General features: G+C 38.1%; 4 protein-coding genes and 1 pseudogene across 4 annotated transcripts; 4 read left to right on the top strand and 1 right to left on the bottom strand.

Annotated features, from left to right (window-relative positions):
• The first annotated feature begins 13,129 nt into the window (after positions 1 to 13,129).
• On the top strand, positions 13,130 to 29,993 carry AMBN (ameloblastin). The gene is made up of 11 exons (XM_045474939.1): positions 13,130 to 13,207; positions 18,028 to 18,096; positions 21,113 to 21,163; positions 22,461 to 22,508; positions 23,013 to 23,123; positions 24,525 to 24,761; positions 25,645 to 25,683; positions 26,179 to 26,238; positions 26,334 to 26,378; positions 26,824 to 26,868; positions 29,124 to 29,993. The coding sequence occupies exons 1-11, from the start codon at positions 13,130 to 13,132 to the stop codon at positions 29,658 to 29,660; spliced, it is 1,320 nt and encodes a 439-aa protein (XP_045330895.1). The 3' UTR covers positions 29,661 to 29,993.
• A 28,912-nt stretch (positions 29,994 to 58,905) lies between these two features.
• On the top strand, positions 58,906 to 71,116 carry ENAM (enamelin). Its single transcript, XM_045450336.1, has 8 exons — positions 58,906 to 58,959; positions 61,004 to 61,072; positions 61,197 to 61,241; positions 61,955 to 61,996; positions 63,397 to 63,669; positions 64,772 to 64,834; positions 66,291 to 66,341; positions 68,258 to 71,116. The coding sequence occupies exons 1-8, from the start codon at positions 58,906 to 58,908 to the stop codon at positions 71,114 to 71,116; spliced, it is 3,456 nt and encodes a 1,151-aa protein (XP_045306292.1).
• A 10,419-nt stretch (positions 71,117 to 81,535) lies between these two features.
• JCHAIN (joining chain of multimeric IgA and IgM) lies at positions 81,536 to 90,007 on the bottom strand. The gene is made up of 4 exons (XM_045473825.1): positions 89,864 to 90,007; positions 86,095 to 86,221; positions 83,925 to 84,005; positions 81,536 to 82,521 (listed from the first exon to the last, which is right to left on the bottom strand). The coding sequence occupies exons 1-4, from the start codon at positions 89,925 to 89,927 to the stop codon at positions 82,317 to 82,319; spliced, it is 477 nt and encodes a 158-aa protein (XP_045329781.1). The 5' UTR covers positions 89,928 to 90,007; the 3' UTR covers positions 81,536 to 82,316.
• Positions 90,008 to 102,615: 12,608 nt separating this feature from the next.
• On the top strand, positions 102,616 to 103,621 carry LOC123595897 (annotated as a pseudogene).
• An 11,439-nt stretch (positions 103,622 to 115,060) lies between these two features.
• Positions 115,061 to 117,903, top strand: UTP3 (UTP3 small subunit processome component). Its single transcript, XM_045473822.1, has one exon. It carries the CDS (start codon positions 116,411 to 116,413, stop codon positions 117,839 to 117,841), a length of 1,431 nt encoding a protein of 476 aa, XP_045329778.1. The 5' UTR covers positions 115,061 to 116,410; the 3' UTR covers positions 117,842 to 117,903.
• Positions 117,904 to 118,131: the final 228 nt, after the last annotated feature.

The following is a 118,131-nucleotide window of genomic DNA, read 5'->3' as shown; positions in this document are numbered from 1 at the left end:
ACTATATTTAGCACAGAGTTGGAACTCAATAAATTCTGGTAGAATAAATAAACCAACTTCTAAACTGTACATGGTAGCATAGCTCTTGGCATATCCCTCTGCTATAACACTTATAAAACAAATTAGTTCTTTATGTTTGACTCTCTCACAAACCGTTAGCTCCTTGCAGAAAGGGACTGTGATTAGCCAGCTTCATAATCTCAACATCAGAACATACTGACTAGTTCACAGAAACCATCCAATGAGCGTTTGTGAATGATGCTTTAATTGAATCCATGATTCAGTTAAATCAATTAATTGAATCCATGAAACAGATTCTGGTGTAACTAACTGTAGATTATGTGGAAACAACTGAATGAGAATGAATGCAATTAAGGTGACTGCCATAAAGGAAATCCTAGAATGGAGCTTCCCAGAATTTTATCTTCAGATTCACAGTACCATTTTGTCAAGATATCATGTCTAGTTTTCAATCCTTTCCTCAGCAGGAGTTTTCTCTACAAGGGAATTCTTTGAAAGAAATCTGAAAGAAAAGAGAGGTAAAGAAAAGGATAAAGCCCATCCCCAGATTGGAAAGCTTTTCTCCTCATTTGAATATAAGAGGAATTGTATTTTGTAGAGTTTTGGTGGGACTAAATTTTGTAGTGTTAAAAATAATCCTAAATGTCTGAACAAGTTTATTCTGACAGTCATAACCCCTTCTGGGAGCTTCAAAATGCCTGCCAGGCCTATATCCCCTTCCAAAGTCTTCCTTAATCATGCTTTACTCCTTTCACCTTGCTTCCTTCCCTGGACACCACTTATTGGACTAGGGGTGGGTTCTTTTTCTGGCCAGAGTCTATGAAAGTGACTTGAGTCAAAAGCTCTGCCCAATGAAGACCTCCTATATGCAGAGATGACTAGTTGAATCAGGTCCTCCCAGGAAATCTACCCTGGACACTTAGGAGACGCAGTTAGTAACAGCTGAATCATTCAGCGCAACACAGGCAATAGCTGTGTCTCCCTACAGGTGACTGCCACTAAAAGAGAGAGCTAGAGTGCCCTAAAAGTCTTGAAGCTGCCAGCAGATGCCAGAGCAATTACAAGGTACAGGATGACATCCCATCTCCATGAGCCCTGAAAATGCATCTGTTCCTCTTTTGCTTTCATTGATTAAGAAGCATATTTCGTTCTTATGGTTTATGACAGTGAGAGCCACAGACTTTACACTGTAGTAAGCTCTGGGACAGAGCAGAAAGACAATTCAGCCACTTATCCAACACACTACAGTGAAACGCTCTTAAGAGTTAGAGCAGGCATCAAAGGCCACAAGGCCTACCCAAGCAAGGCAGATAACATACACTAGGGAAGACAGCCAGGTATAGACGATAAGGAGATGCTTGCTCTGATGCACCCCAGTTTTGGTCACTGTTATCATTTGGAAGGATAGATGCTATTTGCTAGAACTTCCAACAATGCATGTCCACCTAGCACATCTCAAGAGCCCATTAATATTCATTATTATTGGTTTATATCATTTATAATCATTATCAACAGTCAACTTCCACAGACATCATCTGGAGAAATGAAACCACGTGGCAACTTTACATTTTCTAATTCCTTAATATATATTTATCTAACAAATATTTTTAGGTCATGCTCTTTAAAACACAGTGCCAGTTTTAATTAAATCACAAGAACCCTAAAATTTAAGGTATGCTGACTCTACTGGTTTACTTTCTGTTAATGCTCATTTCTTTGGTTTTTGGGGAAAGATGGCCTACCCATTTCTTGGTTTTTCTAGCCTATATTTTCCCTAGGTAATTACCCCCAGAGACACCTTCAGAAATTGCCTATCAGACATAAATGTAGATTGAACATAATGTGATTTTCTCTGAGTCTTTAATCAGAGATTGCCAGTCTAACCAGCCCTTCCAAAACAAATCAGTAAGTTTTGTTGCCTTGAAGGATTGGAAAAATAATGAAGTTCAGCTAGGAAATGAGTGAGAAGACCATACCGAAAAAAGCAGTTTGGCAACACAACACACACATGTGCAGAACACTTACACCAATACTTACAACTCCACACTTTAGTGCAGTAGAAACTGTCTTGTTCTGTTTTCTCAAAAAATTGTAGAGGAACCCATTACCAAAATCAAAGTAATTAAGGCAAGGGTCTAGGCTTCCTTATGTTTTAACAACTACTATGAATTAATATTGTGAATTAATATTATGAATCAACATCCAAAGCACATTAAAATGTCAAAGTAACTAATGCTGTATTAATATAACCCATTCCGGCCTAATTTCCCGTCGAGGAGCAGTGTGATAATAGCATGTATGAATTTGGGAATCAGACTGACCTGGATTCAAATTCTGACATGCTTTTCAGATATGTATCTTTGGAAAGTTCCTTAGCCTTTCCGAGCCTGTGTTATCATTTCTAAAGATGGTGACAATAACGCTTACTTTATAAAGCTGATATGAGTATTACATGAAATAACATAGAAAAGTGTCTGTCCATTGTCTATCGTTTAGCAGACATTTAATAAAATATTACTTTCTTGTTTCCACCCCATCTTCTCCTAGGGGGATGAAAGGATCAATCTGGTTTCACATAGATATGAGAAGATACAAGGAGAGGTGACTCGAATGTACTTAGACATGATACTGAGGACGAAGGATCTTTGCCCTATGCCTTGAGTAAATGCAGGTCTATCCTTTCTCTTCATCTCAGACGGATCTGTCTGCAGTGGCCAGAGTGGCTGGATATTAGTTCATTTATTCAAAAAGTCATTTTTTTAACAAATATTGAAGCAAACCCTATTAAGTCAAGCTACATGTCTACAGTGGGAGAGCTGTGGGTTTTGGACCCAGACTAAACTGGAAATTTGATTCTACAATTTACCTGCATGGCCATGAGCTCCTTGATGCTTATTTCTATATCCAAACAACAGGGATCATAACAATACCTGCCTTCTGGGGTTCTTGCGAAGAATAAATATAGTAATATGGAAAAGTACAAGGCATAGAGTAAAAGTAGAATCTAATAGATAGTTGTCCCCTGCCCCCCTCATTCTGTGCTAGATTTTATTACATCCTGGAAAGCACAGCACAACCAGTCAAGGATAAATACATCCTGCTGGTTTGAAGAGCAAATAACCTGTGATTCATCATGTGTACTTCCTCTATTATTTTTGCCTGCAGTTATGTATCTCTTTGCACTTCTGTGTTTCAGCCAGAAATGCTGAGACAACAGAAGGAGAGCAACAGGATCTTTGTCTTGTCTGAATAAGAAATCCTGGCTGCTTTCTGGAAAAAGTCGTTCTTACACTTGCAGATCAGTCGGTTTAGAGGCCAACATCAACCAAACATTACCTTGATCCATCTAAAACTCAGTAAAATTCTCCAAACTCTTCATCCCTATGAAGACTCCTATGGTCAGGAAACTTTTGAAAAAATTTTAATTATGTGACCCAATATTTTCATACACCCTGTGAAACACAGTGTCTCAGTGTCACAGTAAGATTCCTCAATTCCTGCTGTAATCCACATCTGCCTAGAAACAGTTGAAATCACTTCTCAGAAATTTACTTCTCTGTAACCCAAATTAAAATTAAATCTGAAATAAGTAGTTGTGTGCGCCATAAGTCTTCATATCCATTATATAACCCATAATGCTCCATTCCTTGGGCTTATCAGAGAATGAGCGCCTCCACATAAGTGAATTTTCAGGTGGATCCACTTCCTGCTCTACTCACCTCAACTAATTGAGAAATGAGTTTTGGAAAATGGAGAAATGTGAAGAAGGGGCAAAGTTCCACCTTTCAAATTCAAAGCAGTGTGGATAGGCTTTTGAGCTAGAAATTTTTGTGGCTTATTAGTCTATAGTTATTGACCTAAAACTGAAAGATTTGAAAGAATTTGGTCTTAGGAGTCTCCGGGGCACGTGTGAGCCTTTAGAATGAGCTAATAAGATAGTACACCTGGGTGACTCAGTTGAGCACCCAGGTCTTGATTTTGGCTCAGGTCATGATCCCAGAGTCATGGGATCAAGCCCAATGTCGGGCTCTGAGCTGAGCATGGAGCCTGCTTCAGGTTCTCTCTCTCCCTCTCTCTCCTTCTGCCCTCTCCTCTGCTTGTGTTCACTCTCCTCTCTAAAACAAATTAAAAAAATAAAAAATAAAATATAAAATAAAATAAAATAAAATAAGATGAGATAAAATAAAATAAAATAAAATAAAATAAAATAAAATAAAATAAAATAAAATTAAATAAAAAATAGAATGTATCAGTAAGGGACTCAGAACAAAGAAAACAGGGAATTTGCTGACATGCTTGCTCTAGGTTCCAATTTTAAAGGAAGGGGGAGTAAAAAAAGGCCTCATCATTTTCTTCTGGTTTGTTAAGCCAGCTCTGCAGGGAAGGAAAGGAGATCATAATTCAAGCCCAGAGCTCTTTTTATCTACCAGAATATTGCTGTGTGTGCCCTCGAAAGTGATAAGGATAAAGAACCCCAACACATTCCACTATTTTAGAGGCAAAACATCTGTAATTTGACCTCTCTCACTGAAAAGATAAAAACATTACCTGACCTAATTATAACGGTACAATGACCATTACAAATGTGCATTCCTATTTTAACAGCGGCTTCTCAAGCATTATGAAACATTAGATTCTGTGTCCTCAGGCTATGTTTTTTATGTTTTGGCTTTGTTTGTATTTTATCTTTGTTCTTGGTCTCAGCTATTATTTCTGGTCACTATAAGGGTTTCTAAAACTGGAAATGATCTCTCCATTCCTTCTGAATTTCTTATGATCTAAAAATGATAAAATGATGATGTTTATTTGAACTGTAACTCAAATTAGAATAAAAAGGAACTAAAAATATCTCTTGGAAGGACATGAGCTTTAGCACTATGTGCTGTCTGGGTGGCTTTGAAGAATTTTTTGCTTATTTCTGAGTTCTTGAATATGCTATAAATAGTTGCATTTAAAGATAATGACACTTAGGGTGCCTGGGTGGCTAAGTCAGTTAAGCGATTAAGCGTCTGACTTCAGCTCGGGTCATGATATCACGGCTCATGAGTTGGAGCCCCACATCGGGCTCTGCACTGACTGCTCAGAGCCTGGAGTCTGCTTCAGATTCTGTGTCTCCCTCTCTCTCTGCCCCTCCCCTGCTCACACTCTCTCAAAATTAAATAAATGCTAAAAAAAGGTTTTAATAAATAAATAAAGATAAATGACACTTGAACTGGTGAGGTATAAATCCACTGGATATATATTATGCTACCCTTTGCTTGATCCCTTTAATTCTCTCACATCCTACATCTACTCTGTAAATTCTATAAGGTTTACCTTGAAAAATATCCAGAGTCTAGCCATGTTTCACCGCTTTCACTGCTACTATTATGATCCAAGACACCACCATCTCTTGCCTGGATTACTGCAGTCTCTCCTAACTTGTCTCTGTGCTCCTGCCTTTGGCCCCTTTCAGTCTCTTGAACCTGGCCAGAATTGTCCCATTACAAGATCAGATCACGCCCCTCCTCTGCTCAAAACCTCTCCCCGGTTTCCTACTTCACTTGGAGTAAAAGCCAAAGCCCTGACCATGACCTATGAGATCCTACCTGATTTCATCTCTCACAACTCTGTCATTCAGCCCTCACTGGGCTCATTCACCAATCTTTACACACATCTGGAACATTCTGTCTGTGCACAGGCTGTTCCTCTGCCTAGAATGGACTTCTCCCTCATTTCTTTCTCATGTGGTCTCTTCACAATGAGTCCTTCCATGGCCACCCTACCTAAAGTTTCAACACACACTCCTAACAATGTCTATGCCCCTTTCCTGCTTAATTCTTTCTCCTTGGCACTTACCAGACTACACATGTTACCTATCCACCTTGTTTACTGACTCTCTCCCCCGCTAGTAGGTGAGCTCCATGAGGGGGTTTTGTCAGATTTGGTCACTTTGGTACCTCAGTGCCTAGAACAGTGCCTGGTACACATTAGATGCTCAATTGTTGAATGCGTGAGCAATTTCAACCTCTCATTTAGGCTGCAATGAAATTCAAACATCCAGTTAATAATAATTCATTTTTTATGTTCAGCTCCTTTCCATTGAGAAATGTTAAATGTTTGGTACAATTTGGCTCCAGCTTCAGACAGATCAGCATTAAATCCAGATTGCCACTTACTAGCTGTGTGACTTTGGGCAAATTACTCAATCCCACTGAACTCAGTTTCTTCATCTATAAAATGTTGACAATAATAGTATCTGCCTTATGGAGTTGTTATAAGTAAAAATGAAATAAACCTCCAGGGCCTTGAACATAGAAAAGACTTAATAAATATAATCTATTCTTCTCATATACATTAGTTTTTTAATGTATGTATCCAAGTATAGGATTTTTACACCTTCGAGAACAAAAAGATTCAAAAGCTAGGATAAAAGTTTTCATTTTCATGGTATCAGCCTTTGGCTATAAGTAACTTATATGCAAACAAAAAAAAAAAGAAAGAAAGAAAAAAGAAAAAGAAAAGAAAAGGAGCTAATTTGCCTCACTGTTCTCCTAGGCAGTTATTACCTTATTCATTTTCTTAATGGAAAAACCAAGGTTCAGTATGTTTGGCATCATGATCATATCACATCCTGTCAATTGGATACATTTTTCACTAGATTCCCGAGTATCACTTAACTTCTGCCAATCTGCTTGTCTCTCACCTTCAATGCAACCAGTTCATTTCTTTTCACTGGTCATTCCTTCAATATGGAAAGGTCTTTCACCTTATTACTGTCAGTCTGTATTCTTTATCTGCAATCTTAGAGGTTTTTTAATGTTTATTTATTTTTGAGGGGGGGAGGGGCAGAGAGAGAAGAAGACAGAGAAGCCCAAGCAGGCTCCCCACCGTCAGTGCAGAGCCCCCAACACATGAACTGTGAGATCATGACCTGAGCTGAAACCCAGAGTCAGACGCTTAACAGACTGAGCCACCCAGGTACCCCTGCAATCTTAGTTTTAAAACTCACTTTCTGCAAGACTGCTTCTATAATTCCCTCCCATTCTAATAACCTCCTTATATGACATCCCTTTAACATTTATGCTACATCAATAATTTGCATTATTTGCATGCTTGCAATGTACCAGACACTGTTCATTTACTCCTATGTAGATTCCTTTATTGGAATTGCCCAAGACACACAGCTAGAGAATTATGAATCTCTATCCCAGCCTGACCATGCTGACCCCAGAGCCCACGTTGTTAGCAATTAAGCACTCTGTACCTTATCTTCTTTTACATGATAAGCCTTTTCATAATAAGGCTAATTCATGTATCAGTGTCAAGTATGGTGTCTTTAACTAGACTATGGCATTTTTGAGGAACAGGAGCTTGGGTATCTCTTTATTGTCATTAAATTTAATAGGATATTCTGTTTGCAGTAAGCCTTTAATAAATCTTCTTCAACAAACTGAGCAACTGACTAGCACAGGATATGTTTCCTGATTTGCTTTCTAATTATATACACCAGAGACTTCTTCTGAGCAGGGGGAAAAATTGCCATTTCTACAGTAAAACTGACTCTGATGTCATCACATAAGGTCAATGTGTGAAGACCTGAAGTCATTCTGTATTGACTTGTGGTCAACTCTCCCATTCTTCCAAAAGTCCTTGTGAAGTGGGTTTATAATGGCTATCACCTGGCAGGTAATAATCCAGAAGAGAAACAAATGAATCATCATTTTCATATACAAAGCAAGCAGGTGTTACTTGGCAAGCTGCCAAGAACTGCTGTATCCGTTGCACATACTTCTTCTATAAACTCTCTTGTTTGCAAAGGATCAATGCAAATTTATTCACGGTCAGTCCAGGTATGTGACTTTGGAATCCACCATGCAGAGAAGGCAAAAGGGATAGAAAATGGGCTCAGCATGATTCTACGGGTATACAAAGCATAACAGCAAGAAATCACTGTGAAATATAAAGCCTTTGTATGAAAGACATCTTAACTTACATATTTTTTAATGTCTATCAAAAGAATTTACATCAAACATGGCAAGAAATTAATCTGTATGCTATATAAAGTGTTGTATAATAAATGCTCCTTGCACTGGGTGTTGTATGGAAGCCAATTTGACGATAAATTATGTTACAAAATTAAAAAAATAATTAAAGAAATAAATGTTTCTTGATATATAGAAACACAAGTTAATAAGAACATCAATTTCCTGTGGCTAATAAGCAAAAACATGAATACAAAAAGTGGAAATACGGTGGTAAATAAATAGGTGAGGAAAATATGTAAACTTGATAGTGATCAAAGAAATGTAAATTAAAACACCTCTGCGAACAGGGGGAGCGGTGCTGGTGCTGGGTGTGCAGGCCCAAGCCTGCCTCCAGGGCGCAGCCTCCACACCACCACACCCCTTCTTGCCCTGGCCCTGGGGGCTGAGGGTCGGCGGCGCTTCCCGAGGACGCTGCAAGCTCTGCTCTCCCCGCGTAAATTGACAGACAGACATGAATGGATAACAACAGAAAAATGGTATCAGAACAGTGGGAATCAGCAATTTTGCACAGGAAGCTTTGGGAGAGGTTGTTTACTGTAGCCTGCCTGAAGCTGGGACCACACTGAACGAACAAGATGAGTGTGGTGCATTGGAATGTGTGAAAGCTGCTAGTGAACTCTATTCTCCTCCATCAGGAGAAGTAACTGAAATTAATGAAGTTCTTGAGGAAAATCCAGCACATGTCAACAAATTTTGCTATCAAGATGTCTGACTGATCAAGATAACACTCAGTAATCCTTCAGAACTGGTGAGACACATGTAAAATCTATTGAGTAGTGAAAATGGAACCCCTAAATAAACTAGTATCAAACAACTTAATCCAGCATAGTTGTTTTAAATTAGTGGTGCATAGAGGATTTAAAATAGCAATTTTTAGCAGTACCAGTGGAAAAAGAAACTACCTGCAACAATGCTAATGAAAGGAAACACCCCTTAACTTATGATTGCAGATAAACACAATATGCATCTTTTTTGCAACACCCTATGATTTTTAGGCTAGGCTCCAGTTACAATATTCAGAATCCTGAAATTGCCTGTAGTCAAAAACTAGTTATAAAAATTATGTAATTCAAAAAATAAAAAGAATAAAAATTTTGTAATTCAAGGATGACTTTTAAGCCTTAGGGAATATTGTAACTTGCTTACATCTAACCTTGAATTAGGGTCAAAATACTTAAATGACCAGTCCATTGGAAGTAACTGGCAGTGGAGAAAGGTTTGTTAGTTGTATAGTATCAGATAAAGAATGATACTATCTTAACTGTGCAATATACTGTGCTTGCTGGTGCTATTTTTATATGGTGAAGCAACAGTCTTGCAGGAAGATAAATAGTTTAATAATAAAACATTCAACTTCTTTGTTAAAAAAAGAAAGCACCAAGTTATCATCACAAGAAAAAAATGTAACTATGGTGACAGATATTAACTAAATTTCTCATGGTGATCATTTGCAATATATGCAAATATCAAATCATTACATTGTATACCTGAAACTAATATAATGTCTCATGTCAATTATACTTCAATCAATAAAAATATAAAGCAAAAACAACAACAAAACCCACCACAAAACCATGTATTACACCTATTAAATGATGGGAAAATATTAATTAGGTGAACAAATTCTGACAAGTGAATTGCTATATATACGTTGCTGGTAGCATATCAACTTAGATAATTCAGCAATACTTATCAAGAGTCAAGGGGTGCCTGGGTGGCTCAGTCAGTTAAGCGGCAGACTTCGGCTCAGGTCATGATCTCACACCTCTGTGGGTTCAAGCCCCGCATCAGGCTCTGTGTTGACAGCTCAGAGCCTGAAGCCTGCTTTGGATTGTGTGTCTCCCTCCCTCTGTGCCTCCCCTACTCATGCTGTCTCTCTGTCTCTCTGTCTCTGTCTCTCTCTCTCTCTCAAAAATAAACATTAAAAATAAAATTTAAAAAAAGTCATACAATTATGCATGCTTTGAACAAGGAATCATATTCATGGTAAATTTTACTAAGAAAATAATTCAAAATATAATTTTTTAAAATATTTACTAACCAAAATATCTATGGTGAAAAATTAGAAACAATCAAAGATAAAAAAATTAGAGTCTTGGAGCACCTGGGTGGCTCAGTCAGTTAAGCGTGCGACTTCAGCTCAGGTCATGATCTTGTGGTTCATGAGTTCAAGCCCCACATGGGGCTCTGTGCTGACAGCTCACAGCCTGGAGCCTGCTTCAGATTCTGTGTCTCCCTCTCTCTGCCCCTCCCCTGCTCATACTTACTCGCTCTCTCTCTCTCAAAAATAAACATTTTTTAAAAATCTTAAAAAAAAAAAATAAGAGTCTTGAGACACCTGGGTGGCTTAGTAGGTTAAGCATCTGACTCTTGATCTCAGCTCAGGTATTGATCTCAGGGTTATGAATTCAAGTCTGGGTTCTGTGCTAGGCATGAAGTTTACATGGAAAAAAAATTAAAAAAATAAAAAGGAGTCTTGAGCATCAGTCTGAGGAGCTATTACTCACATAATTTAAAATATAAGATTTATCCCTGTAGCTAATTAATATTTATAGAGCCTAAAGCCTAATATAAAATTATACCTACACTATCATCATAACTCTGCTGAATATGAATCCAACATGTGTAAGTACTGTCAGAGAAAAAAATGAAATCATTTGATAAGGTAGTAAAATCCTATCTAATATGTCTTTCTTTTATATTCATATAATTATTACCATCACCATGTTATTTTTCTGGTTATTGCTCTTGATTATGAAACAAATAGAAGCCAATAAAAATACTAATTTCTGATATTGTCTGCAGTTTTCAAAATAACTTTGACTATATTATTAGAGGGAAAATAATTCAAATTTGATTCCAATGCTATAAGACTATATGGTAACAAGTATTAATAGATTTCACAAAAATTTATTTTCCATATTTTGTAAGATTAAAAATCAGACCTGGGAATGCAAGCTGGTGCAGCCACTCTGGAAAACAGTATGGAGGTTCCTCAAAAAACTAAAAATAGAACTACCCTATGACCCAGCAATTGCACTACTAGGCATTTATCCAAGGGATACAGGTGTGCTCTTTTGAAGGGACACATGCACCCCAATGTTTATAGCAGCACCATCAACAATAGCCAAAGTGTGGAAAGATCCCAAATGTCCATTGATGGATGAATGGATAAAGAAGATGTGGCATATATATATACAATGGAGTATTACGTGGCAATCAAAAAGAATGAAATCTTGCCATTTGCAACTACGTGGATGGAACTGGAGGGTATTATGCTAAGTGAAATGAGTCAGTCAGAGAAAGACAAAAATCATATGACTTCACTCGTATGAGGACTTTAAGAGACAAAACAGATGAACATAAGGGAAGGGAAACAAAAATAATATAGAAACAGGGAGGGGGACAAAACAGAAGGGACTCATAAATATGGAGAACAAACTGAGAGTTATGGGAGGGGTTGTGGGAGGGGATATGGGCTAAATGGGTCATGGGCACTAAACAATCTACTCCTGAAATCATTGTTGCTCTATATGCTAACTAATTTGTATGTAAATTTTAAAAAATAAAAAATTAAATAAAAAAAAATCAGATATAAACCTTATCCCAAACCAACATGATAATGGGCTCTATAAAACCCTAAATAATAACAGTTAATGTGGTGGCCTAGCAGTCAAGAATATGGTCTTTGGAGATTGAATCCCGAAGGACATTCTATCCTTTCTAAATCCCAGTCATCACAGTATTTATCTCATGATAAAATGAAGTGCATCATGAAGATGAACTAAGAAAAAATGTAAAGCACAGCATGTGGTACATGTTAAGTGGTCAATAAAATAACCTATTAATATTATATACAGTAGACATTAGTGTAAGATCCATGAAAATTTTATTATTCCTTTTACTATGCCAACATACAAAATCAACTTTAAAACTTGGCCTTCCTTGACATGACCATACTCTCCACTCTTCTTCCATTCCAGCTTAATGCATGACACTCCATCAGATTCTTTCCCTGGAAAACTTAATACTTATCAATTGATTCAGTCATCAGCTACTGATTGGGCATTTTGACAAATAGCCTTCCCTCAAGGCTCAGCATGAACCTATCCTCCTCATACCTGACCCCAAAGCCTCAAAGGATTTCTCCAACCTCAAAAAGTTTAGAGCATTCTTCTATTAGCAGTTTCCCAACCTCACAACTATTGACATCTCAAGCTGGATACTTGTTTTTGTGAGGGGCTTTCCTGTACATTTTAGGATGTTTAGCAGCATCTCTGGTCTCTACTCACTAGATGCCACTAACAAATTCCACCCCCCCCCCTTCCCTGCCAGCAAACTGTAACCACCAGAAGTAGCCTCTTGTCCCCCAGACATGTTCCGTGTTGGGGCAAAATCATCCCTAATTGAGAATCACTGTTCTATAGCATTATTATTTTAGCAGTTAATCCATGTGGGACCATCCTTTTTGATATTATATAGGCTTTTTAATTAAATTATTGTTGGTTTGCTATATGTCTCATTAACTATTTTTGTGTATTTATCTTCTTTGAGTTATTTGCTGATAAATTTCTGACAAGTAGGTGTACTGTATTATACTCCTTTGTATCTAGCAATGATTGATTGATCAATGTCATCTACTATTGAATGACTCATTCATTCTGGCATGGTGCATAAGAGCAAGATGCCTGTGTCTAAATTCTGGTCCCACCACTCACTAACTGTCATTTTGAGTAATTTAGTTCACCTCTCTGTAGATCAGTTTTCTCTTTGTATAAAAAGGGGAGAATAGTATCTTCTTCAAAAAGTCATTTGGAGGATTAAATAAATTAATATATGTAGAACACTAAAATAATGCCTGCCCACAGTAAATACTACCCAAATATTACCAATTATAATGTGACTATAACGTCAAAGGATACAACTTAGTGGAATGAGTGATTTCTGTTCCCGCAGGAATATTTTATGTGTTTGAAAAAATATGATAATCTATCCAAAAAATTAGAAGATCATGTGCAAAGTAAAACATGAAGATCTATAACAAGCAATTTGTCACAATGTAGTGTATGAATGGTTGTCGAATGACTGACAAATATTTGAAGTCAGAGAAGAGAACATCACAGTGGAGTGGAATGGTGGGGAAAAGAGTCACCAAAGAGGTAAAAATGGACTGGAACTTTGAAAACAAGCTGTGAAGAGATAAGAAAAGAGTTTAGGCAGAGAGAAAGGTTCAATAAAAGCCTCAAGAAGAGACAAACCATGGCACATTCTGGAGAGACTGAGTAAACAAGTCTGGCTGGAGTAGAAGGTTGAAAGGGACCATGTGTGAGAACAAAGCAAAAATCAAAGTCCATGTTTTGTCCCATGCAATCAACATGCTCATTAGCAATTAAAATCATAAGAATGATACATTTTAGTTCATTGTTATAACTAACATAACTGCCTTTGGTGGCTAGAATAGTCACAGCCAAGGCCCATAGTCCAATATGAAGTAGATATGCACCATGGATTTCTTTATTTCAACAAGAACAATAACTCATGATCACTGAATATTTCCTGCATACCAAATAGTGTGCTGAGCACTTAATATTCATTAATATGCTTAACTTAAATAAATTAAATTAAATTAATGCCATCCTATGGTAGACCACATTTCACAGATTAAATAATTATACAAAAATACTGTATATATTCAAGTTGAGTGGCTCACCCAGTATCACATGATTAATGTCATGGAAGGGTTTTCAAAAGCTGTGCTCCAGCTACTGTACTGACATCTTCCACAGGATCTTCTTTATCTAGCTTTTTCTTTATAAGTTTTTCTGTACATGTCCCCTCATGTATCTCAGATCTTCTGCCATTCTGAGCTTTTTTATTTTTGCTATACTCCGGACACGGCATTTTTTTTAATTTGTTACTCTCATTTTTTTTAAGTAAAGTTATGGTCTTGATCAACATGACATAGTAGCCATCAGCTGTAGTACTTCCTTAATGTCTATCATCACTGCTACACATTGATATGCTCATGCTAATTTACAGATTTCTTTGTAATTAAATTCCTTTTAATTAGGATGTATTAGGATTATGTTTGCTAACTTTCCCAGTAACATAAATCAAAAATAAAAAGCTGTTGACTTGGGGCGCCTGGGTGACTCTGTCGGTTAAGGGTCCGACTTTGGCTCAGGTCATGATCTCGTGGTCCATGAGTTTGAGCCCTGCATGTCAGCTGTGCTGACAGCTCAGAGCCTGGAGCCTGCTTCTGATTCTGATTCCCTCTCTCTCTGCCCGCCCCCCTCCACTCTCATTCTGTCTCTCTCTTCTGTCTCAAAAATAAACATTAAAAGATTTTTTTAAAAAGCTGTTGACCGGATGCAAAATGTTTACTTCAACTGATTACAACAATCATGATTACTATCCCAATGTACAGTCTTGCATAAAATGGGAGATGAAATTGGAAAGGTGAATGGACATGTTAATTTGACTGTCTAGTTATAGAGGGTGAAATTTACATTATAGCTTTAGGGGTCCTTAAAAAGTTTTTGAGTGGAGCTGTGAAATGCTGAAACCAATATTTTGGGAAGATAAATTGATGTGGGTATGCAGGAAAGTGGAGGAGAAAGAAACTAACGCAAACATCTGGAAGACAGTAATCCAGGACTGAGTGTGAAGGTCATTTTTAAAGGGTAGAAGCAACATCATTTATAGTATATTAAGTATTTGGCTTAAGAGAAAGGCAGAATATATGAATTCTATGAAAACATCATCATTAGCTTATCATGATCATGCTCATAAACTGTAAAAGACATATTCACACACATCCCATTTTCCTGGTTAACAGTCAACTAGGAAGCTTAATCCCATGGATTCAGCATCAATTTCTATGCAGACCAAATGCCTTCCATCAAGTCCCTTCTCTACCCTCTTTGGAACTCATACACCTAACTGCTACTGCTCCTCTTTTTTAACACACACACACACGCACACATGCACACACACACACACACACACAGTGTTTCTGTGGTGTTTCATGTAGCTTCTCCCACTCAAAGAACAAATCACCCACTTACTGAACACCCACTATATGGCAGCCGCTGTATCTTTATCATCTCACCAAATCTTCAAAACAAACCTATGGTCATAAATGATCATCCTTATATAACAAAGGAAGGAACTAGGGCTCAGAGAGATTAGAGGACTTGATCAAGCACCAGAACTGGAATAGAGACAAATGGGAAAGTTGGGATCAAAAATAATACTTTTTTTGCAAAAACATTTTACTATTTACAAAACATATATACATTCCTTATTTCTTTACATCCTAAAAATAATTCTGTTATCAATAGGAAGTGGGTTTTATCAGGAACAATTTCTTGGATATCATTATTTGAAGATGTTAAGCCTACACTTAGGTATGAAGACATCTTTTCTCCAAAATACCAGCTTCCTCGGTGTTCCCTGTAATTGGTAAGATCCCTATTCCCCTAAAGAGTATACTGACTCATCCCTTCTTAGGAAACCCATCTTAAATTCTTACCCCTACCACATCTGAAATCACACCTTTGGAAAGATAAGGAGGGGCAGAGAAATAACAAAAGCAGTTAAAGTCCAATCCACATCCAAGACATCTTTATCTGTTCCTGGAGAAAAACTCATCCATGTTGACATTAGCCTTTTAAGTGACACAGATATGACTAACCTGGATTGGTACTAAATGCCTGAAAATAAGTCTATCTAAAGATTGAGATAAGGGTGCCTGAGTAGCTCAATCTGCTAAGCATCTGACTTCAGCTCAGGTCATGATCTCACAGTTCATGAGTTTGACCCCTGCATCAGGCTCTCTGCTGTCAGTACAGAGTCCACTTTAGATCCTGTGCTCCTCTCTCTCAATCTCCCTCTCTCTCTCTCTCTCTCTCTCCCCTTCCTCCTCTCTCTCTCTCAAAAATAAATAAGCATCTTTTTAATCTTAAAAAAAAAAATAAAATAAAGAGTGAAATGAAACTAGTGCCCATTGACCTGAATGGTTCACGGAGAATGTTTTGACTTATGTCCCTCTTTCCCCAAAGAACATGCACCAAAGGTCTACCTGAAGTGATTCTCTCAGAGGGTCCAATTAAAATTTCTTAACAAAAGCTTGGCTAACTCTAGTCTATTATCTTCAGATAAAAAACTATCTAGGAAATTCTGAGGAAAACATTATAATGTACTCATTATCCATCTAATATTTTCATTTTCTCTTTCAATCTCAGAACATTATGTTATGTTTCCTTCTAGAGTGTTGGGGTAAGGGAGGGAAGATACATTTACTATAACAAGTATGAGGGTGAAAATCTTGAGAATGTTGGCACTGGGTCACTAGCTTTATCTGCAGATAAAAACCTGAACAAAATAGATAATGGTTAATTTTGCACCTATTTTACATATATTTCCTTCAGCTCACCAAAATTATTGTCTTCAGAGCTTATGTCCATTATTCCTTTACTGTCCTCCCTGCAACTGAGTTCTCTGAATAAATACAAGGGTTGGTTTACAATTAAAAATAATGAGACTCTACTGGGCCAATGTCCTTGCATGCAATAAAAGGGTGTGGGCTAAATTACAGGAGCAGAGTTTGGTTTTTTTTCCCCGTTTTGCTTCACTTTGATTGGTGGATTGGCGCTTTAAATAAAGGTTTCTGGTCTTCCCTGAATGAGAGATACAGAGCGAGCCCTAGGCACAGACCAGAAAAAATTTTAATCTTCTTTTCTTAGAACTGTCTTGGTTGGCATCACCAGGCCCTGAGAACACAGTGCATGTCAACATTGAAGGTAAAATGTGATTTTATGATTTCCATGTGATTCCTATAAGTTCTTTTTTCCTATCTCCAAGTAGCTTTTATACAGAGGATTTTTGTTTGTCACCAGAAGCTGAATAATAATTTATTGTAAACCATTAGCATGTTCCAGAGAAGACATGCCTAATATCTTACCAGCTAAGAAAAAAGACTAATCTATAGACTTTTTTATTTTTCTTTTTCTTTCTTTTTTTTTTTTTTTTTTTTTTTACTATTTGTGATTATTAGTGACAGCGCCTAATTTAGAAAGGCATTAGAAGACAAGCAAATTTCTTGGGTAGGCAGATTTCTGTTCATATAAGAGTAAAGAGGCTTTTCAACTTCTAGAATAAACTTAAAGAGATAATTCATTTTAGAAAAAGGAAAACTCAGTTTTGAGACATATTTCCCACTAATATCAAAGGCATTTAAAATATTCAGGTCATTCTTACTTTTTTAATATTTATTTATTTGGGGGGAGAGCACAAGTGGGGGAGAGGCAGAGAAAAAGGGGGACAGAGGATCTGAAGCAGACTCTTCACTGAAAGCAGTGAGCCTGATGTGGGGCTTCACCTGGAAGATCATGACCTGAGCCGAAGTCAGACACTCAACCAACTAAGCCACCCAGGCATCCCTCATTCTCGTTTTTTAAAAGATAAGTTTTGTTATGTTTATCTGGATAACTGAAACATAGAGTGATACATTCTAATATATCTGCAAATAAAGGTTTGCTATAAAATAATCATTGTATTATATTTCAAACGCATTTCAAAATGTACTCTGGAGAGAAAGTATAACATCCTGTGAATGATACTTAATAGACCAAAATTTCACATAATGGAACGTATTTTCAAATTCATAATTCATTTTATGAAATGAAACACAGCAGTTAAAGAACACAGCACAAAGGTTGTTCCTATATGTTCATTTAGGTTGTAACTCCATAAAAAAATCACTTAGATATTTTTTTAGTTGATTGTCAATTCATTCCAAAAACTAGTAAGCATAAATAAGTTTAGAAATATTTAATTGTGTTTTATTTTTATTTTTGTTTTCTTGAAACTGATTGTTTTGGAAGAACAGAGATGTGGCTCATTTGAAATATTGCCTTTTAACCATTCTGAAATAAAAATTCATCTGATTTAATTCTCCAACCCAATTCTGTTTCAGATCCCACTTTCCAAAATGAAGGACCTAATACTGATCTTTTGCCTCCTGGAAATGAGTTCCGCAGTGCCGGTAAGTCATAGTTTTCTAGATTTTCTAGATTCTTGGATGCTAAACAGTACCGAAGGACATGGTCTGAAGTTCATGCATGGACTCATTTGAATTAATCCAGTGGTAGAGTTCCTACTGAGTCAAAGGTCATAGGTGTCCAGACATCAGCTTACCATCTGAAAGCAGTAGGTCAGTGTAATTTTTTTATTCAAAAAGATATTAAAATATTCGGAAGAAAATTTTGAAGTCTTATTCCATTCATTCAAATATAAAAGACTTATGTAGCCTCTGCAATGCCATGGCACAATTTTATTATAACCACTTGCTGCCGTTGTGCAATTGAAATGGAGAAGAAATTTCTCCAAAAAAGTAAAGTCCATTTTCTTCATTTTTAAAAGAATAATATTAGCCAAATTATGATGGTTACAAAACAGAGCTAAGTAATTCCATTTGAAGCTAGTAATTAAGTAATTAACCAACAGATTTGCCTCATGGGGGAGATATTATATGACTGAGAATTGAAGTTTCTTAAATCAAAACATGCTATGGCAATGGGGCTGTATGTTATAGTCCTATACCTGGCTCATTCTAACATATGTTGATATGATCTCATGAATACAATCCTCTGGGTACTGAACTCTACCAGCCAATAGTATGTGTTTCTATTTTCATGAAGACTTTGTTCTGCTGCCATATGCATTTGGCAAATATTGACTGAACACGTGACATGTATCCAGCAATGTGCTGGGCATTGGAGCCACAAAGGTAAGTTTGACATGATCTCTTGTCTTGAGGAACTCATAGTTGGACTTAAATAAACTTTCAAATATTTCAGTTCCCTGACAAAAAAAAAGATTAGCTACTTGGGTTTCTTAAAGTTAAATGTTTGGGAGAAAGGGGATAAAAACTGGCTACAAGGATGAAAGCCTCAACTCTGCGAATAAAAAGAGTTTCTATTCCATTACTCAACATGAACTAAGTGAAAGAAAAAGTGAAGCTGCCACCCTAGCTTACTTTTGTATAATACTGACCCTGGGGTCAGCCTCAGCCATCCACTGTCTAATACCTTGACACTCCTGGAACTTATGCTGGCCCACACCTGTGTCAATCAGTTCCACCCTGAGGGACATGACAATTGTTTAGGATTGCCGACTGACTGCCTGTCAAGTTAGATGTTCTACTTTTACTCCCTCCTTGGAAATGTACCCTCTGTCCATTTACATTCATGTAAATTTGTTGTTAATTCATGACTTGGAGTAAATGGAAAGGAAAGTATACTTTGTAGTTGAATCTGTCCAAGATATCTTATTTGTGTACTGGCCACTGGGAGGAAGGAAGGCTTTACTCTCACAGTCCCCCAAAATGCTAAACAATCTGCTCACTACACACACACACACACACACACACATACACACACACACACACACACACACACACACACACATATCACACATATCAGTCTTCCTGTCTACACAACTGATCTTTTTCTCTGCTTAGAGTATTTGCTACACATTTATAACTCTTTTTCTGCTATCCATTTCCAAAACTGAATTATTTGGAGCAATTTGCACCATGACTAAGAGGGCAAGATTTTACTTGTATAAAAAAGCGGAAAGTAGAAGGTAGATAACACACTCAGGAAACTATTCCTCAACTTCTTACTCATGAAAAAAAAAATCCCAATATATTTAGTGGACGCTCCATAAATATTTGTGTATAAATGAAGGAAAGAAGGCATTGAGAACCTGGAACCCTGGAAAGTAAGGATTTCCAAAGAACCAAAGACCCTCAAAATCCAAAGTACTCTAATTCTTACTCTTCCATTCTCCATTTTTTTCTACTGGTATTTATGCATATTAACAAAGATTGCTTTAGAAAGAAAAATATCTTGGGGCGCCTGGGTGGCGCAGTCGGTTAAGCGTCCGACTTCAGCCAGGTCACGATCTCGCGGTCTGCGGGTTCGAGCCCCGCATCAGGCTCTGGGCTGATGGCTCAGAGCCTGGAGCCTGTTTCCGATTCTGTGTCTCCCTCTCTCTCTGCCCCTCCCCCGTTCATGCTCTGTCTCTCTCTGTCCCAAAAATAAATAAACGTTGAAAAAAAAATTTTTTTTAAAAAAAGAAAGAAAAATATCTTACACTTTAAAAATCTAGTTGTAAGTATAACTATATTTTTAACAACTTTTAAATGAATACATTAAGTATAATAAAACTTGACTTTTTTAAAGTGTACATTTTGAATATGATCAAAAAATATAAACACAGATCAATAGATTTATACATAAAATAATTTTTCATAAGTGATGATGGAGCATTTGTTGAAACCCCTTGAATGGATGGCAAGTTAGGTTTTTCATGTGCTCTTTGCTGAATGCCATGATTCCATGCCACATTCCATGAACCAGAAGCACGTAAGCTTGGCAAAACCACAAGAAAACTGACCTTAAGTTTGTCCCTTTTGCTTACCTATAGGATAATTTCTTTAAGAATACAAAGTATTCTTGGGGCGCCTGGGTGGCTCAGTTGGTTAAGCGTCCAACTTCAGCTCAGGTCACTATCTCGCGGTCAGTGAGTTGGAGCCCCGCGTAGGGCTCTGGGCTGATGGCTCAGAGCCTGGAGTCTGCTTCCGATTCTGTGCCTCCCTCTCTCTCTGCCCCTGCCCCGTTCATGCTCTGTCTCTCTCCGTCTCAAAAATAAATAAAACGTTTAAAAAAAATTAAAAAAAAAAAAAAGAATACAAAGTATTCTTGGTTTTCTATTTTGTAGCTTTATCCTACACTGTATTTGTGCTCAATGTAATCTCAAAGTTAAAACAAAAATTTCTGCATTAAGATACAAAGGGTAGATGATTCATGTGGGAGCAAAGCCATTAAATACGATGTTAATTCTCCCAGTTAATTTAAATTTTTCTTTATTCTGCTTAAAAACTCAAGTCAAAATCCCTCAGCTGGTCTTTATGCACTGGGCTAGGCTTTCTATTTCCAGTATGTATTTAGGGAAGGTTCTCACCAGATATCAAAATTATTCTTATTTCCGTCTAGATGTTTCCTCAGCAACCTGGAACACCAGGCATGGCTAGTTTGAGCCTGGAGGTATGTATCGTCAGAGTATTTACATGTAGTCTTTACATTTGTATGGTCTTGGTAAGAGAGAAACACCATGGGCAGGTTCTGTTTTCCTAGTCAGAAGTCAGTAGCTTTCTAGAGAAGTTCCAGAGAAGCATATGACATTTATTAGAACCTTATCTTCTCATTTTACTGCAATTTTAAACTCTCAGATATTTTACTCTTCAGAATGTCATCTGTGTGTGAATCAGATCAATACTAATATTTAATACCTAATATATATTACGTATACATTATATAATTACTATATTAATATAATTACTACATTAATTAAAACACATTGTTCTGAAGCCACAAATGGTTTACATTTAATTCCATCACCTTATAGTATTTTATATGACAATGTTCCCCTGAAGAGAATTTACCCCACAAAATGTGGTTGTTTATAAGAACTCCTGTAAATAATATTAACCTGGTTTTGTGGCACCTGCTTCATAGCCTGTTTGTCTTGCTGAAGTTCTCATAACTAATAATACTCTGTTTAGAAAATCTCAGCACACTGGAAACATTTGACCATGTCAAAAGAAAATATTAACAGTTATGAATAAAAAAACATTTATGAGATTATAAATTTTTCATAAGACCTTGCAAAGTTTATTCATATCATGATAATCTGGGGGCAATAGGCTAGAAGTTTATTTCAAATGGAAGCTCACAGAGTTACTTTTTTCTCACTTTCTAGCTTAAAAACAACTCAAAACACTCTAAACCTCTTCCCATTAAATTGAAATTGACTTTCTGTTGAATTGGCAGCATTCTTGACCATCTATCCAGATAGTCACCATTTTCCCCAGAGTGTTTTACATTTACTATTTTGAGGCCTTTTTTATTTGGGAAGGAGGTAAGGGTGTTTTGTTTTGTCTTGTTTTTGTTTTGTTTGCCTGTTTGGGAATGGATTTAGAAAAGGCAAAGTAAATTAAATGGGGAAGGGAGGAAAGCGTCAATGAAACAATGTTCTCATGATTAAGTTTCTATTTCAATTGAATGAGCTATTTTCCAATGTTTTAATGTGACCTTTACTTAAATGATACCTTTTTCTCTTATTTGATTAATGATAAAAAGCAAACTCACTATTTTAATAGCAATAACAACAATGGCACAACTACATTTAACATTTCCACTCTTCAATGATGATTTGTGTCTATTTTATTTTATTCAGCTGACCCACTGTAAACTTTGTGCTAATACCATATATTGAGAAAACGTTGTACCATATGAAAAGGAATATATGTGGCAAACGCTAACCCACCTTTTTTCTTGATAGACAATGAGACAGTTGGGAAGTTTGCAGGGATTAAATATGCTTTCTCAGGTAACCTTATTTTCAAATATTTCTTATTGCAAGAATTAATGGTGGTGGTGGTAGTGATATTATTGATAGCAACATTGTAATTCATAAAATTTGTTTGTGAATAGATATTATCCTAAGTATTGAAAGAACAAATGAGTAATTGAGATAACCTAAAACAAAATAAGACCCTTGGATGGGATGGTAGGTAAAACAATATTTAATGTTCTTGAGTAAGAAAAAAATCCTTTCTAGCACTTCAATTTTATTGAACAGCCCAAAATATGAGTGCTTAAAAAGCTAAATCTCAAGTAAGTTTATGGGAATCTTGCAGTCTGTCTTAGGATGGAAAGTAAGTCTATTGGAAGAGAGCATTTACCTGTCCACATTAAATTCACCGATGTCACACTTACTTTTGCTTTCTCCACACTTTCTATGGATTTTGTAGAAAATGAAAACCAAGTTTAAGCCACTACTGAAATAAAAGCATGTGTTTTTTTCTTTTTTTTTCCCCCTGCATATCTTTAGTATTCAAGATTTGGTTTTGGAAAGTCATTTAATTCTTTGTGGATGCATGGTCTCCTGCCACCACATTCTTCTTTCCCGTGGATGAGACCAAGAGAGCATGAAACTCAACAGGTAGGTTAATTGCATCAATGTGCTTGAAACTTCACGCTTAACAATATTTGCCTTCTCTAACTTATTATATACTAGCTACAGACAGATAATAATAATGAATAAAAAATTATCCAAGTATTAGCAAGTCAAAACCTAGAATTGTTTTTAGTACTTAGGAAAAATTAAAATAAAGTGGTCCAAACTTTCAACTTATTTGTATATTTATTTCAAATAGGAAGATATGGCCTCCAAAATATAAGAGGCCTATGTTAATGACATGAGCCATAACAAGAGAGAAACTATCTTCAAGATGGAAGCAGGCTATATCCTGGACAATTCTCATCTTAGTCAAGAGTCCCAAATAATTATTCAAAGTCACATTTAAAATGATGCCAAAGTCCTGGTTAAAATATCATGAACCCTACAGTAATCAATAAATACATCAATCAGTTAACCATTATTTTTTTGGTGCCTAATAAATGCATAAGCCAAATTATAGATTGGGAGTGAAAATGAAAACATTTAAGAATGGCTCCAAGGTTCATGAAGTTTCAGATCTGATTGGGAGATAAGATAAGACAATGTATTACAAGGTGTTAAATTATGAGGTCAGTAATAAAAAGCCATAGAGTTTAGAGATGGGCAGTAGTTGAAGAGGCAAAGCAGAGCCAGATTGTTGTGAGATTTCCATACCACTTTGAGGAGCTTGCAAATGATTTAAAAATAACAGGAAGCCATCCACCACTGTTAATTTCAAAAAGGAGCAAATAAACATGGTTCTTTTAATAGGAACTTTTGATTCCAGTGTTCACAAGTAACATTATTCACCAAGCCACATTTAGTGGGACAATAAATAATGTTAGTAGTGACTGTTTCTCCACTTGATTATTTCCAAAATGGACTCCATGATGCAGGAATTTGATTGGTATTTTACTTAATTATCACTTCTCTCCTTTCATTAACTCAAAACATATTATTTATCAAGTGCCAGGCTCGTGTTAGGAACCATGTTAAGTGTTAGGGCTATAAAGTCAAAGAAGACATATTATTGTCTCTCAGTTGACGGTGGGCAAAGATATCATTGTAATCCAGTGAAAAAGTGGTAAAAGAGACATACCTAGAGGCAGCTTTGGGAACTCAGAGGAGGAAACAACCATTCTACCAGGAAGTCCAATAGTTTTCCATATTCTTCAGCACAGATAGTCCCAAAGGAAGTGGAGGTGACAGCCACACAAAAGACCGCCCCAAATAACATTGACTTTACATAAATTGGTGTTTCCTAAATGAACATAAGCTTCAGGGCAATTCCCCCGGACTCTCTTGCAAGTAGAAAGCTTCCCAAGCCTTTTTGTTTTAGAAATTCTAGACACCACAGTTCAGTGAGCTATCGCTTCCTGACACTCCTTTCAAATTTCTCTGCAGTATGAATATTCTTTGCCTGTACATCCCCCACCTCTCCCATCGCAGCCATCCCTGCAGCCTCAACAGCCAGGACAGAAACCTTTCCTCCAGCCTACTATTGTAACCGCCATCCAGGACGCAGCCCAGAAGGGAGGACCTCAGCCTCCAGTTTACCAGGGACAACCGCCCTTGCAGCAAGCAGAGGGGCCAATGCTTGAACAGCAGGTGGCACCATCAGATAAGCCACCAAAGGCCGAGGTAATTCTCAAAAGTCCAATCAGGATTGCCTACTAACTCGAAGGAAAACTGATTTGCAGAGCATATTTAAATAATCAGAATTTTCAGGCATAATTTATGACAATACAAATATGTTTTTAAGCAGCTGACTATCTGTCCTTTGCCATCAGAAACAAGGCATGGATTCTAAAAAGATCCTGTGCCTCTTAGTTTCTTAGTCACATAAGATGAAAGCTTTCAGGGGAAATAGGACAGCCCAGAGAAGTCTAGGCTTCCTATCATCAGGATCTTTTTCAGCGTTGGAAGGACTGAGAAGACTGATTATCCCACAGCATTGCATGTAGTATTTTGGATTATTATTTTTCTATCTGGTAGAGAAAAAACAATCATGCAATAATGTAGAGAAAAGAACAGTGGAAAGAAAAGGAAGCTACCATGTAACTAGTATGCTGCAGGCATTTGACATTCCCCCATGTCACCCTAATTAAAATCCTATAAAGATAGATATTATCATCCTTTTTAAAAAGAAGACAGACTGGGGTGCCTGGGTGGCTCATTCAGTTAAGCGTCCAACTTCGGCTCAGGTCATGATCTTGCGGCTCATGAGTTCGAGCCCCGCGTCAGGCTCTGTGCTGACAGCTCAGAGCCTGGAGCCTGCTTTAGATTCTGTGTCTCCCTCTCTCTGCCCCTCCCATGCTCATGCTCTGTCTTTCTCTGTCTCTCAATAATAAATAAACGTTAAAAAAATTAAAAAGAGAAGACAGACTTTGTGTCCTACCTGACTAAGTGAAAGCGAAAATCAGGAAATTCATTTTAGATTGCTTATTATAGTCATATATAAGTTAAGAGTATGTCCAGTTCTACTTTTATAGTTTAGTAATTTTAATATTCATCTATGATGCAGCTACCAGGAATGGATTTTGCTGATCCACAAGGCCCATCAGTAAGTACAGATCTCAATGAGATACTTTATTAAGAAAAATATCTATACTTCAAGAAAGAAGAGGGGTGCCTAGGTGGCTCAGTCGGTTAAGCGTCTGACTTCATCTCACGGTTTGTGGGTTCAAGCCCTGCGTCAGGCTCTGTGCTGACAGCTTAGAGCCTGGAGCCTGCTTCAGATTCCTTGTCTCCCTCTCTCTCCCTGGCCCTTCCCCACTCGCACTCTATCTCTCTCTCTCTCTCTCTCTTAAAAATAAACATTTGAAAAATAAAAAAAAGGAAAGAAGAGTGAAAATGTTTAATTGCCCCATTCATTCATGAATATGAAGTATAATGGGTTTTCTTAAAAATAATTGTTTTCTTAAGTATTAAATACTTATTTGTTAGACTAATCCACCTGAAAATGCATTTCATATAACACTTAGAAATGGCTGTAATGGGAGGTTTGCCTGTATTATAGCAAAAATGAATTACTAATTCTGTTTTCTACCACTTAAAGGTGTTCCAAATAGCTCGTTTGATATCTCGGGGACCAATGCCACAAAATAAACCTTCTCCAGTAAGCTTTTTAAAAAATATGCCTCTGCTTATAATTTACTTGAACATTTTTCCTTGGAAAATGCATTTTATGATGATTATTGTATTTATATTTAGCTTTATCCAGGAATATTTTACATGTCCTATGGAGCAAATCAATTGGTAAGTCTGTAACCTACAAAAAATATCATTTTAAATTCAATATTATCTTAAGAGCTATAATTATAAAAATCTAGGCTTCACACAAAAGATTCCATATTCTCTGAGTGCCTAATAGCAACTGAAATGTCAAGGAGGCACACTTTCTATTTGAGTAACTCTAGCCAGAAACACACACACACACACACACACACACACACACACACACATGCATATATACAACAGCATTTAGGAAAGGGAAATTTTCTATCTGAATTATCCATCTCGGCTCCATGCATTTAATAATGACTCACCTCTACACTTTACCCTGCCATTGGACACAGCATTAACTTTAAAGTTTAAGGAAAAAGTTAACTTTTTACTTTACTTTTAACTTTGTCTTGAGTAGCTAATGGGATAATAGGAACCTACTGACTGGTAATAAGATGCACTGTTTCTTTTTGAACAGAATGCTCCTGCCAGACTTGGCATCATGAGCTCAGAAGAAATGGCGGTGAGTAATGTCCTCAAACTGTTATGAAAATAGTGGTCAGGGCAGAACAGTCACAAAAGACTTGCTGCAAGAGGCATTGGCCATAAATGTCACTGAATATACAGCACAGGACTCAGATTGTTCCACTCAGAAACCAAAACCTTGATTCTTAGGCAACATGCAAAGATTTCGCCACATTTCCATCAGTCATTTCTGAGTCATGACCATTCTAGAACACAAGATTTTGCCCTGTTTCTCGAATATGAGCAGAGGAGAAACCTGTCCTGAAAGGCCATTATCATTGAATGGCATATGCTTCAAACCAAAAAAAAAGACACGCGTGATTTGTACAGAGTTCCCATTTCTTCTCAGACCAATAAATTCAAAACAACAAATTCAACAGCTTTGCAAATAATTTAGACCTCGACATTGAGAGATAAAAAAGAAAAAGAAAACAACTCTATGTATTATGTTATCCTCACCCCAAGTGTAGCCACCATCTGTCACCACACAACACTGTTACAATGTTGTATACATGAACCTAACGTGACGTGTGTCAACTATATTCAGATAAGAAAAAGAAAACTAACCAAGTTTAAAAGGTGATTAGTGTAAAATTCAAAGTGCGTTAATAAGTTAATTTGAGCATATTCTTTTTCTATTATCCATGCATATGAAAACTTTAAATTTTGAGACCAGTAGACTTGCACAATTTCATATTTTCCCCCAGAAATTTCTACCTGTTACCTCTGTTAGAGGACAAAACAAAAGAAAACAAATACCATACTAAATTAAATTGTTATCAACTATAGATCCTATCAAATGAATAAATACTATAAATATGCTATCACCGAAAGAAAACTCTCATCCCAACATTCTTTTTTTTTAATGTTTACCTATTTTTGAGGGAAAAAGAGAGGCAGAGTGAGAGCAGGGGAGGGGCAGAGAGAGAAAGACACAGAATCCAAAGCAGGCTCCAGGCTGTGAGCTGTCAGCACAGAGCCAGACGGGGGGCTCAAGCTCACGAACCATGAGATCATGACCTGAGTCAAAGTCAGATGTTTAACTGACTGAGCCACCCAGGTGCCTTTCTCATCCCAACATTCTTGAGTGCCTTCTATGAACTAGATGCATAGGAAGACACTACAGAGGCAAGATAAATTAGATAAGATTCCTGTTCTCAAGGAGTTTACTCTCTAATCGATGGGAAAGTTACATACAAGGGCAGATAGTGTCAAAATGTTGTGATAAGGGCAAACAGACCTATAAGAGAGGTAAAGGGGAGAGGCAGTTAGCCCAGGCAAGGGGTTCACAGTGCCATCCCTCAAGGAGATGATGTGAGAAGCTGAGATTTAGAGAGTGGAGAGCCAAGAGAAGGTAGGAGAAAAGAATGTGGTATCCACATACTACCAACACAACTGGCTGAAAATTCAAGTAAGCGTTAATTATCATCTTATCATTTTAATTATTTATATTCTGCCTCATGCTTAAAAGATTTTGTAGTAGCTTATGAAAAGCCCCCAATAAAGGTCACCAAAAAATTGAAGATAGAATTTAAAATGAGTAAAAACTGTAAGCGATTAATTAAATGAGATTACAAACATGCAAATTACAAAGCCCTACACAATCACTGTAAGTAGCCCAAAATTGGAGGTTGGATATTTTGGGGCAGCAAAGGCAGAAAAAAAGGGACCTGGTAAGTTCTACAATTCTAACCATCCACAGGAAGAAAATATTTCAGTTTCTCCAGAGAGATCAAGCTTCTTTTTCTGACACATGTTCTAAAAATAAAAAGAAAGAAAAAGAAAAGGAAAATCTTAGAGAGGGCTTTGTTCATTTGAGAAATGATGTTGAGGTGGTTTTCTAAAATATCCCTCAACAAACTCAGCAATGGACCAGTTTTTGTTTGTTTGTTCATTTGTTTTATGATGGCATTGCCTATTTTGCCTGCTTATTGTTTTCTTAACATTAAATTTGAACTTCCGTTTGCCTGTAGACTTGGTTCTGCCCTGCTTCCCCACTTCTCTCCTTCCTGCTTTCATTCAGACTTGGCAAAGGGTCTCCACCTGCCTTCCACCTTTCCAGAAAAGTGCAGAATCCTCTCTTTTATATTTCAAAGCCAGTTTAGTGAGAAATGTGCTTACCCAAAGCTGTCAACTCACTCTTTGTTCCCTAACAGTTTTTTATGATTTCTAGGTGAATCTGACCAATTGTGATTGTGTGGTATACTTAATAGTAGGTGATAACGGTACCTTTGGTAAATGGTTTATTTCCAGGGAGGCAGAGGAGGCCCCATGGCCTATGGAGCCATGTTCCCAGGATTTGGAGGCATGAGGCCTAACCTTGGCGGGATACCCCACAATCCAGCCATGGGTGGGGATTTTACTCTGGAATTTGACACCCCAGTCGCTGGAACCAAAGGCCCTGAGAAGGGCGAAGGAGGTGCACAAGGCTCCCCCAGGCCGGATGTCAACCCGGCTGATCCGGAAAACCCAGCTCTCCTTCCAGAGGTAGCACCTGGTGCCCTGGGAGGGCTTCTTGCTCACCCAAAGGGCAACGACCCCAGCCTGGCAAGAGGTCCTGCAGGGCAGAGTGGGGGACCCCCCAGGGTCACCCCAGCAGAAGCTGACCCACTGATGACCCCTGGATTAGCAGATATTTATGAGACCTATGGTGCCGACGTGACCACACCCCTGGAAGAAACGCCCACAGATACCACAGCCATCCCAGACACTCAGCAAACATCCATGCCAGAAAACAAGGCCCAGCAGCCCCAGATCATGCATGATGTGTGGCATTTCCAAGAGCCCTGAGAGCTTTGAGATTATCAGCTACTTTCTGTATGCACAAGCTCCCCAGCTTTGTCCCTATAGTATATCTCTTTACTGAAACACTTACTACCCTGCCGCAGCAAAGGCGTTAAAAATGCTGAGCATATATTAATAAATACAAGTGGCTAGAAATAGTGTAGGTCCCCTTCTTGCTTTCATTCTCTTATTGAAATAAAATGTGTTGGCTTTCTCTGTGATTTAGAAATACTATTAATGACATCAGAGCAAGTTTAAGGGTCTCTGCATGTGAAAATCGCTGTTTCTTAGCTGTCTTGGGCACTATAGAATTTCTCTCTCCAGCATGACACTGTCATATCCAGGAAATTCAACATTGCTTTGGAAATTTTTCTCCAAGCAAAGGCACATATTCTCAGAATTATGAAAGACACCATTCAAACATTATTAAACAGGGATGGGTGAACAATCCCTGACTGGTATTACTGGGTTTGGTAATATTGGATTTAAAATTCTCATTGTAGAGTATTTTATTTAATCTAGTAAAAACACTTAGCTTATTTTAAATAAAGAATTTTTCTCGTTGAAAATATCAGGAATTATATGTTTATTATTTACATATATTCAAATGGTTAAGAAAGGCATGCTCATTCCCTACCTTCGCTATTCTTTAACCCATTTTATTTAATTTGTTCGTTCTTTCATTGAAAGTTTATTGAGTATCTACCAATGTCCTAGGCACTGTCCTAGGCAACGGGCACACAGTCCCTTCCCTCACAGCTTACACTGGGCACGACTGACAAGAAGACAGACAACCACAGTTTTTGTTTTTATGACAAAAACAGCCATTCTGAACCAACTCAGGTATTTTACATACATTATCTCACAACAATACTGCAAAACCCACAACATACGTGAAAAGTGCTATGAAAATGCCAAGCACGGGGGGGAGGGGGAGAAAAAAAAAAAAAGAAAGAAAATGCCAAGCACAGGGTGCCGCCGAAGCCACAGAGGAGACGGTCTCACCCAGCCGGAGAGGCATTGGAGGGGCTGGGAGGGATCAGACAAGTTTTCTCAGAACTATTTGCAGAATAAGGCCTCCAAGAGGAAGAAACACAAGAAGAGTCATGTGGGTGCCACGTGAGAATTAGCTCATTCCTGTGAAGTACACTGTGGTAAAAAAGGGAATCAGCAAATGATTGCTACTTGTCACCAAAGCTAGGTATTCAGTCAGGGCTATTTGCTTAACTTGACAGGTTCCGAGGCCAGTTCTGGTCACCTGTGAAAAGTAGCCTCCCACCCCATTCTGTCCACCCCCTCCCAGGTGGCCCAGCCAGCCCTTACCCTCTCCAGGATCTAGATTCCCATCCCTCCCCTGTGGAGATTCTGGGGATACAGCCCAGGAGATGAGCTCTGATGCCTCCGGACCTGGGATACTTCAGGAACCACAGCAGGACCGTGCAGCCACCCCTAATGTCTCCCCCTTTTTCAGGCAGAGCTCCGCTCACCCCTACCCTATGGCTAGAGCCTGAGGAGACCTGCAGGAGATTAAAACTGTGTCCTGTAGCGGCTCTGGCAAAGGTGCGAGGGTTGGAAAATGAGCCCCACCGTAGCCAGCAGGTGCCCACTGAGTCCCACCTTAGCAAGCCAGACAGTCTCCTAAAAAGCAGGATAGTAAAAGACGTCCAGACAGACACCACATGTTGTCACCTTTGAGTCTTTGGGAATGAGACCCAGTCTCCCCAATCCTGTGTTTTCATCTCCATCATGGAGCTGCAAGCCAACTCACCCCACATGGTTGTTGTGAGGTCTACATGAGATGGATAGCACTGGGATAAAATTGCTGAGTCATAGCGGTTTCCACCTTTTCCTGCTGATCCTTTCCAGAAAGAGAACCCTGCAAAACAATCAGTAAGAATAGAATGGAATTGTTCCCATTATCTGAATGTGTGCTTTTCCATTCACACTCCACAGCTAGCCTTTTGACTTCTTCCTTATAATTCATAGCATGCATTTGTTTGTTTTTATTTTTTTAATGTTTTTTTTTTATTTTTGAGAGAGACAGAGCATGAGTGGGGGAGGAGCAGAGAGAGAGGGAGACAGAATCCAAAGCAGGCTCCAGGCTCTGAGCTGTCAGCACAGAGCCTGACGTGGCTTGAACTCACAAACTGTGAGACCGTGACTTGAGCTGAAGTTAGACGCTTAACCAACCGACTGAGCCACCCAGGTGTCCCCAGAGCATGCATTTGTGACATCACATATGCTGGTTTCCCTGGTGAATCATATCAAGGGCTCAGAGGTGGCCTCTCCATTGGTAGCTTGGGCACTGAACAGTGTTAATAGTTAGATCAGTTTGACAAGGCGGGGAAACAGTGTTGTTGAGCCCTTGAATAACCTCTTTCCCTGCCACCATATCCACTTCAAACACTGGTCCAGTGAGCAAACACCAAAGTGGCCAAAGAGGCTAAATGTCACCCACAGGAAGAACCATCTTCATTATTGAGAATTTCCTCTGCCGTGGCTTCCCTCTATCGGGCATTTACATGAGAAACAAGTATGTTCATGCTATAGCCCATCCTGAGAGTCCTATCCAAATAGCCTGCCTTCTAGACCTCCTTAATACTAATTTTCCAATTTTATTATCTTTAAGTCCCGGACCAGCTGACCAATCTGGTGCTGTGCTGAGTCAGTGTAAATCTGTAACTCGAGCCATTTCCCCTTCCAAACAAAATAGACGACCAGACACACCTCTTAAGGTCCTGCCCACTGAGTGGCATTGTGGTGCACTAACCGTGTACTTCCAGCTGATGCTGGAATACAGTATAGAAATGCACAAACCGGCAAACATTCTTTCCTCTCCATTAATTGATCATAGATGGGTGGTCACAGGACTGATTCCCCAAACTGGGACACTTTTGACAACAAAAAGTGGTGTCATGAATGATAAATGAATGTTCACAACAGGTATAAGCCAGTACTAGCTAGGGCGAACCTGGACATCTGGTTTTGGGTTTTTTTTTTATTTTGTTTTTGGCTTTTTTGGTCATATGGAACTCCCCGTGAGGCAAACTGTGTGGATTGAGGAAAGGCATCAAAGTCATAAAGAGAAAGTACGTGGAAGTCTGAACCAATCACTTGTGCAAGTTACTTGAGCCCTCCAGACCCGCTGAAACCTGGCATCATATATATCGTTCCCACTTACAGTGGAATGCTGCTGTTTATACTCAGTTTTATGGTTTCAGTGGATCCTATACCACCTAGTTCAAGATAGGCAACTCAGCATAATCACTTGGCTCGCATAGCCCGGCATGCTGTCTCTACCAGGGTCCAGTAGCAAGGCAAGAACTTCTTTTCACAAAGAAAACCCTAAAGCTCTGTGCTGTTATTCTGCCAGCGCTTGCCAGAGGTTCCCTGCAGCCACAGATACTTCCCATCCATTTGAGTCCCTGCGTCATAATGCACAAGTGACAGGGAAGCTTCTGTTACTGAATAGACACCTTTCTTGCCCTACGTTTCACTTAACACTGACAGCCATTCAAGTGATAACAGTTTGTGCTACATGTTATCTTCAAAACACAAAGAAGTCCCACATGTATTGTGCTTTTCTCTTCTTGTGGGGTGCTGGGAGCTGCCACAGTTTGCCTTTCATTTTAGCTATCCTGACATGCCCAGGACTACCAAACGTCTGGAAATGTCAGCAGCCCTGTGGACTTTTGCAGTATTTATCTTCCACCTTCTGGCTTGCTATTCGTGCTAATCAAAACCTGTTGCACTGTCTTCAGTGTAATGGACTGGCATGGTTTCTTATGTGATATGAAGGTGATCCAGCACCCTTAGGACTGTATTATGACAGTAGGAAAAGCGACACAGCCCTGGGGCAAGACAGTTGAGTTTGTAGTGTCCCTGTCTTTTAAAAGCAAACTGCTTCTGGTTTTTCTTACTGATTGGAATAGGATGCAAGTATATGGTGGATCAATAACTACATAATAGGCGCCAGGAGTTATGCTGATTGGCTCCAATAAAGGTGCCACACCTAGAACTACAGCTACAACTGGCATCATCAGCTGACTGAGTTTGCAGTAATCTACCATGATTTCCCAGGACCCATCCAGCTTTTGCATCAGCCAAACAAGTGAGTTAAATGAGGATGTGGAAAGACACCTTCCCTGTATCCTTCAAGACTTCAGTGGTGACACTAATCTCCGCAATTCCCCCTACAAGACTTACCATCTGGTGGGGGGGGGGGGGGGAGGGGAGGAGAAATTGTAAGAAGAGACACAGCTCCAGGAGCTTCCTTCCTACCGTTACAGCTTGTGTTCCATTGGTGTAGGAATCTATGTGGGATTCTGCCAGTTATAAGATACATCTATTCTCACTATACATTCTGTGACTGGAAAATGAATTACAAGATAAATCCATTGGCTCCACTGTCAGATGGTCATGGACCAAGATTCCATCTCTCATCTGATTTCTATAAGCTTTAATTGGTAAACTGTGAAGGCTTTGCCTGTTCAGGACCACCATCTAACAACCTGCTGGAAGTCTGGGTATTTCCCTTCCCCCACTCCCTCCCACATGCCCTAGAACACTGTGTCAGTTTCTTCTGGAGAAGGTTTAGGGACACTATGGCATACACACGTAGTCGTTTCTCACAGGAACCTGATGTCCCCTTGACTGGGGGGCTGTAGGTCTGGGAACTGGATAAGACACTGTGAGTCCCACTAGGTGACTTGAGTTAGGCTCAATGAACCTAGATTCTTTTTGTCTTCTCATGTCAGGCCACATCTTAACAGAATGTCCATCTATTTTTATCAAGAAACCCATGATCTACTAGGCATCATCACACATCCTTGCTGGTCAAAGCACTGTGATTACTATTCCATCTTGTGGCCTACCATGGTAATCACATCCTCTTTATCTGAGGGATAAACACCACCATCGGGCCTCTCCTGTCACAGAATCCTATGTTTCCCATTGAGACCCAAAGCAGCATCCCCATCATCATATCTGCCCTACAGAGGAGAAAACCACAGAGCTCATTATGCCCTAGTGAAGAAAGTATTTTCTGGACCTTTCTGGAGACAGGAGGGTGGAGAGCTAATCTGGAGCAGTAAACATAACAGACCCATTATGCCCATGTGTCTCAGGAGTAGCACATCTGCCACCAGTATAAAGACAATAGTTTGGGGGTGTCTGGGTGGCTCAGGTCACTGAGCAGCTGAATCTTTTTTTTTTATTTTTACTGTCATTGAGCAGCTGCATCTTTTTTTATTTTTACTGTAAGCAAGCTCTTATTAAACAAAATTCTAAGTGTATACTTTAAAACACTACATTATGCTTTAAATTATCTCCCAGAAGGAAGGTCTGAGGTACAGAAAGAATGAATAGTAAAACTGATAATGACAGATATTGTTAAACAAACATTCAATGTAAAACAATAATAATAATGTCTAGGGGCGCCTGGGTGGCTCAGTCGTTTAAGCCTCTTACTTTGGCTCAGGTCATGACCTCACGTTTTGTGAGTTCAAGCCCCACATCAGGCTCTCTGCTGTCAGCACAGAGCCTGCTTCAGATCCCCTGTCCCCCCCCCCCACCTCCGTCCCTCCCCCGCTCATGCTCTCTCTCTTTCTCTTTCAAAAATAAACTTTGAAAAATTTGGGGTGCCTGGGTGGCTCACTGAGCAGCTGAATCTTGATTTCAGTTCAGGTCATGATCTCACAGTTGTGGAATCGAGCCCCACATCAGGCTCCACACTGGGTGTGGAGCCTACTTAAGATTCTCTCTCTCCCTTGGGGCACCCAGGAGCACCGCACTCATTTGGTTGAGCATCCGACTTTGGCTCAGGTCATGATCTCTTCATTTGTGACTTTGAGCCCCACATCTGGCTCTCTGCTGTCAGCCAGGAGCCTGCTTTGGATCCTCTGTCTCATCTCTCTCTACCCCTCCCCTGCTTATGCTCTCTCACTCTCTCTCTCAAAAATAAATAAAAATTTTAAAAAAACAAATAAAAATTTAAAAAAAAGATTCTCTCCCTCTGCTCCTCCCACACACGTGTATGAACACTCTCGTTCTTAGAGAAATAAATAAATAAATTCAATAATTTTTATGTAGTACAGGAATAATTTTATTTTTATGTATATTGAGTGATTCTGGTTTCCCACTAACAGATGCAAAAGTGAGGTTCCTTTTATTCTATTTTTTTAAATTTTTTTAATGTTTATCTTTGAGAGAGAGAGAGAGACAGAGCATGAGCAAGGGAGGTGCAGAGAGAGAGGGAGACACAGAATCTGAAGCAGGCTCCATCCAGGCTCTGAGCTGTCAGCACAGAGCCAATCACAGGGCTCAAACTCAAGCCATGAGATCATCACCTGAGATGAAGTCAAACACTTAACCAACTGAGCCACCCAAACACCCCAGAGGTTCTTTTTATTTTTAAGAGTGTGTTTATTTTTGAGAGAAGAGAGAGAGAGAGAGAGAGAGAGAGCTAGCATGAGCAGGGGAGGGGCAGAGGGAGACGGGGACAGAGGATCCAAAGCAGGCTCTGCACTGACAGCAGTGAGCCCCATGTGGAGCTTGGACCCACAAATCACAAGATGACCTGAGCCAAAATCAGACACTCAAAAGACTGAGCCACCCAGGTGCCCCAAGTTTCCTTTTAAAATAAATTTATTTCGTGTTTAAATAAAAAATATTAAGTAAATAGTACAAGTTATAATAAGATATGATAATCACAGGGGCAGTATAAATGACTATGTCGATGAATGAAGTTTAGGAAGACACTGATTTAATTCGATCTTCTCATTTATGGATGAGAAGATTCAATGCCCAGAGAGCAATTTGTTCTTCAAGTTCTAGTTGCTGTCAGAGGCTGAAAAACCGAGGCCTTCAGATGCCCCACTCAATGCTCTCCCACATGGACCCTTCACAGCAGTTGAACTTCCATTTGAGAATCTAGCAAAAGCTAGGAGTCATCTTTCCTTAGAAAGAGAGAGAGAGAGAGAGAGAGAGAGAGAGAGAGAGAAAGAAAGAAAGAAAGAAAGAAAGAAAGAAAGAAAGAAAGAAAGAAAGAAAGAAAGAAAAAAGTAAGTGGAGAGAACACAGAAAATTCTGCCAAAAATTTTCAGTGCTTACTCAGACAGCCTAAAAGTCTAATCATTCAAATACACACCAGTATATGGTAATGCATGAGCTGAAGCAAATATCCAAACTGACCCCGAGTCACAATCTGAATTTCATTAGGACTTGAATATACTCTCTTTGGGAAAATAAGTCTCAAACACATAGAAGCTCTGACTCCCTAATTGTGTTCCGCTTCCATCCATAGAACTCAGCACTGAAGGGTTGACTTGTAGAGACAGCCTGTGCGAGCAGCCAAATGACATCCACAGACAGACTATGCTGCATTTTGCAGACGAGACCAAACTAAAAGTTTAGACAATTCCTTTCTTCCATAAACATGAGAGACGGGAGGGAAAGTAGAAGCACTGGCAAGCACCCTGCACAGAAGGCAGACATTAGAAACAAACCCCAGCTCTGAGAAACCGTCATTATGAGGCTGTTGGTCATAATACCTTTGCTGATGCCTCCAGCACTCTCCTGTACTTTCATCTTTCCCCGGGGGTCAGCAGCTTTCCACCCAGAGACCTGCCTAACAACCGGTTTGATAATGACTTAAAGATAAGCTGTAGTGAGCGCAGGGAAGGAAATGACTGTGGGTTTTTCCAGAGTGGATGGGGATTTACATTCTAATTTATTCACAAACTAGAAATGCGCAGGTGATATTTAAAGATGTGTTTGAAAAAAACTGACATAAAAGAGGTCAACCCTAGAGTTAAGTGTCTAGCATACTTTGAACATCACTCCAATATGACTGTCTAGGACTAGTCTATCCCTGCAAAGCAAGGAGGACTGAGTCCCAGATAACAGAATACAGGCAACAACCTAGGAAAGAAAGAAAGAAAGAAAGAAAGAAAGAAAGAAAGAAAGAAAGAAAGAAAGAAAGAAAGAAAGAGTGAGAGGGAGGGAGGAAGGAAGGAAGAAAGGAAGGAAGGAGGGAGGGAGGAAAAGAAGAAAGGAAGGAAGAAAGGAAGGAGGGAGGAAGGGGGGAAGAAGAAAGGAGGGAAGGAAGAAAGAGGGAGGGAGGGAGGAAAGAGAAAGAAAGAAAGAAAGAAAGAAAGAAAGAAAGAAAGAGAAAGAGAAAGAGGGAGGGAGGAAGGAAAGAAGGCAGGAAGGAGGGAGGGAGGAAAAGAAGAAAGGAAGGAAGAAAGGAAGGAAGGAGGGAGGAAGGGAGGGAAAGAAGAAAGGAGGGAAGGAAGAAAGAGGGAGGGAGAGAGGAGAAAGAAAGAAAGAAAGAAAGAAAGAGAAAGAGGGAGGGAGAGAGGGAGGGAGGGAGGAAGGAAAGAAGGAAGGAAGGAAGAAAGGAAGGAAGGAAGGAAGGAAGGAAGGAAGGAAGGAAGGAAGGAAGGAGGAAGGGAGGGAAAAAAGAAAGGAGGGAAGGAAGGAGGGAAAGAAGGAGGGAAGGAAGAAAGAGGGAGGGAGGGAGGAAAGAGAAAGAAAGAAAGAAAGAAAGAAAGAAAGAAAGAAAGAAAGAAAGAAAGAAAGAAAGAGGGGCAACTGGGTGGCTCAGTCGGTAAGCATCTGACTTCAGCTCAGGTCATGATCTTGCAGCTCTGTGAGTTCCAGCCCGTCAGGCTCTGTGCTGACAGCTCAGAGCCTGGAGCCTGCTTTGGATTCTGTGTCTCCCTCTCTCTTTGCCCCTCCACCACTCATGCTCTGTCTCTGAAAAATGAATACACCTTTAAAAAATTTTTAATATAAAAAAGAAAAAGAAAGAAAGAGAGGGGGAGGAAGGGAGGGAGAGAGGAAGGAAGGGGAGTAGGGAGGGAGGGAAGAAGGAAGGAAGAAAGAAAGAACAAAAGGAAGGAAGGAAGGAGGGAGGGAGGGAAGGAGGGAAGGAAGGAAGGAATCCTGATTGAGACTGTCTCTCTGTCTTGGATTTCTAAGGCTTTCTTTCATATACACCCAGTGCCCAAATATGCCAAGCAAGCTACTTTCAAGCCAAGTTTATGAAATGTAGTTTTTCCTTTAACAGCAGATTCTTAAAAACGTATCATTTGTCTCTCTTTTTTTTTTTTTTTTTTTTTTTTTTTTTTTTTTTTTTTGCGGTTTTAGAGACGTTAGCACAAAGCATACATTTTTATGGAAGATTCCATCCTGATTCTAAGGGCTGTCACCTAGTCAGTCTCCTGGAAAACACACTTGTTCAACAAAGATCCGAGTGAACACCATGCATTAAACACTGTTCTAGGCATTAAGAAAACAGCAGTGAACAGAGTGTCAAATCTGTGATACAGCATCAAGTGATGATAAGCCCTGTGAAGAACACTAAAGCAGGGTGAGGAAAGAAAGAGAAAGAAGGAACGATGGGGTGGTCACGGAGGGCTCCCTGAGGAGGTGACATTTGAATGCAATGATTTCAAAACTAAAATGTCCTTAGAGAAAAACTACTCATGCACACACTTGTAAATTTTTTAAAATAAAACGCTGAATGCTAAATAAGCTACATAACTTGCTCAAGGTTGCACAATTGCAACCACAATTGGAAGCCAGCCTGGATGCAACATTTCTAGTCTGCTATTCTCTGCCACCTTCTATCACAGACTGAGGCATCTTCTTAGTTTTGGTGTTATACAAATGAAAGAAAACACATAAATTAACCCTGACTCCGTGCCTGGATTTCATTAGAACTTGAGAACATCCTTTCTTGCATAAATACTACACACCAGGGGCACCTGGTTGGCTCAGTCAGTTAAGACTTCAGCTCAGGTCATGATCTCCCGGTTTGTGAGTTCAAGCCCCACATCCGGCTCAGCGCACTGCCGTCAGCCTATCAGGGTAGAACCCTCTTGGGGTCGTCTGTCTCCCTCTTTCTGCCCCTTCCCCACATGTGCTCTCCCCAAAATAAATAAATATTTAAATAAGAAAATAAATAAATAAATACCACACAGCAGTATAACTTAGTAATTCAAATCCCAATTTTGCCCTTTCTGGCTGTGAGCCCATTACTTAACCTGTGTGTGTCACAACTTCCTTATCCGAAAACAAAATAAAACACTCAACGCTAAGAGAGGTAATGACTTGCATACTAAGCACTCAGTAAATGCTAGGTGTCCTTTTAGAACTGCTGATGTAGATAATATCATCTATATTACAACTATAGCAATTATTTGTTTCCTATTTGTTTACAGTCTGTCTCCCCCACCAGCCCTCTGCTAGCTAAGCTCTCTGATGGCAGGAATATGTTTGTCTTGTTTACCTCAGGGCTCCCAGACCCTGGAACAGTAACTGACTCAGAGTGTGTGCTCGGTAAGTATATACCAAATAAATTAGTGTATTTAAAACGCATAATTACCATAGTCATTGGAAAGGAAGCAAAGCTAAGGAGACTTTTTGCTGGTAAAAATTGCCAATGCCTACTTTGACTTAATGAGGCTTTAATCTAGAACTTGCTATTTGTTGTCACAAGTGAGGGCTCTAAGTAAGCCAATACCTGGCTTTTCTTAATAGAAGCAGCTTCATCTATGTGGCCCCTACTTCATACCACTTATCGTAAGAGGCAAGCTTAGGAGCACCTGAGTGGCTCAGTTGGTTAAGTGTCTGACTCTTGATTTGGGCTCAGGTCATGATCTCACAGTTCATGAGTTCAAGCCCCACACTGGGCTCAGAGTCTGCTTGCACAGAGTCTGCTTGGGATTCTCTCTCTGCATCTCTCTCTCCCTCTCTCTCTCTCTCTCTCTCTCTCAAAATAAAAAAAAAATAAACTTAAAATAAAAAGCTTAGTTAAGCTGCTGCAATGTTCTTAATTCAGCTAACACATTTTGAGCACCTGCTAGGCTCTGGCACTGTGTTTAGTCCCCTAGAAACACAGCAGCACTAAGACGAATAGGTCACTCAGATGCTGTGGCAAACGCTCCTATCTAGATAAGGATTCAAAGGACAGAAAGCTGCCTCTGCCAGGAAAGAAGAGGGAAGTTTCAGAGATTCCGTTTTCCAAGTGGAGGAAGGAAAGCAAGAACTCTAGGCTCAGTAAACCACACGTGCAGATGGACAAATATGTGGGAAGATCTGGCAAATCTAGGGAGGGGAAATGGAACAATATGGCAAAAGTGTCATGATGTCAGGGATAAAAACAGGAAAAGACAGACGATGGCTTGTACGCCAAGGTGAGGAGTTCACATTTGTTCTGTAGCTCCCACAGAAGAGTGTTCTATGACACGAATGGTTGTGAGTGAAATTAACCCTGATAGCAGTGTGGTGGGCTGGAGGGTGTCCTTGGATGGGGAATGGCTAGAGGCATGAACCCTGTTAGGGATGTCTCTGTCCTCTGAGTGTTTCTTCCTGTCTCTGTTTTGTCTTCCTAATGTGTGCACACTTGTGTGTGTGCGTGTGTGCACGCGTGTGTGCGTGCATGTACAAACCCTGGGGTGTATACCTCTCTTCCTCTCTGTTTCTCTTTGGCTCTCTGCTTTCTATCTCTCTCTTTGCCTCTCCCACTATCATTAATGTATTGAGTCTCAAACATGGAGTATACTAACAGTTGCTAAGAATTGCTCAAAACAAAATATCACGTGGCAAAATAGACTCTACATTGAAAGTCAGTGCCTCCAACACTGAGCCTAACCAGCAATGAAACCCTGGAAAAATCACCTAATCTCTCTAGGCCTTAGTTCCCTCATCTGCCCCGTAAAGGGGATGATTTTATTTAATTCCACAAGTATTTACTGAGTGCCTAGTATGATCTAAGTACTAGAGATTTAGTAATGGAAAAACAGACAAAAGCTCCTACTTTTACTGTAAAGGAAAGATAGACAACAAAATCTAAATTAGAAAAATATGTGTAAATTGATAAGTACAACAGAAAAAAAAGCAGAATGGGAATTAGAGAAGATGATGGGGTGACCATTTTCATCAGGTTAAGCATCACTGAGAAGGTAGCATTTGAGTAAAGATCTAAAGGAAGCAAGAGAGTGAGCTATGTCAATTCTGGGAAAAAGTATTCCAACCAAAGGGCACTGCCAGTACAAAGGTCCTAAGGCAGAAGCACACCTGGTATCATGATAAAGTAACAATACCAGTATGGCTGGAGCAGAGGAAGGATAGAAAGTAGGAAGAGATGGACATCAGAGAGGTGAGATCAGATCACATATGGCCTTGTGGCCATGTAAGGACCATCTTTGATGCAGACTGACATGGAGAGTCATGATGTGACTTACATATAATGTATCACTTTGGCTGCTGATTTCAGAATAAAGTGAAGAGGAGCAAGAAGCAAGCCGAGCAACTACTATGGTGGTAACATTGGACCACAGTGGATGGGCTTGGTGCAAAACGTCTGATTTTGGATCTGTTTTGAAGGTAAAGCTGGCAGGATTCGTCCAGGAATTGGAGAAGGGTCAAAGAACCCCAAGATTTTAGGTCTGTGAAACTAGAAAGACACAGACACATCCCTTTAGGTGATTCTAAAGTATCTTCTGGGGCACCTGGGTGGCTCAGTCAGCTAAGCGTCCGACTTCAACTCAGGTCATGATCTCGCAGTTTGTGGGTTCGAGCCCCGCATCAGGCTCTGTGCTGACAGCTCAGAGCCTGGAGCCTGCTTCGGATTCTGTGTCTCCTCCTCTCTCTGCCCCTCCCATGCTCATGTTCTGTCTCTCTCTGTCTCTCAATAATAAATAAACGTTAAAAAAAATTTTTTTTAATAAAGTATCATCTGACTCTGAAACTCTATGATTTGGAGACGCTTTTTCTCTTTTTTCCATGGTGGAAACTTCCCCTGAATGGGAAACTAGTTCTTAACAAATTGAAAATGTATGATATCTCTTTTAAATTATTTTCTCTCCTCAGAAAGCCTTACAATAAAAAGAAAAATCTATGACAGAAACTTTCTTTAAAAATCATGAAAGAAAGGGGAGGAGCCAAGATGACAGAACAGCATGGAAGTTTTTTCTGTGTCTCATGTCCATGAAATACAGCAAGACCAAATACAGCCAGACTAAACCATCCTACACACCTAGAAAACTGATTGGAGGATTAACACAACAATCTGCACAATCTGAACCACAGAATTCAGCAGGTACATGGTGCGGAGAGGCGAACTTGGAGAGAGGGAAGCCGGAGGTGGGCAAGGAGCTGCCTTTGCAGGTGGAGACAAGGCAGAGACTGGGGTTGAGGGAGAATACGGGAAAAGCACCCCTCCCCAAAAGCAGCTGGAGAGAAAGTGGAAAATTGGAAACAGCCGCAGGGACTAAACTAAAAAGGGAGAAAGAAGAGGGTTTAAATTCCATTAAGACTGTAAACAAGGGCAGCGCAAAGTCTGCAACCCCGCAGCTCGATACCTGGCGGTGTTCTGGTGGGAAGGGTGAATCCCCAGGAACAGAGTGGGGGCCGGGAGGTTCTCAGGCCACACGGGGAAAAGCAGCTCCACTGCTGGAAGGACATTTGGTAGAGACCGTTGAAGCCACCTGGTCCCAGCAGACCCCAGAACACGGCCACATTCGCTAGTGCTGGAACAAGGTGGTTAAGGGTGAAGCCTGGTGCCATATGTGTGTTGTTATTTTCCATAATCCCTGAAAAGCTGCTGCTACACTATCTCATGAAATTTTTCTGGGGCAGGATGGCACCTGGCCGCAGTCTCAGGGCACCAGCAGCAGCAGGGTCCAGCGGGCATTCCTGGGTGCAGCTGACATTCAGTCATTGCTCATTCGGCCATTGCTCGGTGAGACCCTCCCGCAGAGGGGCGGAACGGGTCAAAGCCGCAGTCCTTCTGAAGTAAGGGGCTGGGGAAAACAGCCACACCTGAGACAAAACTCGGGAGAGAGGTACTGCCTGGGGCCTGGTCACGGAGAGTGGAGAAGCGGGAGTGGATGAAAGCTGAAGACAGAGGACGGGTGCACGATTGCTGATCTGGGAAAACAGACTGGGTACCTGGGTGACTCCATTTTCACCGCTACTGCACGTGTGCGTACGCAACTACAAGCGCTGCAACACTCCACCCCAGTAGGCTAGCAGCGCCATCTAGTGGAGAATGGAGCTGTTACACTGAGCCCCGCCCAACTGGGCCAACCTGGCTCTTCAAGAACAGAAGTCTCACCGCCTACTTAGTTTATGGACTATAAAGCACTACATAGTCTGACTTCTAGGGGAAAACGAAGTAATTTCAGTCCTACTTCAATCCGTTAGCAGGTCCATTTATTCAATTTTCTTTTTTTTCTCTTTTACACTTCTTTCTATTTCTTGAATACAGAAAAAGAAAAAAATCGTTTTTATTTTCAATTTTTATTAAAAATATTTTTCTTTGATTTTTTTACTGTATTTTTACTTTTGTGTAAATTTTTTCAAATTCTATCTTACTTCCATCATTCTATTTTAGTCTACTTCAGTGTATTCACCTATTCAAATTTTCAAATGATTTCCTTGTTTTCTTTTTCTTTTTCCTCTTTTTCATTTCCTTTCTTTTTCTTGAATGCAGAAAGTGGAAAACTTCATTTTTACTTTAAATTTCTATTAAAAATATTTTTAATTTTTTTACTATATTTTTGCTTTTATGTAAATTTTTTTAAATTCTATTTTACTCCCATCATCTCATTTTAGTCTACTTCAGTGTATTCATGTTTTCAAATTCTCAAATGATTTCCTTTTTTGTTCTCCCTTTTTTTCTCTAATCTGTCAAACCACTTTCAACACCCAGACTAAAACACATCTAGGATCTAGCATCATTTATTAAATTTGTGTGTGTGTATGTCTGTGTTTAATTTTTAATTTTAATAAATTTTAATTTTAATTTTTTTATTTACTTTTTCTACCTCATTAATTTCTTTTCTCCCTTCAAAATGACAAAACGAAGGAATTCACCCCAAAAGAAAGAGCACAAAGAAACGACAGCCAGGAATCTAACCAACACAGATACAAGCAAGATATCTGAACCAGAATTTAGAATCACAATAATAAGAATAGTAGCTGGAGTCAAAAATAGATTAGAATCCCTTTCTGCAGAGATAAAAGAAGTAAAAAATAGAATGAAATTAAAAATGCTATAACTGAGCTGCAATCATGGATGGATGCAGAGGCGGCAAGAATGGTTGAGGCAGAACAGAGAATCAGTGATATAGAGGACAAACATATGGAGAATAATGAAGCAGAAAAAAAGAGGGAGATTAAGGCAAAAGAGCACAATTTAAGAATTAGAGAAATCAGTGACTCATTAAAAAGGAACAACATCAGAATCATAGGGTCCCAGAAGAGGAAGAGAGGGAAATAGGGGTAGAAGGGTTATGTGAGCAAATCATAGCAGAAAACTTTCCTAACTTGGGGAAAGACACAGACATCAAAATCCAGGAAGCACAGAGAACACCCATTAGAGTCAACAAAAACCAACCATCAACAAGGCATATCATAGTCAAATTCACAAAATACTCAGGCAAGGAAAGAATCATGAAAGCAGCAAGGGAAAAAAGTCCCTAACCTACAAGGGAAGACAGATCAGGTTTGCAGCAGACCTATCCACAGAAACTTGGCAGGCCAGAAAGGAGTGGGAGGATATATTCAATGAGCTGAATCGGAAAAATACGCAGTCAAGAATTCTTTTTCCAGCAAACAAAAATTACAGGAGTTCGTGAAAACTAAACCAGCCCTGCAAGAAATCTTAAGGGGGACTCTCTGAGGGGAGAAAAGATGAAAAAAAAAAACATAAATATATATATATATATATATATATATATATATATATATATATATATATGCCAAAAGCAACAAAGATTAGAAAGGACCAGAGAACACCACCAGAAACTCCATCTCTACAAGCATCATAATGGCAATAAATTCCTATCTTTCAGTATTCATTCTAAATGTCAATGGACTCAGTGCTCCAATCAAAAGACATAGGGTAACAGAATGGATAAGAAAACAAGATCCATCTATATGCTGTTTACAACAGACCCACTTTAGACCTAAAGACACCTTCAGATTGAACGTAAGGGGATGGATAACCATCTATCATGCTAATGGTCAACAAAAGAAAGCCAGAATAGCCATACTTATATCAGACAATCTAAACTTTAAAATAGACTGTATCAAGAGATGCAGAAGGACATTATATGATAATCAAGGGGTCTATCCACCAAGAAGACCCAACAATTGTAAACATATATGTGCCAAATGTGATAGCACCCAAATATATAAATCATTAATCAAAAACATAAAGAAACTCATTAATAGTAATACCATAATAGTAGGAGACTTCAACACCCCACTCACAACAGTGGACACAGCATCTAATCAAAAAAATCAACAAGGAAACAATAGCTTTGAATGCCACACTGGACCAGATGGACTTAACAGATATATTCAGAACATTTCATCCTAAAGCAGCAGAATACACATCTTCTCCAGTGCACATGGAACGTTCTCCAGAATAGACCACAAACTGGGACAGAAATCAGCCCTAAGTAAGTACAAAAAGATCAAGATCATACCATGCATATTTTCAGACCACAATGCTATGAAATTTGAAATCAACCACAAGAAAAAATTTGGACAGGTAACAAATACTTGGAGACTGAAGAACATCCTACTAAAGAATGAATGGGCTAACCAAGCAGTTAAAGAAGAAATTAAAAAGTATATGGAAGTCAATGAAAATGATAACACCACAACCCAAAACCTCTAGGATGTAGCAAAGGCAGTCATAAGAGGAAAGTATATAGCACTCCAGGCCTTCCTAAAGAAGGAAGAAAGATCTCAGATACACAACCTAAACTTACACCTTAAGGAGCTGGAAAAAGAACAGCAAATTAAACCCAAAACCAGCAGAAGACAGGGAATAATAAAGATTAGAGCAGAAATTAACGCTATCGAAATGAAAAAAAAAAAAAAAAAAACAGTTGAACAGATCAATGAAACCAGAAGCTGGTTCTTTGAAAGAATTAACAAAATTGATACACCACTAGCCAGTTGGATCAAAAAGAAAAAGGAAAGGATCCAAATAAACAAAATCAGGAATGAAAGAGGAGAGATCACAACCAACACAACAGAAATAAAAACAATAGGAAGAGAATATTATGAACAATTATATGCCAATAAAATGGGCAATCTGGAAGAAATGGAAAAATTCCTAGAAACATATACACTACCAAAACTGAAACAGGAAGAAATAGAAAATTTGAACAGACACATAACCAGTAAGGAAATCAAATTAGTAATCAAAAATCTGCCAAAACAACAAGAGCCCAGGACGAGATGGCTTTCCAGGGGAATTCTACCAAACATTTAAGGAAGAGTTAACACCTATTCTCTTGAAACTGTTCCAAAAAATAGAAATTGTAGGAAAACTTCCAAACTCTTTCTATGAAGCCATCATTACCCTGATTCCAAAACCAGACAGAGACCCCACTAAAAAGGAGAACTATAGACCAATTTCCCTGATGAACATGGATGCAAAAATCCTCAACAAGATATTAGCCAACCCACTCCAACAATACATTAAAAAAATTATTCACCACAACCAAGTAGGATTTATACCTGGGATGCACGGCTGGTTCAATATCCACAAAACAATTAATGTGATTCATCACACAATAAAAGAAAGGACAAGAACCATATGATCCTCTCAATAGATGCAGAGAAAGCATTTGACGAAATATAGCATCCTTTCTTGATAAAAACCCTCGAGAAAGTAGTGATAGAAGGATCATACCTCAAGATCTTAAAAGCCATATATGAACGACCCAACGCTAATATCATCCTCAATGGGGAAAAACTGAAAGCTTTCCCCCTAAGGTGAGGAACAAGACAGGGATGTCCACTCTCACCACTGTTATTCAACATAGTAATGGAAGCCTTAGCCTCTGCAATCAGACAACACAAAGAAATAAAAGGCATCCAAATCAGCCAGGAGAAGGTCAAACTTTCACTCTTCGCAGATGACATGATACTCTATACGGAAAACCCAAGATTCCACCAAAAAACTGTTAGAATTGATTCATGAATTCAGCAAAGTTGCAAGATATAAAATCAATGCACAGAAATCGGTTGCATTCCTATACACCAACAATGAAGCGACAGAAAGAAAAATCAAGGAATTAATCCCATTTACAGTTGCACCAAAACACATGAAATACCTAGGAATAAATCTAACCAAAGAGGTGAAAAATCTATACACTGAAAACTATAGAAAGCTTATGAAAGAAACTGAAGAAGACACAAAAAAATGGAAAAAGATTCCATGCTCCTGTATAGGAAGAACAAATATTGTTAAAATGTCAATACTACCCAAAGCAATCTACATATTCAATACAATCACTATCAAAATAACACCAGAATTCTTCACAGAGCCAGGACAAATAATCCTAAAATTTGTATGGAACCAGAAAAGACCCTTAATAGCCAAAGCAATCTTGAAAAAGAAACCAACACAGGAAGCATCACAATCCTGGACTTCAAGCTATACTACAAAGCTGTAATCATCAAGACAGTATGGTACTGGTACAAGAACAGACACTCATCTCAATGGAATAGAACAGAGAATCCAGAAATGGACCCACAAATGTGTGGCTAACTAATCTTTGACAAAACAGGAAAGAATATCCAATGGAATAAAGACAGTCTCTTCAGCAAGTGGTGCTGGAAAAACTGGGCAGCGACATGCAGAACAATGAACCTGGACCACTTTCTTACACCATACACAAAAATAAACTCAAGATGGGTGAAAGACCTCAATGTAAGACAGAAAGCTATCAATACCCTTGAGGAGAAAACAGGCAAAAACCTCTTTGATCCTGGCCGCAGCAACTTCTGACTCAACAAGTCTCTGGAAGCAAGGGAAACAAAAGCAAAAATGAACTACTGGGACCTCATCAAAATAAAACCTTCTGCACAGCAAAGGAAACAATCAGCAAAACTAAAAGGCAACCGACAGAATGGGAGAAGATATTTGCAAATGACATATCAGATGAAGGGTTAGTATCCAAAATCTATAAAGAACTTATCAAACTCAACATCCAAAAAAACAAAGAATCCAGTGAAGAAATGGGCAAAAGACATGAATAGACACTTCTCCAAAGAAGACATCCAGATGGCCAACAGACACATGAAAAAATGCTCAACATCACTCATCATCAGGGAAATACAAATCAAAACCACAATGAGATATTACCTCACACCTGTCAGAATGGCTAACATTGACAACTCAGGCAACAACAGATGTTGGCGAAGATACGGAAAAAGAGGATCTCTTTTGCATTGTTGGTGGCAATGCAAGCAGGTGCAGCCACTCTGGAAAACAGTATGGAGGTTCCTCAAAAAACTAAAAATAGAACTACCCTACAACCCAGCAATTGCACTACTAGGCATTTATCCAGGGGATACAGGTGTGCTGTTTCAAAGGGACACATGCACCCCCATGTTTACAGCAGCACTATTGACAATAGCCAAAGTATGGAAAGAGCCCAAATGTCCATCAATGGATGAATGGATAAAGAGGTGGTATATATATACAATGGAGTATTATTCGGCAATCAAAAAGAATGAAATCTTGCCATTTGCAACTAGGTGGATGGAACTGGAGGGTATTATGCTAAGTGAAATTAGTCAGAGAAAGACAAAAATCATATGACTTCACTCATATGAGGACTTTAAGAGACAAAACAGATGAACATAAGGGAAGGGAAACAAAAATAATATAAAAACAGGGAGGGGGACAAAACAGAAGACACTCATAAATATGGAGAACAAATTGAGGATTACGGGAGGAGGAATTGGCTAAATGGGTAAGGGGCACTAAGGAATCTACTCCTGAAATCATTGTTGCACTATATGCTAATTCATTTGGATGTAAATTTTAAAGAATAAAAAATAAAACAAGTTAAAATAAAAATAAAAATAATAAAAAATAATGAAAGAAAAATGTCCATTGTTTAAAACCCCAATCTCTTCCAGTTACTTATCTTTTGAACACTAAATTATGCTGGGTCCTTACATTTCTTGTAGATAAAGCAAGTATTGGATTGCTGAGGAGCCCAGAATGATCTCATCAGAGGAAAGCAAAAGAACCAAGATGGGCCTAAAGCCAGAAACAGAGGGAAATTGCCTGCAGGCAACACTCTGACTCCCTAACTCTGGTGGCCCCAGTCAGTCGGTGCCCTTCGTGCCACTGTTGGCCAAGACCTGTGATGGCGGTATTGTGGCAAATGGAAAACGGAGGCACACAGACCTCTGTGCAAACCTGCGCTCTGTCTGTGTAGCCTCAGCCCATGTTTGTCACTTGCTGTGAGTCTCAGTCCGCACCATCTACCATTCAGAGTTTGAATACAATATATCTGAAATACATAACTTTGTCCCTAAGTCCCATGTTAAATAAATGAGTAGCAGCTCCTTGGAATCCAAGAAGTTGATCTAACATCCTGCGGGTGGGCTCATGAGATTCATGCGCTATGAATAGATAGGTGAGTGTGGGTGGTGATGGGTGGGAAAGGGAACCCACCTTATACAAAAGCCATAAACAGAGAGCTGCACCCCATGTATAGGACCCTGTTTAGGGAGAGGAGTTTGAAATGTGTGCACCGTTTCAATGTAATTGTGTCAGTGTAGAGGCTAGCATTTCTAGAGAAAGTGATTAGATGATGTCTGGTAAGAAATGATGTGATAGACTCAACAAGCTTCAACTTACTCAATTATCTAGTCTGCTCTAACTGTTCATTTAAAAGCTGATTCATCTTGCCCAGCATTCAATACACTCCCAGTACCAAGAGAGAGCCTCTTGCTTTCAAGAGAAGGAAGAATTTTTTTTTTACTTTCCATGCAATTGAGCTTTAAAAAACTATAATTTGTGTTTGCATTTGAAACTGAAACTTCACAAACCCATTTCGTGTAAATTCACATCCCACTTCATTTTTACAGAGAAGTCCTTTATAAAATCTTGGTCCCGGTGTCTTGACACCACTGGTGAAAACATGCATTCCATGTAAGTCTACACTATCTAGAGAGACACGGTTAACCACAGGCAGACCTAGGTTCAAAACCCCACTTAGTCTTGGGCGAGTTATTTAACTTCATTAAGATTTCATTTTTTTCAGAGGCTCCTGGATGGCTCAGTTGGTTAAGTGTCCAGCTTTTGTTTTCAGCTCAGGTCGTGATCTCAGTTCATGAGTTAGAGCCCCATGTTGGGTGGGCTCTGTGCTGACAGTGCAAGGCCTGCTTGAAATTCTCTCTCTCTCTCTCTCTCTCTCTCTCTCTCTGCCCCTCCTTCACTTGCATGCTCTCTCTCTCTAACTAAATAAACTTTAAAAAGAAAAATTTCATTTTTTTCAATGGTAAAATATTGGGGAGGGGGATCCTAGTACCTACTTCATAGGGTTTTTGTGAATATTAGATAAATCATCTAAAGCCCTTAGCACAGAGCCCGGCACATAGTAAGTGAAGCTATTATTGTTATATATATTCCAAAGTGCTATTACTATTATTACTGTAAAACAATGGTAACTAGGCAAGATTTATGGTCACAATTTTATTTCATTAATTAAATGTTTGTAGCTATCTCTTTTCAAAAGGTGATTTAGACAACAGCAAGAAATAGTAAGGTTAGTAAAGTTAGCAGGTAGGCACAAGCATAAAAGAAGTACAAACAGGCTCAATTTTGGGTCAGAGGTGATTCACCATCAAATTTATGAAGCACCAGGTCCTTCCTTCCATGCCTTAGAGGGGCCCAGATAATGTGTTCACATGACTATCAGTTTTTATAAAATTTGCCCACAATTAGCTAAAAATGCTGTTGCTTTCAACTCTCGTGGTCCCTCAATTATGATTTTCCTAAATTCAAATGGCACTGGAATAGCATGGACATTTGGGGGAAGTTGCAATTGGGAGACATTTAGTTTGGGTTTAGTGCTATATATATCTATATCTATCTATATCTATCTATCTATATCTATATATAGATATAGATATATATATAGATATAGATATAGATATAATCCACAGTTAACTCTTGTATCTAGTTAAAATATTGCTAGCCATCCCCATGTAGAAATGGCTTCCAGAAATGTTCCTGCTTCCCAGACCTCTACCTGCCCACTCATTCTTCCTGTGACTCAAAGGTGCAGGACAAGAGAACATATTGTGGTATGAATATGTCCCTGGCAGCTGACACTAGAAATATGTATGTAGAGAAGGAAAAACAGGGTTTGAAATGTACAGGTGTTATGATAGAGGTTAGGCAGTTAGTAAAAATATTGATTTTTCCAGATTTTGTGATGTTGTTGTATTTGTCACCTTTTTAAAACCTGAAATTTGTTGCAATTTCATTTCTTATCTAAACAAATGGTTTTTGTGGTCTTTTTCCTTAAAGAAAGCCCCCAAAATTGTACTAGCTTAGGTATCACATTATCTGGATCCACCATTAATTTAGCACCAAATTCAGCTCCAAGCCTCCTAGTAACCAGAATGTCACATACTTAGAATTATGGCAAGAGAGGAAATAAATCATGATAGTTGCAAGAAAAGAGATCAGTATTTCTCAAGCAAGATACAGAATGGAAGGTCACTGGTCTGGATTCCCCCAGTAGCCATGTGACTCCAGAAAAATAACACATATCAAGGAGAGCAAGGTTTTTCATGAAATACAATTCTAGAAGAAATTTCCTCTGTAGAATTGTATGGAAGGCATATCAAGTGACGCGGTGCCGCTTTCAGCACTGTCTTACGGAAAAGTCCCCACTAGGTTCCAGATGTGTTTGACTAGCCCTGCTCACCTCTTGAGCACTCACCATCTCCCACTGCTGTCAGTCCTGGAGTTCTTTTCCAGCCATTCTAGACATCTCTGCATTCCTCAGATTCATCTTCTCATTCTTTCTCCAGATTTTACCAATGCTGTTCTCTGCCTTCCCTACGTTCCTATGCTTGTCTGGCTACCTTCAACTCAAGTGTCAGTCTACAACTTACATCTCACATCCTCTGGGATGCTCTCCATAAAATTATTCTTATGTGCTCTGAACTTCTCCAGTTTTATTCCTTATTACACAGGATTATAACCAATATCACAACGTCTACATCCATTATTGCACAAATAACTCCCTGAAGGTACAGATTCTATCTATGGTGTTCACCATTATAACACCACTTATGTGCACCATGCCAGCACATGGGCACTTAATCACGGCATATGCCTTATGCTTCTCATCTGTGAGCTTTAGTAAATGTAACTTAAAGAAGGTGATTTTTTTTTAATTTACTTATGTTGAGGGTAGGGGGGATAGCATGAGCTGTAGAGGTGCAGAGAGAGAGAGAGAGAGAGAGAATCTCAAGCAGTCTCCACACTGTCCATGCAGAGCCCCACATGGGGCTTGAACTAACAAACCATAGGATCATGACCTGAGCCAAATCAAGAATTGGACGCTTAACCGGCTGAGCCACCCAGGCACCCGAAGGTGATTTTTTAAATTTTTTTTTTAGTGTTTATTTATTTCTGAAGGAAAGAGAGACAGAGCATGAGTGGAGGAGGGGCAGAGAGAGACACACACACACAGAATCTGAAACAGGCTCCAGGCTCTGAGTTGTCAGCACAGAGCCAGACGCGGGGCTCAAACCCACAAACCACAAGATCACGACCTGAGTCAAAGTCAGACGCTCAACTGACGGAGCCACCCAGGTGCCCCCAAAGATGATTTTTTTTTTAAGGAGCTAAACTAATCTAGAAGTATGGGCTACAATAGTATGATTTGATCCAGGGACAGATCTCACAGCTATTTTGGAAAAATAGCTCTTTTTCCAAAACCACTTTTCTCAATCAGGCATTTTATCAGAACTGAACTGCAAATAATTTAGGATTCTCTTAGACTGAAAGTCTGGTCCACTAATATTCCACTCTACTGAGGAAGGACAATATCATATGCGTGGGAAAACAAATAGACAGGTTCTTGTTAAAGAAACACTATAAAGTCTGATTCCCAAAGTTACAGGGTTGAGGAGTGATCAACCAAGAACTAGAAACTAGATAGTCTGACTGCCTGTGATTTTTCTCCACACTTAACATTGAGACACCTAAATAGGGACAATGGCAGCCATTGTTATGAAAGGAAAAGCTAGAAAAGCCCTGTCTTCAACCCATTGCTTCAATTTAGACCAAGACAGCAAGGAGTAGGGGACAGAACAGGGGCTCTGGAGCCAGACTATCTGGCTTTAGCCGCCTACTGGCTGTTTAACCATGAACACACACACTGTTGAATCCTTTTGCATGTTGGTTTCCTTATAGTAAAGTGCGTGTAATAACAGAACCTACCTCCTAGGGTTGTGGTGAGGAATAGAGGAGTTAATCTATTAACTTAGAACAGCACTGAATACACAGCAAATGATCAATAAATATACTATTGCTACCATGAGACAGAATCACAACCAACTTATAAGTATAAGAAGCAGAAAAACATCTAATCCATATGAAGGACTTAGGAGGAGTCAGGTATTGTTCTAAGCACGGTGTACACATTACTCAGTATTTCGAATCCCAAGACCTGTGTTTTTAGCCACTGGGTTACATTTTCTTCTCAGGGTGAAGAGGGAAGAGAGAGAAGAAGTCTTCCCTAGATTCTGTATCATTTAAAACTGACCTTGAGTACATACAAGAGAGTCATTACTCAGAGCTCCAAGAAGTAAACACTACCTCTGAGGGTGGTCCAAATAAATAACCACCCACCAGCAGTAACTCCCTGACATCACAGAATAACTTTTTTATTTGAAGACTAAAAGCTGGATTTAAACTGGATAAATCTGATAAAATGTATGACCCTGTTTCTTTTTTTCTATATTCTATTTATGTACATTTGGTTGCTCTTTGAGGGGGGTGGGGGGGTATTTGCTTTCCTTTTTTTGTTTTTTGAAGTTAATTTATTTTGAGAGACAGAGAGAGCAAGTGGGGGAGGGGCAGAGAGAAAGAAAGGGTGAGAGAGAGAGAGAGTGTGCTTATATGAAGTATAAGAGATACTTATACTCTTATCTTATAGTCCTGATCTGAGACTCGAACTCACAAACCGTGAAAGCATGACCTGAGCCAAAACCAAGAGTTGGACACTTAACCAACTGAGCCACCCAGGCACCCCTGTTTTCCGTATTTATACTGTTTTGTTTTTAATGAATAAGCACAATGAAATGAAATATTCCTCAAAAAGTACTTAGGGAATATGTCAGTGGTCAGTATTAAAGCAGCTATTAAGCAAGCTCTAATCATGGGTAACATTCATATATCTATTTTCTTATAAGATTTATTTGAGCCATGTGCTATGAACTTTAAACGAATTATCTTGTTAAATTCTTAACAAACCAACGAAGGAAATACTATTATTATCTTCTACTTTACAAATGGAGAAACTGAGGCTAAATCGCTAAAGCAATTAATTCACTTGCCCAAGATTTTAAAACGAGTAAGTCATGGAAGTTGAAGTTCGAACCCCATGCTGAGTTCTGACTCAGAAAACTTCCTTGTCTAATATCTGGTGCAGAACGAGTGGGCACCTAAGCTGGGGCTTCGCATGAAGAGGGCACTCAGGAAATGTTTGTAGAATAAAACATTGTTAACCATTTAATCTGTAAGAGTTCAACACCACCTCCTCTTTTCCTATGTTAGAAGAGTGTCTCATATTTAAAGCCTGAGGATATGCTATCTGAACGGTTCCCAAAGAGAAGTCAAGGTTATGAGTTCTATACTTAGAAACTATGTAGTCACCAGTAAGAAATTTCTAAGACACTATTTGTCTCAAGTATTTCATTCACGAGTCCTGCAGTGTTAGATAGAGTGTTATACTAATAATAATCCATAGAACTTCAGCTCCACAGTTGTGCTTAGATGAGGATCTATGTGCTCTGAGAGCTATGACTGCCTTGTTTCCATTTGAATCCTTAGTGAATCATTACAAGGTGTAATGTGGAATCATCAGAATACCTTCATGTACTGATCAGTCACTGATCATCACTCAGTGCCTACTACATGCCAGGCACTTTGCATGCATTATTTAATCTACTTCTTAGAAGAAACATACTACCCCCATTTTACTACACAGAAAATCAAACAGTTGGATATTTGTGGAAGGTTTAAACTCAGGTCTGCCAACTCCAAAGCCTGGCCTCTTTCTACAGTATCTACAGTAAGAAACCAAAAGACTTTTCTGTTCCCACCAGCTTCAAATCTAGGACAATGAGAAAAATCTTATTAAAATCAATTAAAATCTTATAAATCTTATCTTATTAAAATCTATTACATCGATTATTTAATAATTGGAGAGAAAAAAGTGGGGAGGTCAGACACCTTTGGAGGATATGGTTCTCCTTCAGGGAAAAATAATGCATTTATACAAAAACACAGAAATTCGTATATATAATTTCATACATTTACAGATCCCAGTGAAGAGGTTAAGAAGACTTGCTTATGGACAAGAAAAGAACACAGAGAAAAAAGAAAGGAGATACACTTAAAAATGTTTTTAAGCCAAATCAAGAGAACACAGAGAAAAAAGAAAGGAGATACACTTAAAAATGGTTTTAAGCCAAATCAAGAGAACACGGAGAAAAAAGAAAGGAAATACACTTAAAAATGGTTTTAAGCCAAATCATTAACATGTTCACTAGTAATTGTAATTGTTTGGAGGGAAAAAGAATTTAAAAAATCAGCAGAGATGATAGCAGTAAAAGGGAAAGGTCACAGAGGACTGGTTTGGAAGTATTTTGTCAAGTGAAGCACTTCTTCGGTGTTCTGGAAGAAAAAAGAGACTTGATTGTTTCCTAAATCCTATCCACCACTACTAAGAATTCATCCATTCAAAGGCTCAGCTGGATATTTAAGACATGAATTATTTCATGACCACTAACCAGCCTTGTGGGAGAGGGAACTAGGGTAAATAAAGAAAGCGATCAAAAGGAGGGGCGCCCTGCTGGTTCAGTCAGTGGAGCATGTGACTCTTGATCTCTCATGCGTTCAAGCCCCATATTGGGCCTAGAGCTTACTTTAAAAAAAAAAAAAAAAAAAAAAAAAAAAAAAAAAAAAGGAGGTTTAGTGGCCACTGGAACTAACCTAAATGACTAAGGCCAAAATCAGAACTCCAGCATCTACATGAAGGGCACGGGCAAAGGCCAGTGTCACCAAGCATCACGATTCTCATTTCACCTACAAGAAAACACTGTCCCCTAGGTGTTCTACCACTTGCAAATTCATCTCAATGTGCACAGAGCACAAACAGTATTATAGCTACTACCCAGTTTCTACAAAATCAAAAACAGGCAGGCACTTGCAGCAGATATCCCTTTGTACATCTTGGATTCAGACAGGCTTAAAAGGTATTTAGAACTTAAAGTCAAACATTCTGGTGCAATGTTATTCTTTGTGATTCTAAATTCAGGGAGACGGCAGGGAGTGGGGGGGCGGGGTGCTAAGAAATGCAGTGTTATTGGGCCTGAGAGGAAGGACACAGCAGCTCTGGTGCCTTGGAAGGACAGCACCCTTCGGAACCACTGGATGAACTGACGTGCACCATCATACCAAGTAGGAACCGGTTTTTGGCATTAAATTAAAATATTCTTAATTTTTAAATGCCAACACGAAAATAAGTAAGCAAAGATCACCACTACAAATATTTTCTCTTGTGGAGCCGTAAGAGAACAGGAGAATCCCAAGTACAGCAAAGAGAGCGATTTGCTCTTGTTAATGAAAAGTACAAATTTTCCATTTATTTGGAAGTGAAATCTTTATTATAAAAAGCCAGATATCAAAAAACATTCATAACATAACCCCTTCAGTGAATTTCTTAACTCCTATTTTCGTGAGGTTGTGTTACCATGAATAGTTGAGAGTTCATCATTTTGCATATCTGATCTAAAACTTGGAATCCCAAGTGACTCAGTTATACTTTTCTTCAAAAAGAACACTATGTCCTGGTAGCCTTATGTAATACAAATCAAATGAAGGCACTGAGTTGTCCATGGGTATAACATTTCAGCTAATTTTAATTATATGTTAAATAAATACTAATTAACTATATTAAGTTTATATTTCTATAGCTATATCTATATCTATAGAATTAGAATTAGAGATATAGAGATAGAATGATAGAAAGAGAGAGAGAGAGAGAGAGAGAGATGTATGTAGGCCTGCATTTTGATGATGGTCAATGATTTATCACAGTAGAATATAGTTAATATTCACTTTTGTTCCCGAAATATCTCTGCATACACAAAGTTTCTAAACTTGAAAAACCCCAAATTCATCAAGGAAAGCATCTCCCAAATCTTACAGCTGTAAGCTCATTTTCCTGGACTGTTATTATACATAATAAGAGACTTGATTTGACAGCTTCTATAATAACACATTATAAATTTACACTGGATGTGTTTTTTCACCTTAAACTCTTGTGATGGCAAAACCATTTTTCTCAAAGCTGATTGGTTGTACAGGTCTACAACAGAGCTTAAATGTGACCTTGCTATCCCAAGCTTTCTTACAGGAGGAAACTTTTTATTTTAAGCCTTTTTGTTAAACAACATGACATCTTCATGAAGAATTTTTGTTTTATTACCAAGAAACAAATGTGTCTTGCTCCTTGAGATCTCCCCGGCTTCAGCAACTTGTAGGCATTTCCACTGTAGACCAGTAAGACTATATTTCAAAGACAGGCTAACAAAGCTCAAGTAAAAGTTATTTGTTATATATTGGAGCTACTAGCTGGCATTGGGTGAGTATTAGAGATTGTCAACATAAATGATATAGTGCCAAAGAATGAACTTAATTCATAGATACTGGTTGACTTCCTTATTGCATTCTTTGATCATGATTGTATAGTCATTGCTGCATACTGATCTTCTGATAAAACTTTAAACTCGTTGGTTTATTTGGTAGATTTGTTTTTCTTCTAACTTTTCTTCCAACCTACTTAGATCTCATTTAACACTATGCTTTCGTACATCTTCCTGTAGAGCAGTCAAGTTTTGTCAGCACTGCGTTAGAAATACCTCAAATACTGTTCCTGGGCCATTTTCTCTCTGATTTAGCTTTCACCCTTCTCTTAAAGCGATAGAAGACTCAGTTTGATTGTTAAGTCCCTCTAGTAAGGCTCTGATTGGATAAAATAACTAATATGACATGCGCTGCCTTACAGCTGAGCTTTTGCTATTCATTTCATTTATTTGTCTCATTTCTGTGTTTGACCTTCGTCTTATACCAAATCTGTATTTTTCAAAATTTGAGTGAAAAATGTTGCTGCTCCAGCACAGCCATGGAGCCACTCTTCCTAAGCTAGATAACTTGGTGAGAATTTATATTCATTTTTTATAACACAGGTCACATATCAAACTAAATATTGTCAGAAGTATGCTTGAGAGGATAAAACACTATTTAAATATGTCAGAAGAAACAAAGAGCATCTGAGTTCACAGATGGGACAAAGAAGTAAGAACTTGCATAGTCTCTGTACTCCACAGCAAACATTATGAGTGCTATTTTCAGTTAAAAATAAACTTTCATCCAATCATGAACTTCTAGAGAGAGAAGGAAACTATCAGTCATCCAGTATAATATATTAATTTTACAAAAGAGAAAGTGAGTGGCATTTTGTATTGGCAAAATAGAGGGTCACATCTTCCTACTTACGTGTGTAACATTATCAGGAGTCTCAGTGACAGCTACTACAGAGATTAAATGGATGGTTAAGTAAGAGAGAAATTAAACATCCAACTGCCCCCAAAATCTTGGGCCATGATCTTAGAAAGTAGATTTAGAAAGGAAAGCATTCACCAATATCCTCTTTATTAGCTTGCTCATGTTTTCAGACTATGCTGAAGACAATAGTTTCAGTTGTTATTTTTAATTCTCTACAATGTCATGATTCTGAAAATCCTTAATTAGCAGTAAAGACATTTACATGTTACTGCTTCCTTTGTTTAACTGAACTCTCCCAATTTCTCTGATATGTAAAAGGTTATTGATTGCACCTATAATTTAGGAAAATGCTGAAGTGTCCTTTAATTATATTGCTCCTATGGGAAGCAAACAGAAGGGTGAGCATTGGCTCAAAATACTTCTATGCACATTTCATGCCCAGAAAAAGGAAAGAGGAACAAAAAGACTGAGCAACTACTGGTGTCTATGTGCTGGTTACTATGCTAGGAATTGTGCTGTATCCGATGTACCAAGAAATCAATCATTCTGATTAAAACCTTCATTTTCCTCTATTGTACATGCAAATAGGGAAGAGTTTTCTTAAAAAATTACACAAGTAAATGTTTCAGAAAAAAAATTGTTCAAAGTTGTAACTACAAGTCTTAATTATACAAGGCTTGCATAATTAACTGGAACAAGATAAATGAAATCCATGAAAACATTCTCAAACTTCACACATACGTCTATAACTTCAATCTTTTCCTCTATATGTTCAAAGTGTCTAACAAAGAGATAAAAATATCTTTGTCTATATTTTTCTTTTTCTCTGACCAGCCCTTGAGCAGAAGTGAATTTTTAAAAGATAAAATAATTTTTTAAAAAGCAATAATAATAATAATAATAATAATAATAGAAACAATAGAGAAAAGAAGAAAAGAGTAGGATTCTGGAATATTCCAGCTTATTTAATTAGCCTCTACATAATGGAATGTTGTCTATGGCATCTTAGAAAGTAGCTAAAAGTACTGATTTTGGATTGCACCTTCACTGAAACTGAGATTATTCTGAATGGTGATTATAATCAGACATTACTATGCCATTCTAAACAAGCCTAGCAACAAGAACTCAAAATCAGCAATATTTATATATTTCAGGTAAACTCCTAACTTCTAATGTCCATATTCCGGTGCTATAAACCACCTCCCATCTTCTCAAGGATCAATCTTCTCCCTCCCTCCCTCGCTTCTATCTTTCCTTTTTTTTTAAACAGTTTAAATTTTTTTTTTTCAACGTTTATTTATTTTTGGGACAGAGAGAGACAGAGCATGAACGGGGGAGGGGCAGAGAGAGAGGGAGACACAGAATCCGTAACAGGCTCCAGGCTCTGAGCCATCAGCCCAGAGCCTGACGCGGGGCTCGAACTCCCGGACCGCGAGATCGTGACCTGGCTGAAGTCGGACGCTTAACCGACTGCGCCACTCAGGCGCCCCTATCTTTCCTTTTCAATCAGATCCTTTTCACAGTTTAGAACAGTATAAGGTAATAACTAGTAGTTTCTTAACGTAAAGTAAAAATGGCGGCAGAGGCCCCCACAGTGGTCTGTTTCTACGCTCTCCTTGACAGACAGCTGGGCAGAATGCCGCCAGTGAAATTATTTCATATTCCAAAAATAAAATCCAGTTTTGTATTCCAGGTACCAAGTGGAAAAATGAAGATTCTCCTGGTCTTTCTAGGTCTGCTTGGTAATTCTATTGCTATGCCAGTGAGTATTGAAAGTTTTTTAGGACTTGTCCTTTTGTGTTCTGTTGTTAAATAGCTTGGAGATAATTATTGGGTTTATTTCAACTTATGTTCTGAATTTGTCACCAATATTCTTTCACTTCCAGATGCAAATGCCCCGAATGCCTGGATTTAGCAGTAAAAGTGAGGAGGTATGTATGTTCAGTCTCTGGGGAGAAGTTTTTGTAAGCCCTGTCCTGAGAGTCCATTAAAAAAGGGAAAACTTTTTGATATATAAAATTTCTTGAGAAAGAGATGGAGGGAGGAAAAGGGAAAATTTGAAAGACTTAAACTCTCAAATCAAGGCAAAGTAGTAATTTCGTTAGCTCCATACTACCTATGTACTTCATTATTCCTTGCCAAGGTAAATGTTAATTTGCATTCAGGTATAGTTAATGTTGGCTTCTCTGCTAAGTTTTCAAGCTAGCAAAGGTAGATATTTGTACCAAGCGTTTTTAGAAGGTAGACACATAGGCATATAATATCTTCGACATGATTTATAGCCAAAATCATTAGCCAAATTCAACATGCATCAGAAAGGAGAATCATCTTTTTCATAGAATTATCACATTCTCAAGTCCCGAATTCCAAAAGTTGAGTAGAACATTCAAAAACGTCAGAGTAGACAAGATTTTTATTCTCTATTATTCTATATTGATTCTTCTCAAAATAAAATCCTGACTTAAAAATTAGTGACATGGGTTTTTTAATTGCATACTTATTTTAAATCCACGCATAAATAGTAAAAGATATGACTGTTGTACATTAAAATCAGAAATTCAGCTTATTTCTGGTGATTTGTAGATTGGTTAAATAATAAAATGTTTTCACTTTGTATCACATTAATGCATTCCTTTGGTCACAGATGATGCGATATGGTCAGTTCAACTTCATGAACTCCCCACATGTAAGTTCTGCTTTGTGTTATTTCTGATAATTTCTTCTTTATATATGGATAATTACATTATAAGGTTTGTCATAGCTAATAAAGATACCAACAGCTATCCACATGCTTTAATTACAATATAATCATTATAAGAGTTTTAAGGGGGAAAAATCATTTTGCCTGTCTCCTTACCCCAGATTTTCTTCTTATTCATTACTGTTATTCTCTCATGTAAAAAAAAAAATCATTTATTAATTACCAACATTCTTTGTATCCAAGAGAAATTAGTTCTGGGGAAAAATCACACAACATGTATTCACAAATAATAAGGACAAAAAATACTCCAGGTGTGTGGGGAGGTAAATTTTATTTGGATTATCTTGAAAGATAACACTAAATTTATGAAATAAGTTTTTATCTTATCTAAATAAATTTCAATTATACTTACCACTAGTGCTAATTCTTAGAACCAACTAAAAATAAATCACGTATCAGTTGGATCTTTTAGCATAATTTTTCTGACAAAGTTGTATGACTACCATACTATATGTCACTTTTGACTTTTGTGATGATCGTGAGAACCATTGGGAGGAAAAATCAAGGACTTCAATTCAATTTTCTCTTCAAAATCAATTTTCTCTTAATCCTTTGTTCAAGTCATTCTCTTTAAAAGCTTCTCACCTATAATCATCATCATTGTCAATTTTCAACTAGTGATTGGCACAACTCTTTTAAACTCTCACTCTTGGTTTTACTGTGTTTAGCTCTGGTGTTAAACCAAAGCAACAATGTTTGAATGGGAACTGACATTGTAGGAGGTCAATTCATATATTAGTTTCTTCAGATCATGACCACCTTTGCTTCCCTTCCAACCTTGAAATTGTGGAGATTCTGATCATGAAAATGGAATTAATGAAAATTCACCAGTAACCAAAAACCATAAGTACCACGTAAGGATGTTTACACAACAGAGAATTTGTATTCTCCTCTCTTGTTCCTTGTTGGTTTTTTTTTTTCTGTTTGTCGTTCTTACTTCATTTATCTTCTTTTTGCTTTTTCTCCTTTTCCAGCCTGTAATAAGTCACAGTTTTGAATCTGACACCAAGTCCTCTGTAATCAATTATATGACTTCTTATGGGAGTCAGCACTTCAGAGTTAGAAAATTATCAGCCAAATTCTTAAACTTAAATTTCTCACCAGTTCTGTCTTTTGCTTTGTTTGTTTTGTTAGTTTTCTAGAAGACTGAAATTCATTTCTGTAAGACAATAGTTAAAGAAATACTAAAGATCTTGAGGCTTCCATTGTTAAGTTTCATATAATTTTTGAGATTTTGCCTGAGTTTTAGAGAGTGACATTGCAGGCTGAGGAAAGCTGGAATCTCAGCCCTCCTATGGTTTTACTGTTATTTGCTACCCTCACAGATGGCACAACTGGGCCCCTTGTATGGGAATGGTCTGCCTCAGCTCTTCCCGCAGTATCAGATGCCCATGTGGCCTCAACCACCACCAAACACGGGGCGCCCACAGAAACCCTCATCTCCTTCAGCACCCAAACGCCAAAAGAGCAAAACTGATCAAGCCCCAGAGACCCAGAAAACCAACCAGCCTCAACCAAAAAAGCCACCACCAAAGCGGCCTTTAAAGCAGCCATCACCTACCCCAGCACAGCCAGAAGAGGAAGCCCAGCCACCTCAGGTGAGGCTTGCCCAGCAAAATTCCAAACCAGAGTCAACAAATGGGCTCAGAGGGATTTGGAGAGCCATACCATCCCCACATACACACTTTCTCCAATGTTGCTCAAGACACATACTGCTATGTATGAAATAGAATCTTCAGTTTTGCCACTTTCTTCTAACATGATGCTCCACTGCCTATCAAAATTGTCTGCCAAGTTACCCCAGCCTTTGTTTGATTAAAAATTACCAACATATGTATATATCTATATATAGATAGATAGATACCAAAAAATTGTTTTAAATCTTTAAAAAAATTACCAAAATACTGTTGCTTTAAAGAAGCTATTTTTATTTTTATTTACCATGCAGAGGCAGCATGGTATTGTAACATGAGCACTAACAGAAGAATCAGGGAACAGAGATTTGAGTTCTATCCCCAGCCCTTATTACTTGTGTGATCTTGAGCAGTCACTTTACCTTTCTGGGCTACAGGCTCCCCATGAGTAAAGAAACAATTTCTAAGTCTCTTCCAGACCTATGCTTTGATGATCTCAAATAGTGCCCTGAAAGGTAACACTGCTTCCGGTACTTCTGGGTGGCATAAATAATCCTGACTTAAAGCAAGAATATGTGCAAATGGTTTCTCAAGATATCATCCAACGTGGAGCTTCCAAAATGCTGTCTCTTAGTCAATTAACAGACACTATTTATTTATTACCAGACACTATTACAGATGAGAGAACACAAAATTAAATGAAAAGACACTCCTGGACCATTTACCAACTGAGAGATTTTGGGCAAGTGACTTCTCTGAACCTCATAATCTTCAGTGAAAAGGAAATAATGTCTTCAGCACATGTCTTCTAGGTTTATATGAGGATTAAATAAGTTTACCACTACAAAATGCTCAATACAGTACCTAGAACATAAGTGTTCACTAATACTAATTGCTATTATTATTATCATCATCATCATCTCAGCCCTAAAAATAGAAAATTGCAGTTTAATGCAAAGGGAGATGCAGACTGTCAAGTTTCAAACAATTGTATTTAATAGGTTTGTTTCATTTTCCATTTATCTTTCTCACTTCCACATCACTATGGTTCTTTCTTTCTCTTCAGGCATTCCCACCATTTGGCAATGGGCTATTTCTCTATCAACAGCCACCATGGCAAGTTCCACATGTGAGTTTTTTTCTTTATACTAGAAGTGAAAAATAATATTAACAGGTCATATCTCAAACTAATATGAGTTCATACTCTCTAAATGGAATGCCATATGCCAGTCAGTAGAGAGTATGAAAAAAAATCATCACATCATTAATCGTGTAGGGAAAAAAATTTTTAATGAATATTTTACTCAGACAAATTGGAGACATGAACAATCACCAAACAACTACTAATAACTTAGTCAATGAATTAATTTTAAAGGATTGCGCTATTTCGCTACTATTCCCCCACTTCCCTAAGAGATTAGAAAGCACAAAAATTATCTTCATTTAATGTAAAGGGGAAATTGAGACAAAATGGAGTTTGCAAATCATAAGATACGCTATGCTTAGACTAAGGTCTTTCCATCATTTATTATTTCTTGCCACAGATACCTCATTATAAAGAATATTGCAAAATAATATTTACGAGAATCCTTTAAAGTTTAAAATCATTAAAATAAAACTATTGAAATTGCATCACAGGCATTAAAAATATAAATCACAAAATAAACTATTTGACCTAAAGAAAAGTTTAAAGGCCAGTTGTATTAAAATACCAGAAACAACAAATATTTGATGACTTTTTATTCAGCTATGGCATTGTTGTTGTTGGTTTTTTTTTTGCTTTTTGGTTTTTTTGGTCTATCATTCTATAATCAAGACACCTTCTTATCAATAAGGAACAATTCATTTCAAGGAATAAGAGTTCCTTACTTTTTTTCCTTAAAAGAGTGTCTTCCTTTCACTGGCCATACTGAACTAAAGAAACTAAGGCAGTACCAGGTGAAGATTTAAAAAACAGATAAGTGTAATTCTCATGCTGAACTATTACATCATCCACATAGGACTTCCTGAAGGTCTGCAGGAGTTGGACTGATTTCCTGAACTCTCTCCCCTGATCAAACATTCAGCCTCCAAGTTTGATTAGGAAAATAAACCTTGGTCAAATAAAAAAGTTATTGTAATAATCCAGGAGAATTGGCGGTTTGTCATCCTAAATGTGACATAGACTCTCTGAAAATAGCGTCATTATTTGATCTCCATTATTACATGCTCTAATATGGATATTTGGATCCTAATAACACTCAAATCACACTGTGTGTGTGTGTGTGTGTGTGTGTGTGTGTGTGTGTGTCTGTGTGTTGGAGGCCATGGGATGGGGTGACTGCTAGGATACACAGCCATACATGGTATTTTGAATAAGATAATCTAGAATTCACCTGAAACCTTTGTATTTACCAGTATTCACTGATGGATTGTAATTATAATTAATAGTAGATTGTGAGAGATAATGACTCAAAAGCTAAAAACTAATAATGCTAACACCCAGTCACTGACTCGAACTCTTTTAAGACACCCTGAGTCTTACAAACAAATGGTAGCATAGAACGTGGTTTCCTCTTGCATTCATTGTGGTGTTTACCTTTCAGAGGGTACCACCAGGTTTCGGACGTCCACCAGTCAGCAATGAAGAAGGTGGGGTGAGTACAAGTAAAGCTACCTTCTCCCCATTAGTCTCTGATTTTTAATTCCTATCTATTCAAAATGTTAAATTTCAACACATGAATTTGTAGCTCAAGTGCCCATGATATAAGAAAAACATCCAGTAACAAATATAAATGTGATACATCATTTCTCCTCTATAGGTATTGACCCCTGTCCCTCCCTCTCTCCCTCCCTTGTCCTTCCTCTCTCTCCCCGTCCCTTTTTCTCACTTTTTCTCTCTCTAAAAAGGCTAACCTAATAACCTTTGCTCCAGGTTGGTACTGGACTCTAGACAGTGATGGGGCAACTAAGAGAAGGAAGTAAATACATTCTAGAAAGTTATTCCTAGAAGGGAATTAAGTAATCATCTAACTCCTTCATTATACAAATAAATTGAAGCCCAAAGAAGATAAATTACTGTTCAATTTCGCCCACTTTTTGCCTTTTCCATTCATCTGTAGAGAGACATTTAGATTCCATTGTGAATAGCTGCAGTAGTAGTTGTGATTTGCACCTGCACAAAGTACAAGGGGGAGGAAATGAGGCTGGATGTAATAATTATGGGCCAGATGATTATAAAAAATTATTATTGGTGGTGGTGGTGGTGGTGTTATATAATGTACAACATTTGTTAGGTTCTTACTAAGTGCCAGGCACTGAGCTGTACATATTTATCTCTTTTGACCCTCATGGCAACTTATAAGATAGATATTATTTTATTACCTTGAGTTTACAAATAACCAAAGTTATAATAAACTGAGGTTAGCCCAGGATCATACTATTAATAGTGATGAAACAGGGATCTTAACCCATATCTGCCTACAGCTCCACTCTTTAGACCATGCTGTGCTGCTTTGTATGTTGTGCTATGGGATTTAGAGTTTATCCTGTAAGGTAAGGGCAACTTTAAATAATATTTAAAGAGGAAAGTGACATGGGGTGCCTGGGTGGCCTGACTCCTGTTCAGGTGATGATCTCACGGTTTGTGAGTTAAAGCCCCACCTCCGGCTCTGTGCTGACAGCGCAGAGCTTGGAGCCTGCTTCAAGTTCTGTGTCTCCCTCTCCCTCTGCCCCTCCCCTGTTCATTCTCTCTCTCTCTCTCTCTCTCCCCAAAAATAAATAAACATTAAAAAAATTTTTTTAAAAAGAGGAAAGTGACAGAAGGTTCCCCCAACCTCTGATAGCAATGGAGAGGAAAGTACAATTACACTCAGAGTAACCAGTAAGAAAACTATTGCAGCAGTTCAAGAGTACTGGGGATAAAAAAAGAGGGGACACGATGAAAGTTCAGATTTTATAGGACTTGGTTATTAATTGGCTGGGGGAAATAGAGGAGAGTAGAAACCTGGGAAACTGGGTAGATAGTGGTGAATGTTGCTTAGATATATAGAAAGTTGGAGAAGGAAGTTTGGGGGCAGATAGGTCCAATTCTGGGTACGTTCAGGTGGAGGTGCCCAATGAGATCTTTAGTGACCCAGTCTTGCTGTTTCAGCCTCAGGACATAGTGTCATGGGCCAGACTTATGGCTTTGGGAGTCACTGATATATATCTGCATTGAAAAAAATTGGCCTGCAATAGATTACTCAAGGCAGGTGTGTAAAATGAGAACAGAAGAATTAGAAGGACAGAAAATGGAATCCTTTAAAAAAAAAAAAACACCCCTCAGATTTAGGGGTCAGGACTAGGAAGACAAAACTAAGAAGTGAGTCAGAAAGTTAGAGTACCAGAAGAGAAAACTGGAAGGGAGTTGGGTCATGGAAACCAAGGAGGAATTAACTTTCAAGAAAGGAAGCATAGTCAATGGTTTTAAAAGAAGCATGTGGCTCATTTCCCTATCACATTAAAAAAATTCCGAGCAACACCATGGTGGAAAACAAATAGTAATTACCAATTTCCATCTTCTTCCCTACAGAATCCTTATTTTGGATATTTTGGATATCAGGGATTTGGGGGCCGTCCTCCTTATTATTCAGAAGAGATGTTTGAACAAGATTTTGAAAAACCCAAAGAAAAAGATCCTCCTAAAGCAGAGAGTCCAGCCACTGAGCCCTCGGGTAATTCAACAGGTCCTGAGACTAATTCTACTCAACCAAATGCACCTGGAGGGAGTCAGGGCGGAAATGACACCAGCCCAACAGGAAACAGTGGCCATGGCCCAAACACTGTGAGTAATCCTACAGCTCAAAATGGGGTTATCTCACCCCCTACAGTTAATGTTTCAGGCCAGGGAGTACCAAGAACTCAAATCTCATGGGGACCAAGTCAGACAAATATTTATGAAAACTATCCAAATCCTAACATCCGAAATTTTCCTGCAGGAAGACAATGGCGTCCCACTGGTACTATCATGGGGCGTAGACACAATGGGCCTTTTTACAGAAATCAACAGGTTCAAAGGGGTCCTCGGTGGAACTCCTTTGCTTTGGAAGGCAAACAAGCATTTCGTTCAGGAAATCCAATTTATCGCAAAGCTTATGCTTCTACTGCAAGAGGCAATTCTCCCACTCATGCAGGAAATCCAGGAAATGTCAGAAGAAAGCCTCAGGGACCAAATAAACACCCTATGGGAACCAACGTTGCTCCTCTGGGTCCCAAACATGGTACTGTTGTCCGCAATGAAAAAATCCAAAATCCAGCAGAGAAACCAGTAGGTCCAAAAGAAAGAATAGTCATTCCTACAAGAGATCCATCTGGCCCCTGGAGAAACTCTCAAGATTATGGAGTTAATAAATCAAACTATAAACTGCCTCATCCTGAGAGTAACATGCTAGTCCCAAATTTTAATTCTGTTGGTCAACATGAAAACTCTTATTACCCAAGAGGAGAGTCCAAAAGAGCCCCAAATTCTGATGGACAAACCCAAAGCCAGAATTTGCCCAAAGGGATTATTTTGGAGCCAAGAAGAATCCCTTATGAATCAGAAACTAATCGACCAGAATTAAAGCACAGTACATATCAACGTGTATACCCTGAGGAAATCCCTTCCACTGCAAGAGAACATTTTCCTGCTGGAAGAAATATTTGGAATCATCAAGGAATCTCTCCACCTATTAAGGAAGATCCCGGAATGCAGGAAGAACACTTACTTCATCCTTCCCATGGCTCAAGGGGAGGTGTTTACTACCCTGACTATAACTCTTATAATCCCAGGGAAAACTCACCATACCTTAGAAGCAATACATGGGATGAGAGAGATGATTCTCCCAATACTATGGGGCAACCCAAAAATTCACTGTACCCCATGAATACTCCAGACCTGAAAGAAACAGTCCCTTATAATGAAGAGGACCCAATTGATGCAACTGGAGATGAAACTTTTCCAGGACAAAGTAGATGGGGTATGGAGGAGCCGAGCTTTAAAGAAGGGCCAACAGTTAGGCACTATGAAGGCGAGCAATATACCTCAAATCAACCAAAAGAATACCTTCCCTATTCCTTAGATAATCCATCGAAACCCAGGGAGGATTTCCCTTATGGTGAATTTTATCCCTGGAACCAAGATGAGAATTTTCCATCATATAATACAGCTCCCAGTGTACCACCACCTGTGGAGAGCAGGGGCTATTATGCTAATAATGCTGTTGGACAGGAAGAAAGCACTCTGTTCCCCTCTTGGAACTCCTGGGACCATGAGATTCAAGCCCAAGGGCAGAAAGAAAGAAGGCCATATTATAACAGAAACTTCTGGGATCGGCCAACAACTTTACACAAAGCTCCCCCTAGTCCACCACATGAGAAAGAGAACCAGCCTTATCCTAGCAATTCCCCAGCTGGGCTTCAGAAAAGTCCAACATGGCATGAAAGTGAGAATTTGAATTATGGCATGCAAATTACTAGGATAAATTCACCAGAGAGAGAACAGTTGGCTTTCCCAGACTTAATTCCTCCAAGTTACCCATCAGGTCAAAAAGAAGCGCATGTATTTCATCTAAGCCAGAGAGGCCCTTGCTGTGCTGGCAGCTCCACAGGACACAAAGAAGATCCACTTGCTCTACAGGACTACACTCCATCCTTTGGTCTTGCACCAGGGGAGAACCAAGACACCAGTCCTCCGTATACAGAAGATAGTGATACTAAACATGCAAGACATACCATCTCCCCTCCAAGCAACCTACCTGGCCAAAGAAACAGCTCAGAGAAAAGACTGCCTGGAGAAAGTGAAAACCCAAGTCCTTTTAGAGATGATGTGTCCACCCTGAGGAGGAACACACCATGTTCCATGAAGAATCAGCTGAGCCAAAGGGGAATTATGCCCTTTCCTGAAGCCAGTTCCCTTCAGTCAAAGAATATGCCTTGCCTCAAAAGTGACCTTGGAGGAGATGGGGACAATGTTTTGGAACAAATATTTGAAGGCAACCAGCTCAATGAAAGAACTGTTGACCTTACTCCTGAGCAGCTTGTTATGGGTACACCTGATGAAGCCCCCAATCCAGAAGGAATCCAAAGTGAAGTACAAGGAAATGAGGGTGAAAGGCAGCAACAAAGACCATCAAGCATCCTGCAGTTACCATGCTTTGGCTCCAAATTGGCAAAGTATCATTCCTCCAGCACTGGAACTCCATCTGGCATTGGAAGGCAAGGCCCATTTGATGAAGATCCGATTACACCTACTGAAAGTCCTAACTCATTGTCTAGGTTAGCTACTGGGGCACAGTTTCACAGTATAAATGTAGACCCACTTAATGCAGATGAACACATTTCATTTGATTCCCTTCAAATAGAGACCAATCCACAGGACCATGTGCAAGACTGCTTACTACTTCAGGCCTAGGGATTATCCCAACCAAGCATTCTTTGGGGAAGGAAAATACCTGATATTCTATATCTGATATTCTACAGTGGTTTCCCAACTTTTTCTCCCAACCCTCTTGGTTATCCTTAAGTTTTTCCCCATTCCAAAAATAGGAGTAGTGGCCCAGGTGATGCTGGTGAGATTGGGCCCTTGGGGGTTGATAGATTCAGTACTGTCACTAATTAGCACAGACCTTAAAAAGCAGCAGAAAGGCTATGACCTTCATCCTTGAAACGTGGAAGCCACTTGTCTGGGTCAATTTCCCTTTGTTTGCTGAATCTTCCCTTTTCTTTCAAAGTTCCATACTTGCAAAATTCTCTGGTTTTGCAAGACAGAAAGGCAGATGAAATTTCCATTTTATGTATGGAGATCTATACATCAGTATAATCCAAATGATTGTACACGTTTTTCTTGTGTTGGTCTTTCTCAGTTTTTTTTTTTTTTTTTGCCCTAGTTAATATTCTTTTGACACCTTTTTTCTTCCACTACTTCTCTCTTCATTTCCTCTCTTCCTTCTGTCTTTTTTTTCTGTCAACTGTTCTGTATTTTGCTTCCTATTTTTGTCTTCCCTATCTTTCCCACTTTATGTCACATCTTACATACTAAGCAATCTTCAACCCTGACTAGTCTTTATGTCTACCTTTTTCATTATGTTTTTGCCTCTTCCCACCTTTCTGTTCTCTCTCCTAATGGGTCGCTTGTCAACCAATGCTTTTCTTCTCTGAATTTTATATTTATATTTTTCACTGCTACCCCATTTTCATATCTTAAGGCCACATATCTCTGTTCCTTTTTGTATCCACTCTCTAAATCCTACCTTCATCTTTTTGACCCAGGCTAACCATCATTGTAGAATATATTTCAGAAATAGGAGACACTGGTACCTACTCTCGTTTTTAATTTTTTTATGGCCTTTACCAGGTAGATACAGCTTAGCCAGAGGAAGACATTCAAGAAGTGTGGGGAAGACATGCTAGTTACCTAGAACTAGAGGCCTGGAGACAAGGCTTAGGAATGTGGGGAGGGAAAGACTGCAACTCTGGGACTGAGCACCCAGATACAAAGTGTGGGACTTGGGGTAACTGGGTGGTTCAGTTGGTTAAGCATCCGACTCTTGATTTCTGCTCAGGTCATGATCTCACAGTTCGTGATTTTGTGCCCCACGTGGGGCTTTGTACTGACAGTGCAGAGTTTGCTTGGGATTCTCTCCCTCTCTCTCTCTTTCTCTCTCCCTCCCTCCCTCCCCTGCTCGCTCTCTCGCTCTCTCTGTCTCTCAAAATTAATCCATAAACTAAAACAAAGTGTAGGACTTGCCACACCCCATCACCAATGCATACTCTGCAGGATTTGGAGAGTACATTTTAGGAAACACCATCCTAACCAAATAAGAGAAACATCCAATGGTCAGTTTTCCTTAACAGCATAATATAAATGATTCTACCAGTGTATGCTATTACAAATGTAAAGACTTATTCTTCATGTCCTAGCAGAATTATTTGCAGACATATTTTCTTTGTATCCTGATTAAATGGTGTAAATTATTTTTAAAGTAGATATCTCTGTATTTCCTTGCTTAGAATATATATCTAGGTATTTTGTTTTGTTTTTTAATAACAGCATTTTGGCCTACTATCTGTCTATTCCTTCTTAGAGGGGGAGAATTCTCAGAATTATCTAGAAAGTTACTTCCAACTCTAAGGAGTTTCTTAGGAGAAGATTTCCTGGGACAGATTTCATAAGAAGATCTCAGAAATTTGAGAATATACAATGTTGAAAATTTCAAGAGGAAAGGAATCTTGTGCTTTGAGTCTTCTGAAGTTCTTGGCACAGTGTCTTGCACATAGTAGATAATCAATAAATATTTATTGATTGACCATTTTTAAAAGGGCTTTCAAAGCTCCCATGAAAATCCTGTGGTGTGCTTTTCCTGTGGGCAAACCATATGGGATACCGAATTAGCCACGTCATACTCTGTAGCTTTATATACTCAGCAACATAGAATCTCAGGATTAGAAGGGCTCTTAGAGGTAGATTATGCAAGCCATCCACTAGTTGCTAAAACCCACCACCCACACTTTTATATTTTAATCACACACTGAAAAATCATTAACTTTTTCTATATAAAACTGTCTCTTAAGAATTATCCTCATTAAAATAAAGCTACAGTCTTGTTTCACTTTCTTTCCACATGATTTTTAATCTAGATATGAATACTTTCATTTAAAATATGCATTCACTTGAATACTTTATAAAATATATGAATCATATATTTGTTTTGGCAGATACGTTGACACATCTTCATCCTTGAGGTGCCATAGCTTAAATTATCATCTAAGATTTCCATAATGTGAAATGTAAAAGCACAGTGGGACAAAAATATCTATTGAATCTGAGAATATAGAGTGGAAAAAAAAAAGGCGGGACAGGGGGGATGTCCCTATCGAACATCACTCTAGCTCATCAGCTCGAGTATCCTTGTACTGACCGAAGACCAGGCCTGAGTTTCTCACAGTAAACTGATTATCCTGTGTGCCATTGGTAAGTTATTAATCAGCTTTCAAAGTCAGCTCTACGGTTAAGGTGCCCACACTGAATATGGAAGGCTCTGATAGTGACCCCCCCCTTCCTCTAGCACTCATACCCTACCACTACAGCCCCACTTCTATAGTGAGTTCCTATGTCCAGAGGCTGTCATCCACTGGTTCTAAAATGACTGGATATATCCTGGTGGTGTTTTTAGTCAATAAAGTAAAAAAAGAACAAGAAAATAATACCTAAGGATAACAAACACAGAAGACAATCCAGCAAAACTAACACACACCTGCTTTCTAAACTTTTCTGTCTCACAGCCTACAATACATTTGTCTAGATATTGGCCATATATCCAGTTGGCTGGGGGAAATCTTACATTTGTTAATTTTAAGTAGGAAGAAAAGTAGGATGATGAAATGTGTGTACAGGTACCTCTGAAAACTGAGCTTGGTAGGCATTATCATGGAGCTTCTTCCTCTGGGTTTTGGGTCCCCTGAACAAGTTTTACTCTAGTCACTCATATCAGAGTCTTAACTTTATACGTTTTTTAAAGAAAATTCACAAGACATGACCTTTGAGTTACTTTCATTGCTTGCTTTGCCATATCTCTGCCTTTGCTTACCCTGCTCTCCTTCAGTCATGACCCTAAAGACCCTAAAGAAGATCCATCTTGCCCTCAGGAAACCAAACTTTGTTTCTAAAAACCAAAAGGGGAACTAGAAATGTGGGACTTAAAATCAACAGCTCTGTCCCTCCTTCACAAAACCTCAAAGATTTCACTGTGACTCAGGCCCACTGCCCAATTAAAACTCAGAAGAAAACTACACTTGATGGAAAACAGGTCATCACCATCTCACAACGGAATATAGCTTTTGGTTTTGGCCACCTGTTCTTCCTTGTCTCTGTACCTCAGCCCTAACTCAATAATATCAGCCACTGGACCTTTTCTCTTACTTTAAATTCATAGCCAGAATCAAGATTCAGCTAGTAACAAATAAAATTCCATGCTGGCGGAGGAAAATTGTTCAAATGGAGAAGGAGGCCACGGAGCTGTAATCAACACAGATAAAATTGTGAAATTGATGAAGCTGCCCTCAATGCCCCCATCACCTCCTCAGGCAAGGTCCTCTGCTGTTGTATTGCCCCATTTCATCTGCCTCCATTTCTGTGCTTCAGCAGAACTTGGACAGTCATTTCCTCTGAGCTTATCCAAATAACCATGCCTCATTCCTTCTGCACTGCAGAAGGCAGGTATTGGCCGTTGTTAACTTGGCAAAAAGATTCCTTCCCAAGTGTTGACCAATATGCAGTCCTCCCAACTCCTCCAGCATGCCCTTAAAGAGTGAATCTAGGGGCGCCTGGGTGGCTCAGTCGGTTAAGGGTCCGAGTTCAGCTCAGGTCATGATCTCGCGGTCCGTGAGTTCCAGCCCCGCGTCGGCTCTGTGCTGACCGCTCAGAGCCTGGAGCCTGTTTCGGATTCTGTGTCTCCCTCTCTCTCTGACCCTCCCCCATTCATGCTCTGTCTCTCTCTGTCTCAAAAATAAATAAACGTTAAAAAAAATTTAAAAAAAAAAGAGTGAATCTAATCATGGCCTAGTTACAGAAGGATAATAGGATAGTGGTAGGAAATTTTATTTGGTTAGGACCTTGTCAGTCCCTTAGCTATAAAACCATGCTGCCAATTGTGTCCCCAGCCTAGGATTCAGGCTCTTTCTGGCAAAGTTGCATTCTATACCAGCATTGTTCAAGTTTTAATGCACACCTGAATCTTGTTAAAATGCAGATTTTAATCTCATCATCTGGAGCACGACCTGTGATTCTGTATTATGAACATGCCTCCACATGAAGATGAATCAGCCAGTTGGTAGACCAAAGTTGGAGTGGCGAAGTGCTAGGCTATTTGCCTGTAAATAAGGGACAACTGCACACTCACCAGGGTAGGAACAGAAAGGTCTTGACCACTGAAAAAACTCAATATCACCAATTTGAGGCGATATGCATAAATGAAGCATGTAATTGGATTAGAGAACACAAAGAGAAAGAGGAGCAGCCCAATCCTAATTTTATATCATATTTCTTTCTCCCTCTCTCTTTACGACTCATGTATTTCTAGAAAGTTCTACTTCCATTCTATTTCATTATTATCTCCTTCAAGACTACCCCAGCCTTAACACCCCCAACTTCCCTGAGGGCTCATGGCGCATTATCTTTTATATTTAATCACACATTGTTTTGTTTTGTTTTAATTTTTTTTAATCTTTATTTTTGAGAGAGAGAGAGACAGACACAGAGACAGAGTGTGAGTGGGGGAGGAGCACAGAGAGAGGGAGACACAGAATCCGAAGTAGGCTCCAGGCTCTGAGGTGTCAGCACAGAGCCCGATGCGGGGCTCAAACTCACAAACCATGAAATCATGACCTAAGCTGAAGTCAGATGCCCAACCGACTGCGCCACCCAGGCGCCCCTTAATCACACATTGTTTCATATCATGTGTTTTTTCCTGTGTTCGTTCTGCCTATACACGGGGAAAAAAACTCCTAAGAAGCAAGGCCCTTATAACAACTGGCACTGTGCTGAGCACAGAATGGATGCTAAATAAACATCACTTTTTCTTTAAATACATTTTATAAATGAATACAAGGCCAGAATTTCCCAAATTTTAATATAATCGATTAAAAATAAAAATTAATAATGATTAATAGTTTTCTAATTACAAGATGCACACTTGTTATTGAATATTTGGCAAATAATGAAAAGTAAAATGTAACAAATAAAAGTAACACATAATCCTAGCATCTAATGTTAATATTTCCTCCTATTTTCTTCTATGTATGTGTATGGAGGAAGGGAGTCTTAAAATAATTCTTTTATGAAATATCCTACACTTCCCTCTTCACGTTTTATAAGCAATTTACGCACAATTAAAAATACTTAAAGCTTCACTCTCATCGTCTGTGAAATATTCAGAAATATACCTATACTATATTCCCTTTGATACTAAAGTTTCTTACAAATTTTCACTATCATAAACAATGCTGTGATAAATATCTTTATTCTTCTTTGTCCATATTTTTTATTATTTCCTCAGAAGTGGAATTACTGAGGGAAATGGTCTGAAAATGTATTTTAGACAGGATAACATACTATGTCAGAGCATTGGCTTTGGAGTCTGAGAGTCTTGGATCCAATTATAGGTTATCCATATACTATTTGTAAAATCTTATAAAGATTATTTCATTTCTTTGTATCTCGGTTTTGTCATTTGTAAAATGAAGATAGTATTTATTTCATAGGGCAGTTACGAGTATTAAATGAAAGGTGTGTTAAAATGCATATGCGTTGTACTTCATAAATCAACCACCAGGGGGCAACGGAGGATTAGAATGCTAAAGTTGTAGGGTCTCAGGCAATTCCCCAACTGTAGCTGCACCTGGGAATGTTTTGAGACTTGCTATTTCTCCTAATGCATCCCAGAACTACTTAATCCGAATCTCTGGGGTGGGGCCCAGCAATCTGTTACCATGAGTTTTCCAGGTGAGTCTCATGCATGCTAAAGTTTGAGAATCACTGATCCAATACATATTTACATTTTTCTCTCATTTGTTGCCTGAGCAGAGAGAAAAGCTGAAAAACAATTAACACACAAAAACAACTGCAATTTACAGAAGGTTACTGAATGCTACAACAGCTGTACTAAGTAATATAAATATATTATGTATATTGGGGTTTTTGTATTTTAAAAAACTGTAAGAGAGTTCACGCCCATTCTTCAACCTTAGATTCAGTGAACTTGCCCTTGGTGACCTGCCATTTAGTTACTAAGAAGAGTCTGTATTTCCACCCAGGCCATGGGTTTACCCACTATACTACACTGCCACCCCAAAGCCAAGACCTGGGCAGTACATCGAAGGTTAATTTTCCTATCCAGCTGCTTCTAGATTAGGGAGTCTGTGCATGTCTGGTTATGAACGTGTATACGGTGGTATGTTTGTGATTGCAGAAGTGTAATTATGCTCCACTTTGAATATCAAGTTATATAAAACAATTAGAAGTGACAATAGTCTTAAAGTGAAAACTGAATACTTGGCTTGGATCTACTAGTTTCTAAGGGCTTGATACAAAGAAGCATTACTTTTACTGTTAATTAACGCAATATTTCCTTACCGGTGCTGAGTGTGCTCATTTAGGCAAATGGCTAACTTGTCAAGAACTATACAGAAGGAAAACATTCTCACCAATAATATCCATTATGCCTGTCTTTTAAAAATATTCACTTAATTCAGGGGTGCCTGCCTGACTCAGTCAGGTGTCCGACTTCAGCTCAGGGCGTGATCTCACAGTTCATGGGTTTGAGCCCCACATCGGGCTCTGTGCTGACAGCTCAGAGCCTGGAACCTGCTTCGGATTCTGTGTCTCCCTCTCTCTGCCCCTCCCCTGCTTGTGCTCTCTCTCTCTCTCTCTCTCAAAAATAAACAAAAAAAAATTTTTTAAATAAAAATGTCCACTTAATTCATATTAAAAAGGAAGGACAAAAAGTTCAAAAATAACTGACTTCTGACAGATCAATGAATTGATTAACCTCAAAATGCTGCATGAGTTGTAAGAAAATGTAGTGGGCATAAATGACTGCCAAGAGCCTCTGTTAACCTTTGTTAAGGCTATAGCAGTGATTCAGTTTTCCTTGTCATTTACTAGATCAAGTGAACCAGTCAAATTTTTAATTACTCACTGGATTGTTTTTCTCATTTACAATATAAAAGTGACACCCAAAGAGTCACTGTGCAGGTTACATGAGAGGACATAGGTGAATCACCTGGCATGTGAAAAATGCTCAGTATCACCATTCTTAAATCAGATACCTCATAATTGTCCACTATTTAATTTAGACCCTGAAAAAGCAGAATCCAAGATGAGATTAAAGGTGCAAGAGATTTATTAGGAAAAATACCTGTAAGAGGAGATGGGGTGGGAGCCCAAGAAGACTGGGACAACTGTCAAACCCTCATGAGGGACTGACCCGTGTGGAGGAAGGAGGGTAGGAAGGAAGGTTGGGTAGGTAGTATCTAAAGGTGGGCAGTGCCAGGAAATGTTTAGTGAATCTGATGGGGAGTCCTCAAGTCAGTCACCCCTCAGAGGAGTCCTATGCCTCCCAGGAATGAGCCTTAGTATCCTTGCCACCCTCAATCATTATGGGGTGGAAGCAGCCCACAGACGTCTCCCACAAACTAGAGCCGTAAGTCAAATAAGCTTGCTGCAGAGCCAAGAGTGGCCTTTCACAGCTGCCTTGTCTACACTGATTCCCTAGTGTTTCCCTGATAACAAGCAAACGTATGAATGAATTTTAATCTTTCTTCAGTAACTCTCATTTAAGAACCAGCAGCTACTCTGGATTTATACTGAATGGGTTAATGTTCAATAAAGCACTTAGATTGGTGTCTACTACATGGTAAGTGACCAAATTGTTATGAACACGTAAGGTCTTAGAGTTTAACTGAACTTCTGAAAGAATGAAAACCTATAGAACTTATGTTTGCTGTTAGGTTTTCTATTTCGGCTATTCTTTAATGAGGCAATAGGGCTGGAATAAGGCTGGAATCTTTCCTACAAGGATCTGCTACGTGCTAACCAAAACTTTTTCTGTTGGGTATGCAGAAAAACTAAGGCAAAGATGGCAAAAGAACAGAGGAGCCTCTTCAGAAACAGTGTCCCCCTAAAAGTTCTCATCACAGGGGGAAAAAATTTTGTAACTACATGAGGCGACAGATGTTAACTAAACTTATTGTGGTAATATTTCACGATAGATACATATGTAAAGTCATTATGTTGTACACAGTGCTATATGTCAATTATATCTCAATAAAACAACGGGGTGAGGGCGGATAGAAACGTGGATTCACAAGCCTCTCGGAAACTCTCCTGGTATAATCTGAAACCAGCCTCTTGACACCGAGGACAGGGAGAGACCAAAGAAAGAAGCAGACCGTGTTGGTAGGCGGCAATTTTAACAATAGCAAAGGGAACTTACATACAAGGCTTGTCAAGATGAATGGATCCCCACACCTGCCCACCAAATCTTAAAAGCTTATAAAGAGGCTTTACCTGGGCTCAAACATGCATGCCATGCAGATGTTTTCAATGCCACATCACTATCTCAAGGCAATGTACCTGGAGCAGTCTCTGGAAGAAGGAAAGGCGAGGGGAACCCACGTTCCAAGGTCAGGGGACGGAGAGAGAAGCCTCTAAGTGCCCAGGTCCTGCCTATGGGTCAATAGGTGGTCACATCTTTTTTGATCACGTTCCCCAGAAGCCGCCCATAAATTCTTATAATGCTTCGGACCTTACTGCTTTACCCTCATGAGATTCTGTCAGATGATTGTCATTATTTATGCATGTGTCTTATCTCCTCAAGTTGTATTCATGTTCATTCATTCAACAAATACTTATTGAGCACCTCAATGTGCCAGGCGATGTGCTGGGTGCTGGGGATACATCATTGGACAAAAATATCTGCCCTTGTGGACCTTATACTCTAGAGGGGGAAAGAAACTATAAATGTGATAAAACAGTAAATTATATAGCCTACTAGAGGGTGATAAGTGCATGGGGAGAAATAAACCAAGATAAGGAAATAGGGTTTGCAGTTTTAAAAAACACGGTGAACTTCATGAGATGACAATGGGGCAGAGGTCTAGGAAGTGAGTGGTGGTGACGATTTTGAGGGCACTTATCACAGCTTAATCACCAAAAAATGTAGCACAGTTCCTTGCACGTGATAAATATTTAATAAATGTTTACTGATTAAATAAAATTCAAAGACTTGGCTAAAACCACACACTAGATCAAAGATTAGTCAAGAATGATGTATCTTTGGGGCGCCTGGGTGGTGCAGTCGGTTAACCGTCCGACTTCAGCCAGGTCACGATCTCGCGGTCCGGGAGTTCGAGCCCCGCGTCAGGCTCTGGGCTGATGGCTCAGAGCCTGGAGCCTGTTACCGATTCTGTGTCTCCCTCTCTCTCTGCCCCTCCCCCGTTCATGCTCTGTCTCTCTCTGTCCCAAAAATAAATAAACGTTGAAAAAAATTAAAAAAAAAAATGATGTATCTTTAACACATCAAAACTACGATCCCTACTGATCCCTAGAGTGTCCCAGCCCTATCCAAAAAAACAAAACAAAACAAAACAAAAAAACAAAAAAAAAAAAAAAAAACACTGAATAATCAGTACGAACACAGTGGAAGTTATTAAAAATTACTGTTACCATTTAAAAAAAGAGACGCCTGCCTGGGTGGTTCAGTCAGTTAAGCGTCTGACTCTTGGTTTCCATTCAGGTGATGATCTCACGGTTCACGAGTTTGAGTCCTGCATCTGTGCTGACAATGCAGAGCCTGCTTGGGATTCTGTGTCTCCCTCTCACTCTGCCCCTCCCCCACTCGCTCACTCATGCACACATGCTCTCGCTCTCTCTGTCAAAGTAAATAAAGTTTAAAAAAAAAAGAGAGAGAGAGAGAGAAAACAGAACAATGCCTCTTCAGGAAACTTTTACTAAGCAGCCTCCCATTATTTCAAATCCAAAGTCAGCATTTACTTTCCACAGAACCCTGGGATGTGTATGTCAACTGGCCTTGGCTTTCTGCCATAAGAAGTTTATGTGCCACGATAAACACTATGTTTGTCAAGAAGGACCTTGCCTTTTAATTTAATTCTAGGTTTAAATGACGAAGCTACTTCAAATATGTACAGGTATGAATTCAGTGATTAATGCATAATTATATCGTACTTACACACTGTCATCAGTAATAAGTTATATTTTAACTTACATACAACAAAGTTTCCACAATTTTTGTCAATAAATTATTTCACACAGGTATATGCTTATGAATCTATTTAATTATTCAAACTGTGCTAGAGAATACATATTTTGGAATACATATTTCATCAGAGTCAGTTACAACATACATGATTTCCAATGGAAATTTCCTACACTACCCTGATTATCAAACAAAAGTCTGTGTCATCTGCCAACGAATCTGTGCTATGTCAAAATATATTTTTCAAATACACATTTAATGATGTCACATTCAGCTCATTAGTCTCATAAATGGAGATCCCATTTTAAATTACTTTTACAAATATTTTCGAAACACGTTTTCCAATTATTATTTTTCTAGTGAAGACATATAATTGACCTATGTTTACATACAAATTTTCTCTGCACAGTGACACTTTTTAAAAAGAGAACAGTATGGAAGGTGCAAAAGCTCTGGCTCTCCAAGGCAATGCCAAAAAAAAAAAAAAAAAAAAAGAAAAGAAAAGAAAGTTGAAATTTAATTATGTCTTCTGATTTTTACTCTTTTGAGTTTTATTTTCTCCCCTTTTTTCTTTTTAAATGCTAGGAATTATATTCTTAAGGGCATCTACCCCTTCGGGCAAGGATAATGAGAGACTTCACTACTTAGAGTTAAGAACATACAGTTGAAAAGTCATTTCAATAAAAATAATAATGTTACTATTTCAACTGGGGGGGTTAGTTTTACATGAAGGAAAAAAAATCATTGTTTCAAATTCACTGGTGGTAAATATATTAACTTTCTGCATCGAAATGAAGAGCCTTTTAAGATAAGGAGCTATGCAGTCAGCAGTGACTTCAGTTAGTCAGGGTAGCAGGAATCCGGGGTCAAGGCTGTTTCCACCATCCTGGTCACACCACCATAGGTAAATGGGACCCGATTTGTGTAGCACTTGTTTCTGTCATAAGTGTAGCAGACCTCACTCTCTTCATCACAGATGTTGCTTTGGCTGGCCATAACTATTTGATTATCCAGCTCTACTTCCACAGGATCACATTTTTTACAGCTGAAAAATAAAAATACGTATTAGACAATATCCACCAGATGTTATATCAGAACCTGAGTGACTATTCGTTTCTATCCACAATCAGCTGGCTCTTGCAGCTCTGACTTGACCACTAACAAAAGGTAGCTCCTTTCAGACCTCAGCTGCTCTACAATACAGAATAGTTAATAGGATTTTTCAGCCTTTAATATACAAAAATTCGTTGAAAGTAAACAATATAAATTAATGATATGATAATATCATGGTCTTGTCTATACTGTACCTCACCTTCTAGTCTGTTAGGTTTGTTCCTAACCGTTAAGGAGGATTAAACAGGTTATTTACAGTGACAAAGAAGGAAGAAATATTTTTTAAGTTTATTTATTTTGAGAGACAGAAAGCTTGTGCATGCACGTGGAGAAGGAACAGTGAGAGAGGGAAAGAGAATCCCAAGCAGACTCCAGGCTGTCAGCGTAGAGCCTGATGCAAGCCTCGATCTCACGAATTGCAAGACCATGGCCTGAGCCAAAAGGAAGATTCAGATGCTTAAGCAACTGAGCCACCCAGATGCCCTGAGAAGGAAGAATTTTTTTTTAATTTTTTTTAACATTTATTTATTTTTGAGAGAGAGACAGAGTATGAGTGGGAGAGGGGCAGAGAGAGAGGAGGGGATACACAGAATCAGAAGCAGGATCCAGGCTCTGAGCTGTCAGCACAGAGCCTGATGCGGGGCTCAAACCCATGAACGGTGAGATCATGACCTGAGCCAAAATCGGACACTTATCCAACTGAGCCACGCAAGGCACCCCAGGAAGAATATTTTTAAGGAAAAGAAATTGTCTGATGTTGGATTCCATAGTTTCCAAAGTAACACCTACATGTTAATATATCTGAAATCCAATTATCTAGCTATTAAGACAAATTGGCCCTTCCTGTACTAATGGCAATAATTTCTTATTTAGAATAAATTTATAGCTGGGGCGCCTGGGTGGCTCGGTCGGTTAGGCTTCCAACTTCAGGTCGTGATCTCCCGGTTTGTGAGTTCAAACACCGTGTAGGGCTCTGTGCTGAGGGCTCAGAGCCTGGAGCCTGCTTCAGATTCTGTGTCTCCCCCTGTCTCTGCCACTCCCATGCTCATGCTCTGTCTCTCTCTGTCTCTCAATAATAAAATAAAACATTAAAAAATAAATAAATAAATAAATAAATAAATAAATAAGAATAAATGTATAGCTAACTTTTATCTGTGATAAAGTTTTATAAATGTATGATATCTCATAATGAGCACAGTAATTAATGTATTCAAAGCTCAAATTATATTGGTAAATGTTTATTCCTCATATATTCAGAAACATTCTTACTAACAAGTTTAAATAAAAGTTATGAACTTCCATATCTATATTAGTATGAAGGAGAAAATCTCTTACACATCGGACAAATGGTACACAAAGTTGGTTCTCAGTGGTGAGGTGGGATCAGAGATATTCTCCCTGTTGTTCAGAGGAACGCTAAAAAAAGAAACAAAAGAGATCAAAGTAATGAAACTAGCAAATATTGCTATTTTTGGTAATAGGTATATTGCTGGGACAGTACTTACTGTCTCATCAGCAGTTTAGTACATTTGTACTCTATAACACTCTACAAGCACTCTACAGTAATACTATTGCTCAGATTTCACAGTAATTTGCATATTTTAAACATTTCCCATTCAAAATAAATCTCCCAGAAGCTCCTCTGTCGATGATCTTCACTTAGTTGGCAAATCCCTGCTTTTCCTTTAAAAATCAGCTCAAGTTTTACCCTCTTTATGATGATCATTCTCACCCCTGAACAAACTCCTTCCTCTGTTGTCTCACTGACATTCATGTACGAAGTTCATGTATCTTTATTATGGCAAAGGCCATTTCATAGTTGCTTGTCTACAGAGTGGTTGCTGTAGTAGATGATGTAAGTTCTTTGTGGCAAAAACATTTATGCTTTCTCAATGCCTTTCTAGATGTGTGGCATGTAGAATGTGCTCAATATTTGTGGAATAAATGGACAGATATTATTATCCATATTTTAGGACTGCAGAAAGTATCAACTGGAGAGCTCTATGATCTACCCAAGTTCACACAACTACTAAGTAGCAAAGCTGTAACTGGACTCAAGATCCCTAGATTTGGTGATGTTCCGTGAAAAATTAGGTAGCCCTTCTCAACTAGTTGAGGTGATTTCATTAATGCTTACATGTTTTTCATCTATGTCATCATTCCTCCTCACGTGCACCCCTCCCTACCAAAGGACACAAAGGAAAACGTGACGATGGATTTAGCAATACCATCTACAAACATGTCAAGCCAAAACCTTAGACACCATCTCTAAGTCCTCCCTCTCTGTAATGACCCATATCTAATCCATCTACCAGTTCAACTGACTCTGATCCTTTGCAATCTGTGCACAGTTCAGGACACCGCCGTTTCTTTCCTAGATCATAGCAATATATTAGCCACATTATCGCCAAAATGGCCTCTAAAACACTAGCCTAATTTTCTTCTCTGCCTAAAGCCTATAGTGTCTTCACACAAATAACAGAGTACCCTTATGATGGCACAGAAGGCACTTCATGATATGCTTCCCCCTCTCCAGCCCCATCTCTCATCATGCCACCCTCTTTACATGCCAGCTGTAAGCAGCTGCTTGCAATTCCACATATTTACTAGGCTTTTCTCATCTCCAAGTCTTAACAATAACAAAAGCAGTTAACAGTTCTGACATTTACTAAGTATTTACAGTGCACCTGGGATTATGGTAAGCATGTTACATGATGATCTCATATGATTCCTTACAGCAACCATTTCCTTTCCCTGGAATGATATGCCTCACATACCAACCCTGTCACTCCCCACACACATTTACCCAATTAACTCCCACTCAGCTAACAGCCACTTCCACCTACTAACTCCAAACACCTGACTCCCACCACCATTTTCCCTTCACCCTCCAGGACTGGACTGGGAGCCCCTCCTTAGTGCTTCTGAAATATCTTATGCTTATTCCTGTCATAGCATTTACAATACTGTGATTGCCTTTTAAACTGCTTAAAGTTTCCTACGAGACTGTAGATTATTTGATGGCATGGGCTGTGTTTTATATAAACTGTTGTATCCCCAGCTCCAATCCTCACTGGCATTTAGTAGCAGTCAATAAATGTTTCCTGAATGAATGAATGAATGAATGAATGAATGAATGAATGAATGAATGAATGAATGAATGAATGAATCTATTCCTTATTAGAGTATAAGGCTCTAGTAATATCAGGAAAGACTTTAACTAATGAGAAAGATAAGTAATAAACATGTATGAGGGTCTACTGTGGGTCAAACACTGTTCTAGGTGCTTTTGTCCATTAGCATTTTTAACTCTCACATAAAGTCTGCATGTCTATATATGTACATAGATAATTAACCTTTTTTTACAGTTTAGAAATAAGTTCTTCTAAGTACTGCACATCAAAAAGAGGGGTATAGACAGATATTACATTCAAACAGTGGTTAATATCTGAAAGTATCTCTGCTTACAACATGCAGAAATAAAAAATTTTTAAATGCCACGTACATAATTCTGATGTTTCTCTCCACAATGTCTTCATTAGGATCTTCAGCAGAAGGGATGATCCTGGAAGTAATCCGGACACACTTACATTTGTTGTCAACGAGAACAGTCCTTTCATCTTCATCTTGGGCTTGAAGATAAAACATTATTAAGAAGAAAGGGGGGGAAAGGTCTGTTTATGGACTTTTACTGAGGTAATTTATCTTTTTTCCTGTAGAAAAACTAAGTTTTGTGGTTGATCAGTTTCAGCTTTCTCCATTTGTTCTCTTTCCTAATCTAAAATGCTAAGTGGAATCTTACAGCATCAAGAAAGAAATCCAAATGCACTCCAAACAAATTTTTTTCTTTTTCTCTTGGACCAGTCTATGGGAACCTGGCTGAAGTATTTCTGATTTTCGTCTAATACTTTTAATAGAGGCACAGCTCTCTGAATAATGCAGCCTTGTAAAAATCGGTGCCAAATGACAAAATGATAGAGAAAACAAAAAATCTAGATGATATTTCTCTCAGACCAAAGTAATTATTCAGAAGTGAACAAAAAATAACTTCAGCCTTTATAGTTCCAGTTTGAAGTGTCACATCCTTCCTGAACCCCCATTTAAACTTTTTTTACTCCTTATATTGCATTAGAGTTAAAAACAGGCATGTTTTCTCCAAGATAACCTTACTTGGTGAGACTTTTAAATATTCTTTACCATAATTTTCCTATCTTCTTTTTCATAATAACAATCAGGTTATCATGGCATAATGATTCATTCAAATAAAATAATAAGTGCTATATATGTTAATATTTCTGATAGGAATTGTTTTAAAAGATATGGTATATATAGATGTAAAGTGCTATAAATTTGCAAAAACAGTTTAGAAAATATTAAAGATACAAGCTTTTGAATGGATACACAGATGACCTGACAATCAACATTTATGGTCTAATCTGAATATTGGAAAAAGAGGTCTGGTAAGTGTTGTAAAGAATAAACAAACAAAATTTTTATAATCAGGACTTGTATCAGTTAGCAAGTATTTGAAGAATTATAACAACTTTATTTAATAGGCTAATTAAACAATAATAATGATATTTGATATATTTTTGTTTTGTTTTATTAATTTTTTTTTATTTTTAGATCATTGTAAATTCACAGGCAGTAATAATAAATACTAAAGAGAGAACCCATGTACATTTTACCTAGTTTCTCCCAGTGGTAACATCTTGCAAAACTATAGTATAATTTCCCAGCCAGAATACTGAATTTGATAGAATTCACAAATTTTAGCTTTTATTTACTCAATGTAGGGTGCTTTAGAAAAAAAAAATCTTATAACCCACTATAATAAAATTGATCAGGATAGATATAATTTTAATTGGAAGTCTAATTATTTCAGAGGTATCCCAGAACAGAGAGGACCTAATTGCAGTATTTCAGTCTTAATGATTAACAGTCATTACAAAAACATTTTAAGACCATTGTTTTGTACTTCAAATTGTTGGAAGTACTTTACAATGCATTATTATGGCATTACTCATAACTTCTTAATATGTCTTCTGATAAAAGTCTGTACAGTATTAAATATCTTTTTTTTAATTTTTTTAATTTATTTTTGAGACAGAGAGAGACAGAGCATGAACGGGCGAGGAGCTGAGAGAGAGGGGGAGACACAGAATCCGAAGCAGGCTCCAGGCTCCAAGCTGTCAGCACAGAGCCTGACGCGGGGCTCGAACTCACGGACCATGAGATCGTGACCTGAGCCGAAGTCGGATGCTTAACCGACTGAGCCACCCAGGCGCCCCAAAGTCTGTACAGTATTGCAGAAGAAACATTATGAATTCAACATAATAATAAAACTTTTCTTAACATTTTGAAAAGAATAAGATGACTTAAGTGGTGTCTTTTCCCTACTCCTATATTCAAGACTCTTAAATGTTTTTCTCAATAAAATACAAATGGAGTATGTAACGCCTGACCAAAAATACCGATTGAGTCAAGTATGTGACTTGTCTATTAAGTCTTAAATAGAAAATGTCTTCATTTTATTTATAGCATATAATTTCTTTTCTTTTTTTTCAATTTTTTTAAATGTTTATTTACTTTTTGAAGGAGAGAAAGACAGAGCATGAGCAGGGTAAGAGCAGAGAGAGAGGGAGACATAGAATCCGAAGCAGGCTCCAGGCTCTAAGCTGTCATCACAGAGCCCGACGCCGGGCTCAAACTCCGGAACCACAAGATCATGACCTGAGTCAAAGTCAGACGCTCAACCAACTCAGCCACCCAGGTGCCCCATATAATTAATTTTCTTACCAGAAACCTAGGAAAAAACTATTCCTGTTTATTACTACTTACTGTTATCATATAAAAACATTAGGCAACCTAATATATCTTCCAGGGAATATACAAATACAGTCAATGCACCAAGGCTTAAAAGATCCTAATATTCTCACTGACAGACAGCATTTTTCCTAATAAACCTGTTAGTACTAGAATGTACCTGACTTTATTCCAAGAGCACCTGAGACATAGCAGGTGCTCAATAAATATTTGTTAAATTTAATTCAGTTCAAAAAATAAGAAAATATGCTTAACAACACATACTAGATATAAACATGAGTTTACTAAAAAGTGATTCTCCTATATAGACAAAAGAGGATAGAAGTTAGGAGTGTGGTCTATAGGGTTAGATGGCCTGCGTTCTACCTACCACATGCTTGCCATGTGATTGTAGCTAAGTTATTTCACCTTTCTAAATCTCAATGGACTCAACCATGTGTTAGAAATATTAATAGTACCTATATCTCAAGTGATTACTGTGAGAATTAAATGGAATAGTATATGTAAAGAAGCTAACATAATGCCTGAAAAATAGTATGTACTTAAGAAATGCCAGATCTTTTACAAATGTATCTATATGTATTTCATATATATGTTTATAGATATTTAAACATGTTCATAAATGTTTATTTATATATTAGAGATCCATATACTGTACATTTTTAATTCTACTATCTTTATGTTTAAATATTATTAGAAATTCATTATTTCTAATGCTAAATTAGCAAAAAATATATTTAAAACTACTTCTTAATTACAACATACCCTGTTCTGAAATGAGAGAAATAAGCTCAGTAAGTGTTAGAAACAGGCCAAATTATATCATTTCTAACTTTGCCCTTCTACATGAACATTATTACATCTATGGTCAGGGTGTATTCCATTTTCTACAGTAGTTTGAAAGGTTAATAAACAAAACAACCACAGTTGTGCCATCAAGTTATAGGCAACCTGTATAATATTAAACATTGTTAAAGTGTCATAAGAAATCTGTAGGCTCAGATTCAGGAAAGTTGTTAGAAGCAATATCAATCTCCCTGGGTAAGTAAAATCCCAAGCATTCTATATTGTAATTATTACAGTTACAGTAATGATTATATCATGTCTCCAGAATATTCTCTTAAGGTACTCAGGGAGAGGATTACTGATTTTCAAGATTCAATATGAAAATTTATATAAGTATAGCTGTTAGCATTATCCAGATATATATATTTTCTTATTCTCTAAGTTATAGTAGGCAAACAAATAAGAGAAAAAAAAGAATAAAAAGAATTACAATGAGTCTCATCTGCAGAAAGATCACTGCCCATATGAAGGTTAAGGCATGTTAGAAAAAAGTAGCCAGACAGCTAGCTAACTGAAGCACAAACACAAACGTTTAAAACTGAAGAGCAGATCTGTGCTGTATTTTTCCTTTTATCTGGGTTAATTTTCAAAATACCACATACCTGTCACAAGAACAGCCTTAACAAAAATGGCTAGGACTCCCCAGAAAAGCAAATGGTTCTTCATCTTGGCTTCACTTCTTTAGAAAAACTGAAGCTAAAAAGTCAGGGTTAAGGTGTGTGAAGTATAAGGAGTGTGCAAATGATGGTGCTTCTGCTTTCTTAAAATAACACCCTAGGCAGCTAACAAACTAAAAACAATCACAACTGCGGTTGGAATCTGAAATTTAAATGCAGCACTAGACAGAAGTGTATGTCTCAGATTTCTGTATTTTCTTCCAAAGTAGCCCCTCCAAAGACCTATCTGATGCAATTACTCTTTATTTCACATTGGCTCTATAAAGTTAAACCAGATGATTCATAATGATTTCAAGTCAAGAGTACATTAAGAATGTTTAAGTAGGGATTCCTAACTTTAGTCCCTACACAATATTGTTTTCAAATCAAATATGTGGTATTTGTTATGCCTAGAACAGTAAATGAAGGGAAGAGAAGGAGAAGAAATTAAAGTCTTTCAAGGTCCCAGTTATATCTTATGTCTTTTTCTCCTAGCCCTTAATTAACCAAGCTATCAGATTTAAATATACATATTATACATGACATGTGTAATATATACATATTCTGATTGCTTTCAGTTATTTTATAAACTCAAACATGAAATTGGAATTCAAAACAAATGGATACTACATGTATCAGTTGCCATTAATTTGACAGCGTAAGGCAGACCTTGTGTTTGATCATCTAGTAACAGCTTTCAGAATTATAAATCCATGAAATGATTTTCATTTGAGATGCCTCAACAGAAAACTGAATCAGTGCAGTATTCCTGTAAGTTTTGGTCATTAATTAGTGTCAACAAACTAACTAACTAACAAATAAACAAATGCCTGAGCTTTTGGACAGGGCATCCCCCTACCCTCTGCCCCAACACGTTAGAATTTCCTGACTCTTAGGCAGGGTTGGTTCCACAAGCATGCTGGTTACATATATATTCAACATCAAGTCTAAGTTACTTTTGGTTCTCAGTTCTCTAATTTTTTAAGGATCTCTTAGAATTTTGAGAGGCACTAAAAAATGCTTCAGGATCATCAGCAGGCAAGCAGATTTCACAGCCAGCAGCAGAAGACAGCAGGATGAGAACTATTAATGGCTAGCACAGAATTGCACTCCTTCAGTCATGTACTGAGTCTAACAAGAACATGGTGCTGGGCCCTAGAACATACAATATTACTATACTGTCAACTTAACTCTCATTTTAATTTCTGCTATCATAGGACTTAGAAAGATATTTAGGGTTAAGAAAAACATATTGGAGTCACATGAACAATTGTATCTATTTGAAAAAAAATCTGAAAGCACATTATTTTAATGTATGGTCAGGATGTCAAAACAAGCATCAACCACTTAAGACCTCCTCATCTTTAACTGTAGTTTCTAAATAACTGATTTATTCATTCACTCCCAAAGAGAGTAATTAGAAGTTAGCTGCATACTTTTTTCTTTAGTCATTATGTCCTTGAAAATAAACTCAAGGCTAGACTGCCTCCCCAAAGCAAGTTGGATAAATCCCTGGGGACAAAATGTTTCCTTCAAAGCTTATTTTTTTATAAAAGCAAATATTATTTGATTCATAATTACTAAGCTAAAGAAAAGTTCTATATATGGTGTTTCTCTTCTTTCAATCTTACAATTTTGTATTTCTATTATGTAAACTATGCATCTAAAAGAAATTAATTCTGGCACAAAACAGACGCTCAGACCAATGGAATGAACAGAATAGAGAACCCAGAAATGGACCCACAAACATATGGCCAACTAATCTTTGACAAAGCAGGAAAGAATATCCAATGGAATAAAGACAGTCTCTTCAGCAAGTGGTGCTGGGAGAACTGGACAGTGACATGCAGAAGAATGAACTGGACCACTGTCTTACACCATACACAAAAATAAACTCAAAATGGATGAAAGACCTAAATGTAAGACAGGAAGCCATCAAAATCCTCACAGAGAAAGCAGGCAAAAACCTCTTTGACCTTGGCTGCAGCAACTTCTTACTCAACAAGTCTCTGGAGGCAAGGGAAATAAAAGCAAAAATGAACTATTGGGACCTCATCAAAATAAAAAGCTCTGTACAGTGAAGGAAACAATCAGCAAAACTAAAAGGCAACTGACAGAATGGGAGAAGATATTTGCAAATGGCATATCAGATAAAAGGTTAGTACCCAAAACCTATAAAGAACTTATCAAACTCAACACCCAAAAAACAAAGAATCCAGTGAAGAAATGGGCAAAAGACATGAATAGACACTTCTCCAAAGAAGACATCCAGATGGCCAACCAACACATGAAAAAATGCTCAACGTCATTCATCATCAGGGAAATACAAATCAAAACCACAATGAGATACCACCTCACACCTGTCAGAATGGCTAACATTAACAACTCAAGCAACAACAGATGTTGGCAAGAACAGATGGGAATGCAAACTGGTGCAGCCACTCTGGAAAACAGTATGGAGTTTCCTCAAAAAAATTAAAAATAGAACTACCCTACGACCCAGCAATTGCACTACTAAGTATTTATCCAAGGGATACAGGTATGCTGTGTTGAAGGGGCACATGCACCCCAAGGTTTATAGCAGCACTATCAACAACAGCCAAAGTATGGAAAGAGCCCAAATGTCCATCGATGGATAAATGGATAAAGAAGAGGTGGTATATATATACAATGGAGTATTACTCAGCAATCAAAAAGAATGAAATCTAGCCATTTGCAACTACATGGATGGAACTAGAGGGTATTATGCTAAGCGAAATTAGTCAGTCAGAGAAAGACAAAAGCATATGACTTCACTCATATGAGGTATTTAAGACACAGAACAGATGAACACAAGAGAAGGGAAGCAAAAATAACAAAAACAGGGAGAGGGACAAAACATAAGAGACTCTCAAATATGGAGAACAACCAGAGGGTTGCTGGAGGGGTTGTGGAGGGGGGATGGGCTAAATGGGTAAGGGGCATTAAGGAATCTACTCCTGAAATCATTGTTGCACTATATGCTAACTAACTTGGATGTAAATTTTTTAAAAAAAATAATATTATTAAATAAATAAATAAACAAGTACATGACATAAAATTTTTAACTTGTTTTATTTTTTATTTTTTTAAATTTACATCCAAATTAGTTAGCATATAGGGCAACAATGATTTCAGGATTAGATTCCTTAGTGCCCCTTACCCATTTAGCCCATTCCCCTCCCACAACCCCTCCAGCAACCCTCAGTTTGTTCTCCATATTTATGAGTCTCTTCTGTTTTGTCCCCCTCCCTGTTTTTATATTACTTTTGTTTCCCTTCCCTTATGTTCATCCGTGTTGTCTCTTAAAGTCCTCATATGAGTGAAGTCATTTGACTTTTGCAGGACATACTATTTTTAAAAAATAAAAATAAAAGAAATTACGTCAGTAAAAATAAGAGGTGGTGACCCAAGTGTCACTTTTGCCACCAGAAGACAGTTACCTATACCTGCAATATAGGATCAGGACCAGTGTTTTGCCAACTGTGGTCCAAGGATTATCTTCCCTAAAAACATCTGGAGTACTAGTTAAAATATGGATTTCCTGGCCACACCCAATTAGAATTACTGGAGACGTAACCTTGGAATACTTATTTTTAAAAAGGCTTCCAGTTAATTCTAATGTACAATAAAGTTTGAAAATTGGTAGACTAGAAGCACCAGAGGGGGAGGGGGGAGGAAGGGTGATAACTAGAAGTATTATCTACTTATCTACTTATAGAAGAGCAAGAGGTTAATAGAGGTAATTTTTTTAAACACATAGGCTTACATTGAAAACAACTTAGCTGAAGCTTCTATTTATTTTTACAAGTCTGCGCTATAGGTGAATTGTTTCATAATCTTTTTAGCACTAACCAATTATAGGTAAATAACAGGTCTTGGTTTAATTTTCAAACCATTTCATCTCCAGTTTTAGTTATGTTCTTCCCAACAAAAAATATGTAAAATGTGAATAGTAGAACACTTTCCATGCAAGTGAGTTAAGCTACTGGGAGCTTAGCCATACATTGTAAATTCTTCACCACAAATAGTTTCTTTTTCTACATTCATATAAAAGATTTTTTATAGTAAGAGGTTCAGTGACAGACTCATCTGGATGAAAGACAGCTTAAGGTAATTTAGTCTCACCTTCTTTACTCCTACTCAAGGTTTGTTTCAATTTCCTATACAGCAGACAGTATGAGTTCAGCATTTGTTTAAAAACCATCTGAAATAGGTCGATGCTTCACTTCCTCTGAACACGGCTTATTATATTTGGGATATTCAAATCACGACGAAGACTTTATTCTCTTGGGACACAGAGAAGACGCTCTCCTTGTCGTGCTACTATCTCATTGGTGATTCCTTCTCAGTCTCTGGCTCAATTTTCCTGTGAATATTGAGGTTTGATCCTCAGTCTTCTCTTTTCTGTCATCCTTGCCTTAATTAGTCTTTCCTGATCCCATGGCTTTGACTACAGGACATGTTGTGACTTTCAAATGTACAATCCTAGACTTTAGCTTCCCTGTTGAGCTCCAAACTCCTACATCCAACTTTCCATTTGATATCTCCATTTGTCTGTCTAACAGGTATCCAAAACTTAACCAGGCAAAACAGTACTCTTGATAATCAAGCCTTCATACTTCCATTCCAATCTTTTTCTGTCTCTAGTCTTCCTTAGCTCAGTAAACCAACCTGGTTATTCAAGCCACAATTCTCTTCTTTGATTCCTTTCTTTTCATCTCCTCCACATTCAATTTATCACCATGTCCTGTTGGTTTTATTTCAAGAATATATCCCAAATTTATCTGATTCTCTCCATTTTCTCTACCACCCTGGTCCAAGTCTTTATCCTCTATCCTAGACTACTACAATAGCCTCAGCCATAAAGTTATTTTTCCTTTGCCCCAGCATTGGCTACTAGGACCCACACCTGACAAAAAAAGAATGGCTAAGTACCCTAAATTCTAAAGAGAATCAGACACTTCCTCCAAGGCTTACTAGGAGGCTACAGAACTCAACTTAGTGGCCATTAACCACAACCCCCACTGCTGGAGCTCCTCCCCTAGTCTTTAGAGGACTTTGGAGGGAAAGGGAAATGGCATCATAGGAGCTGTTGGCTTTGTGGAAACAGTAGTGTTTATGGTAAAAGAGACTTTCCCCCCTTACTCTTGGGAGAAGGAAAGACAGAATGCTTTTCTTTCCCCAAAGTCAAGTGAGGGAGAGATTTAAGAAAATAACTCAAAGAAATAAGGGACCCTGCAAAAGGGGAAAATTGAGAAGCAATAGAACATAACAGTTAAGAGATAGGATTCTGAGTCTGATTGCTTGAGTGTATTTTCTAATTCATTACCTACTAGCTGTGAAATGGGCAAACTTTAAGCACTCATTTAATCTCTATCTTTAAAATGGGGATAATAACAATACACATTCCATAGGATTGTTGTGGGGCTTAACATGTATTATAACATATAAATGAGTTAGAAAAGATTTTGGCCTATAGTAAGCACTCCATAAGTAGTAGTGATTATTGTCATCAGAACCATTATAATCATCATCATTATGTTGGTCACTCCATGTTGAGTTTCAGAAAATGCAAACCTAACCTGCAGCTATCTGCTACAATGAAGTTTGAGGAAAGTGTTCCTGAGAGAATTGGACATTTCCCCTTGGGTTGTGGGCATGTAGGAACATAGAAACTGATATGTGCTCATGCTGTGTGACCCTTATAAAGTATGAATGAAAATATCTAAAAAGAAGCTATAGTAACCAACAAGGTATGGTTCTGGCATAAAAACAGCTACATATACAAACAAACAAACAAACAAACAAACAGACACACAGACCAATGGAACAGAATCTAGAGCCCAGAAATAAATTTATACACATAGGGTCAACTATTATTTGACAAGGGAGACAAGAATATTCAATGGTGAAAGAAGAGTCTCTTCTATAAATGGTTTTGGGAAAACTGGAAATTCACATGTAAAAGAATGAAATTGGACCCCTATCTTCCACCATTCATAAAAATTAACTTAAAACAGATTAAGAACATAACCATAAAACCTGACTAACTCCTAGATGAAAGCATAGTGAAAAAGCTCCTTGACATTGGTCTCGACTATGATTTTTTGGATATGAGACCAAAAGCAAAAACAACAACTAAAACCACATCAAACTAAAATCTTCTGCACAGCAAAAGAAATAATCAACAAAATTAAAATGCAATTACAGAGTGGGAGAAGATATTTGCAAACCACATAACTGATAAGAAATTAACATATAGAATATATAAAGAACTCATACAACTACATAGCAAAGAAGCCAAACAATCTGATTTTAAAATGGGCAGAGGACTTGTACAGACATTTCTCCAAGGAAGGCATTTAAATGGTTAATACGCACATGAAAGGTGTTGAACATCACTAATGACCAAGGAAATGCAAATCAAAACCACAATAAGATATCACCTCATATCTGTTAAAATGGCTATTATAATAACACAAGAGTTAACAAATGCTGGTGAGGATGTGGAGAAAAGAGAACCCTGGTGCACTGTTGCTTAGAATATAAATTGGTACAGCCACTGTGGAAGACAGTATGAATGTTGTTCAAAAAATTAAAAATAGAACTACCATATGATCCAGCAATCCCACTTCTGGGTAACATCCAAAAGAATATCCAAAGGAAATTAAACCACTATTTCAAAGAGATACCTGCACACCTGTGTTCACTGAAGCATTACTCACAATAGCCAAGACATGGAAATAACCTAAGTGTCCATAAACACATGAATGAATAAATAAAATGTGATATATATGATGGAATATTTTTCAGCCATAAAACGGAGGGAAATTCTGCTATTTGTGACAACATGGGTGGACCTTAAGGGCATTTTGCTAAATGAAATTAAGTCAGACAGACAAAAACAAATACTTTATGATCTCACTCATGTAGAATTTAAAAACATTGAACTTACAGAAACAGAGAGCAGAATTAGTGGTTGCCAGGGGCTGAGGGATGGGAGAAATGGGAAGAGGTTGGTCAAAAGGTACAAATTTCCAGTTATAAGATGTATCAGCTCCGGGGATATAAGGTATAGCATGGTGACTATAGTTACTAACATTGTATCGTACACTTAAAAGTTGCTATAAGAGAACTTCAATGTTCTCACCGTAACAACAACAACAAAATGGTAATTATATGAGGTGAAGGATATGTTAACTAACTTTCCTGTGGTAACCATTTCACAATATATATGTATCAAATCATCACATTGTACACCTTAAACAGTTATATGCCAGTTATTTCTCAATAAAGCTGGAAAAGAAAAAGAATACATCCAGAGTTTTTCTGACTTGAGGGAGGAAGACAACACTCAGAAGAAGTGTTAGCTTTATTTAAAATAGCCTGAAACTTGGGGCACCTAGGTGGCTCAGTCGGTTGAGCATCCGACTTTGGCTCAGGTCATGATCTCACAGTCTGTGAGTTTGAGCCCCACATCAGGCTCTGTGCTGACAGCTCGGAGCCTGGAGCCTGCTTCGGATTCTGTGTCTCCCTCTCTCTCTGCCCCTCCCCTGCTCATGCTTTGTCTCTCTCTGTCTCAGAAATAAATTTAAAAACATTAAAAAAAATTTTTGAAATAGCCTGAAACTGGAAGCAACCTAAATATCCATAAACAAATTGGATGAACCAATTGTGGCATGTTATTCATCAATAAAAGCGAATGAACTGTTAACACACACAACATGGATGAATCTCAAAATAATTATTCTGAGCTAAAGAAGCCAGACAAAATACTTTAAAAAGAGTACATACAGTATGATTCCATATATTATATATATATATATATATATATATATATATATAATTGAAATACACATTACAAAAATATAAAGTCATGTATTTTAAATATTATTTTGAAATTATATTTTGATATATTTATATTAAATTGTGTACTGTATTAACTATTACCTTATTCAATTTAAATAATTATATTAAAATTGTAATTTAATAAAAATGATTCTTTTAATATAAATAATTCTAGAAAATGAAAGCAAACCTACAGTGACAGAAAGCAGATCAATGATTGCCTAGGAAGGTAGGGACAGGGAGAGAAGGGAGGAAGGGAAAGATTACAAGGGTGCCTGGGGAAACTTTTGGAGAGGATGGATATGTTCATTATCTTAATGTGGTTACAAATCCTGACTATACACACGTCAAAATTTATTATACAGTTTAAAGGTGTGCATTTCATTGTATATCTATTAAATATCAAAAAAGATGTTAAAAAAAATTCACATCTTTATCAACAATGGCCAAACCATGGAAAGAGTCCAAATGTCCATTGACTGATGAATGGATAAGGAAGATGTGGTATGTATATGTATATATATGTATGTATATATATATATATATATATATATATGTGTGTGTGTGTGTGTGTGTGTGTGTGTGTATGTATGTGTGTGTATATATATATATATATACACACACACACAGTGGAATATTACTCGGCCATCAGAAAGAGTGAAATCTTGCCATTTGCAATGGCATAGATGGAGCTAGAAAGCATTATGCTGAGTGAGATAAGTAAATCAGAGAAAGACAAATACCATAGGATTTCATTCATATGTGGAATTTAAAAAACAAAACAGATGAACATATGGGAAGTGGGGGAGAAAAGAAGAGAGGGAAACAAACTACAAGAGACTCTTAATGATAGAGAACAAACTATGGGTTGACAGAGGGAAATGGGTAGGAGATGGGCTATAGGGGTGATGGGTACTAAGGAGAGCACTTGTTGTGAGGAGCACTGGGTGTTTTATATTAGTGATGAATCACTGAATTCTACTCCTGACACCGATATTGCACTGTATGTTAACTAACCAAAATTTAAATTAAAAAAAAAAGGTGGGGGGAGAGAAGGCAGAATAATAGGAATTGAAAATCAAAGAAAAAAATGAAAAAATAAAAGTGTTATATAGGTAGAGGTGCAGAGTGATATTTTATTATAATTCTACTCTGTCAACTAGTTGAGTACCTACTATGTGCCAGATACTGTTCTAGATACTTGGACAAAAGTACTGTCTTCATGTTGCTTACATAGCAATGTTGCTTTTGTGAAGGTATTTGAGTACTTCATGTGTGAGATATTGTGGCTGGTATAAGATTGGTAAAATTGGAGATGTTAGTGATGTTCAGATTAGGGATATGTTTCATATGAACCAAATGTTCTATAACTACTGAAGTTGACATTTGGGAAAAGACAAGACAGATTTGTAGAAAAAATATTCACATCTTCAGAATTCAATTTTTAAGTATGATGTTAGGTTTTCCTTGAATGTTCTTTATCAAGTTGAGGAAGTTCCCTCCTGTTCATAGTTTGCTGAGATTTTTTTTTTCAGAAATGGAGATGGCATTTTTTCAAATGCCTTTTCTCTGATTACTGAGATGACCATATGATTTTCCTTTTTTTATGTTTGTTAATACAGTGAGTTATAATGATTTTAAATGTTAAACTAACCTTGCATTTCTGGGGAAAACCCAACTTATTCATGATGTAATATCCTTTTTATAAATGGATGGATTCAATTTACAAAAATTTTGCTTTGAATTTTTGTATTTATGTTCATAAAGGATATTGGTCTGAAATTATTATTTTCTTATGTCTTTGCCTGGTTTTGTTTTCAGGATCATCCTGAATAGGATAAATCTAGAAGTATCTTTTCCTCTCCAATTTGCTGGTGGTGTTAAGTGTAGAATTAGTATGATTTTTTTCTTTATATGTTCGGCAGATTTTGCCAGTGAGGCCAGGGCCTGGAAACTCTCTCAAGCTGGGGAAATTGCAGAGGACTTCACATTTGTTTTCTGTCTCTCAGAGATCATTGCCCTTTGTTGCCTAATGTCCAATCTCTTAAAAATCGTTTCGTAAGTTTGTCAGGTTCTTTAGTTGTTTCAGGTGGGACGGTAAATCTGGTCTCTGTTACTTCATCTTGTTTCTGATTGGATGTTGGAGAAAGTGAGGTTGGGATATAAGTTTTTACACTGAAATTGACTTTTTTTTAATGTGTATTTATTTTTGAGAGCGAGAGAGAGACAGAGACAGAGTGCAAGTGGGGGGAGGGGCAGAGAGAGAGGGAGACACAGAATCCGAAGCAGGCTGCAGGCTCTGAGCTGTCAGCACAGAGCCCAACGTGGGGCTTGAATTCACAGACTGAGATCATGACCTGAGCCAAAGTCGGACGCTTAACTGACTGAGCCACACAGGTGCCCCGACTTTCTTTTTTTTTAATAAGCTACTCTTTAGACCTGTTTTAGGTTCAGAAAATAAATTAAACATTTAATGATGGAAATTTTCCAAAATTACTGCATCTTCTTAAAATATTGTCAGGGGAAGGCAAAGAAAAAATTAATTATGGTGATTTGGAAGCAATAATTAGGAGGAAAAAAATGGTTTATGTTTATAACGCATTAAACTATTCACTGCTCCAAACTCTTCTCTACATCCAGTCCTACCCCCATGACTCATTGTCCACTCAGCAGACAGTGATCTTTCAAAAGATAAGTCAGATCATATCTGACTCAAAACCCTCTACTGGCTTCTCATTACATTTAGAATAAATGCAAACTCATTATTTTACCTGATTTCCCACAATTCTCCCTTTCCCTCATCACTCTCCAGCTACTTACACTCAGGGCCTTTGTTCTTTTAAATCCCTCTGTATGAAATGCTTTTCATATCTTTGCATGGCTGTCCCCTCATCATCATTCAAGTCTCAAGTCAAAGGTCAGTGCCCCGGAGAGAATTTCCCTCATTGCTAATCACCCGAACCCAGTCACTGTCATATTACCCTGTTTTATTTTCTTCATAGTATTTATCATAGTTTGGATTTCTTATTTAGTTATGTAGTATCTGTCTCCTCCTCATTAGAATAAAAGCTCCTTGAGAAGGACATTGTCTTGTTGCTCCTTTCTGTTTCCAAGATCAAAGCACAAGAATACCTAAGATATACTGATTGAATAAAGGATGAATGGAGAACATTTTCATAGGGAGTTGAAAACTCTAGTTAAGTCCTCTAGCAGTATTAGTCTCTTTTCTGAACAGGCTCCATAGTGTCAATATATGCAATAGTCCAATTGCCATCTGACCTAGTATAAAGTAGCAGGACTGCAATATTTTTCAATAAATGCCACTTAGGATAACAGTATCTCTCTTTTGGCCGCTATGTTACCCTATTGGCTTCTAACAATTCTACAGTCAACCAAACTCCCCTTTTAAAAAATAAATGCTTCTATAAGGTAATAACTTCCCCACATTTAATACTTAAACAGTTGGAATTTGCGTATGAGATTTAGCATTGGTCCCTAAGTTTTATCTTGCTAAACTCAGACTAACATTACCACCTATTAGATTCTTTTTAAGTCCAGATTTAGTTAATTCTCTCAGCTTCACAGCATCTACAAACTTGATACACATGCCATCAGAATCCTTACTTAAGTTGTTAAGAAAAATATTCAATGGGTTAGTGCTGAAGACAGACTTCTTTGGCATACATCTAAAGTCTCACCTGTAAGCTAACACCAATCCATTAATAGGCACATTTTGGTTAGAGCACTTCAGTTCAAGTTAATTCATATAATAACATCCTATCACACACAATGTAACTCCCCATGTCATCCATAAGGATAGTATGAATACTTATCTTAAGAAATCAATCTCTCTTCAGCCTCTATCTTTAATGTCATGTGATTTCTCCCCTTGAAAGTCTTTCATAATATAAAAAGATCCTTGATATCCTGGCATCTGGCCACTTAAACACTTAAAAGGGATGACGATATTTTTTAATAGCCTTCTTGGCTTTAAATCCAAGATGTAGCTGAACTCTCTTGATTTTCCTTTTAATGGATTAAATTCTGCATGTAGTGTAACAATTTAGTGTTCCCATTTGTCCTTGAACTTTATATGAAAAATAAGATTTGGTAATTAATAGGACTGTCCAAATCAGCTCCAAAAACACAACATCTAAAATATGTTACAGGGTCATCAGGAACATGGCCTTTATACCTTATCTATATGTACTATATCTTTACCTTCTGTATCTCTGAGACACTAAACAATACAAAAGTAACTTTTGAATCAACCCAGAAAACTAAACTGAGAGGAGATCTTACTAGCACCAGAGGAAAGATCTTCTGCTGAGACAAGCCAACAAAAATTATCTCCAAGAGAAGTGAAGCAAAATAAAGCATTCAAAAGTGGAAAATTCTTTATGTGTGTGTGTGTATATATACACAGTATAATGAATATATAATTGCAACCAGTTTAACTTCGAGTATCCTGAAAGTCCCAAACACCCTACACTCGCTCAGAGTTCCACAAATCTGTTGTACATAGTTATTCACAAAGATTAAAGAGGGAATTTTCTTTTTTTTTTTTTTTTTAATTTTTTTTTTTCAACGTTTTATTTATTTTTGGGATACAGAGAGACAGAGCATGAACGGGGGAGGGGCAGAGAGAGAGGGAGACACAGAATCGGAAACAGGCTCCAGGCTCTGAGCCATCAGCCCAGAACCCGACGCGGGGCTCGAACTCACGGACCGCGAGATCGTGACCTGGCTGAAGTCGGACGCTTAACCGACTGCGCCACCCAGGCGCCCCTAAAGAGGGAATTTTCTAAAGTGAGCTAAAACCCTTTATCTGACTGCAATCTATTCGTCCCCACAAGATGATCCTGGCTGGGTTGCTCTGGACTTTCCAAAACTCCTGTAGAGCACTCTCTTTCCAACTCTACAAGAGCAGATGCAACTTATCAAGGACAATTAGCAGCTTTTTTCCATAGTGTCGTGGAGGAAGTAAGCTGCTTTAGGATGAAGCTGAACAACTCTTTCCCAGCTACTGGCCGCCATAAATTCACTGAAGTGCAAACTTCATACCTTTTATGATAAGCTTATGGCTAGAGACGTTGCTGTTGATGCCCTGGGTGAAGAATGGAAAGGTTACATGGTCCAAATCAGTGGTGGCAATGACAAACAAGGCTTCCCCATGTTTTGACCCATGGCCGTGTCCAGCTGCTGCTGCTGAGCAAGGGGCATTCCTGCTACAGACCAAGGAGGACTAGAGAAAGAAAGGGCGTTATGGATGCCAATCTCTGTGTTCTCAATTTGGTCACTGTAAAAAAAGGGGAGAAGAATATTTCTGGATTCACTGATCCTACTGTGCCTCATCGCCTGGGGCCCAAAATTGCTAGTGGAATCTGTAACCATTTCAGTCTCTCTGAAGAAGATGATGTCTACCAGTATGTTGTGAGAAAGCCCCTAAGTAATGAAGGTAAGACATCTAGGACCAAAGCACGCAAGATTCAGGGTCTTGTTACTCCATGCATCCTCCAACACAAACATCAGTATACTGCTCTGAAGAAACAGCGTACCAAGAAAGATAAGGAATAGGCTGCAGAATATGCTAAACTTTTGGCTGAGAGAAAGGAGGCCAAAGAACAGTGCCAGGAACAGATAGACTGCTATGAGATGGAGGCTGTCCTCTCTGAGAGCCTCTACCTTTAAGTCTGAGTCAGTCAAAATAAGATTTTCTACAAGTATTGAATAAATAAGATCAGACGTCCAAAAGAAAAAAAGAAAAAAGAAAAGAACTATTATCAGTAAAAGTTTAAAGATATGCTTAGTAATGTTAAGGAGTATATAAGCAATTACAAGTGTATTTGTAATGCTCTATTTCTTAAACCAAGTAATAGAATGCATATGTTTGTTATATTATCTTTCACAGTTTATATATTCATAATAAATTAAAGACAATTAAGAGTCATTATTAAAAAATAAAGACCAATTATCACTGCAAACAATGCATTCTTATCCCTTCCCTTTCAGAATCTTAATCCTGAAACTATTTTGTAGATTAAGAATTAAATAATGGTCCTATATTTTGCATATTATTATAGGTCAAGCAAATGTTGAGTATTAAGTGTAGAATTAAGAATACTAAACTTTATTTCCAAAATTAATTTCTAATCTTTAAAAGCATATATAAATGCATTTTATATGATCATACTTCTGCGCAAATTACTTTGTGTTCTTTTTTGTCACTGGCACATTTTACACACCATTTACACACCAGTTTTCAAAAATTGATACAGAGCACATGTTAACCTCTGAAGTAGTTAGGTAATATTTTATCATATTGATATACCATGGCTTACCATAAAGTCTCTACATCTCATTTGGGGTTACCCCATCTACTATTATATCAAAAACGACTTTTCAACAAATGTATGTTGCAGATCTAATATGCGTCTTATACGTTGTACACTTGATGCAAAGATACAGATGACCATAAGCAGCCGGGCCCTGCCTTCCCAGAGATTAAATTCTAGTGAGGAACACAGATAAGAAAAATAAGATAAACAAAATAATAATAATAATAATAATAATAATAATAATAATAATATCACCGTTTGCGATACATACAATGAAGGAAATAAACAAAGTTGTGTGACCAAGAGCAGGTGGGGCAGGGTTGAGGTAGTCTACTTTAGAAGACATACTCGGGAAAGGCCTCTCTAAGGAAACATCTAGACTAAAACAGGGGCCTGTACTGGCTTTCCACACCACTGTAACAAGTTACCCCAAACTGAGTGGTTTACAACACAAGGGTATTATCTCACAATTCCATAACTCAGAAGTCCGGTAGGCTCAGCTAATTCCTCTGCTCCAATTTCACAATGTGGAAACCAAAAGGTCAGCCAGCCTGGCTCTTATCTTGAGGTTCTGGCAGAGAATCTACTTCTAAGCTCATTCAGATTTTTGGAAGAATTTGGTCCTTAAGGTTTTAGGGGTGACATCCCTATCCCCTTGCCTGCTGGGTAACAATAGTGGGATAAGTCCTTCTCTGGCCTCTGCTTTTGCCTCATCTCTCTTTCTCCCAGCTAGGGAAAGTTTTCTGCTTTTAGGGCCTCCTGTGATTACACTGGGCCCATCCAGACAATTGAGGATAATCTCCCCATTTTAAGGCCCACACCCATAGTCACATCTGCAAAATCTCTTTTGCTATGTAACAGGTCATACACGCACAGGTTCTAGGGATTAGGGCATGCACTTGAAGGGGGGTGGGTGCGTGCAGGGATGTTATTCTGCCTACCACAGAATCAGCCAGACACTGTTCCAAAATAAAGGAAACAGCAAGTAAAAGGCCCAAGATGGGAAAGAGCTTGGACAAAACAAGTAGCACGGAGGAAGGCTCTGGAACTGTGGCAGAGTGAAGGGAGAACTGCAGTAAATAGTACCGTGCACTTCTTTATAGGAGTAACATTTTATTCCCATTTGAATTGTGTAAGTTTAGGATCTACTTTGAATTTCAGAATTGGGGGCGCCTGGGTGGCTCAGTTGGTTAACCGTCCGACTTCAGCTCAGGTTATGATCACACAGTTCATGGGTTTGGGCTGTGCTGACAGCTCAGAGCCTGGAACCTGCTTCAGATTCTGTGTCTCCCTCTCTCTCTGCCCCTCCCCTGCTCATGCTCTCTCTCTCTCTCTCTCAAAAATAAATAAGCATTAAAAAAATTTGAATTTCAGAATTAATCTTTGTCATTCTAAAGTTAAAGGAGCATAGGCCTCCTAACTTCCAGTCCAATTCATCTCCCACAAGACTAAAAGTCATTAGTATTCTTTATATACATGGAGAAAATCCTTCTAATTCACATTTTTTAACCCTAAACATTTTTGCGTATTGCATACAGAATTTCTCAATATTGATCTGTATCTAATCACAGTATATGTAAAATTTATATTTAAATATTAGGAGGCAAAAACTAAGTTTAAAAAGAACTTAAAATATGAGGAAGAAACTTCATCCCAAATTCTTTTTAAAAATTAAAAAATTAAGACAAACAAAAAACTGAATTCTCTTTTTTTCCAACGGCTTTCCACATAGACTTTATGGTCGTCTCTTGTGGTTAAATGTTTATAAGGAGAATTGCACCTGTGTTGTGGTCTGTTTTTAAATAAACTTGCACCTGCACCTGCAGTGGCTTTTCACAGAACTGCTATTTGGGATATTACATGTCAGTCGTTTGACTATCATGCAGAGCTCTTTCCTCTTACACGACTTTCTGGGAAGGTCTTAATTTACAAACAACCTATTTCCAAAAATCCATTAAAAAAATACCAACAGTAATTTCTCTCTAATTTCTCTCAAGATACAATAATAAACAGGTTTTCCAGAAAACTCCTCAAACAATATGTTCCTTTCAATTCATAAAGTCCAGTGGTCTGGTCCCTCACTGCTTTAAGGAAATTCTATTTTCAGGAGAGGCCTCTGCTATCTATTCAAATATGTCTGCTTTCCTTTTCCTATATAGGATTTGCTAATTCCTGTTTCAGAATCTTTTTTACTCTGTTATTTTCCTCACCATAAACTTCTTCCTTTCTGCCAGCTCTTGTTAAAACTCCTAAAATCTTTGAAACTAATTCTAGTGTCTCCCCTGCATAATGTCATTCCACTCCGTTCACTCCTTTACTCTCTGTTACTTCATTGCTCATATCCTATCTCTTTATATCATTTTACATGAGTGAGCACACTACTTTACACTTTTACCCCTTCTCTTCTTATGTGTGTAATTTATCTAAGTTAATGCTTTCCAGATGCAGGGAGGGGATCTCTTTATAGAGCCATAGCAATTGGCACCCAAAAACAGGATATGAGGAAACATATATAAAGACCCATTCTAAAGAGTCTTTATATATAAATTATAAAGAATTATTAAGATGCAGAAAAATAGATGGGAAAATAAAATTTTTCTTGCTAACTCTTCTATTCATATTTAAGTGCCACACTAAGTCTGTTTCCTCTAATAATAAGAAGAAAGAATAAATCCATGGTGGAGAATATTCAGTCAATTATTTTTAAGATACTGGATGCATTCTTTGAAGTCAATCGTAGTAATTCTTTTGTATCTCTCTTGGAGTTTCAAATAAATTGCTTTGGCCTAAAAGGTATGCCATAACTGATTATTTCCCAACTAATTTTACATTATAGCTATAAATGTATCTTAATTCTAATAATTTACAATACCTAAAACAACATAACACACTGTAAAGATGTGTTTTAAGAGACACACTATCTACCATCTTCCTATTGAACAAAGCAAAGGCTCTGGAGTCAGATTACTTGGTTCCAAATGTGACTCTATTCTCCTCAATTTCATCTACAAAATGAGCATAACTGTGGTATATACTTCAGGGGATTGATGAGAATTAACAGTTGTAAGCACCTAGAACGTGCCTGCAGCATGTAAACATTCAAATATTTTAGCAAATTATTATTATTATTCTTTTATGTTAAGATAGCATCTTCTTTCAGATTTACATAAATAAATGCTAAGGTATAATGGTAGGCAGAATAGTGGCCCATCTAAGATACCCATGTCCTAATTCTCAGAACCTGTGAGTATGTTACATTACATGGCAAGGAGGAATATAGGTAGCAGGTGGAATTTTGGTTGCTAATCAGGTAACCTTCATATGGGAAGATTATCCTAGATTATCCAGGTAGGTCCAACGTAATCACAAAGGCCCCTAGAAGGGAAAGAGGGAGGCAGGACAGTCCGTGAAAGAGTGAAAGAATGAAAGGGAGGCTGAAGATCCTACACTGATGGCTTTGAAGTTAAAGGAAAAAGCCATGAGCCAGAGAATGAAGGCAGCATCTAGAAGCTGGAAAAGGCAAGGAAACATATTCTCCCCTAGAGCCTCCAGAAAGAACAGAGCCATGCTGATAGTTTGATTTTAACCCAATGAGACCATGTCGGACTTCTAATCTACCGAACTGTAAGGATATAAATTTGTATTGCTATAAGCCACTAAATTTGTGGTAATTTATTTTAGCACCAATCAGAAATTAATATAGTTATCATTTTGGCTCAAAATTTCCCAGTATAATTGGGGCAACCATGTCTTTTTATTTAAAAAAATTTCTCTTTAGGAGGACCTGGCTGGCTTAGTTGGTGGAGCATGCAACTCTTGATCTCAGGTTTGTGACAATGACGATTTGGATGAGAGAAGACGTGACTATTCAAGGAAATGAATGTTCAATATGGCAATAGAAATCCAGAGACAATGTGTTTTATATGTTTCAACATACCTTCATTCAAGTACCTATTACAGTGTTGTGGGCTGTGCACAATTAAAACATTTACATGGATGTAAACTTGGCATTACTGTATGATATGGTTGTAGAGTAGTGATTTTGTATAGATAATTATACTTGATTATTAAATATCTTCATGAAACAAGTTTTCAAGTGCAACATGAAACAAGTTTTCAAGTAGAATATTATCAGTTATTTACATTTAGATAAAAGGAAACACTTATGTGAACACTAATGTGTTCACTGCTATTTTAAATATTGTATAGCAGAACATTCATTGTAGTAGCTGGTAATTTACAGTGTGAAGTAGTATTCTGATATGGCGATCAGTGTAGACAAAAAGAAATTGAAGGAAAATAATTTATAGCAAATAAACAATTTTACCAAAATCACAGAAGAAAAAAAATAAATTTTCCCAAAATTAATCAATGAGGAAACAACAGACCAATCTCTGAATGAGAGCCTCTAATTATGCCTTATGATTATTTGCTTATACTCTGAACACATCTACTATATGCATGGTTTCCCAGGCCCCAGAACAAAACTGGAGAGATGAAATATGGCCGATGCCTCCTAATTCTCTTATATTTCTCTTTCATTATATTGGTTGAATTTGACACCGTATCTCTGAACGGTCTTAGTCTGTACATGTGAGGGTCCAAATTATTTCAACACACCCTGAAGCAGAAATGAATGTCTCTGGGCTCTACAAGTTTTTCATTAGTGATAAAATATGAACTAGGAAAAGGTTCAATAAAATGACAAAACCAACGTCAGTGTGAGACAGACTTGGGTTTAAGTACCAGTTATATAACCTTGGGTAAATTACTTCACATTTCTGAGCCTCATCTGTGAAAAGAGGATAATAATGGCACCCTTCTCACTGATATCTTATAGTAAGATAATGTATTTTAAATACCTAACACAGTGCCTGATACATAATTAGCATCTCCCAAAATATTCAATGTTATTGACAATAGCTACTGGAGACAGCCCAGAGATGTATTCAAACTTTTGGACATGATAAAAATGTGAGTCAAGCATGAATGGAGCCTTTATTCAGATGTATTTTGTTGTTGTCTTTGTTGATAATTTTTCATGGCTTAGTTTTACAGGGTACATTTAGAATTCTTAAACTTTAATAAGTTTAAATTACATATTTAACTGTATCTAGCTCATTTACTAATCTCAACCTTTTAAATTTGACACTTGATAGATAGACAGACAGACAGACGGATAGATAGATCTACAACTGTAGTGGCAGGCAGGTAGTATACTCCTTCTGGTCTAGTTTATGTGTGCTAGCTACTTAAGTAAAAACAATCCAAACCTTATTTTGTCTGTTTTCAATTATATATCAAGTATAGTCTCATGTTCCAACTGAATGCTGAAGACCCCCAAATGCCTTTTCTATTCTAGCTTAGATATTTCTCCCAAGCTTCAGACTTATATATTCTTTCAAAAGGCACCTGAACTTCTTCACAGACACCTCAAATGCACTATGTCCAAAATTTATTTACCCTTGTTTCCTGCACCCTGATAACCTCTTTCTTCCTGAGTTTTCTGTCTTAGTGGGGGGGGGGGGTACTATCATCCACTCAGTTGTCCAGAAAACCTGGGGGTCACTGTAACTCCTTGACCTTCACACTGAAACAGACACTAAGTCCTATAATACCATCTCCCAAAGAGCTCTTAATCTGCCCACTGTTTATATCCTTATTCCCAAGGCCCTAGTTTAGACACTAAAATTCATCACCTAAATGACTGTAACAACCTCACACATAATTTTACCTCTTCCCATAAATTCTCTAATTTTGTCCTGTTTAAAACCCTCCAATGGTTCCCCTTTGCTCTTAGCAGAGTCCAAGTTATCACATAACATCAAAAATGGAGACAGATCAATGTCCCATTTGCAGATGCTTATTAAATTCTTAGATTGTTCTTAATAACTTCTAATATCTTACTGAAATTTAACAGAGCTCAATTTAACTCTCATTTGATTAGCTATTTATCAGTACTTACTATACACAGTATACAACTGAGTAATTGTATTAGATATTATAAGGGTTAAAGACGAACAGTGATATATCTGGCAGAAAAGATGAATATTCTTAACACAATGGAGAAAATGTTTTAAAATCCCAACATAGGAAGAGTTAAAGGGCTATTAGATGCTAATGGAAGGAACTATGTCAGAGAATACAGCCTGGAAAAGATAAGATCTTAGCTGGGCCTTGAAGGACATCTAAGAATTGAGATGTAGGGCAGCATAAGCAAAGGCCAAGAGAAAGAAATCTCAAAAAGAGAAAAAAAAAAAAAACAATAAGTGCTTTAGTTTGGCTAGACTGTAGAATTCATTGAGGAAAATAGAAGGAAAGTAGCTGGAAAAATAAGTTGGAGCCAGGTAAAGATAGATTCTGAACATACATAAGGCTAAGAACTAAGGCCTTCATTCTATAGAGAATGAGGAATGGCTTAAAGAAAAATATTCTACCTGAACCATGTTTCAGAAGACCTTCACCATCAAAGCTATAATTATCATGGAATCAATAGTTAATACATAAATAATTGTATCGACAAGGTTCCTCATGATAAAAAAAATCAAAAAGGATTAAAATAATGTTTACAAAATAATTACATAGTGTTTAGTTATATTAGAGTTTGGAAAGGGAAGTGGTGTCACAATCTCATTAAATTCTTCATTTGGTAATTAAGGCCAACAAACCAAGTCATCTTTAAAAGCTTCAAAGTGTTCATATATTTATCCCATATTTCAGTACAAGTTCTATATTTTGCTTCACTTTTAGGACTTTTGTGTCTTTAAATAGATATAGACTTTAGTTGCAAAAATAATATATAACCTACTGGTTTCAGAGTAAGTGGTTTCTGAGAGAAATGAAAGCAGATGGCCACTATACCTCCTGTCTTCCATTTTCTTTTTTACACTTAAAAATAATCCTTCTTTCTTTTCCGTACCCAAAAATAGTTCAAGGAGTTTCTGTGATTATATCGAACTATCTGAATGAACTATCAGTGATGCATTTTCCCATTATTGCTATCATATAAAATTATTTTTACCATTACTACTTCTCTAAGCATTAAAAATTTAAAAAACACACTACTTGTTTTTACTTCAGTCAACACAACCTAGTCTATGACACTGGCATTGCAAGTAAATGTGCATTTAACTATTAGCTCAAGTACACAAAGCCATACATTAAATATTACATGTTACTTTTACATTTAAAAGGAGAATAGTGATGACTAGAGAAGCACAAAAGATACTGCAATTCATTGTTAAAGGCTGCCACTTTGATAGGCTGACAGTGAGTATAGCAACATATTTACTCAAGTTCTGACCTAGATTCTGGAGGTTTAAAAAATGACTACATGGACCCAGACTTAATGGGGCTCATAGACTTAGCGGAGGAAGAGCAGTAAGTATAAAGAGAAAGATGTACGAAACATTATGGGAATGCAAAAGAGGAAGCTCTTCACCCTGTCTGAGGAGGCCAGAAAAGGCTTTTAAGGTGACATTTAAAATTAGTCTTAAAGGATAAATAAGAGTTCTCTAAAAAGTATAGAAGAAACAATATGTACAAAGGAAAAGAGGCAAGAAAGAGCACAGCCTGTGTGTGCGTGTGCATGTGTGTGTATACATACATACATATATAAACAAGGTTATATTATGTATGGTGGCACTGAGCATGGGGTATGATGTAAAGTTTAAGATGTACACAAGAGTCAAATCATAAGGAATATAAACTTGATCCCATAGATGTTGGAGGCTTTTAAAGGACTCTCAGTTAGGGACCTATATGGCCATTTTCTGTCTGCTTTTTTGTTTTTTAATTGAATCTTAGATGCAAATAATTGATTATTCTCCTCAGTTTCTGGCACATTATCATTTTTTGTCAGAGAAGGCTCCTCTCCCATTCTTTCTAATCTCCAAGCATCATCCCATTCTTTGCCCCTTCATAAGCAATTGTTCTTTTCACATTATTTTGTTTGTATGTATTTACAAAACGTGTATTTTTTGTGCATGCATTTCTATATGTGCACAATATAGTAGTATGTATCTCATTTTTTGCTTTTCTCCCCAAGCACAATGTTTTTAATATCAATTCATGTTGCTCTGTGGATATATAATCCACTGTTTCCAGTCACTGTTTCTAATTACTATGTAGTTAAGATGGCCAAATAATTTATAACCTCAATCATGAGAGTAAAAGAGTGCTATTAATAATTGTACCAGAATAACAGATTAAACAGGACTATACCAGGTCCACCAAGATATATGGTCATCCCATGCTTCTAAATTCCACGATGTTCATCCATGACCTTTTATTGATCCACTCTTCCAGGGACAGGCATCCAGGTTGTCTCTAACTCCCTGCTATCAATAATAGTTCTTCAAAGAGTCTCATACAGTTTCCCTTATGGACTTATGTGAGATTTCTTTGTTAGCCAAAAAGATATCTGCAATGATTTGTAAATTTCTAACATAAGTAATTATGAAGATACTGAAATTGCAAAGCAATGTTTGGAGACTAGAGCAGTAGAGCAAATAAGTTAGAATGAAAGGTTTCAATAGGGGAATAATAAAACATATGGCTGGAAGGGCTACTTTTTGGCAAACTGAGGGAAGGTCATGTATGGTATGAACTTTATCTTGATAGTAACTGAGAGTCATTGAAAAAGGTTTTAAACAACGGTGTGGGATGATGGAAATGATATTCTAGGAGGATATATCGTATGATACTGAATCAAATGTACAGCAGAGACTGGAAATGAGAAAATCTATTAAGAGAATATATGAAAGCCAGTACTAGCTAAGCAGTTAGCTATAGTACAGTGTGGGTTTTAAGCCAGATTGTCTGGGTTCAAATCGAGTTCTACCACTTAGTAGCCTTATGACCTCATTTAAGCTCTGTGTGTCTAATTTCTTAAATTGGAGATATTGTAGTACCTTCCTCATAGAGCTGAATTTCGAGAGCTTATAACACTTCTTGGCCCATAATAACTGCTCTCAATGTTATTGTTGTTGTTGCTATTATAATTGCTATTGCTGTATAGTCCATAACTGAGATCAATTTAAGCAAATCTGGTGATAGAACACCTTCAACACCCAGAACTCATGCCCTGAATAAAGTATCCTAATAAAACTTAGTGTGTCATTTACAAACCCCTACCTTCCACAGTAAGAAAATCCCCAAAGGTCTTAGAGCTTAGAATAAGGCAAAAAGGATATTCTCGAGAAAACAAAACAAAACAAAAACCTGGTGGCCTTCATTATGTGTAGCTTGCTAACTCCTAAGCCAAGCATCACAATAATGTAATATTAAAGTTGATGATAAACTATAGTTGCCACAAATATAATGGTTAAATGTCAAATGTTATTTAATATTTATTCCTTTTCTCTGGGGACTATGTGTTTTTCTCTTTAATTGGCACAGGCTTATAACAAAGCTGCTAAGCTGTCTTTTCAGAAATACAAGTTTTTTAAGAAGAAAAATTTCCTCACCTAAATAGTACATAATTCTAAGATTAAGCTATGGAAGATCAGGCTATAGGAGCTGCTGGAATTGAATAATTAGCTTCTGAATGGTTCCTTATCAAAAAGATCTGAGAATGTTGGACTATAGCATTCTCTCAATATGCACTGGATATTGCAACTCTATTCTGAATAGTTAGGAAATGCAATCATTAGTATAAACTAAATAATATTAGAGCAATGTGATCATTCCCATTAAAAGTAACAAAAATATTTTTCTAATTTCTCTATAAAAACGTATGCATTCTGGTCCTGAAATATGGCCATAAATTCTCAAATATTTTGCAACAAAATTAAGCAGAAAAACTTGGATTTATGGGCCTAAATAAAACTTAATTTTTAATACATTTAAAGCAAGGATATAATTACAGTCCCACTTAGATGCAACATTTTTTTAAGCAATGTTCCAGAATAACAATCCAGAGGCAATCTCTCACCCCTCTGATCTCTCACAGCACTGGGTTTACATCACACACTGCTCTGTAATTTAGTAATCTGTGTATGCTTGTCTTCTTTTGTATCCAATTATAAATTCTTTAATGGAAGAGACTATGGCTAATTTACCTTTGTATCTACTACACATGTAGTATTCTGCTACAGTTAGTAAGCAGTTAATATTTGCTTAATGATAAAACCTATTAAAAATCACATTCAGAGGTGAATTCTTGCTTACCATCAGAACATAGGACTTTTACCCATACCTTTTTAATTCATTAAATTGTATTTTCTAAAATGTTGTAAAGGTTTTAAAATGCTTAACATAACTTTTAACACTTTAAAAATATTGTTTAGTTCAAAATACCACTTTTCTAAAATTTTGTATTTTTCTTAAAGACACTATATGTTCTCCAAAGAAATTGTGTGTCACTCTTAATTTTAGCATCATATAGAAAGTTCAACTCAACTCCCTACATTTGAAGGTGTCATTAATACTAAAAATCTTAATCTATCATATGCAATGTATGAAAACTTAAACCTTAAATTAGTCTAAGATTATAGGACAGTCCTTTCATACTTCTAGCCCTAAAAACACTTCTAAAGTTTGATTAATTCTTCTCTTATTATCACCCTCCTCCTCAAATATTTTAACCTATGCTCTTGGTTTCTTTCATCCACCCAGCAAAACCTACCCTCAGGAAAAGGTCTGAAACTCATTCACACTGAAGACGCAAAGGACTGATAACAGCTCAATGTGAAAGCCTGGTGTGGGAGCCCTGCCCCTGGTTTCTGTGCCAGGTATGCTAATGTAACCTCCCTAAGTCTGTTTCCACATGTATAAAATTAAAGTAGTTGAATTAATGTTTCTTAAAATCCATTCCAGCCAGGTTATTGCCTTTAGGAACGTTTGCAGCTTTATGCATCATTCATTCACTGTTTTTATGTAGCATCTGAGATAAGGAATACTGTAATTTCAATACTTATTCATTAAACTTACTCTGTGCCAGACACTGTATTGGGTCCTTTCAGTATAAGTGCTTGCAGAGATCTACTAGGTATAAAGAAGGGAGGAAAAGACAAGTAGGTAAGTAAAGAGACCACACAGGAAATGCTTAAGATCTCTTCAATACAGTAAAAATTTCTCAAATCTGGGTAGGAGGACTACACCCTTTTTTTTTAAATAAGGGGAATGGCGTGTACAAAGGCAGCGATGTGAAAGGCGCGTCGAGTGTTTTCGGCAGCTGAACGCTGCATAACACTGGACGAAAGTTCACAATCCCTGTGCCATTTAGAATTGCCAAGAGTCGTCAAATTGATTAACGCGTGTCCCTCGCGAGGCCACAAATTACTTAAATGCGGGAACAGCGTCTGCTTTTGCCCACCATTGTCTTCCCAGAGTCTCACCCACTGTCTCATGCTTAATAAATGTTGAAGAATTAAATAAAGGGTCCGCGCCTGAGAGTGACAGGTCCAAACATCTTGGGTGAACTTTGTCCACTAAAAAAAGTCGTGCGGTGCCTTCTGCAGCCAACTTGAATTCCTGGGAGAGTCAAATCCTAGAACGGGGAGCTCGGCACCGACACCCCTCAGGGACACCCTGAGAGACACAAATCACCGCCGAGTCACCGAGCCCTGATGGGGCAGAGAGCTGGAGATGGGCTAATCCGAGGCTCTGCCAGGATTCTCGAGGCCAGCGGCGTCGTCACGGCCTCAGGTTATGGTGCCCAGATATAGAGTATTTGGACTTTGTGGAGAGAAAACAACATGTTTAACTTCTAGGCTGATAGGCGGAGAAGGTAGATAACAATTCCAGAACCTAGAGAATTCCCATAGAGCTACGCTGGTCTCCAGGTCGGAAACGCCCGGTACATGCGCAGTACAACTAGCCCGAAGCCTCTCCTACGCGGAGATAGAGCCCCCTCTACCGGCCCCCACGACTTCGCCTCGCGGTCCCTCAAGATCCCGCGTCCCATCCACGCCTAGACTCGCGAGAGTTAGAAGGCTCAAAGGGCTCTACGGAACGGAACTTCCAGTATTTATTGTTCCTACACGGAAGGATTTTAATTCACCGGAATAGATTGGCATTAAAGTGCAAAAGCGAAAACGGAAGAGCTCCTAACGTGACAAAGCTTATGGGACTGAGCGGAAGTCCTAGTTCACTCGCCAAGCGGAGAGGATCCTGGGGCCCGGAAGGAGGTGGAATCTGTAGCCGACCTGTTTGCCTGTACACTCGCCTGGGAGGAGAGCGCGTGGCTGTTCAAAGAGGCGTGTTACTGGAGCGCGTGGCTCGTGCGCTGAGGTCAGAGGTGACCAAAAGCCCGACGTCGGTGTAGAACTTGAGACCGTGAGTTATGGTGGGGAGATCGCGGCGGCGCGGAGCGGCCAAGTGGGCAGCTATGCGAGCCAAGGCAGGTCCCGGCCCAGCGGACGAAAATGAAGACGATTTAGAATTGCCACCGTCGCCAGGGGACTCCAGCTACTATCAAGACAAGGTAGATGATTTCCATGAGGCCCGATCTCGGGCCGTCTTGTCTAAAGGCTGGAGCGAAATGGAGAGTGGGGACGAGGAGGAGGATGGCGATGAGGAGGAGGAGGTTCTAGCCCTAGATATTGCTGATGAGGACGATGAAGATGGAGAGAGTGCGGAGGAGGAGGAAGATGATGATGATGATGGTGGGAGCTCCGTGCAGAGTGAGGCCGAGGCATCTGTGGATCCCAGTTTGTCGTGGGGTCAGAGGAAAAAACTTTACTATGACACAGACTACGGTTCCAAGCCCCGAAACCGACAAAGTCAACAAGAAGTAGAGGAGGAGGAAAGAGAGGAGGAAGAAGAAGCACAGCTCATACAGCGGCGCCTTGCCCAAGGCCTGCAAGAGGATGATTTTGGGGTGACCTGGGTAGAGGCCTTTGCAAAACCTGTACGTCAAGTAGATGAGGCTGAGACCCGGGTCGTGAAGGATCTGGCGAAAGTTTCAGTGAAAGAGAAGCTGAAGATGCTGCGGAAAGAATCACCAGAGCTCTTGGAACTGATAGAAGACCTGAAAGTTAAGTTGACAGAGGTGAAGGATGAGCTGGAGCCATTGCTACAGTTGGTGGAGCAAGGGATCATTCCATCTGGAAAAGGAAGCCAATACCTGAGGACCAAGTACAATCTCTATTTGAACTACTGCTCCAACATCAGTTTTTATTTGATCCTGAAAGCCAGGAGAGTCCCTGCACATGGACATCCTGTCATAGAAAGGCTTGTTACCTACCGAAATTTGATCAACAAGTTGTCGGTTGTAGATCAGAAGCTGTCTTCTGAAATTCGTCATCTACTCACACTTAAGGATGATGCTGGAAAGAAAGAACTGAGTTTAAAAGTAAAATCCACCAAGGCCAAGCCAAAATCTGTTTCAGAGACTGCTGCTGCTGCTGCCTCTGCAGTTACAGATATTTCTGATGATTCTGATTTTGATGAAGAAGCTGCACTGAAATACTATAGAGAAATAGACAAGCAAAAGTTGAAGAGAAAGAAAGAAGAAAATAGCACTGAAGAACAGGCTCTTGAAGATAAAAATGCAAAGAGAGCCATTACTTATCAGATTGCTAAAAATAGGGGACTTACACCTAGGAGAAAGAAGATTGATCGGAATCCTAGAGTCAAACACCGGGAGAAGTTCAGAAGAGCCAAAATTCGCAGAAGAGGCCAAGTTCGTGAAGTTCGTAGAGAAGAGCAGCGTTATAGTGGTGAACTCTCTGGCATTCGTGCAGGAGTTAAAAAGAGCATTAAGCTTAAATAAAGTTTTCACTTAGCTTAAGTTTTTTGGCAATAACTTTAGATCAATAAATTTTTATTTTTAACAGAAGTTATTGTATTGATATATAATACCTAACCCTAAATTTTAAAAATTCTTGTCGACGGGGATATTTGGGTTGTTGTTCAATTTTATTTTATTATTATGATTATTTTTTTTTTGGTGCTTTGAAGTCATACTAAAAAATAGTATGGAGGTAATACTTTTATATTTGGAAGCAATATGAAAGTACTTGGGAAAAACGGAGGTGTTGCAAAAAGTAATCTGTCAAGTAG

This window comes from Leopardus geoffroyi, chromosome B1 (genome assembly GCF_018350155.1).
Source record: "Leopardus geoffroyi isolate Oge1 chromosome B1, O.geoffroyi_Oge1_pat1.0, whole genome shotgun sequence".
Classification (NCBI taxonomy): domain Eukaryota; kingdom Metazoa; phylum Chordata; class Mammalia; order Carnivora; family Felidae; genus Leopardus; species Leopardus geoffroyi.
Note: the sequence above shows the minus strand (reverse complement) of the source record. Positions and strands in the feature narration are given on the sequence as shown.

What these genes read in the sequence shown, in the direction of transcription:
- AMBN (XM_045474939.1), top strand. Translation starts at nt 13,130, where the DNA reads ATGACTGACAAATATTTGAAGTCAGAGAAGAGAACATCACAGTGGAGT. An exon ending in GATTAAATATGCTTTCTCAG is followed by an intron (nt 22,509 to 23,012) that starts GTAACCTTATTT and finishes GCATATCTTTAG; the next exon opens with TATTCAAGATTTGGTTTTGG. An exon ending in CCTATGGAGCAAATCAATTG is followed by an intron (nt 26,379 to 26,823) that starts GTAAGTCTGTAA and finishes CTTTTTGAACAG; the next exon opens with AATGCTCCTGCCAGACTTGG.
- ENAM (XM_045450336.1), top strand. Translation starts at nt 58,906, where the DNA reads ATGTTGCTGCTCCAGCACAGCCATGGAGCCACTCTTCCTAAGCTAGAT. An exon ending in TTCCTAAGCTAGATAACTTG is followed by an intron (nt 58,960 to 61,003) that starts GTGAGAATTTAT and finishes TTTGTATTCCAG; the next exon opens with GTACCAAGTGGAAAAATGAA. An exon ending in TCAGCAATGAAGAAGGTGGG is followed by an intron (nt 66,342 to 68,257) that starts GTGAGTACAAGT and finishes TCTTCCCTACAG; the next exon opens with AATCCTTATTTTGGATATTT.
- JCHAIN (XM_045473825.1), bottom strand. Translation starts at nt 89,927, where the DNA reads ATGAAGAACCATTTGCTTTTCTGGGGAGTCCTAGCCATTTTTGTTAAG. An exon ending in GAGAGAAACATCAGAATTAT is followed by an intron (nt 84,006 to 86,094) that starts GTACGTGGCATT and finishes TTCTTTTTTTAG; the next exon opens with CGTTCCTCTGAACAACAGGG. An exon ending in GTGTACCATTTGTCCGATGT is followed by an intron (nt 82,522 to 83,924) that starts GTAAGAGATTTT and finishes TTTATTTTTCAG; the next exon opens with CTGTAAAAAATGTGATCCTG.
- UTP3 (XM_045473822.1), top strand. Translation starts at nt 116,411, where the DNA reads ATGGTGGGGAGATCGCGGCGGCGCGGAGCGGCCAAGTGGGCAGCTATG.